A 144,179-nucleotide genomic window follows, 5' to 3' on the forward strand; every position below is an offset into this window, starting at 1 on the left:
AAGGGAATTTGGGATCTCCTTCATCCCTTTTGAAACCATGGTTTATGAACTCTGAATCTTTCTCTGGGAAGATTCCCTGAGGATGAATATGATTGTGTCACAGGACTAAGTTTTGTTTCTAAGCTTTTTTTAAAATTAGACTGCAACATGACATTTGACGTTGAAACGATGCAAGAATTCCAAAGGTGATGACCATCAAAAAATCTTACTGGCTTCATTTACATTTCCCATGCTCAAGGGACCAAACTAACTGAGATAGCCACCTAAGTCTTGAAATGTGTAACTGAAGGCACACACATTTGAAACCTTAGCTCTTGGTGTTTCCAGGTCATCAGCAAAGTTTCACCACATCACACAGAATTACAGAAACTCCAATACATAGAGAATGAGAAAAAGTGCTTTCTCTAGATGCTTCTAATGCATTTACCACTTCAAAAATCCACTCTCAGCACTGAAACATGGAGTAAGGGTTTGCCTGATTTTCTTTAATGTTTAAACTTTTTATAACTTTCATAAAAAAAAACCCATAAAGAAATGTAACAAATAAATAATGTTGAATGTCGTTACTAATTGAAAATGTAAAATGCTTTTATTATACAACAAGGCAGTGATAAAACTGAAAGAATACAGTCAGATATAAAAGATTAAAAGAAAGAGTGTCTGGTTTTGGCCAAGGACTGGGTAATTTTTTGTAGCAGCCATGACAGGGCAGAGCCTGGAGCTGTGTGGGTGTGGCCAAGACTCTATTATTATTCTATCTTAAGTCATTGCCAGGAGCTGCAGGGAAAGGGACTCTTTGGCTTCCAGGAAGAAAGGGCGTTCCTTTACGGTCATGGGAAAGCGTGGCAGGCAAAGGGTCTGTCCACCATTTTTTTCCATCACCCCAGGCTTGGTGAGCATTTTGCATGTAACTCACCCTCTCTTCGTATATTTTTGTTACTAGTATGTTGCTGTTATTGTTCATTTTCTTATCTCATTGCTGTTTCCAGTAAATTTTTCGTGTTTCAACTCAGGATTTCTGCCTTTTTTCTCCCTCTGAAGTTGGGAGGGGAGTGGCTCATGGGGTTTGGGTTTTTTTTAGTGGTAGAACTAAATTGGGGAATACCATTCCTAAATGACAAAGAGAAAACATGATAAATATAAATCTGGATTTGGTGAAATGTCATGGTAATCTCTAAATAGTGTGACAAATATTATATTAACACATTGGATCACTCTTTTTGTTTTTATGTGAAATTATTAGCCCTGACATCCTGCCAGAACTAATCATACGTATAGGATGCTGGAAATCTGGTGTATGTTGTGAGAAGGGATTTTATCAACGATGTCTCCAGCTGTAAAAGAAAAACAGAGAAACAGCCAAGGCAGCTGAAAAACTGTTGCTTGTCTTGTATTAACTGATTCTTCTTGAAGATTTGTCCATGCAGTTTCCACCTTCAGAGCATGTCTACTGGAACGGTTTTTTTTGCAATTACTTCAATTTGGTCAGTCTAGTCCTGCTACTGTCCTGGGTGTCCCTGCACTGCACTCCATTGTTGTAGCACAGTCCTATGTAGAGAGAGTACCATGTGCTTGATAGCTTGCTTCAGCATCAGAGTAAGCTGGCTTTCCTTATTTTGGGGTGGGTGTTCCCAAGGGAAGTGAGCACTGGGTCCCCTGGGTGCTGTGAATTGCCTTCTGTTCACAAGCTTCCCCAGACAGAAAAAACATCCTTCAGCCCTGACCCTTCAACCAAAAGTACCTATTGGTACCATGCCTTTACATCTTCATGTCCTCATGAAGGACTGAAAGACTTACAGTATTTCAGCTTGGGCTTTTTGCCTGAGGCCATTACATGGTGTCTTGAGGTGACTTTATGATGTGTATCCCATATCACTGCCCTATGCCCAGAAATTAATTTTGTGCCTTTCTATGTCTTTTAAACTGAGCCCAAGAGGGGGGAGAGGAAAAAACGAGCAAACCCTTCAAAGCAGTTTTGCAGTTTTGTTTTCATGTTTCAAGGAGACAGAGATACAGACTCCTCTTGCTTCTAGCAGCAGCGGTGGGAGCAGGAGGAAGCACCCGGCTTGCTTTCTTTCCAGCCAGCTTTCAGGTAGTTTTTCAGCTCCTTTTCCTCTGGAGAGTTGAACTTTGTTTTCCTGGGACTCTGATTTTTCCCTTCTTCTCTGCTGGACTGTTTCAACATCAGAATACATTGGGAGTACTTTCCACCAAGGTGGAGGCCCTGGAGGTGGGCCCACCACCCCGTCACAGCTCCAAGGAGGGGGAGAGAGAGACTAAGGAAGGACTCCAAAATTTTCCCAGGTTTCTCTCAGCAGAGCGAGAGGTTTCATTTTTTAGCATTAATATCCCTTTCCTGTGTGCTTTTCAAATAAATGGTTTTTATCTTTTTCACTTTCCTTTGAGGAAAATTTATTTTCTCCCGAACCTGGTGGGGGGAGGGGTGGCTGTAACCTGCCTTCTCTCAGAGGATATATTTCCAAATTTGCCCAAACCAGCACACACGGTAAACAAAACTTTCCCTTAATCCCTGCATTTTCAGTGGCCTACCAAGTCAAGATCTTTCTTTCCTGTTATTTTCATGGCTATTTACTTGTGAGCAAGGCTTTAAGTTTTAAATACCTTAAGTTACTTTTTGCACAGTGACACAATTTGATTTTGAGCAATGGTGGGCAGTGCTTTCATACCCACATAGTCAAAGCTAGGCTACAGCCTGGTTGTCAGGGCACTCTCCAGCAAACTGCAGAGTGAAATCTCATCATCTTCCAGCCTCTCACCCAGCATGCAAGTAGTATTTTGTACTGCTGGAGATGGTGTGTTTTCAGATGAATTTAGGGTTTCTAACAGGTACAGTGTGAATCACCCAGCTCCACTGTGCCTGAGAAGTAAGCCCTTGGCTGCTCTAATCTGCACACCCTGCCCTGGACATGAGTAGGCTCCAAAGTAGGAGCCATGGGAGACTGCTGCATGGAGTGACAGTGCTGACTGGTTAGGGGTTTTCCAGAGTCAGAGGGACTGCATCACTCTGTGTCACCCTGGGGCAAGGGAGGAAGTCTGGTGTTTGCTCTACTCCAAAGATGAAGTGAAGCTCTTAAGAGAGCAGAATTGACTTGACTTCTCCTTGTCTATTCATATAATATGAAACTAGACATTGTCTGTCAGTACTTGTATTGTAGATCTCTCATGCACAGCCAGATACCTTTGCATTCTACACAGATGCTCAGAGTTTATGTGGATAAAAGCTCCCTAAGGGGGGACCATGGCCCAGATCCGATAAAATATTCAGGTTTCTCACTTCCCACTTAAATCAATGATCAGCTATTAACTGCCAAGCATTTCAGGAGTACTCCTAGTGCCATGGAAAGATCAAAGAGGAGCAAGACCTTAACCTGGTAGTGAGATATTTGTACGAGGAATGAGGTATTTCCAGAGACCAAGACACATACAAGGTAGAAAAATAGACGCATAGAAAGCAAAGAGCCATAAACTAGATTTTGGACTTAATGAAGGAATTCTGTGCATCGAGAGTACTGTCTGTGTGGACAAAGATTAGAAGAAGAATGAGAACAAGAGAAATCAAGAGAAACATTACTTCTGGTTTAGTTCAATTATATCATTCTTGCATTACCACAGAAAATTGATCTGAATGTGGATTATCCAAAGAGTTTAACTTACATTAAAGCACCAACACAGCAGCACCAATGACAATAACAGTACAAATCTGCATCTCAGATTGTTTTGAGAAACAACATAAAATACTGTAAAATTTGATGTAGCTGGGATTACCCAAGTATACTCGGAAGAAGCAGGAAAGAATGTGATCTGAGGAATAATATCAGAGATTTGAAGTTTATCAAAAATGAGAAGTTTCTAGAGAAAAAAGTAGAAGACTGAGAAGATGAGGGATATAAAAGCCAAGGGAGAATAGGATTTTAGGTATGTTGCAGTCACCTGAGAGAGCCAAAAGGGTGAAATATTTGACAATTATGAGATTACTAAAATCCTTTTTTTTTTTTTTTAGTGACCTGACAGAGGAGGTATTGGAAAGAGTCTAGAGCAGAAATGGAGGAAAGGACTTCTTATGTTGACTGCAAGAAGTATATTCAATAAAGCTGAAGGGGAAAAGGAGAGAGAGGGTAATGAGAAAGCAGGGGTTGGAGAAGCAGAGTCAAGATTATTTTTTCTTTTTTTTTTTGTCCTAAGAATTACTGTGAAAGAGGAGTCAGAAGAGACTAAGTTGCTGAGAAAGGTCATACAAGAGTTTATGTCATGAAGTGAAACATCTGCAGCAGGTAGATGGGCTGTAAGAGCAGAGGAAGCATCAATGTTTGGCTGAGAACTGTGTTTGGCTAAGAGGAAGTAAAGTGGATGGTCCTTTCCATGGGCAAGAGAAGTTATGAAAGAGCTACAAATCTAGTAAAAACATGAGGGAACAACACAGGAAGCTGCAAACCAAGAAAGCTCATTGATACTGAGGCTGATGTCTCAGATGAAAGATTGAGATGAAAAGAACCAAGATAATCCAGAGCTAAAATTAGAGGGCAAGGCTGGTGGAGAGGAATTGCAGGGATAAGAGATGGCAAGAAGGGTTGAGGTGAAAAGAAGTATCAGCTACAGTGTTGTGTAGACGATAAAGAATGGGAAAGGGAAGGAGGAAAGACGTAGAGGGGAAGTCAAACTTTTTCACCACAGCCAAAACCAGGAAGGGGAGAGGAGAAAAGCCTTCTGTAAGTGAAGATGACCACAAACAACAGACAGAGACTTAATCTTTGCCAGAAGGAGATTTTCATAGCTCTTAATGGAAAATTGGGAAAGTCTACTTCTTCAGCTCCAGAAAGGAAGAGAGACAGAATAAACTTAACAGTGTCTGTGAAGAATTTAGATACAAAGTGATAGAAATGTTACATTAGGAAAGAAGGTAGGTTATAATCCTAAAGATTTTCTTTCCAAAACTTCATTAACCATATTCATAACAAAGCTGTGAGAGATCGAAGCATAGAAGGAATGTTTCAGGAGACAGTACTTTAAAATATACCTGCCAGGATCCAGCTCTTAGAAAATCATTTTAATTTCCCCATATCTTGTCTGGATAGAGTTCAAAAGCCTTTTAAATCTTGTTTTGGCCTTCTGCCTTCATAACTATTTATTTCCTATGACTTTTATCCAACTCAAACTTTGGGGGTTATTTCACTGAGCTGTTTAAAATTTAGCTGAGACATTCCATTTTTCTTACACCAATATCTTAAATGACTGGAACTCCATAGTGGTATGAACCTTTCTGTGATAAGTGAAAGAAAATGGTGATGCTGGTTGCTTACTAAATGCCTGGCGTCAGACAAGACAGTCCAACCTACAGACAACCTTCAAACAGAGCTGACAGCAGGTGAGACCTTCTGTCCAGGCTTTTGAAACAGTTCCACATGTTTTTTCATCTAAAATCAAGACTTAAAAAAAGAATATAAAATTTGAAACTTCATGTAGCAGTAAAGTTCTGTGAAAATTTTTGTTGTAACTCAAATTTTCAAAAATTAACCTCTACTTATTCACACCTCCAAAACTGAATGAATGTCTCTGGAGCCTTTGAGGCACAACAGTGTATCTGGTGCAGATGACACCTCACAGGTTCAGAGTAGAGGTTTTCCTAAGTGCCATGGTAGGGAATTGTTGGTACATCGCAGCAGTTATGCAGAAAACCCAAGGCTGTTCGAACAGAGAAGGGCCTTCTAAACATAGCAAAATAGTTTTCTGTAGGGGTTTGTGGAAACAGTGTTTTTTCTAGGTGATCTATCCTTCTCTGAGGAAAGATCACCTAGATCTAGCTTCACCTCAGAGACGTTTCTACCCAAGAAAGAGTATCTCTTCCTGTGCGGGCTCAGCTCACTTCAGCTAGGGCTGGGAGGCAGAGGAGGGCCTTGCACGAGGGTCCTTGGGGCTCCAGAGGCCTTAGAAGCACCTGGTCCATTATACATAGAGCCAGAGTAGGAAATTAGAGGTGACCAAGAAAATAGCTGCGCCCTTTAGTTTTTTCTTTTTTTTTTCTTTACTCTATAGAAAAAGGCCTGAAAAGTAATTTCATTTTTCAACTATTTAAATTGACAAATCTTTTTTAAATTGTTCATTGAAACATATTGTAGATCAGAAGAGAACTAATGAAATGGTGAAGACAGAAGACCCAAGTGGAGGGAAGCTGAGGACAGAAAACACCTCAGGCAGGCAGTTTAAAATTCCAGTGGTGCTTTTCTTAACACCTATTTATCTTCAGTGGATTAAGAATTTAGGTAAATGGCACCAGGATCAAAGAATTACCATCTCAGTCCCTGCAGTTGTGGAGACACAGAGACCACATAAGTTCTCAGTGGGCATGTCCACCTGATTGATGACACTGAAACACCCGTATAACACCCGTATAAGTCCTGCTGGTTTTTATTTTGGCTGAAATGTGTGTAAAGGAACTTTTCTGATGGCACTGTGTAAGTTTATTGAAGCCAGTGGATTGGTTTATAATGAGCTGGAATGTTCGTACTAACGTTATTCGCACCAGCCTGCACCAGCCCAGGAAGCAAAGGAGGGCTAAGGGAGGAGTTCACAGTCAGCGGAGGCTCATTGGAGACTGTCTTGCCATCAGGAATCATAAGCTTACTCTCCATGAGCAAAGGCACAACTTGTGTCCAGGGCTGTGTGCCCCTTTGGTGGCAGTTTAACCACAGACTGGCCTAAACGACTCAAGAAATCACAGCCTTCTAAAATTTTCTTTCAGTTTTACTAGACGGACAAGATCTGAGACCTGAGGTCCCCTGCTAAAGGGAAGCAGAAAAAGATATGGCATTGGAGCCTTTTTACAGAAAAGAAGGAGGTGGAAAAATTGTCTCAGGGAAATAAACATCCCTCACCTTATCTGATAAGACTGGTTAGAAATATGCTTTGTGGACCGTCTTTGTGACAGGAACTTTCAGAAGTACCTCAGGAGCTGAGGAGCCTCATGAGGTCAAAAAGAGAGTTTTGTATTTTGAGGCTGACTGCACGTGGTTCTGCACGTGTTGATAGTTTTTAAAAAGGTAGGGTTTGTCTTTACCCTTGTAAGCTACGGCATAAAGGTTTGATTTGGTTTTATCCAGAAGACAGCTAATGTGGTGAAAATACCTCCCTGCTAAATCCTGTCTTGAAATAGGGAGCCTGTGTTTAGTACGAGATAGCCACGGACCTTTCTATTTTAAACATAAAAAGCTGTGGTTTTTATACCATACACAAGAATTATTCCACAATAAAAACACAGTGTGGACAAGGATTGTAAATTTTGCCAGATGTAAATTTACTGAAGTGAGCCTCATAGCTGGTACAGGGCTGATCTTACTGAATTTACCCTATGGCAAAACTACAGCACATTGCCTGTGCTGTGCTTTTACCTCTGGCTGAACAAGAATGTTGCCTGGCTGGGGGTGAGTAACAGAAAGGACCGATACAAAGGCAGTTTAGGTGCAGTCAGCAGTCTCTCCTCACATGTTTTACAGGAAATAAAACTGTCTTGGTCTCTGCTGCTATTATTGCAGCAGGATTGGGAATTTGCCCCAATTATTCATCAGCAAAATAATCTTGGTGCAACAGGGTTGCAGCTCAGGCAGAGGGTAGGAAAGCCTCCCCGAGGGGATTGCTGCTAAGACACACTTGTGTGTGCAGCACGTACATCTGCATTCTTAGACACATTAAAAACAAAAACCCTCAGCACACTGGGAACTTAGCATGGGCTAAGCTGTAATGCTCGATCTCTGCGCAATGCTGTTATCCTATAATTTTGCCTCAGGTCAGGCTTAGCCAAGCTTGCATACATTTATCTGTATGAATAGCAAGTATTTCATGGAAAGCAGGAAGCAAACCAGGTGGGCTTGCTGGCCAGGGGACTCGTGGTTTTATTTACAAGGAGTGAGTGCCTATCGAGTGCCTAGCTCCATATTCCCTTGTTACTTACAAGTCCATCTGGTTTTGGCAAAGGCGCTTTCCAGGGCTTGTTGCTGGAATCCCGCAACAACAGGGGACAACGGGGAGGTCTGGGATGGTGGGCCACACCGGTTTGAAGTACGTCAGCTTAGCTGCTGTTCACCCGCTACCATGGGTAAATGCACTTAGGAGCCTTCTCCCTCTTTCACTTCTCCACTATTTTTTCCCCCTTTTGGTCATAGACAGAGGAGCCTTTGAAAGCTTTTGATAAACTTATGTAATTGGGTATGTTTTCCAAAGCACGTCTCTGTTCTTTCTGAGGGCTTAGCTAAGAACATTATTCCAATTCTTCTCTAGGCCTTCAAAAGTGCCGATCCTTTCAAACGTGCAGTGTGAAGGATTACAAATTTGTTTTTCAAAGGACCCCAAATCCCTGCAGCTTTCATCAGTTCCCCTCCTTGTGCTCCCAGTTTTCTCCCCTCACCACAGTCTCATAGCCCCAGCTCTGAGCTGCAGGATGCTGACACTCCCTCTTCTCCTGTCCCTCCACCTCTCACTTTTTCTTCTCCTTTTCAGCTCCCCTCACTGCCCATACTCCCCAATATTTTTTTTATATGAAACAAAAGTGCGGAGAAGCATTGCCATGGCAGCAATGCCTCAGTGGGCCCTCCCCTCCGTGTGCATGCGAGCTCTAAACTTTTAAAATAATGGCCTGAAAAGAACAGGAAGGGGACAGCTTGAGGCAGAGAAAAAGAGTGAGGGAGAGTGCAAAAGCAATGAAAAGTGGGACAAAACCATTGGAAATGCATTCAGGCTGACATCACCACCCTTTCCCACAGTGGTCATTCACTTCGGAGGCTCCAGTGTCCATTCACTGTCTTAAAGCTAGCTTTCTAGAGCCCTGGGAGACCATCTTTCCCGGCCTGAATGCCTTTTTTGTTGTGAAACAGTGAACTGTTTCTGAAACCCTGCATAAAGGGCTGAGTAATTCACTGCAGTTGCCAGGAAGTCTGAGCCACTTGTGAGCTAACAATAGTTAACTTTATCTGCCGGCCCGAGCCCCCCTTCCAGCTGTAGGTCCTGAATTCTAATAAGGGCTTTACTCATGCCTCTGAGGTTATGGTAATATTTTATACATCTTTTTTCATTAAGACACAGTCATAGCTACTGTTGATGCACCGGAGGCAAGTGCTGTCAAATCACGTGGGGTGGGGGGCGAAGGAGGGAAAGAAAATAGCTTTTTATATCAGGCAGGCAGTTTGGCCATTTTATACTAGAAATGTAAACTTTGTTTGGGCAAAACCAGAGATCATAATTTTTAAAAATTCACGTTAGAAACCCCAGCATCAAGCAAGACCTTATGATTGTTTTCTAGCTGTGAAACAACCTCAGCTTTTCATAATTTGGGCTTGCTGGTTTTATTTTTTGCTCTCCCTCTTCTCTGTCCCTGCACTGCAGGCACAATGGTGGCAAGTGAGTGAATCATGAAGGAATAGATGAATTTGTTTGGGTTTTCCTTTTAATCCAGATTTGGATGTTGATGTGCAGAAAAATTCTTCACAGTGACAGCACAGCTGTGTATAAGCAGTGACACAAAACAGTGATTCATGCCGTGGTTCTGCAATGCTGATAACAACAGTGTGTCTTTGAAAGATGTGGATCATCAGTTTTTTTCTTTACCTTCTGAACTAGTTGCTTTCTTGAGAACTGAAAAAATCAAGTGTAAGGGGAGTTCTAAATTGTCCCTTTGGCCTCCAGTGTTTTGAAAAAGAAAAAAATGGCTTATTCCCCACTTTTAAGCAAATGATCACTCAGAGTGGAACTTATTTCAGAGCATCACTGTCACTGTTCCTGTTCAAGGTAAAAGACAGCACAGCTTGAACAACTCTTCCATGTCTTTGGTGTCTATGCCTTACTTGCTATGCCTTGAGAAACAGCATTAGAAACCCCAGAATGAAAACAAAAGCACATATTTCAAAGTTCCACTCAATACTTTATTAATGTTTATAAAAAGTGATTGAAAGGTGCATACAGGTTTTGTAAAACTAAACCACAGAAATGTACTTGATGTATTCCCCTATCACAGCAATACTTTTTCATCTGTACTCATGACACCAACTGATGCCAGTGGGAGCTGCATGTGTTGTGGATGAGGTCACTGCAGGGTCACTGCATAGTAAATAAGTTGCTTGGCTTTTTGGGTAAGTTCAAGTATTGAATCGCTTTCATATCTTCTCTCCAAGTGACCTTTACCAGGGGGAATACCATGCTCTGATGGAGTGACAGATTTGAACTGGCCCTTTTGCTGTCTAACAGCAATGACTTCTGAACTTTGCTGTGGGTTTGTCTTGCTGAGAATGAAAAGCTGCTTTCAGCAGGTGGAGGCTCATAAGCCATGTGTTGTGTGTGTGCAGACACACAGGTGTGCATACATCCCCCCCTCCCCAAAACCTCTATTTTTCCCTAATCCAAATGAACTGTGAGAGTAGTCAGATATCAGAATTATCAGAGCCCACAGGTGGCACACAGAGGGGAGAGTGGGGATGCAGGAGAGACATTTTACAAAAGACTTTTATTAATAGTGAACTAACTGTAAAGTGATTAAAGCTATCCCCATGGTCCTGACTGAAAGCTCTGATCTACTGGTAGTGTGGCTTTCTCTCAGCATGGACTGCTTCTGCTCTTGAGCTGAAACATGTGAGCTGAAGCTGACTGTGTTGTGTTTTGACAACGCATTTAAATAAAATTAATCTATTTGCTAATTCTTTGCAGGGAGGAAGTATAAATTAGAGGGACTAAGAGCATATCATGGAGAGAAAAGGAATCCAGCTTTCTAATTTACAGTGACCTTCAAGATTCACCATAAACCTTTATCATCCACAAATGAACATTTCATCTCATTCTGGAGATAAGTTTTGAAGCATGAAAAGTCTGTCCACTTTTTTACATGCCCAAATGCAGACCAAGCACTTTTGAAAGTCGTGACCCGTGGTCTGGACTTAAAATTTGTCCCTTAATATATTAATTTGTCAGATGTGTCTGTATGATGCAATCCCTCTCTAATCATCTCCTCCCTTTCAGAGCAATGTAAATACTCCAAGCAACTACATGCCTCAACCACATGCAACATGATTTCATTCTCTCACTTCACCGGTCTATCTACCCACCAAAAAGTGCAATATTGAAGAATCACCATCAAATTTGGGTGTGATAGGATGCCAGGAAAAAGCCAAAACAAATCCTGAAAAAAATACAGTAGCACTCCTGTATTTCGAATTGATAGGCATGATTTCTTCTGGAAAAAGATAGTGACTGAGAATTTTTCAAAATTTTTTTTGATAACCAGGTCAAATATTTTACACCCTGTGTTGTGAAACCTCAAAACCTCAGCTGTGGAGTTACCTGGGATGGAAGGTCTTCAGGCTTTTATGTTTTACTTGTGTTTTCAAGTTCCATGAATCAGTGTCTTTCATTTCAGTGCCCTATTTGGCCCCTTTTGGCTCCTAAAGCTTTGTCCCCTATTTTTAGTGATTTCTTTTTTTCCTATTTCTAAGCCTGGTCTCTCTTCCATTCTGTTCTGACAGACCTTTCTCTCACTCCCAGAGTTTTCAGTATTTAGCAGGATTCTTTATCATCTTCTGCCACCTGGACTGCCTCTCACTTGTTCTTGCTCACTCCCACTTCAAAGGCTTCTTTGTTTCCAAGCCTCTCTTGCTGGACCTGGCTTTCTGTTTTATTAGAAAGTTCTGACTCAGAAAGCCTCAGCATCCTGTGAAGGAACATCTTGGCTCCTGGTAAGGGTGTTCTACAGCCCTAGAACTGCTCAGAGTTACCTTGGAATCCAGAACTCTGGGGAGAGCAAATAGCTAACAGCCCGCTCAGAGCTCTGCTCTTCTGACAGCCTCTGTTCTGGAAGCAGAGAGGTTGCAGTTTTGCCTTTCCATGGGACTTCTGTGTGACAAGATCCAACATCTCTCCACCCATCTGTGGCTTGGGGACAGCATGAAACCCCAGGAGGTGAGCTGTAAGAACAGACTTACTTTTCTGGCACTGCTGTTCCATCAAACTTCAATGGCTCCCCAGGCTTTTCCACATCTGGCTTAAGAGAAATGGACTCTGAGCCAGAAATGGCAGGAGAACCTTAGCAGTAGTACTTGGCACTGAGAGCCACAACATTCCTCCTCACTCTCTTCCTCATACAAGGAAAAGCAAGTATCATGAAAGCTTTAAGAGCGTTTTATACATGAATAAAGGAATGTTTCACCCCATGACAGTTCTTAGCTAGAACCCCTCTTACATGGAGAGCTGAGGCAGGAGGAAAGGCTTTTCCTCTTTTTAGGTCTTTAGAGAGTAAATATTCTAAAATAAAACTGCATAAGAGACAGTAAAGCCAGTGAAAGTCTCTGTTATATCCAGCATTAGCATACCAAAGTCACTGGCATGAGCTCAGCATGTGGAGTTTCTCTGTTTATTAGCTGGATTGCTCTATTTTGATGGTGCACTGGTTTAGCACTGATGTAACACCTTCACAGTCAAACACTGTGAGCCTGGTTTGAAAGACTGTAAGCATTTCCTTCAGGTGGCCAGGCAAGCAAAGGGAAATGAAAGCTGCTGGTGGGTGACAGGAATAAAAATACAGGATAAGAGAGTGTGATATTTCTCAGAGCCACACTGAGAACACTGCAGGAATCTTAAAGAACACATCTAAGCTGAAAGGAGAGGAAGAATTTTTGGCTGGAGGTGGTGCAAACAATTACTGTGCAAGCACCAAGAGCAGGCCTGCCTCTTGTTTTTTGGTTTTTTTTAAATGGCTCAGGGAATAGATTTGGCAACTCTGTTTTCTCATTTTTAATGCTCTGTGTAACACAACCAGAAAACTTGATGGAAAATGCCACTTAAGAATCGAGCCATTGGTCCTTCATTCAGAAACCTGATGTTTGTCCAGCTGTTCTCTCAATTCATCTTTCCCAGTGAAGTTTAATTTCAACTGCATGTGTGTCTCTATCTTTTCTGAAGCAGGAAATATTAATCACTAAATCTGATTGGTCTCACTGTTGCTTACCCCAGGGCAGCTTTTTTAGCTTATGAAAACTAGTGTCAGTTGACACTGTCATCCACATGGCTTGATGACTAAGAGCTGAAGATAGGCTATTTCCATTTCAACTAGACAATAAAGCAGAGAAGCTGATAAACGCTGAGGTAGGGCAGATTTCAGCAGGGAGGTTTTATGAAATGAAGTTTCTCATTGACCTCATACCCACCCTATCACTGGAAATGGAGCTGCCTCTGCTTATTCTTTTAATGTTTTTATTAAGAGATGTCATCAAAAGACGGAAGACTATGCAGCCAACTGAGAAAATTAAGGGGGAAAAGGCTTATTGTTATATAAATGTCCTTTCTTCCCACTTTTGCAGAGCTGCTGTTGATCCTTTCAAAGCAGTTTCCCTTCGAGAAAAGAAGATGCTGTTAGCTGGAATCGTACAAAGAAGAAATTACACCAGTTAGTCTTTTATGTTAATATTTTAGTCCATTAATGCTATTATTACTTATCTAGCACAAACTGAATGCTAGAGGCTTTTCAGATAGCAATAGAGCACTGCTATATTCATATATATATATATTGCTATATTCAGATAGCATCCATGTCCTGATGTATAGTGTACAGGTGATATATGCAAGAGGATGCATGAGTTGGCATCTAATTAGGTGCTGGCATGTACCTGAGGAGATGGGCACTGGGCTCCTAGCTCTGCAGCACAGGGGTAAGCCAGACTAAACAAGCTTTTTAAAGTTGCCCCGCTCTCAGCTTTGAGGCATGAGGCCTGATCTCTTCTCTGTGCATTCCTTTTCCTGCTGGTAAAAGAGAAGCTACAATGCTTTGTCGCTGTGTCTTTAGATTTCAGAAGGTGTCACGAAATGTAACTTCCCATGTAGATAAGGACTACTTAGCATACTGGGACATGCTCTCATTAAAGGCCTTCATGCACTGCTACAGCATGATACCTCAATAAATGCATTTCTTTCTCTGCCAGAACACCTTTTGATTTTCTGTACTCAGTTCCACAAACAAGCACTGAAATTTCACCTGTATTTTTAATGAGTTTGCTCCATTCCTCCTTTTAATTTTTTTTTTTAAGGATGAATATTTTAAATGAAACAGAATAGGAAAGGGGCAAGCCAAGTATAGGGACAAAGCTTACAATGCTTAGGATGAAGTTTATTGTAATTTCCTCCATTTTCCCCCTCATGTGCTTCCTTGGAGAGAAATTTGAATGGAAAATCAGGCAGAGTTGATTCTCAATTTCTCTGGTTACCACCGTAGAGGAAAATTCATTACACCTAATTGCCTAAGACATTGCCTAAGCAGGTAATACCTTCTGCTCTCAACAGATAGGATTTTCTAAGCTGATGCACTCACCTGTCCTCTAACAAAATCTCTGAAAACTGGAGATGAATGGTTGACCTGGTCCAGCGGGTCTTCACCATTTGGCATGGGGGGACTGAGGTTAAGCACCTCCACAGGGTTACTGCCACACATTGACGCTTCAGAGAGACCCCCTTCAACAGAAGCAACAGGTTAAAAACAGGGCAGAAAGGAAGAAGAGGCTGTGTTTCTTCTGAGCCTTCCTACCTGCCCAAGCATTGCACATGCCAAAATAGAGGTGACACAAGAGCAGCAGGAGTGGACTCCTCTTTGCTTTTTGAGGAGGATCAGGGCTGGTCCTGATGAACTGGAAAAAGCCTTTCCAAGTGCCCTGGGGCATCCCGTGGCTTCACAGACAGCCAAATGCTAAATAGGGATGTGTTCAATTTTGAGTTTCACACAGCCCTTTCTGAAGCTGAATACCTGCATGACATTGTGCTATAAACTCTGACATAAAAGACTCTGAGACCCAAGGTCCTCTGTGCAATTCAGGGTTTGGTTTAGCTCAAACAAACAAACAAACAAACATGTTTGGTTTGGGACACCTGCCTATGACTGAACCATATTATAGTTTTGGCCCAGTATCTCTGACTGCAAACTCATCTTCCTTTATATGCAGGTTGATGGTTGTGTGTACACACAGGGAAATGCAGAGAAGCCTCTGGGGAAGGCGAGCAGTCAAGTGGGGAATTCTGCATGTTGGGAGCCCACACAGAGCCCAGCTGATGAATAAATAAAGGAGCGCTGGCTTCTGACTGTGCCAATTCCTTAACCTTTGGGATCATTAACGACTTCTCTCTTCCACTGGAAAAAAAAAAGCCAGCAGTTCCTGTATTTTTCTGAGACACAAGCAAAGCATTTAGCACCACAAATAAGCTCATAATTTGACAGGCAAAATGCCCAGAAAAGTGAAAGCAGATTTCTCCCTCCAAGTCCCTGAATATCTTAGTGATCCTTTACTTGGTTTTCAAATGCTGTTTCCTTTTTGTTTAATCACAGGTTTGGGTCAAGCCACTCTTCAAAATATCATGCCCTGTCCATGTGCATTTTCTTAACCTTAAGTATGTTCACAGTTTCCTGCTTTGCCAGCAAAAACAGACACCACACAGAAATGCCTACACACGTCCACAGCAGCTGCTGAGTAGGCCTCATTTTTAATTTACCTACCATCCATCCGTGTATTTTTTTTCCTTATGCACGAAGCCAGCATCCACAGAGTTGGCATAACAAGTATTCAAGAAGCTATATTTGCTGTGAAACTCAGCAAAGGGAGTTAGCTACAGTATGTGAACAATAATTTTAGATGGCAGGCCTAAAAAGAGATGAGGCTGATAAAGGCCACAGCCAGGCAGAATGTTCAAACCTTTTGGAAAGGAAGTAATTCTGTGTCTTTCCCAAGAGAATTCCAGCCAAGGAGCCCAGTAGATTCTCCAAAGGGCTGAGGAAGCAGGTGGCACCCTGGGGTGGGGTCTGCCTGCCTCAGGCTCTGTGTAGGAGATAAGTCTTTGAGTGCTCTCTTGGAACTGATCTGAGAGGATTGTTGTCCATCCCCAGCCCCTCTGAAGGACCAGGCTTCCCTGTCACACATAACCATCCAGTCCTGGATAAATATGATGCTTCAGCACTGTGGGTTTCCCAGTGCTTACATTATCTAGGGAGGTGGGTAGGAAACAACATAGCATGGGGCTTTGCTGCCTTGCTGTGTGACTGCTGCTGCATCAGAGAAAGGTGATAGCTGCATTTGCATCAAGCCACAGTAAGTGAAATTCTGACTGAGTATGGGGGAAAAAAGATCAGAGTGAGAGTGGTTCAGCACTGAAGCAAGTGCCCACCAACGCTGTGCACTTTCCATTCTTGGACAGCCAAAATTCAACTGGACAGGCCTCAGCAACCTGCTCTAAGTCTAAATTTAGCCATGCTGTGGGGTTTGGACTGGAGACCTCCAAGCCCCATACAACCTAAACTGTGCCATGATTCTATGAGAGAGAAGGACAAGGTGAGCCTTCCCTTTCCACCCTTCCTCTTCCATGTCCCTTTCCCCCCTCCTCTCCCCTCCTTTCTCCTCCCAATACATCTTTTGGATCAGTATTTGGCTGCTTTTCTGCTAGAAAGGAAAGTTTTGAAGGTAACCCCTCACACCACATACACACCTGATTTTGAGGAGAAACCCATATCCCAGTGGCAATTTTAGGGAAAGTTTTCAATATTAAATGACTTACTGAAGACCACGCAGTACATTGGCAGCAGAACATGACTCTGCCCTGGTAGTCTGAGCACTAATGTTTTGTAACCAGAGGATTCACACTTCCTTCTATTCCTCTGAGGAAAAGAGAAGGACATTTCTCTGGGCAGCCTGCGTGAGAGCCCGTCACCATGGTGAAATGCCAGTTGTGATTATCCTGTGGAAACCACCTGAAATCCACGTGTAAAGTAGCAAAAAATTAACCTTTAAACTAAGCCCTACCAATCACATTAAAGGGAGAAGAATGGCATATTTAATTTTGTTTAATACTCACCAGGGAAAGAACGGACTCCAGCCTTTTCCATTAATGTTTAATAAAAACTTTATTAATTTTCTTAAATAAAGGTTTTAATGTCTCACTTACACCTACTTCTTGGATTCCAGAGGAACTCATCTTTGTTATCAGCTTTTGCATTTGCTTTTAGGATCTCTTTATTTTTTTATTTAAAAGAAAAGCTGCTTATTCCTTCTCTTTTTCTTTCTAGTGAATTCTAGAGAAGTTTTCCGGGCTGCTGGAGGACGACATCGCTCCAGTTGGGATAGCTGGAGGAGTGAGAGCTGCACGCTGGTTGAGTTGCAAACAGACGCGGAGCTGTTTCCCCTGCCGTCCTCGGGAGCCCCCCATGCTTGCACACCCCACTCATTCAATGCAGAGAGGTAGCTAGCAGCCCCCTGCCATAATTAACTCATTAATTAATCGTGCCTTAATGAGATACATGGCTGAGGTGACTGCTGCAGGAGTGCCTTAGGGAGGAAATACAAAGCCAAGCCCTGCTGCCATGCAGGCACAGCCTCATGAACGGGCCCTGCGGCGAGGCCCGCGTGCATTCTGTGTCCCGGCTTGTGACCTGGGGTCACTCTGGGCATCCCACAGGAAGGAGGAAGGGAAGCCCCTCACGCACAGCCAGCCCTTCTCCCCGGCGGGAGGCTGCGTGCGCTGCCTGCGCCGCCGCCGCTGCTCCCCCGCCTGCGCCAGCCCCGGGCAGCGCCGGCAGCCGCGGGGAGAGCTGGTGGGCAGCGCCCGCTTAGTCCCGACACCGCCTTTGCTTCGCTCAAGGGCACAACGGGTTGGCCGCCCGGCCAGCTCTCGCCATTTATGTGCTCTGGTGCAGAGCACCTGGGCCGAAAGGGCAGAGAGGGAGCAGCGGCGGGGCTGGGGCTGCCTCCGAGCGCTGCCCGGCGGCGGCGATCCGCTCCGCTTTCCTGCTTCCCCAGAAAGACCTTGAAATGAAGAAAAGCAGCTCATGGTGGGACACCGGCGGTAGAGGGAGGGTGGAAGGGAGATTTTTCTTGATGGGTGTTAATTTTTTTTATTGCAGAAGAATTTGTAAGCGGTTTCTTGCCGCTCTGGATTTTCTATTTTTCCCTTCCTTTAAGCTGGGAATTTCCTGAATTGTGAAAAACACAGCTCCTTACTCAGGTTTTCAGGTCAGCAACAAATCTGTGATTGTCTAAGATGAAATTGCTGTGACTTTTCCCGGGATTAGTTTGTGATATGCCACATTCAGGGAATGCATCACATGCACCTTCGAAGCTGAAAGATGAAGTTGAGGGAATAGTTCCGGATTTGCCCGCATGTAACAGTGGCTTATTTGGCCAAAAGCCTGTCATAAGGGAAATCACGAAGGATTTCTGAAGTTGTTTGTATTATTTTGTCACACAGAAAGGGGAAACTGCAGGCCCACTTCTCTTTCACAGGATGTGATTAATTCCCTTTGATTTAATCATTGCTGGGTTGTGTGTCAGGCATGGATAGAGTGTGGCAGGGAGGACAGAGGACCCAATAGCAGGCAACCATTTATGATTATCTCTAATCATAAATTTTCCTCACTGGAAGTCACTAAAAGGCCTTGGCTACAGGATAATGTTCATACACCTATTTTTTCCTCTTGTAAACAACAAAACATTTTATGAACAGAGTAGGGAATATGGATTGTCATGTCAGGACTCCAGATTACTTCACTACTTACGGTAAAGCGCTGCAAGTCTGGATTTGAGAGGTAGCTGGTATCATGCTGCAGGGTCTTGACACAGCAAACAAATCTCTGCAAAAATGGAGACACCTTCCCTGTGACAGGAATGCCACTGCCTACACAGCTATTGGCAGTTTGTAAAGCCTGTGTAATCGGTCATAGGGATAAACGACAGAAATATTTCTGGATGCAGCACTTTCCTGCTGATTTCAGGATCTTCCTACAAAGTAGTATGAGCAGCCTCGCCAAATCAGCTCTTGCATGTTCCCTTCTTCTTGAGACCTCTCCTTTCTTCAAAAAGGAACAGTATCTGTCAAGGACAACTAATCCCTATTGCTTGCTCTCAGGGGGTCCTTTCATGTGGCAAGAAAAGACCACAGCTTAGCTGAGTGAAAGTGGGCTGATGTTCTAATTTTGTTCTTCTACTTTCCTTTTGTTTTACAATCTATTTAGGATTAGAAACTCACTTAGCAGATGTAATTCTCCTGAAATAGAGTTTCTGTCAAAAAAACCCCAAAAATGTCATGACAAGGAACAATCTTAAAAAGTTTGACACTTCTTGTTTCAGCAGTCTTTAATGGAATAGTGCTTAAAAAAAAAAAAAAAGAGACCATAAAATTGCTTTGTTTTGACATTTACCAAATGAAACTTTTGGACCTTTTGTGTCAAAATGGCATTTTTCATTTCAAAGTGAACTAAACTAAAAGGAAACAAAGTTTAACAAGAGAACTAAACACCTGGAGAATGAAGCATGTATTTCATTTTGGATTGAATAGTTTAGTCTGAATTACTCCATCAAGAAACCTAGAATAGCTTACTGTAATCAGAATGGCATTTTCCTGATTTGTCAACAGAACAAAAATAATAAAACCATCTCTTATACACCTCAGCTTTAAGCTAAGGACAAAATAAACATTTTTTAATTTGATTTGCAGCAGCAGCAGGACATGGCAACATAGCAAAAGAGCTGCCTAAGATGCTTCTAATTTCTGTGGTGAGTGGGAACAGGTCAGTTGCAAAAACACAGCAACAGCTTACCCAGCCCCACAGCTTTTGGTGATGTGAGAACTATAGCTGCGGATAATAAAGCAAACAGTAAAAAAAATTACTCTACAACTAAATTTCTGAGCCAATAGGCGGTACCTATAGCCACCAAATCTTTTCCACTGTTGTATTCTTGCAGTGAAACACAGCCCTAAGAACTTTAATTTTGTTGCTGAAGCCCTGCGTTACTGACCTGGTCGCCTCAGCTTCCTTGGAGCTCTTATCACATGCCCCTCAGTGCTGTGGCTGCTGCCCATGTGCAATGAGCCTGGGGGCTAAAAATACCCATTACGAATGCTGCTGCATAGCAGGAGCATTTTTTTCTCCGTATGAAATCCCTCCATGTGGATTGTGTTACCATCCCACCTCAGCTAGCACATGCCGTCTGGGATTAACTGGCCCATGAAACTCAGTCCTGGTGGGGACCAGGGCAAACTCAATTCTGCCCACACTCCAGAGCTCCCCTTGAGGGCATGTGGGAGGCCCAGATGTGCTCTTCTCAGCTGCCTCTTCTGGGAATTGTTCCTCACAGGAGTCAGCATCTATTTTACTTCCCCTCTTCAGGTATAGTCCAGACTTGGCAAGAGGTGGCCATCGGTGTCCCCCTCCCCAGTCCCCATAGTGACTTCCCCTTCAGGCTCCCTGGCATCTGTTGTAGTTCCCTTGCTTAGTGCTGTCCCACAAACTTTCATGTGAAGACTTTTCTCCTTTCTGCTGGAAGCCTTTCACATCTTTGAGGAGATGGGAAGGGGACTTGGTGAGGCCTCTGCCAGGAGTATCTAGATAGAGCAGGGGACAAGCATGTAGGAAACTTATCTCTCTTTAGGTTATCCCATCCAGATACTTTTCACTCCAGACACTTTGTCACACTTTGTCACTTCTTACCCTGTAAATCTAGTGCAGTCTTACCAGCATGAGTAGAGGTTCCTCTTTTATCTGTGCATGAGGTCAACATTTGTAATGTAATCTGTCCTTGCCATTGTGTGTGTGTGTATGTATAAAAGTAGCCATATATATGCCTATAAACTAATGAAGTTCAGCAACTCTATGAAATTAGGAACATACATGTTACTGTAGTAGCTTGAAAAAATAAGTGATGCAAGGCTTAGCCCTTTCAGGCTATCCTTTCTTGTTGCAGCAGTTTCTGCTGACAGGGTGGCTGGAGGGATTGGGTTTATGATGAAGTCTTGGCTGTCTGGTTGAGGTGTGACTCCATCCAGCAGTGCCTGCAGCTTTCTCCCATCAAGAACAGTTTGTTATTTGTGTTATTTCTTCCAGACAGAGACCCCTCACAAACTGTCAGACCCTTCGTTGTGAGCTGAGGTTCCCTTTACAAAAAAGTTTGTGAATGGGAGTATAGGAAAGATGGTATTTCTTTCTTTCTTGTAGTTCAGGGCCAAGGTAAACTGGCACCAAGGGCACAGCTGCACTTCCCCTGCCCTGTGCAATGAGGGCTTTGGGATCCTGGATATAATTGCAGCATGTTTCATGGACACTATCACTGGGTGTATAAAAGAGCAGTTTATTACAGCAAAAGCAAAATGCTTATATCATGGTGCCTGCAGTGAACTCACAAGGATGGCTGGATTATTAAGGGATGTAAAAAGAGCCTTTTAGAAGTGTCACTCCTACACACTAGGGTACAGCAGGAGGTGCACAGCGGCGGTCTGTGTGTCTCTCACAGCGGGGACTGTTGGCACAATGGCTTCTGTTTTTGCTGCCTGTTCAGTATTATTTGTTTTATGTTGAAACTGTCAATGCACTTAAAGAGATTATATATTTTTCCCATGGCATAAACAAAATTACTTGCATTTTGCAAGGAGAGTAATGGTAATGAGAAGTCAGGCTTCAAGGGGAAATGATAGTAAGTTTGACAGCAAGGAGGAATAAATCTTGTACATTCAACTTAGTCCGAGCTGACTGTCATTTCCTTAAATAAATTAATAAAGTCAAGTCCCCATGTTCTTACCTTATGAGGATGGGGAGAAGAGGGAATGAGCTGTGACCTTGTAGCAGGCAGTGTTTTTAGTAGGTGATCTCTTACCATTAGCTCGAATCAAGCTTCAAGCAAGACATGAGTTTGGTGGTTCTCCTCAGGCCGATGTCAAACCTTTGCCCTCCCCCTTCCATCTATTACCTTGCAGCAGCCCAGAGCTAGACATGATTACAGAGACAGAGGATGATGTAAGGACTCTTCTGAAGCCAGCTGGGCTTAACAGGTCACTTCGGAAACATCTCCAGCCCTTCTCCCCTACCCGCTGTCACCCCTCCCACCCCCTGCTGAGGTGTGTAGCCATGAGCTAGACTGAAATGGGGAGGGGGAATCATGCTATTAATAACTCTGAATCTCTGCTCCCTGGAGGATGCCGAGCATTTGTTTATCCTTTGTTCCCAGGGGACAACATACTCTATGTTACAGCCATTTGTTGGTTTGATTTTTTTTCCCCACCCAAATACAGAACAGTGGCAGCTGAACTGCTGTATGAGAATAGCATTAAAATGTGTAATGCACCATAAATAAACAGAAATAGACAGCCAGGAAGCTGTGGTAATCACTGCTTTGATGTAGCATGAATTATGATGTGTGTATATATGTGAGCGACTGTGTGGGGGCGGGGTTTCAGGGTTTCATGTTTCTGGCTGTGCTTGTTTTGACTCAGCTGCTGTTTCTCCGAGAGGAGAGCGAAGCCAGCCTGTCATTTACCTATCTCCACCTTCGCACTGACAGCTGTGCATGTCCCTTGACTCAGAGGAAAGGGATCTCAACCTCCACTGCCCGTTCCCTTGGAGTTCCTCCCTCCGCCTCCTCCCTGTCCCCTTTGCCCCGGTAGCAAGCCAGAAGGGGTAATCCTGGCTGTCTCCCAGAACCGGGTCACTCCTCCTGCAACCTAGAGAGGATCCTCTTACATCCTGGGCTTCAACATCACCTTCCAGGCGTAGCTGATTTATGTTTCTTGGGTTTACATTAGGCTGTTGGGGTTTTTTTCTTGCTGATTTCCTGCTGCTACTGGGATAGTGAAAAAGGCAATGGTTGTGTTAGCACAGACAGGTGAAGTTATTCACAACTCGGTGTCATGCTTCCCTCAAGATACCGAAATTAAAAAGATGGCTGTTGCAGCTTAGTGCTCTGAGATCAGTAAGATACACACAGTAGGTGGAAAGAGAGGAAAGCCAGCAGAAAAAAATGTAGCACGGGTGTCTCCTTGTTGATTATCTCCTATCAGCTTCCCAGGGACTGCTTTAGCTGGCACAGCAAGCTGCTTGTTTGGAATTATCTCCTGCCCATCCCTGCTACAGCAGCAGGACCGCTTATTAAAACAGCCTAGCTTTCTTTTCGTGCTCTTTGCATTAATTTTTTACCTGGAGCCAAAAGCCTCCCTCTGAAAAACTTGTTTGGTCTGAATAGCCACAAATGAGTCTAACAGTGCTTAAGTGCTGCTCGGGTTCAATGAATTCTCTGACCTTATGATAATTTAGGTGTCACAGGGCACCAATAAATGCCAAAAACTGTCTGCCAGTCTGTAACTAGCTGCATAACCACCGCCGAGCGCTGCGGTGCTCAGCCAGCCTGCGAGGCCAATTAATGAGCCTTGAGCAGCAGAGTCCCTCCGGCCCTGCGTCCATCCGCGCCCTCTCGCGGCTCCCGGCCGGAGAGCGGCCGCTGCCCGCCCCGCACATCATCCCGCCCTCCTGGCTCAGCTCCGGGCGCTGGGCTGAAAGCATCAACTAAAAGGTTCATTCTCATACAAGAAGCTCCGTTTCCTAGCTGGGGTGAGGCAAGGAAAGCGCAGGGCTTGGCTCTGCTGTGAAGGAGTTGTCTTGAGCAGGCAAAAGGTTTACGAACCCAGAAAACTGGGAGCACTTAAATACCTAAAAATTTTTCAGCCGAGTCAGTCAAGTCTGACCGGCTTAGAGAGTCCCAGTGAACTGCTGAGCACGTGCAAAATTTTCTTGCAACGGTGATAAACTGACGTAACCAAAGACCATGCAGAAACTATCCGAGCGAAGGAGTGGTTTTCAGCTAGACAGTTTCAATGGGAATTTGGTGTCTAAATATTGCCAAGCATCCAGAGGTGTATTTTTCTCATTGTTATCACTTAACACAGTTGCACTTTATTATAATTTTAGCAAAGAGGAAAGGTTGTACATTAAAGTCTTTCTACATATAGGGACTGCAATACATCAAAGCAAGAGGAAGCCCTGCAATTTTTCTCTGAGGAATAAAGGTGCACCTTGGTGGAGCTGAGTTAATGCTCTAACTAATCTCTCCCTGACTCAGCAAGGAACTGAGGGATGTGTTTAACTTTATTTGCAAACTTTAAGAAGTTTGTGAAACAGATGAAGCCTTGTTGCTGTGTGGCATAGCTTCACACTAATGGATGCATTAAAAAATGCTGTCACAGCGCACCTATATTGCCACACATGGTAATTAGTCAAATTGCAAGACAATTATCATTCCAATGCTGAGATTGCTGACTTGCACTTGCATCACAAATGCTGGAAACACCTTCCTCATTCAGAACTAGCAGGCCTAATTCTGTATTATGTTGTAGCTCCATTGCCCTCCAGCAACACAAAAGGTCTGAAGAGGCTAGAAATAGCCTCTGGAGAGCAATCTCTGACATAAGATGTTCATCCCAGCCCATCTGTTGGCATACCACAGCTCCTCAACGCTAGCTCACTCCAACTGTCTCACAAACCTCTGCCTGGGGCCCTTGTTGGGAAGGGGCCATGTGTTTGACGCGTACAAGCAGAGAGGAGGAGCACTGCCTAGCAGTATCTCAAAAGCAGCTTATGGTCCTAGGGGCTAAATTGAACTCAGTTCAGGAGACAATAATAATTCATGAAGCGCCCCTTCCCTCACTCCTATCCTCCAAATAGCATTTCCTCCTCCCCTTCTGTTCACTGGCTGTCCCCCAGGAGGTCCTTGCTAGCCCTTCCTCCTGAAGAGAGGTTGAGTTGGAGCAGGGGGATGGTGCAGGACTAGGCAAGGAGCCAGTGGTGGTGTATTTTGGAGATGATGATAAGCAGGAGAGGGAAGGGAAAAGTAGGCTGTGTCTCCTTCATCTCAATGACCATCTCTGTGCACAGAGTGGCAGGATGAACCCTGGGAAGCCCATGGTGAGCCAGCCCCTGTTTTTGGAGACAGCACAGTAAAGTGGAATGTCTCTGCCTTCATTCCAATGTGCCAGCTCACAGTGAATGGCCAGAGGGTTTTGGGCAAGAGGTGGGACTCCTTGCATTTTAGAGTCACCAACAACTCCCTGACTTTTGCTCAGGACATAAATGTTCTTCTGTCTGGTCTTTCAAGTTGCCTGTGGCTCTGTCCTCCAGTGGGACTGGAGCTGTTGGTTCTCTCCCACCGCGAGGCCGTGGTGGCCCTGGGCTTTCCAATGCTGTCGCTGAAGTGCAGAGCAGAAGGTTTCCCCGCTGTCCAACCCACCATGCATCCACCCACCAAGTACCCACTTCTTCTCTTCCTTCGTTTGGATGTTGCTCTCAGCATAAATCCTACTTCTGTTATACACAACATTTTCAAAAAAAACATTATATAAGCATGAGAAAAAGGCACTGCCCTTGACTTTAGATTACTTTTCAGTCGTTGTAAAGATAGGACTTGATAAAGTAACAATACAAAATGGCTTCTCCTGAGTCATATCTCTTTTTTCATTAGATTTAGAGGCTCAAACCACCCACAAAGAACACGAGAGTTTTTAATGCTCTTTCTTGATCAGAGGAAAAAATGAGCATAAGGGGATTCTGCTGTGCAAGAGTTATTTGACAATACCAGCCTGATATAATAAATTATTCTGCTAATTTCTGTAAGTATGTAAAGCATATGTAAACCACCCCAAATGTCAGTATATTCAGACTTCTTAGAGTTTTTAATTTCTTTTGCATTGCAGAAGAAAAATACATTTTTTTAAGATGAAAAATTATTGACACTTCTGTTCTCACCAGCTGAATTAATAGAAGGTTTGTCATTGTCTTAAATGAAGTGAGAATCACACCATTGCAGTCCTGTTTAGTGTCATAAAGTTGTCAAGCTGCCAGTTTCCTGTTGGCATGTTAATGGCTTTTTTATGATATTCAAAGCAAATAAATTATTTGTGTAGTGATTTATTCTGTTTTGCAATTAATTGCAGTCATTGAAATATGTTTTATCTTACACTGGGGTTTTGTTTTATATGATGAGGTCATTATATTTCCATTTTTTTGGTATTTGAGAGCTTTACGTTTGCCCAAAAGATGTAAGTATGGCAGTTAATGACTGGTTGCAAATTCAGTGTTCTGCTTTCAGGAAGTTTATGACATTCAGTCAGTGTCTTTGCTGAGCAGAGGTTTACATTTTAAGGCTTTATTTTTTTTTTTAATCTTTGACATACTATTGCTAGGATTTCAGATAAATCCAATATTTTTGCACTCCACATTTTTTTCTCTTATTTGCTGTTTTTTTCATCTTCAAGGAATAACAAGAATGAAATGTGTATATAAAACCATGATACATCACAAAACACATCACATTTAGCTTTAAGATACTGCTAGCATGAAAATATTAGTAGTTATAAATCCATCTCCAAGAGAAATGACTATATTTCTCTGCATTTAACCTGCTGTTCATTAAATGGAAAGATACTTCTTCTAAATTGTCTGAATGTTAAGGTCGTGTATCTCCTTGGAATGGCCCAGTCTTTGAAGGAACATTCTTCCAGTTGTTAAACTAGCTCTCAACATAAAGCCTTTTCTACCATTCATGTGCATGCAGATGAAATTGGTATTCACAGAGAGCTAAACCAAGGCTTATATTCTTTTTCCCCTGAAGATCTACTCTCCCACCTTTGAGATGTTTCTGCTTTTGAAGTATGGAAGCGCATGTGAATCACAGAAATTGAAAAGGCAGCCAAAATTGCAGATTTCTGGTATTTCTCTGCCCTTCATGTTTTACAGTGCTCATTGGGCTCCCGAACTTGACAGAAGCTTGGCCATTCATACTGTGAATACCTGAATCTAGGAAAGCTAGTAATCATGAAAAATAAGATGTGCTACCCTTGAATAACTGTTTATAGCGTATGGATGGGAATAGAGCATTGCATTGTGGGGAAGCTTTACTAGAGTTCCCAGGGGATGGAGTGACTCACCTTGGAATTATATCAATACCATTGGCACTGCAATCCTGTTCAAAGGCTCCACTGGGCAAAGAGCTGGGCCTAATCAAAGACAGCTCACCTGGTATAACTGAAAGCATTTCTGCTGATGCAGGTGGCACAGCTGCGAAAACACTCCTAGTTCTAGCTGTCAGTATCCTGTCTATAATCAATCTAATGTCTGAGTTTTAATTCCTTAAACAATGCGGGAGTTTTTGTGGTATTTTATAATAAATATTATTGAATGACAATTTACACCCAAAAGTAAGATTAGCATTTATTCAGGAATGCTCTTCTATTTAGTAGTTTTTAAATGAACACATAAATTAATAGATAAGCCTGTTAACAACTCTGAAATAAAATTAATTTGTTGATGTAAATTGTTACTCAGCAGGAAATTCATGTCTGCAAAATAGCTGCAGTTTTAGTTGCTGACAGTCACAGTGCCTTAAAAGTTATTTCCACAAGTTCCATGAAGCAGCTTATAGATGCTTTTATTTAATGTTGTTATTTTATATTATTCTGATGGCAACATTTGCTCTTCTTTCATAAAACAACTTCTCCCAGACACCAGACTCGTGGGAAAACTGGAAAGAAAAACAGAAAAAAGAGATCGTTCTAAAGCATCCATTCATCAGCCCTGTATCATAGGGTTAAAATTCAGAGACGATAATAAACTTTTTAAAAAAATTCTTGTCTCCAAGCTTTGGCAGGCAGAAATAGTAATTTCTATATAGTAGAGCAAGTTTAGCCATGTGGCAGCAACTGATGTTTGAATGCTGTAGCAAATGGATGATCTCTGAGTTACAGAAATTAGAGGTCAGTCATTCAAATACCAGTTATTTTATTTGACTCACATAATTAGTGGCCATTACTACCTATTATGACTGACTGGTAAAAGTTTATTTACTTTTGCATCACGTCCCCAGAGCAGCACAAAACAGTCTCAACACTGATGTGTCTAGCAGCAGAAGACACCCACACTGAAATCAGAGGTGTCATTGCAGCAAGGGCAGAGACACCTCTGGTGGGGTTAGCCTGGGTGCCACTAGGGGGATGCTCTGCATGTGGTCCTTAGTGCATAACAGCTGCCTCTGCATGTACTTGTCATCTGTAGGCAGATCTGTCCAATTTATCCTGAACTCCCAGTGCCACAGTGTGCTGCTGCCACTGCCTGAGCTGGTTTCCTCAGTTCTAGTACAAGTATGTCTGTGCCTGCTGACATCATGACTCTTGTCTCCATGAACATGCCCATGGAAACAAAAATGCACCAATCCTCGCTTTTTAAAGTGCTCGTGCAAGATTTGCAAAATTTGTGCAGTGGAGACCACTGATGAAAGAAGTTCTCTGCCAATGGAAAGAGAAAACCATAGAAGCATAAATGCAAGTGCAGGAACTGCAGCCTCACCTGTGCTCTGGGGAGTGCAGTGACTTCCCAGCTGTCCATACTAGCTTGCTCAGTGACTTACCCACTGACAACGTGATTGTGCAGATCCTTGTTTGTGAAGACAGTTCAATAGCCTCAAACGAGACTGTTTGCATAGAGGGTGGGATTTTCCTGATACAGACAGCTGAACTTCAGGAACCAAAGTCACATAAGATAGACAGTCATATGTCCAGTGGATGAAATGCTGTGAACTCAACTGCTGCACTTGGCTGGTGGGAACTTTCTATGAGGATGGATGGGCAAGGCATAGAAATAACTTGTCCTTTATTATTTTATTATTAAATAAATGATTATTTGTTATTCATTGTTTTTATTTTATTACCAGTGGAATATACGGTGAAATAAACGATTCATAAAGCTCATCTTCCCTTATCTCTGCAATACTTTCTTGGGCTCACTGGAGATATAATTTATGCTTGTTTCTCCATTTACTGCAATTGCCCTTTATCAGAATTCAGGTTATACTTTGCCGGCTGATTCTGATAGCTGGAAGTAATGCAAAGAGGATGTTTTCAAAGTAGACTATTACAGGGAAAAGAAAGACTTTCTATCACCATGATGCTGTTTGCAAAGGGGATCTAAATTTTCTTTCAAACAATACTGCAACTGCTTAATCCTCTCACCGCTATGAATATTTATAAACTCAAGAATCCGAGTTACCTTTCCTGTCACCCCAAAACCAAACATATTGATAAGGCAATATGACATAAAAAACCAGTTTTGACTTGAGAATTTCTCCCCTTGGTAGAGAAGCAGATATGAAAATAACTTAAATAATAAGCTGAACAAAGTCAATAAGCTTCAATGTCAGGGTCATATCTGCGCCTGGTGCTAGAGGGATAGTATTTGAGGGTGACAGATGAACATTCTTTTCCCTTCTGGTCTTAAAAATCTATGAAATCAGATCTCTCATCTCTGGAAAAGTGCAACCCTTTTCTCTGAGGCAGCCAGAGCTACAGAAAAGAATGTCTGACCAAGTCCTTTCAGGGCACCTTGAAGGGCCTCGAGGGAGCCGTGATTAACACCATGGTGGCTCAGTCAATGGGAGTACTGCTAACATGACACTTGAAGAGTTCAAAGTGGCCTTTGAAAGCTGCACAGTGAGAAGCAGTCCTGCGTATTTTGTGAAAATTTCCTTCCCCAGCTGCTGCTGGCACGAGTCCTATGGGTTGGGCACTGGTCTGGCTATGAATCTTCAAGATGAGCAGCTGCCTTTGCATGTGTTTGCATTTACTTGCATCTGATTCTGTTGCTCTAAAAAATATGAAGGTGCATCCAAAACTCAGCCTCCCAGCCCAGGATGAAGAGGAAAGTCAGCATGGTGCAGGTGGATGTGACCAGCTGCATGCTGGGGAGGAGAGGCTGTGTGGCTCCTGTCCCAGGCTCTGCACTGAGAGCAGGGATCTCCAGACAGGAACAGTGCTGGTCACCTCCTTCCTCCTGGCAGGGCACCAATTTGCAGACATTATCCCCAAGCAAAAGGAGATGAGCTGAGCCAGATGAAATTTGGACAGTTCAGGTGATAAAGCTCTTTGCTGCTGCAGAGCTCATTATGAACCTCACAGCCCTTTCTGGACCTAGGAGATAAACAAGGGAATTCATTAAATGCATTGGCTTATTAAGAGTGACTGACTTACCTTCAAGATTTAGTCTACTTCATTTGTTGCTCATCATAGGTAATTGTAGATGATTAAGGATATGAGGGCTATCAGTTTTCCAGATATTGGGTAAACACCACTGTCCTTGGGTCTTGTCCTAATTATTTAGATTTGTAAGTTCTGATTTACAGTGACATACAATATTTTTACTTTTTTTTCTTTCCCTTTTTTTTTCACAACTGGGTTTTCAAAGACACAGCAAAGAAATTTTATTTCCAAGAAAAATTCCAACACAGCAAATTTCAAATCTTAGTTCACTTCCAGTAACAGAAATGTCTCTGGAGTTTGAGGTACAAATACAAGAGTCAATAAATAGCTAGTTGTTGGAGCAACTAACCCAAAACCTCAAAAGGAGGAAAAAAAAATTCTCAGAGCAGTGAATGTGTACTGGGTCAGCCTTTAAGTATTTACATCATCTGAGTAGGACCACAAATATGAAAAAAGTTGATGATGATCATGTTAAAGCTATGAAAATGGAGAACAACATGAAAGTGAAGAGAAATAGTTAAAAGGACTGTGAAAAATAATTAAATGCTTAAAAGGCAGCATGTTTAAACAACACAATAGAGAAGGCTATTAGAAGTAAAACACTCATCAATTTGAATGTGGAAATCCTGTCCAAATGAGGAAAATAAAAGACCAGTTAAACTCATCCTGTTGAACATAGAACTCTAATGAGGCAAGCCAAAAAAAGATTCTGAAGAGCAACTTCCTACAGGCATAAAAGTGACTAATAAGAACTTTCTCAGAAACAGGAAGCCTTTTGGAAAGTCAATGGGCTGAGAAATGATTAAGGTGCAAATAGGATACTCCAGGAAGCAGTGCTATGGTGAGAAAGCTAAATGAATTATTTGCATCAATGTTCTCTTCAGAAGAGGTCATGAAGGTTTCCACACCTGAGCCATTCTTTACAGGTTCAATCCTGAAGAACACTCAGAAATTGAACTGTCAACAGAGGAGATTTTCAGAGCAATTCAATAAAATGAACAGTAGCAAATCTCAAGGACCAGGTAGCATTAAACCAAGCATTCTAAAGAAGTTAAAATATGAGACTGTTAAACTACTAATTTCTGAAATCACTCTTGAAAGCAGAGAAATAGAAAGTTGCAAATGTGATGCTATTAAAAAAAAGTCTAAGGAGCAGAACAGAAAAACTACTGACCAGTAAAATTGATTTATGTACCAGACAAATTGGTAGAGATCATAGAAAATAGAACTGGTAAACACATCATTTTGTAAAGCACAAACATGCCTCACAAATCCATTATCATTCTTTGAAGGAGTTAATGAGAATCAGACTAAGGGCATGCTACCTGATATACAGTGGACCTGGGTTTTCACAAAGTGATTCACGTCACCAAAGGGCCTTAAAGAAATTAAACAGTCATGGGATAATAAGAAGGTCCCCTCACATGATTTAATACATGACTAAAAGAAAAAAAAAAAAAAAAAAGAGATTAAGGATAAACTGCCATCCTTACAAAGTGGAAATATGGGGTCCAATTGAATCCCACACGGCCCCTGCTGGGACCCGTGCTGCTCTGAATTAGATTTGATACAGGAATGGGGATGGAGCCAGGCTATGCTCCAACTTTCTAGTTTTCAACAGTTTTATTTGATCAGGAATACAATTTAATTGGAGTACAGACTGAACAGGTTGGTTCATAGGCCTTTATGACCAGGAGACCATTGCCAGGCTTGTGTTGTTGAGATATTGTGGATTGGCAAGCAGGCTTGCAGAGAAAGGAAGAAACTCTTTCTTTCTTAGGTTAGAAACTGCAGTAATGGCAGGCATCAGGGAATATGTTGTGTATGCCTTGGACTTGACAGAGATGGCAGATATTCCACCTGTGTATGTCAAGCAAATTAAATGCTAATATTGACCCACCACCTACAAAGATACTTGTTGACTGAGGATGGGAGAAAATAAACGATTTGCCAATCTATAGACCAAGATGTCAGAATTATGATACTACAACAAGAAGCAACTTTTTATCATTGAAACATCAGATTTTCACAAATTTTTACACTTAAGCAGTTTTATTACTCTTTTGCATGAATTGAAGCTCTCTATATGTTAAATTTGGCTATCTGAGAAACCTAGGTAATTTTGTACTGCAGTTATAAGGAGATAATTGATTGTCAAAAGCTAAGTGGTCACAAGTAAAAATTATTTTCTCTGCTTTAATTAGTGAGCCTTTTCAGACACTCTGAATCCTTAACCCATGAGAACCTTAGGGCAAAACCAACCTTTGTATTGTTAGGTACACCTCTGTGTTCTTTCTTTGATATTAAATAACTGCAACATTTCTCCTTTAGAGATGTTATGGTCCCATTAAATGAGATGGTGTTTCAAAACTTATCTTTCAAATAAACTGCACCATAACTGTTGCTTACAGTGATCGTAACTCTGAACTACGAATCTATTCACAAGTGCATTGATGATACCTAGGGTTATATTTCTAAGTCTTTTGCTTGCATAACTGCTGTTTTGGGGCATGGTAGTTAGTGTGGTTGTGTAATTTTTACTTCCAAGTAACATAACAGCCTAACAGCAAGTCTCTGGTGTAAGAAATACCTATATCTCACTTTCAGTGGAGCCGTGAGTAAGGAACAGGTAAATAAACCTTTGTATGGTTTGGTATCGCTTGCATACATATACACTCCCATATCTTCATATATCCTGCACATCCAGGGCAGAGGGGCAGGCTGTAGGGTATGTGGCAGGTATATGGCAGGTACTACGTATGTGCATTGTGTAATCCACCGGGGAAAACTCCCGTATGGGAAAATAATGATTTACAGACAAAAATTAGTGAAACTCCCAAGAAACCACAGCACAATGCTGTAAAAATCTACTTTCCCACTCTTGCCATGATGGTGAAGTTAGTGTAATTGAGGAATGTAATTAGATTGTCTGCTTGTGCTGTTGGGCAGTGCCTCGTGTTTTGTGGAATAAGAGGCTCTGCCATCAAATTGCTCCAAGCTCTGGTTAGAGAAACTCAGTTCACATCAATTGACATGAACAGTGTAATGACAGGTTACACCATTGAAATGTGGAGTTAATGTGCAAGGCAATGCCAATCTGAACTGACAGTGGTTTATAGTGATGGTGAGCAGCTGTCAATGAGGACGCAAGCGCACGGAGACAGAAAACCCAGAACATCCAACAGATTCTTCTTTTACTTATCCTCCTTTTGTACTGATTCAGTGAAATTGCTTGCATTTGCAAGGATACCAGGAAAAAATTAGGTCAAGTAGCACAATATTGTCCCTGAAGTACTTCCATTGAAAGGGGTAAAATGATACCCACTTCTTTCTTTCAGGGCTAAATTCAGCCCATTATTGTTTCTGATCCATTTTGCATAAAATGAATTAATCAGTTGACAGGTTTAGAGTAGGAAGCAATTTAAAAAACCCCAAATTAAATCTGTTTTGTGATGTTCCCAAATATGCTTTAGGCTGAAAGAAACTTCTGTGAAGTCTCTTTCTATCTTTTCCTTGTTTGTATAGTCTTCCATAGACAAGTGTTGTCGATTACTGTTGATAATATGATGCTGGAGGAGCTGAATTTTGGGTTGAGCTGTTAAGTCCATTCCTATATGAATGGTGAAAGGGCAGCACCTTCCCCCCATACACAATTTCTGCATCAAGACTGGGATACTAAAACCTAATGACTTAATGTGATTCGTATGTTTCTGAGAGACTAGGGAACTACAAAATGCCAAGGCAAACAGCTGCCTGAACGGGTATCACATGGTTGATTTTTCATAATTCTTCTTCTCTTAGTGTATTTGTTAATTCCTGTCCCAGCAAGACTATAAATGAAGCTCAGCTGACCAGTGGAAATTGAGAACAAGCACTGAGTTTGTAGAAGATAGACTGGATCTAGGGAACAGAACATTTCTTCTGCTTGGACAATGCTCTTACCATCAGTGGGATGAGGTGAACAGATAATAAGTACAAATCTTTGCTAATGTAACCATAAAGTTTTACTGCTAAAATTGAAAAGGTCAAGCAGTGCAAAAATCAAGGTTTCTCTAGCAATCTTTAACTTGGCTTTGTTCCACAGCTGGAGTATTTTCTTTTCTTTTTTACGTCATTAAATGTGTCATGCAATATATTCCTCTTTGACGCTAAATGTGTATGATAAGTATACAGGGCATGAATTGTGGTAGAAATAACTGTTGCCATGGGAACTTTAACTTTTGCATATGCCAAGTTTGACTCTGTAATTGTGAAATCATATGACTGCAATGAATGGGAGGGTGGCACATCCCTCTGACCCATCCCTTTGAAGCAATCCTCTCTTCTCTCTTGTGTACCTCCCTACCAGCTCCATGCTCCCATATCTGATCCACAGCAGGTCCCTACACCAGCTTAGGGAAACACTGGAGTGCTCTTCTGCCTCTCTTTGCCAGAGAAGCCATTGAGTTTCTTCCTGAAACTGTCCACTTCCAGGTGAGCCTCTAGAGGCTTGCAAGCAGGATCAGGTCTGACCTATGCTGCCTTGTTCAATGAGTTCATTAACACGTGTTTAACAACACTTATCAGTTCTTTGGCAATTCCAGATGCATTTTGCCTTAGCCACTCACAGCTACAGAGTAATGGACCTATTTTATATTGCGAAGACCCAAGGTATTTATTGTATGTCAACTTCTACTGGACACAGCTAGAACCTGGAACTCTACTCCAGGAGTTTGAACAAAGTTATTTGCTCCCTGAGCATTTACACCCTCAGTTTCCTAGAGAAATACACTGCACAGAAACATTCTTCTTTTAGGCCCTTTCCCTAACCTAGTCCTAAAATGGGAATTGCTGTCTTGCTGAAATTCTGATACAGCAGTGTTTGTTTACTTCCAGATAGACCTCAAACTCTGAAATATCAAGAGCATGAAATAGATCTGCAGAGTGAAACATGTTTGTAGATAACAAAACTGTTCATTTAGTCAGTCTGAAGAGGCTCATCACCTTGTGGGGATTTTTTCCAGTATCTTGTATTTTTTTTCTTTCCTGTGGCCCAGAATCTCTGGCTGAAATACAGCTCCTGAGGGATCTCAGTTCATAGTGGGGAAAAACCCAAACTCTGTGTCCATTGCACAGTTCTGTGGGCCTCTTCTGATGGGAGAACCAAACAGAAGTGATATAGGAATACATTTTCCTGGGGAAATGCAAAGCCACTGTTGAGACATTTTGATACAGGCTGGTGAGGTAGCCTGGATGGCTCTACAGCCTCTGTGTGTTCGAAGCACTTGGTTCTCACCACTTTTCTGTCCAGTGATTTTTCATAGCTTTAAATTCAGGAGAAAGAGGAGTGGAGGAGGGGAGGTGTGGAGAGAGACAAGGAAAGAAGAAAAAAAAGAAGGAAAGAAGAAAAAAAAGAAGGAAAGAAGGTTTGTCTGTCTCTCCTCCACAATACACACAATTCTCAAGGGAAAGTGACAATCAACAGAAATTGAAAGGTAGCTTCCCAAGCAGCAGCACTGTGTGCCATCTCTTGATGAACAAAGAGTTTATTCTTTCCCTCTTGGGATTATCATCCATGCCAAATATTCTGGCACGTTCTTGAGCCTGCTATCCAAATAATATTCACGTACTAACAGGAACATTTGTCTGTGGGTAATGCTCTAAGTTATACTGCTGAGCTTTGCAGGGCATGAGAATTTTCGATGTTGGAAAGAGCATAAAAGGCCACCTCCTCTCTCTGCGGGCAAGCAGAGACGCTGCATTCTCTCCATGTAGGCTCTCCTTTGTCTTTAGTCCAGAGATTGTCTTAGGTCCAAGTCAACCAAACAAAAGCTGATTATCTCACCTTTAAATAGAGGGATTACGGAGAAGTTGAAACTGGGTAACCGATCTCCAACTTGAGCAGCTGAGAGCGATAACCCTTCAGATGAAACAAATTTGACGGAAGAAAGGGAAAAAATTTCCAAGTTGAAGATTAATGCAGAACCATTTGACTCACCATTAACAGTTATTTGTATCTGTATAAAAAGGGAGGACAAATAAATAACAATTTTAATTCCCTCTGGAGCAGCAAACCTCCTTTTCCTCTAAAAAATTCACCATAAGGGAAACTTTCTTGAGAAGCATTAAAAAGAAGAAAAATGACAATGTCAGCATTGACATCTTTATCTTTTCTCTTCGCACAGCCCCACAACAAATGTTTTGGGTTTTTTGTTAAAAACATTTATTTCCCCATACTTATTGTTGATGACTTGAAACTAAATGGGCTGCAATTAAATTCTTGAAAATACCCTCCCTGGAGCAATTCTCTGCTAGGAATACTGTAGAACAGGTCCCAAATTAGTACCAAGAAATTCTCAGCAGAATTCGCATATTACAACTGTGTAAAGGTAATTTTAAGCAACCCTTTAATTTTTCCAGTCCTTGTTTACTTGTGCTGGTATCCTGAAAATTATTTTTCATCTTCCATCGTAAAACACGAGGCGAAAACACTGCTCTTAGCCTGGGCTTCCTGAAGGAGATTTGGTGGCTCCTGGGTTTCCTTGGGGCACAGGAACATATAGCCTTTCCCTCTGTCTGACCATAGTGTCTCCATAGTCTGTGTTGGGGGAAATTTGGAGTTATTTCAGCCTTAGTGTGCTCACAAAGGGTTTTCCTATGCTGGTACAAACTCCCTGAGTTGCCATGTTGCTTTGGCCTAGCAGAGAGATAGAAGCTAGTTTTTGACTTCAAAATATACTAAAACCTAAAGCAGTTTTCTGGCATGACCACACTCACACTGTTTTGGACTCTGGAATGGGTACATCATTGAAGATCATAGGGATCAAGAGTCCTGGAAGTAAGATAAACCGGATTTTACAGCAGTTTTTTTCTGTTCTCTATCTAACTCACAAAATTTAATGCTTGGAACTGTAACTGCTGAAGACAGGTTTTTCACTAGACCAACGTATATGGAAATGGGCCTGATTCTGCTTTAAGCTGGTGCAGTTTCAAGGAGATGATCCTGATTTATACTCCAGTAAGTGAGAGGAAAATAATTTCTATTACATCCATAAGAGTGCTCATATTTTAAAAGGGCTAGAGTTTTATGCTGTCATTTTAGCCAAGACAAATAGATTTTCTTGTCACCCATCCTCAGAGTCCATGACAGCTCAGAGTTCTTTTAGATGGATTTTTGAGTTGGGGAAGGATTGGAACAAGCTATGAAAACACCAGAGAGTGTCTTTACCTTTTCCTCTGGTCTTCTTTATATCATCATAATCTAGATAAAACAGCAGTGCACAGCATGAGTAGCATTTTGATGTCATTCAGGCTACCAAAGAAGTGGAAGATACAGCTTACTTCAAAGTGCCAGACATGCACTGGCAAGATTAATTTACAGCAAAGTCAGAAATCTGAGTAGGTTTGAATTATGCTCCTCTGTAGTATGAAAAAAAAAAAGAAAAATATTGCACTATGGAAATTGATGTGGCATAGTGCACAGGGGAAAGAAAAAACATTTTCATTCTACTTTACAGATAGAATCAAAGTCTAGTGTTAAGCCAAGCTAGTGAGAATATCTAACACTGGCGTTAGAAGAGAAAATAATTTGTCTTCCCAAGTCAGGCCTAATTCTACTCTTAATTGTTATGGAGAAATACAGATTTACACCTGAGCCAGTAAAAGCAGGATGAACTCCTTTTCAGCATGCAAGAAGAGAAGAGACACAGATCACTCTGCAAAACAGAAGGAAAAAGTGCAAAGTAATTTTCACCACCAAAACACATTTCCTCCTCCAGTATGAAGCACTGGGGAGCAGCAATCAAAATTGATTGTTCCAGTTAAAATTCTACATCATGATGTTACAGAAAAAGCAGCATGATGAGCTCAGCTTTTCTACAACGTGTCACAAAAAATATATGCAGGAGCCTGTTAAGATTAAAGAGTTCTTTGGCACATCATACATTCTCTTGATTCATTGTGCATCATTAAAATTTCTTTTTTTTAATGATGCTTTGTTCATTTCATGGACAAGCCATTAAATTCAAATTATATCTTGAAGGAAGTTTACTTCATTTAGATCTTACCATGGAAACCTCTCATGTATTTGTATTTCTAATGTGGATGAATGGGTCAGATCTTAATAGCAGTTAGACAGGTGTGATAGTCATAGATGTATCAATAGCACTACACTTTTTTGCTTTACCAGTCCCTTTCTACCTTTTCTGTGAAGAAGCTCCAAATATTTATGTAGATATGTAAAGCAGGGTGATAAAAATGATAGAAAACCTTTTTTTCCTCCAGCTCCTGAGCCATAATTTTATGTTTTATTTCTGATTATGGTGACGTTAAATAGTCAGTAAAACAAGTATATCTGCATCACACAGTGCATAAACAGCATTTTGGATGACTGTCTAAGTTATTTAAAACTTTTCAGTGGCATGATATTTAGAATTGTAGAATTTCTTAGAAATCCCTTTCCTTTTTTGACTCTTCCGTGGCAGCGATTTTTATGAGTAGGAGGCTAGAGTTGTGTAATCAAATTCATTACACTGAAGTAGAAAGTCTTTATTTGCCATTAATTTGAAAATAAATTATGTCACTAGGTCTGTCCCTTCATTGAAAGATAAGCATTTTGTAACATTAAAGAAAGTGCAAAGGTGAGTACGCAGTTGGAGGCTTGTGCAATTCTTGAGTCTTCTAAATATGATCACAACTTCTCTGATCAGTTTCTGACTTGTGCTCCCCCCATGAATCCTCCTTCTCCCCCTTCCACCCTTACCTTAGGATTTGTCTTATGCAAGTAGGACAGCAAATCTGCCTAGCTCAGAAATGAAAGCAGGTTTTGTATATATATTTTTTGACAATAGAGTTTCTAGTTGGAGCTTGTTCAAACCCTTGCTGGGTTTTCAGAAACCAGTGACAGAAATGGCTTCTGATTCATGGCCGTGCTTTGTTACCTTTCAAAACATTTGTGCTTGTAAGCTCTACTGTTGCTGGCTATGTCAGTGTTTACTACATGCAGATGCCATTATGCGAGGTATTGATCTTCTTAATGTGGAAAGGAGAAGTCTAGCATCTTGCAGGATCATGCCCAAACCCTAGAAACAGTCTTACTTCTGCTTTCACACAAGCCTTTGATGCTGAGCAATCTTTGTGGTAACACTAGGATTTCATTTTATCTTGCCTGTAATTTTTATTTATTTTAATGTTTTGCTGTTTGCTGAAAGTCCAGTAAGATTTTGCATTACAAAGATAAACCTTTCTCTACCATTATATGGCATAATTATGTCAGGAAATAAAAACATTCCAAGGTTGCTTTCCAAGATGCATCAAAATGTTAAGCAGGACTGCACATGAATTAATGATTTCATTTGATACATAACTGGGATGTCAACTCAGCCTTAGAGAGTCAGGGCCTCTAGGAGAAAAACAGAATTACCTGTACTTATGCAAAAATGTTCTGGAGATCACCTGAAATAAACCCAGTAGCCATTTTGGAAGAAAAGTAAAAAGCATTCTCATCCTTAGCTAGTAGACCCCTCTAGGGAAATTATGAAAATGCATGAGTAACTCTCAGCCCAGAAGGTTGATAAACATAGCAGTTCTTCAGATAGACAATGATTTTTATTCTGGTGAAGAAAGTCATGCATATATTCTCCAAACTATCTTTAAAAAAAACCTATGTTATAGTCACAGATCCCAGTCTTCACCTTAGTCATGGAATAGTGTCTCTCCTTAGAATCAGTCTGGTGTATCCCAAGTAGCTTAGTAGCAGTAGGAGCTCAATTACTGTCCTTGGCTTTAACCATTTTAAAAAGAGGATTCTCCTCTGAACTACAGTCCTTCCCTATATATTCATTTTGTACAAGATGCATTTCCACCTGGGAGCTGCTAGTAAGCCTGTCTTTCATAGTACAGCAGATAATATAGTCTCTGGAATGTGCCTGTAGTCCTAGGCAACACTTTGGAAAGGGCGTCTTAAATGTCTGTAGTTAGGCAGATTATCATATTCACAATATTCCTAGACTACACCTACATGAATGATAAGAACTTCAGTCTGTTTCTTCAGACAGAGCTTCATCAGTGCTTTTCCTGTAACATCCTCATCTGCTCCAGAATCCAGCTCTTCCACATCCACTGACAGACCTGGATTTGCCCTTGACACAGGTTGGTGTATTGGTACCAACTTTGATATGCTTGCAAGGAGATTGATCGTGACATCCCCATCAGAACTAGATGCTGTGGAAGGTATTCTTCTGGCAGAGTTTCAATACGCCTCAAATCTTGTCAGTGTGGCCAGTAAAGAAGGAGTTTGGCTGTGTTGAGCACATTTTGGGATGGGATTCCTGTCTCCATTCAGCTTTCCAAATCACAAAGGCAAAACCATAACCAACCTGCAGATCTGTGTTTTGTTTAACACTGTGAATAAATAAGAGGTCTGAACACTTCCTGAACATATGTAGGGCAAATATTTCTCTTCTGGGGAAAGATAGACTTACCATTTATATACTGAAATTGCTTTTCTCGGTACTCAGGAAACACTTTCACTATTGATCATACATCGTAAATTGTGCCTCTGAGATGAGATGCAAAGAGCAAACTATGTGAACATAAACACATGTTTAGGCACAATTGAAAAGAGGGCCAGTGTTTGGGGAAAATGATCATTTTAAATTATGATGTGCTACTGGCACTGATCTGGGATATCACACCAGAGTCAGACCACCTGCTCCTCCTGAGATTCATTGGCCTGGTCCTCGTTTTCATAAATCACAATTTGTATTCCTTTTTAAGACCATCATCTAATACACACATTTCAGTAAAATCACCAGATCTTAGAGACTCAGGGAAGCTTAGAAAAAAATCATAATGGCTTGTTTCTTGCTCTTAGATTTCCCAAATGTGCTTAATTTCCTTTTTCAGCACCCAGAATGCACATCTTATTTTACTACTAACTGCTAGTCAGAAATGAGCTTTGTTTAATTCAGTGGGCTTTTTTACAAAATGTTAGAGATATACTAGACTGTTTTATAATCCTTATGCTGTGACATAAATATTTTTGCGAGTGTACTAAAAACCAGATTACTTCTCCCCCTCTCTGTGGCGTCAGAGAAAGTTTTCTGTATTTTTCTGAATGTAGTAATGCCTTCCTATTGTTTCTGAGGCCAGTGGTTACAGACACAGTCACTCATACACACACACACATGCACATATACAGACTTGCAGATGCTTCATACAGATAGACTATCATACAGATAGCCAGCTTTCCAAAAACTCAGTCTGCTTTTAGAGGCCTGGATTAAAGGACTTTTCATGGAGATTAAAAATCTGAAAAAAACACAAGCAGTAATTAATCAAAATAAAAGTGAATAGAAAACCTCCAAGTTGGCGTAAATTCTGAGAAATATTCCTTATCCAAGTCAAAACTAGAAATTAAAATCTGCTCTACTTTTGAATATCTCACATTCAGAAAAATAATACTGATGTAGATGTCTTGGTTTGAAAGTACACGTTTTGATTTATATTTGCTAAAATCTTTTTCGAGAAAATTAACTGAGAAGTCAACACGGTCCCAGAAATAATTCCAAACTGAAGAACACAATGTTTCCTTTAGTGAGGTTGAGACCTGGGGTTGAGAACATAGTGCTGCTTTCTTGGTTAGGTTTCTGTTCGGAGTTAGGATTTCTGTCTGAAGGGGTACCAGGGTGGGGATGCTGGTTCCTCACTCCAGACTGGCCCTTGCCTCCGTGGCCAGTGATGGCTTAATGAAAGTGCACTCACACTGTAAAGAACAGATGATAGAAGTCCAAGCTGTCCCCATCTTAAAATGCCCTGTGCATGCATTTTGCCCTCATGCCTCATGTTCTTATTTATGCTGCAGTTCAGACCAAAAGCGAGGACTTAGGATACCAACTGGCCCACAGTATAAGATCCACTCCCAACACACAGGTCTGAACCTCTCGTAGGTTTTTTTCCAGGAAGAAATCCAAGTCCTTCTCTTCTTCTGAACATACTCTAGCACTGGATTACACCTGTGGTGAGGTGGTAAGACCACAAATTATCCCAAACCTTGTAGAGCTGTCAGGGTCACACTGACAGAGAGGTGCCTCTGTTGCCTCAACCTAGGCTATACCAAGCCTTTGACAAGAAACCTTTATAAGGATGTGCCAGCCACACTAGATGGGCGTGTATTACTGGGATTAGTATGTCATTGTGTAGTGTTCTACAGTGGTTTGAGGTGTATAAATGGTTTTTATGCATCAGAAAAATTATTCCCTGTTGAGACAACTATGGAATGGTACACCTTTTTCCAGAGTTTGATTCAAAGACCACCAAAGTCAATAAGAGTCTCAGTGTTACTTGAGAGGTTTAAATCTGGCTCATCTGGTGTTTTTTCCCCTCTGTCTGCTTGGATGTAAATTCAACAAAACTGTGTGTCTTTTGCATTGGGAAATCTATTCTCACAGCTAGAGGTCTTTTCTGTTAAAAAAGACTAAGCTTGGAAGAGAAGAAGAGTTTGGTCTAGAGAGCAAAGAAAATTCTGCACTTTTTGTGGAGTTTTCAGCAGTCCAGTGAATGTTTTCCTTTTGTTAGAGTGCCAAATATGTGGTCTATTGCACAAGGCAAAATATGGCCCTCTGCTCTCCTTTTCTAGAGGACACTACCTGTAAGGTATGGCACTTCCTTATTTTCTTGGAAGCCCTGGCTATATATGAAATCAAACTCCAGACCATATCTTTAGTGTACGATTAATGTGGGAGGTGGAAGGTCTCGATCTCACATGAAGGAGGATCAAGCTGAAGCGATCCCATGCTAATTGCTGTGATATTGTGCAAGACACCTTGAAATTTCTCTGTGATGCCATTTTGTTCCATCAACCAAAATAAAGTTCTCATGAACTCTCACAGCCATCTGTAGCATATTTTTTGATGACTGTGCATCATTGGTATGCATTCCCAGAAAGTGTTAAGTATAATAATTAATAGGCCTGATTCCGCACTGAAGTACCTAGGAGGATTTCCATCAGCTTTAATGAGAGTTGAAACATGCCTTAGCTGAGCTATTTGGGGAGGGGGAAGCTTTCTAAATTCCATCTTTCTCTAGCTCCGCAAAAGGTTCTTTGGGGTCACTGTCTGCTCTGGGTGAAATGCACATTTCCAGCCACAAACAAAAGGACTGCTCATCTTACCTGACAAAGCATGTTGGCAAGGTAAGGAGACAATAAAATAAACTCCATCCTCTCCAGTTCTCAGACTATTTGTTCTGCTAAATCCAGGAAAAAAGGACATAGTTTGTGACATAGCCAAAGGCTTAGTAACTTAAAACTCCTTTAGTCCCAAAGGCCTTGACAAAGAATAAATGCTGAATTCGGGGATGCCTACTCCTTCAGTGGTTTCCTGTTTTTGTAGCAAAGAAGCTCGAGCCCAAAGAGATCATTTAATAGCAACTGGGGGCACAGGATCCCTGAGGCTGTGGAAACCAGGGATAAAAGCAATAGTAGAGTGTGAGTTATCAGGCAGGATTATAGCCATAATTCCAAACAAAAGAGATGCTGATAGTTATAGGAAAGTCTAACAGAAAAGAGAAGACCTGTGTCTCATCCTCACACAGAAACTAAGATAGATTTTTTTGACAATGCCCAGGAGAGGAAGTTCAGTCTCAACACACACCTAAATTCTCCATCTGCCTCACCAACAGCAGTTGTGAGCCCCCTCAGCGAGCAGCAGGGATAGAAAATTTGACAGGACTTGTACCTGCCTCTGTTCATCCCACCAAGGCTCCCTCAGTCTCTTCCACACTCATTTGCAAATAGCCAGCTCACCTGAAAGCCTCAAGTGTGTCTAGACATTGGCTAATCCCTTCCCTTGTGCCAGCTGGGTGACATCAGCATACTGAATATTGCTACAAATCTCTGCACGAGCCAGGTCTCCTGGCACACATTATCAAGTGCCTTTCCCATGCTACTTTGCTGGAATCACTGCAGAAAGAGGAATGTTGCAATGGCTACCTGTTAGGGTCTCTCTGGAGCATGAAGGTGACAGCTACAGAGAGCAATTCTGTGCACTCATGAGGCACTCTGAACAAGTAATCAAACCTCATGGTCATGGCTATCCTCGTCAAGGAACTACTGTGGATTCTGTTTCTTTGTCTGTACTCAGCAGGAGTTAATCTAGATGTTCCAAACTTTTCGTATCATTGATAATTTCCTTTTGAGGTCTATAATCTTTGATCCCATCCAAGTAAACCTGTCAATTCAGGAAGTTACCACTTGCCACAGTGGTGAATTCAGTGATCTCCTGCAGTCTGGCTGATTGCTTACCACTGCACAAGGCTGTCAGAATCAAACAGGCTGCTGAACACTTACTTCCTGAAAGATATTCTAAGTTCAATGACATTCTCATTCTTTATTATATATAAAAGAAATAAAACAGCTTGCCAGAATAAAGCCATTTACTGGATGTTCAGAAATACCTTTAATTGTTGCATGGCACTTAAATACTTAGAAAATCTTGAGATCAATAGATTGATCTTACTGAATCATCTGTCTCCCACCTATTCAAATGTTCATGCTCAGCATTGTAATTATCTCAATGCTTGTAAACTGGCTGTTAGAAGTATCAGAAAATTACAGTCAGGTTTGGTTCAGGTTTGGAAGGGACTACGGGTGGTCGTCTATTCCAACCTCCCTGTTCAAGCAGGGTCCCCTAGAGCACACTACTCAGGATTGTGTCCAGACAGCCTTTGAATATCTCCAGACGAGGAGACTCCACGACTTCTCTGGGCAACGTGTTCCAGTGCTCAGTCATCCTCACAGTAAAGAAGCTCTTCCTCATGTCCAGAATACCAAAATGATGACTGCATTGCTTTTTCTATGTAAGGCTGTTCTAGACCTCTTTGCTGTGCAAAGTGCAGCGGGGAGAATGCTGCAGAGGGAGAATGCTTGGGAACAGGGTCATTGGCTTTCACAGGAATGGGGTGGGTCTCTGCCCTTCTGCTGAACTGATAAAGACTGCCTTGTTTTCCAGGAGATTATGTTCATGCACTACCTGCAGCACTTGTATGTTACACAGGAAAATGGAACTTGCCACTGTCTGCTCAGCACATTGATCTCTCTCTCAGTGTAATGTCCTGGCTGCAAACATTGACAATATCCAAACCTTTCAAAGATGAAAAATCCCCACAATACAGATCCTCACCAATTAGGCAGCAGTGCATAATGAGATAAAATCTCCTAGCTGATCACCTATCTGCTCAATTCATGCCTTGGGGTATGAGATTTAATTGCCTTTAACATTGTCTGTAGTTTAAAAATATATACTTTGTAAAAATTATTTCAGATTTGGTCTTACTCCACACAGAGAAGTGGTAGACGCTAAAACAGAAACAACATTCAAACACTGAGGGGAGTTAATTAAGTTTTAAATGTATACCATTTTAGTCAAATAAATAATAGCTGACTTTTACATCCATGTAACAATAAAACCAGATTTTATATAATCTTCTGCATTGTTACACCGATCAAAAGTCACACATACATGACTGAACACTGCAGTTTACAGTATTAACAAGTTTTTTCCCCCCTTCCTTTTTTTCATATCAGGTTCTCAGCCCCAGTTATCTAAAATCTCCCAAGTCATATATTTTAACAAACAAAATTAGGCAGATGTATCATCCACTGTGGGATTTGAACCCATTGTCACTGGGGAGAAAGCTGCAATTTAATAGATGAAGATGTCAAACCATGTTATAGAAGCTCTTGTGACTGCATATTTATCACAGTGTCATAGGGGTCCCTGGCAAACTGAAAAATTTCACTGTTTATTCACAGTGAAGACACTTAATTAATGACTAGGCCTAATCAGCCTGTTTTATTATTTACAGGGATTCCAACATGGCTTAGCTCAACTGATATGCAAACAAACCACCCTCAGCCTGCTCTAATTAATAATTCTGAACCAGACTCACAGAGTGGCACTGTCAAGTAGCTCTTTGGTGATTTACAACACCTCCTCTGTGAGATTCACATTGCTGCATGCAAATGAGCTGCCACCCCTGTGAATCCTTCATTTTAAAATACAATGTGCCGTCTTGTTGACTACAGGAATGCCCTTATCTTCACACATGACTTAATGGAGACAAATGTCTGACTTGGGCAGGTTTGTGGAAACCTTCATGGACACACACCTACACAGGATGTCATTTCAGAAATGTTTAGGAAGTGAGGAAGAAAAATCCTCTTTTCCCTCTGGCACGGTTGCTGCTGTTGAATTCTTCCACCAAGTTGTCAGCCTCAACTTCCCCAAAAAGGGAGGAATTACCCATTGTCTTGCACTTGCTACATTATTTTTTATTGCTGCTAAGTAGATGAAAGGCAAGGAAAATGTGTCAGAGAGGTGGGAAGTTGTTATGAAATAAGTTGACTCCTATGTCACACATAGGTACTGGGTGATCTCACTGGGTGATTACATGCCATGGTGGTCTGAAGATGAAAAGAACCAGATTTCCTTCTCCAGGAGGTTAGCAACAAAATCACCATAAAAATAAAAATATTAATTAATAGGGAGTAATTTACATCTACAAATGATTGAAGAACGTTTCACATTTTTAGGGGAATTTTGTATCCACAGTGGAAAAACTGAGGAAAAAAGAAGGTCAGAGAAGGTTAGGAAGATATGATACCAGCTGGGGTTGGCAGCAGTGGATTCATACCAGCAGACCTCATTTTCTCTGAAAAAGACTTCTAAATACGGAGGAAAACATTTTGAGTGAAGCAATATGAGCCAGATGAAAATAGCTCATGAGTGTGAGTCATCTCACTTGTGACTGCTGTCCTATTCCATTGTGAGCCACACTTGAGAAACACTGTGAAGCAGCCCATCAGGAAGAGAAAAGATCTCCCTCAAACCTATTAGTTGAAATGCAAAACCAGTGGTACGTAGCACCTGCCATGTTTGTTCAGCTCAGGGAATGTGTGTAGGCTTGGCTCTGAAAGATGGAAGCTCTGTACCAGGAGCACATATGCATGTGCTTATGGTTAGCCAAGGGTGTGCATGCTCCCAGGCAAAGCTGGCTTTAGTGCAAGGGCAGGTGCATTAGATTGCTAATACAAAATAAACTGCTTATTACACAGTGTGCAGCTTCACAGCCCTGGAAGGCAGGGAGCTCTGCAGCTCGCAGAGGGCAGATGTTTCTCTTGGCTCCACATTGCACCAGGCACCTCATCCTTCACAAAGATGGTACTGGAAAGAAGTAATTATTAAAGGCTCACTGTCAGTTTGAAATGTGCTGGTGCCACTGAGGTGTTTGCTATCCAGTAATCTCATTAATGAGATGGATAATGGGATGGATTAAATTTATTAAACATGGTCATGATATGAGCTTGGGAGAAGCTGCAACACAGTGGAGTACAGGATGAAAGCTCAAGTTTATCATGAAAAATTAGAGAAATAGTCTGAGAAAGAAAAAAAATCAATTAATTCACTAAAAGTAAGTGTGGAGCTCTGCATTTAGAGTATTGTATAGGAATAATGAACCACACTAGTACAAGGTAGGAAATTAATTTCTCTGCAGTCATTCCACAGAAAAGGATCTGGTCCTTATAGTAGACTGAAAATGAGGCAATATTAGCTGCCAGAAAAAACAAAAAAAAAAAAGTGGAAAGGAAAGGATCATGCCTTTCTAACCTCCAACCGCTAATAATTTCAGGCCTTTTGTCCAGAAGATAGAGCTTTATTTGGGAAAGACTCTCATATGTCATTGAAAACTTCCTTTGTTTGTGCTATTGATGGCACAGTAAGGGTGATATTCTACAACAAATGAGATGGACTGAAATACCCCACAAGAGCCAAGGAATAGCAGTGAAAGAAACTTGTAAGATAATGGTATTTAACAAAATTACAAATTACAACAACATGAGAAAAAAGACAAAAATAGAGGATGAGGAAGCTATCTATACATACAATGTTATTTTTATTCAGAGGGTCAGAAACAGTTATTATAATGAAATATGTGAAAAGCATTGGGGTTTCTGGGATTTTTAAAGAGCTTTTTCCATTAGTCAACTTATGGACAGAGTTTCCTTAGCTTTAGAAAGGAAACAGGGCATAGCTGGATAAAGCAGACAGGCAAATGGACAATTTATCAAAATGCTATGCACTCAGCTCGATAAAAATTATTAATTTGTAGTCTGGCTATTAAGAACTGTCAAGCCTCAAGTCAGGTTGGCAATTCTCAAGTTCGAAAATGCAATTTGTAGCCTGCAACATTAAATTAGAAAGTCCCTCTTTGTGTCAGTCTTCACTAATGTTTGTAGATCTAGCAAGGACTTCTGGCATCAGTGAGCCTGCTTTTCAGTTATTATTCTTCTTGGCTTGCAACAAGGTTGAGAAGGAAGCAGAAATGCAAAGATATCTCTTCTGTTTGAGGTTTTGTTATTCTGACACACTGCAGAGGGCTGTCTAAACCCTCAATCAAACTCAAGGTCCGCAACTCTCACATTATTGTGCCTGGACACAGCTCTGTTCCTCTGAGAAGACAAGACCTGAGAGGGTGACATGGGCATTTCTCTGCTGTCAGGGATGTCCCATATCCAGGGTGTAGGAATAGAGAGCCAAAACTTTCCTGCTGTTTGTTGTGAAGAGGTAAATAGCCATAGGTCCTCCAAATCCAGTGACAAAGACAGTTCCACAGATACTGCGTGCACTGGGTAAGGGGGAGGGTAAAGGAGGAAAGAGGAAGCCTTTCTCTGATGTGACTTTGTGATGGATCCTCCTACAAACTGGTGAGTTGTCTTTAATAAAGGTTTGGACTATCAATGGACTCATCAATTCCTCTTGCATAGAGGGCAAATGATTTATCTCTAGGTATACAGAGTAGGTAGGAAGTTGCAATATCAACATTGCTTGCATTTGTAATATCTGGAATTATGTTTTAAACATGTTTAGGCCCTTGCTGGGTGTTAGTGTCAAGATTTACATGCATAATTTTAAAACACAAATTATTTTATTTTTGTACACAAAAGACAACAAACAAGGTGATAAAAAACACTTTTCTACACTGCAAAATGTGGCATGGCAGCTCTGGTTTGTGCTGGCTTTTGCAGGGACTCTGGGAGCTTTTAATACTTCTCAGAAAGGGAAAACTCTTTGGTGTGTGCAGGGATGACTCCTACATTGGGAATAATGGGCCTATCCCCACCCAGTGCTTTATAAAATTCTCTAAAATCTTTTTTTTTTAACCATTTTTCCCTAACAGTACTGTTTATGTGTTTAACACACACACCCAGTGTCAGCTCAAATGCATTTTAGCTGGTGGAGATCTCTGCATAAGAATTTTGTTGTAGGTGTGTTTCCATGCATGTTTCCACATACACTTGTGCAAATAACACAATGAAAGTTTAAGGGAAGACTATTGCATAAAACAAGAATAAGAAATGTAAGGTGTTCAATACTAAGATAATATTAGAAGTTACAAATACTCAATTGTTATACACAGACAAACAGAAAAATTAACTTGAAAAGATTGCTATAACTTTTTCCACTGAGAGCACAGACAATAATTTCAGAGTGAGGATCCCCACCAAAGGAAACTGGTGCAACTACACTAGTTTTAATAAAGCTCTTCCAGTTAGAACCAGCAGACTTGATGTATGCTGGAGGAAGTGGTGAGGTAGAGAACAATTATTCTTAGTTCCTATGTAATTTCCTACATGAATGTCCAGGTTCTAGGTCCTCACACAGACAAGAAAGCTCTGTGTGAAAATACCCTGCTATAAACTTTTAATTCAATAAATGAAGTATCACCATCACTTTTTTCTACCAGGTTGTTATACATCTGGTTTGATACACAGATATACAAATGTATGTATGTAGTAAATAGGACAGTTGTCATTAAAATGAATTATCTGATTATAGTAAAAAGTTAACTTCCAGGGAAAAATCATATTTAATGTCATACTAGTTGAAATATGGAATGCAGTTTCCAAAAATAAACAGAAACTGAATCCACAGGAAATTCTGAGTTAAGGCTTTCTCTCTCAATCTTTAGAAATCAGTTACTGTTTTATACATAAAATTCAGTATTAGTATGAAAAGAAAAATTACATAGCAACCACAACTGAGACTGTATCAATTCTTTATTTTACTTTTCTCTGCAATGCATGATTATAGTTGCATGATTATGCTTAATCATTCCTAAAGAAATGCTGTCTTTAAAGTTAAATTCTTATGGACCCTTTCAAAATTGCCTATGTAAAAATACTAAAAATAATCACCCAAAGAAATGGCTGTATCCCAATGATCCCACACAGGATAGTAGTGCATAAAGTGGCTGGTGAAACCACAAGACTAATTTGAGAATTCCTTTCATAAAGATTAAAAAAGACAATGATAAATTACATTTTCCCTTCTAAATGTAGCCAATACTTTTATTTTTTGCATGATTGATGACAATTTAAATGTCATTTCTCAACTATCCATAATGAACTGTGTGACATCTGTTGGAGGGATTGCCCAGAGGACAGGAAGGACTGAGCAGCAAAGCCTGAGCAGGAGGCAGAATCTCTGAGGAAACCTTGTCCTCTGAGGGGACAGTTCCTGATGACCTGCCAAAGAGCAAAGGCTATAAAGTGGGGTTAGCAAAGTGCGAGGAGCTGCTGGACAGAGCTGGCAGAGGCATCACAGAGTAAGATCAAGAAAGCTTGAAAGTGGAGGGCCAGGAGGGAGGAGCAAGGAGGAGGAGGAAGAGGGAGGAAAGAACGGGCTCTAACAGCTCAATAGACTAATAGAGCCATGCTGAGCCGCAGGGCAGCATCTGCACAAATCAGTCTGTCATCAATGGGCCAGTAGCCAGATAAATCCTTGTCTCCTCCCTGGAATGGGAAATGGTTATCAGACCTGAGTGACTGCGATGGATGACTTGAAAAGTATTTCAGAAGAAGATGCTCTGTTGATCAGAAAACCCACTCTCCAGGACTACTATACCCACATATTGGGGCACTACTCTCTGCAAACTGGGAATTGTTTGAACAATTGGGAGAACCCCCAAGCGTGACTTGGAGGGTGATCTATTACATCAGAATGCAGCAACAAAACAATTTTGAAGACTAAATGCTCCAAAGCTAGGAGTCAAATAGAAGCCAGTGTAAAGAAAAAAACCCACAGAAAACTATACCTTCTTTCAGTTTTGGTTTTCAATCCATGTGAGAGAACCTATTCACTGTTTTGCCCATATTGAATTGGATCACCAATAGCAGGTGGTAGGAAATGTAGAAATTTTTGTCGTAAACTTTGTGTATAAAACTCTGATTTCAAGAACATTTTCTCCCATGCAGGCTCAGGAGTTATGACTGTTTCAGAAATTTATGTTTAAAGAATGATGGAACATTTGGATGTCTGTGTAGTCTATTGAAAAAGGCAAAAAGTAACCTATTTTAATAATTATTCCTGAAGACCAAAAATTGAAAATAATTTAAAGAAAGGATTCAATTAAATTAAAATTAGCATGGAGCGAAGTAGCATGTAGTTGCACAAAACCCCAGGCTTTGACCATGCCTCTTATGTCTCATTTCCTCAATAGAAGGGCAAGTGCTTTATTCCATGGTAACTCATTATGTTTTCTATCTCCCTCTTTTTCTGGACTGTGAGTGTCATTAGTTATGTTCTCCTATGCTGTCAGACACTGCAATACACTGAGGGTGGGTGGGTGTGCAGGCAGAAGGCTGTGAATTGCCCACCTGATATTTTGACTGTCCTGTGAGTAACTGAGAGTAAATTGCTAGAAGGAAGTCGGTCACGGAAATATAAAGACAGGCTGCAGGTTTTTCTAAGTCTCACCTGTGATGAAAACCCATCAGAAGAGAGAGGGCGAGAGAAACCTTCCTCCCTGGGAAAAGTGCCTTTTAGAAGTTGGCTAAGGAGTTGAGAGACCCATGATCTTCCCCCCTGAAAATGTTGCTAATGGACATGGGATGTGCTTGTAGCACTCTGAAGCTGTTGCTTCCAGATTACATTTAAATTACTATCCCCAGGACAAAGTGCAGACAAAATGTTTTCACTGCTTGGCCCTGTGTACTGTGGAGTCTTTCTTTTCCTTTCAGAAAGGCAATATTTCACATGATCTTGTTGAGATCTTGAAGTGGCAGAAGCATTTGAATCCCAGCTGGGAAAATACCTAAATGTGAAGACCATATAGGCACCAGTTCAGCTTGTAATTTTAAGAGTTTTCTCTGAATAGCCAAGAGAGAAATGCGATTTTGCACCTGCTTTAACGAAGACAAGGAAACGGTGCAAAATCATTCTTTTTCTTAGCAAAGGAAGAGGATTGAAAATGTGAGAATCTTTGAAAAATCACACAGCTGACAGTGACATTGCTGTTGTGCTGGCTCTCAGTCCAAGAAAGGTTCAATGCTGGCTTTATCAAGAAAAGCATGATGCGTTCCCTAGAAAGTGGAAGAGAAATAAGAGGCAAAGTCATCTATATATCTAGCTTTGGACATAACTGAAGAGCATCAGCAAATTTTGCTTACACAGATCTCATTGGGGTGCTCTAAGATTAGGATTATACCTTTTGGGGCACATCTTTAGTAGATGACAGCTATGTCTCTTTGATGCATAAAATAGGTTAACTCTATAGGGAGCACTTGGCTGTGCATATTGCTGATGTTGGCATGTTGAATACATCCTGAAGCACACACAGGGTGCACTGAAGTGCACAACACTCTAAAGCACATTTCACTCCCTTTAAAAGATTGGACCAACCACAAGTCGTACAGGGGGAAGAAAGATGTATCTCTGGGATAGGACCTGGGGAACATCTCATGGAGATTTTGACAGATGGGAGTTATCTCTACTACCAGAACCCATGCATAGTCCATGGATAGCCCAAAGAGGATTAAAGACTGAGAAAGGCTGGGACATGCCATCTGCGGGAGATGGCTATGATACCTGAAAACAGACCTGAAAAAGTGAGCACTTAAGCTGGAGAGCCAGAGGAGTTTTTAAATGTGATTCATTATCTACACCAGCATCAAAACAACATAGAGCTGAATTTGAGGGTCAAGGAGAAAACATGATTGAGTTAGTAAATTGATAAAGGTGGAGAAGGAAAATACTGTGGAAGATCTCATATCCCCATACAGAACACAACTGGTTTTATTAAGACTATGAATGTCAGTCATTATTTATTTATACATGTATTTTCCTAAAGGGTAAATTCAGACAAGTCAAGGTCTTCTTGTTACCATTAGTGTTACATTAATTGAAATATTTTGCTTCTGTTTGCCATCTGGATTATGTGAGAGAGCTGTATACTTGTGCCAGGATGTTTGATGGACCATTGAATTAGCTCAGCATTACAAGACAGCAGCATCCCACTGCTCTGAAATCTTTCTCCTTCCTTCAGTACTTCCTGCTACATTTGTCTGAATCTGCTCTTGCTCAAGGTATTGACACAGAAAAGCAAGTTTTGCCAAGGTTATTTCTCTGCACCTAATAAGTTCTAAAGCCTCTAAATGCCTCATTCTTTAGGTGAGTTTTCTTCTGGCTTAAAGAGAAAAAAAGGCATTTCAGAAACAAGATCCTTTCTTCTTGTTTTGTGTGGTATTAATTTCCTTCTCAGAGTAAATCTTTTCCCTAATAGCTGCATCCCACACAGGCACCACCACAACTGTTGAAGACAGCGTATCTTGAAGAACTCTGCTGTGTTTGGCATCTGCATGTCTGAGTAGAGAGGTCTGGGAATTTCTCAAGGAAAGGAGTTTCATTTGGAAGCGCTTATTCACAGGGAAAGTGCACCTGAGTACCAGAAGGACAGCTCTGCCTACCCCAGAATCATTTCTGCCACAGCTGACCCCTTTGGGAAGGAGTTTGTTCCCATTTCAACTTTCATCTTGTTCAATTCAACTGTAGCCCAGTTGATGGTATGGTGAGCTCAATTAAGATATGGCAGGTGTCCAATTTTGAGATTAAAAAAAAGTTTTCATTCAGGTCTAAATTACAGTCCAAAGGAATGGACCTCAAAACCTGCCACTGCTCTGGGTGCTCAGGAAAGGTTGTTACAAGTCCTGCAACCTTCATCCACAGTCAGCATCACACATTAGCCTCCATGGTCCATTTATTACCCATTTTTTCTCCACTTTCTTAAGGGAGCACAGGAAAACACTTCTCTTTCTTCCATTCGCCTCTTGCAATCTTGCAAGGTGAGACTCTACTCATTAATCAGATGAGCTACTGGTGCAAGTGTAGTCATATTCACCTTTAATAAAGCTCTACTGATTCTACCAGGGATCTGACTTCCAACTGCATTTAGATACTAGAGTTTTCTGCTGGAAACAGAAAACAGGAAACAGTGACTTTTGTCACTGGAAAGTACAACTCTAACAGTTTTCAGACTGTCCTTGACCTGGAGCTTGCTTTTTGGAACTGATGGACCCTCAGGTCACTCATATAATTCAAAACATTGGATTTTGGTGATGGACAAGCCATGACAAGAAAGGGAAGTAGGTGTAGTGGGGGGGGGGGTGTTGCACACATAAAGACATGTTTTCATGAGCAAGGTCTGAGACATGTACATGCCTTGACTGGCATCCCAACTAAAATGAAATCAATGATAAAGTTGCCTTTGTTTTCAGTAGGAGATGGTTTTCATCTCTGCTGTATATCATCCATTTCAGTCTTCACTACACATTTTATTGCTGGTTTTATGGTGAAAGAATATGTGGTCAAGCTGTATATCCATGTTTTTCAGCCTAGCCACACAGACTGTAGAAAAATAATTTTTATAATATGAAAAAATATTAGTAGTCAACAGATCTCAGGAAAGAGATGCTAAAATTGCATATTTAACATTACTGTTTAGTTAGCCAATCAGATTAGCATTTCTACCTCTAAAAAAAGCCACATGACTCAGTTTAATACTGATCAAAAGATCATATTCCACAAAAAATATCAATATGTGGACTGGAATCAATGAAAAGGATTAAGAGAGAGGATTGTGATTCTGTAAATCCTGTTCACGACAGTGAGATTGTTCTCTCAGCTGTGAACTTTGCTAGCTGGAGTATGAGAAGACACAGAACTTACTCAGTGCTCTAAAAGCAAAAGTCTCCAGAGAGCAAAGACAACTTCTGATGATTAGAGCAAGTTTTGAGTCTTGTTCCCATATGCTCTAGTAAATTTTTGAGAGAAACTGTTGACCCTGAGCTCTTAAGACATTTCTTATGGCATTTTCATTGAAACCAGTGAAGAGTTACTGACCAGATGCCCAGATCTAATGCTGCAGAAGAAAGAATTGGGCCAAAGAAACTTGGGAAGCATGAAATGACCCCGCTTTTAAGGAATCTCCTTTCTTTAAGTGAGGTGTTCATGGCCTGTCTAGGTTTTTTTGAATTCCTGGTGAGAAGTGGAAACCACAGCAAAGCAGGCTAGCAGGAGAGAAGTTGGCCCCTTCACAGTCGTCTGGGATTTTTCTCAAAAGGTCTAAATTAAGACAATTCAGTATCTACATAGGTCAGGAAATAATGGGTCTGCTTATGGAAGGCAATAAGCAGCATCATGCTAAAAGAAAGACAACACAAATTGTTATTCATCTGCTTTGAGTAGAACAGACTGGAGCAGAGAGCAAAGGGACCTATCATAGATTGTTTCTCTATGCTGTTCTTTTTCTCTTCCTTGTTTTAATGCTCTCCCAAATAATGTGCTCTTTGAATAAGCCTGTTTGATTCACTGCTTGTGAGCAGGGAATACATTGCTCAGTAAGGGTTCTGACAGTTTGATTTGGTTTCTCTCTGGTTTTGGATGGTGACTCAAGATGATGTTAAAAGTGGACACCTAGATGCGAAGCCTGGTGCTGGTTGCTGTGAGTTGGGGCTTGGCAAATGAGCTACCCAATTAAGCCGTATACATTAAATGAAGCTGTCACCAATATGCCAGCCAGCTATACTAAATGTCCAGTTAGAAATCCATCCAGTATCTTTAAGTCCAAGGAATATTTTACAAACACATTCTAATACACAGGAAAGCATTCACCTGCTGTAATGAAGCCACCTCTGGGGCGCGACATGGGAGCTGTAACCATGTGAAACTGCAGGAGGAGAAAATATATCAGCAGCACACAGCTAATTCCTCTCATTTTCTGCACAATACCATGCCAAAATTTCTACAGCTAAGCAAATAATATCAGACAATGTTGTATGGCATCTCCTTCACGTGGGTGGCAACAAGCAGCATAGCATAAGGGTTATTATAAATATTGTGAATCTGTTTGAAAAAAAACATCTCTTGGGTTAATGTTCTGAAGCATATCTAGTTAATATGACTATTAAAATTTTTTTGAATACCTTTACAGCATCTTGAGAAAGAGCCAAGAAATTATTTTTTCTCATTTTTTAGCATTTGTCATACACTGAGGTCTGCAGGCATTTTACTAGAAATATCCTTGTAAATACTGATAGGTCTGAGTGAAGACTCTGTGGAAGTAAAGTTTGCAAGCACAGCCCTGTGAAATCCTGTGTTGGTTTCACACAGGCTTTCTAGAGTGGTCTCACTGGTCTCAGGTCTGCATCTTCATCTGCAGGCTTCAAGCAGCCTCAGTGAAAATGAATTTAAATTCAGGCATTTTTCTCTCAACCTGATCTTGTCAACATATACCCCAAAAAGCTAATTTCTACATTTTATTTACTAGGACCTCTTACGTTTTATCCAAGAGACCTTTTAACCCCCTCTTCTCAGATCTTGTCACAAGTGACATTTTCCCACAAATGACTGTCAGTCCTGTCCTTGTGGCATCGTGGGTTGGGGAGGACTGCTAGGCTTTACCCACAGCCCCAGAGCAACTTCATTTGCTTCCTATTTCTCTGTAGGAAAAGCAGGGATGGATCCTGCTGCAGAAGTGCCTGAGCTACCTCTCTTTAAAATCTCCCTCTGAGGTGAATGTATTTTTAATTATTTCTCTGGTTCCTCACTATCCGTGAGCTGGATAAAGTCAGGGAAGTCAGTAAAGATAGTTTTGTGTTAAAAGTCTCTAGCTTACAGTGTCCCAAACACTGATTTTATGTAAAGTCAAAGAAAATGGACAGTCAGGGATAAACACAGTCAGTAGTATAAATCAAATGACAGCTCTGTGTTTCACGCCCTTTGTTCATATAAATGCTGGATTAGGGAAAGAAAAGAAAAATAGTATTGTGATAAAATTGGTTTAGAACATCTTTCTTGATTAACACTCACATGTAAGTAGCACTTAGGTAAAGCAGCCACTTGCCCTCTAAAAGCAATGTGCTCTCCTTTAATACACTTATCAGCAGTACTGAAGCACAGTGTGTTTACTGCAAGCCTTGAAAACAGCCCCAGCTCTGAACTGAATGGCTGCTTTTGTCTCCTCTAGGAGCAGAAGGATTTTCCTTATCCAGGGAAAGAAAGAAGTCTTTTCAGAGAACAAGACTTTGTACCAGGTTCTCTGCCAGGAGTCATGGGGTTTCTGAACGACCTGGAGAGGCCACATCGAATAGGTAAGCCTAGCAGGCAGTGAGGGCTGAGAAGACAGAGCACCTCTCTGCAGCTCCAGGCACTGGCATCCACATTGCCATGCCAGACAAGCTCACCATGTGCAACAGGTTGTTCCCTCAGGGGATACAGCATCCTCCTTTGTTCCCTTCCCACTTCTTCCATTCACTTGCACCACCTGCTCCAAACATCTCTGACAGTCCCAGTTTAACACCCCTGCCGTAGTAAAGTCCCACTCTGCAGGCAAAAGGAGCAAATCTGAGCTCTCTCCTGAGCCCAACAACCCTGCTTATTAATCAGCCAGACAGTTCATGTCTGAGAGACATAAGGGCATTCCTCTCGGGGGGAGAACATGCTGCTTCCAGGGAGATCTCTTCCACCATCTGCCCACATCAAATCTAGGAAACAGGATATTGGAAAGCAAATTTAGCACAGATGTATAACATGTGAAGGTCTGTTGACTTCAGGGTATATTTGTATTGCATTTAGCCTCAGGAATCTAAACCAGAGACAGTCTTTCCTCCCCTCCCCATTGCCCCTCTGATGTAGATGTCAGTAGACATATACTGTGATACCTAATTCAGAATTCAGTATGATCATCAGTGGAGTTGCATTATGTTTTTCCTTTGTTATTTGGTTGTTTGCTTCTGCAAGGAGACAGTTTACATGGTAATCACAAGATAGGCAACCATTATATAAACTGTGTTATTTTACCAAACTGAACTTCCCAGCCACCTGTGTGACTTGGGAGGGTCACTAAGCTCTTCATGCTCAAAAAATGTATATCCTTAATGTATAACTTCTGTCAATTGTGTTTGGAAAACTATTTCTAAATGACTTCTTACTCCATGTTGCAAAGGGCCATAAAATATCAGCCATAGCAATGTCATGGTATCATGGTTGGGTTGTCTCTGGGTTTAATGTACAAAGTGTAGCAGGTCTTATTTAAATAATGCTGATTTGGAAGAAGAATGAGTAGGAATGCAGTACCTTCCCTCTCTTTGGCACTCCCTATTCAAGGAGTAAGAAGCCTCCAGCAGACAGTCCCTTCTTAGGCAGTGCTTAAGGAAAGGCTCTAGGGCTGTGCTCGTTTAGTCCACCACATCTGAGTCTGTGCACATTTACCTAGTGCAAATTGTTCCTCTTTTATCTGCCCTTCTCTCAGACAGAGAGATTTTTTAAAAACAAATAAAGGAGAAAATAAGACATTCTTACAAATAAACCTGTTCTGAAGAAGGCAAAATGCAAACGGCATGTGAAAATGTTAACTGTGTTGTCAGATACACTTCTGGAAGGAGCTCAATATGACAGTGCTAAGTATGGCACAAGCACTTGAATAAAATGTACCATGAAGACTAAATTTAAGCAAATGTGAATGGAAGGGTTTTTTTTTGAAACATCCTGAACATGTTGGGTTTTCATTGGTTAGCACCCACTGAATTAAAATATGTGGAAACTAACTGGGAAATACTGTCTTTCTATTATAGATTAAGCCCCCTTATCCCTGTAATTAAGGAAAGTGCTTTTTCCACTTCAGCAATCCTTCAGCAAAAACAAAGATAGAACTCAATATTCTTGATAGATCTTGGATAAAATGAAGACAGGAAAGAAAACCTTTCAGACTGGTTTTATGGGCTGGAAAGAAACAGGACTGAATATCTTGTCTTATTCAACTCTTAATGGCACATTGTGACCTCTGGCAGAGTCTGCTGAAGTCAATGGAGTTGCACCAGGGATTGGTACCAGAGCTCATGCTCTGAAACTGCCAGTAAATAAAAGGGCAGATCCATATTTTTTCACTGTTGTATGTTAAATAACTTCTTGTACACGAAAATAGAAGAAGGAAGGAATCTTCCTCTTACACATTTTCCTGCAGGTTCCTACAAGCACAGAAATGTTGTGGTTTGGCAGATGTTCAGTATGGTCTCCCCGAAGAGGAGTAGTGAGGGGCTTCAGACCTCCGCTAGGCAGAACAACTGTCCTTGGCTATTTCTTGCTCAGAAGCAGAGGGGAGCCAGGAACCAGAGTGCTTATTTTACCATCTGAAGATGGGCATGTGGTCACACAGTGAGTAAACCCTTTCCAGTGCCTGGGACAACTTGGCTCATACTGAATATGCAGCAGATGTACATGCAGTCTTTTTTTGTGCCCCTATCTCTAAAAAGTTGGGGTTTCTTCAATATGATTTTTGGCTGACTGGCAAGGAAAGTGGCATGTGAGCTTTAAGGATCAGGAATCCACAAAAGGAGTTTAACTTCCAAAGTTTATATAAAAGCAATGCTCTGGGTTTTTGGGGTGAAGTGTGCCATTACATTTCCAAAACATTGGGAGTGGCACATTGCCCCAAATATCTGTACGAGGCAGTAGAGCAAGAATGAACTTTCAGCACCTGAGATTTATGTGTCAAAAGTACCTCAGCCCTTGTACATGTTTTATGAGTGTTAAAATAGAAAGTACAGTCCCTATGTGTCAGGTGGTGAACAAGCAATACTTCTATAAGATTTAGCTCTTTTCAGGCAATCCTTGAAATTCCTTAAACCCCTGAAATTCTGAGTGATTGCTCCAGAGGGGTGTAAAATCTATATCTGGACTTCAGGCTGAGTTTCAGTTGTTGGCTGTAATTGCAGGGGAATTTTTGGTGCCAGAGAAATCCTAGGAGGCCATAGGGAGACAAAAGGAAAAAGCAGTTGTATTTTGAAGCACAGTTGTTTAATAAACACGCTTTTCCAATAAATACGTCTGGGAATGTCTTCTGCTATGCTGTGCTAGTGGGGGTAAGCCTGCATTTACACATGGAGGCTTGGCAGAATGGGTGCTTGACTCACCAAATATACAGTATAAAGTCTGTGAAATGCTGAACGTGCCAAAGTGAGAGGCAGATTCTGTCAGCTTTGCTCTCGATGAGTAAGACTGTGCTCTGCACCTGACTATTTGAGAAGAAAACTACTACACAACAGAAGAAGGTTGTCAGTGTTGACCAAAATAAGTATGGGTCTTTTTTTTAAACTGCTATCGTGCGCAGTTTCCTTAGAACGAAGAGGTTTTTCAATGGTCTTTGAAGATTCTTTCATTTCTGTTTGTTTCCCACGTCATTTGTTTCCCACGTCCATCTCATTTTAAGCAAGAACCTGCTTGCTGCTAATCTTTTGCAACCATATTCTTAAACACCCTGTGTGCAACACTTGTCTCAAGCATGCTGTTCTGGCTATAGCAGTGCGCATGACCACGCAGAGATTCATTTTTAGAGCAGGATGGTACTCCAGGAGCTGTTCTTTCAGCTGCATGCGTGGGCTTAGCAGAGAATATGCAGGCTAAAAGAGGAGGGAGGGCTCAATTAACTGCCTCCAGGGTTCTAAAATACGCCATTGCACCCATTTACAGAAAGTTTCTCTACAGTTAAAAAAGAAATATTTTCCACAGTTTTATTCAAGCTCTTGAGTAGAATTTTATGGAGAATTAGATCTGTGGTTCAGCATTTTAAATATCAATTTAAGTTCTAATTTTAACAATACAATGTTGGGTTTATTTCTACTAAGATGTATAGCACCTTTCCTTAGGAATCCTTATTCCTGGTAAATGTAAAGGACTGCTAAGAGAAAGCAGGGAGAATCCTTATTAAAAAATGCATACTGCTGCTTCACCTGAGGAGCAGAGGTGGAGGGGGCAAGGGTCCACCCAGTCTGAGTGATTTCGTCAGAATGTGACTCATCCTTAAGACGGCATTTTGAACAGTGTTTATTTTTCCTTGGTGGGATACATAGAAATAAACCAAGTTCAGCCCTCCTTTCCCTGGGTCCCAGGCAGGAAGAGGAGACATCCGCTTTTCCTTCTTCATCTCTCCTCATACCTTGGGAAACAGAGTCCAGTTAGGGTTAGTGCTGCAGCAAATGGTGTTGACTTTTGCCAGATCTGGACATCAGGTTCCTTCATCTGTACTTTTTCAGACACTAACAGTTTCTCCAGTGTCTTTGTGCATGTGATGACATGCCCTTTTTTTAGTGTGAGGTGATCAGCAAAGGAGACACCCCAATTAATGGTCAACCATTCACTCCTGCGCTCAGGGGCGCATATGTTTGGGCCCTTTTCTGACTGCAGCTCTTGCTGTGGAAAAAAAAAGAGGCTTTTCTTGCACGTAGAAGTGTTAGTTATACTTGGATTGAAGGGCCTAGGAGATTCTTTATATTCAAAGAGCAAACACCGCCACTATCATTATGAATTACTATTCCTGATGAGTCTAATTCTTTTTACTGCCATTACAGCAGATGCGCACATATCTATCCTCAGTAGCCAAATCAATCTTTCCAAACTCCTAATAAATATTCCAGGAAGAATACTAGATTTTATAACAGCATTTCCTGGCCTTGGCAGGAGAAGATAGAGTTGCCCCGTCAAGTCAGCTTTTCACACGGCTTACCTGCAAAGCCTAAGGGACACCAGATAGGCATCCCTTGCTGCACATTGCTCTTATACAGGCAGATATTCATAGTGACAGCATTTTTCCCTGTTAACAGCCTTCAGTACAATATTTTTCTCTCTGTGGCTATGTCTCTTCTTTCAGCTTCATCCATCTTCAAGTGCGTGAGCTCTGTTGTGGTTAATTATAAACTTCAGGGACTTTTAACATGGGGAATTCCTCAGAACACAAATCAAGTGAACAAACAGGCATCCCCTGACAGACCCTGGAAAATAGAAAGCCTAATGAAATAAAATATATGGGTTGCTCAAAAGAGTAGATCTTTAAAAGAAGTCAGATTCCAAACTACATAGACTATCTGCATATAGATTTCTTCTTACTTAATTTCTTTCTTTCTGTCATCTAGCAGATTAGCAACCTCCAGCTGCTAATCATCACCAATGTGTCTCCTTGAACAGCTGTTATTTTCCTGTCTCCTCCTGGAGATCCTATTCCCTATGGTCATGTTTGATTACATAACAAATTACAGAAAACTAGGAAAAAATTATTTCCCATAAGCTTCTGGCTTTGTGACATTAGCTTCTACCCTTCCTGTAACTCTTCTGGATGCCTCTTGGATCTTATGTTTCCTCTGCTCTGACTCCTCTTTTCCACTGCCACGAGAAACAAGAGCTGTTATAGGGAAAAACAGTTGATAGACCCTTATTAATTAGGAATGAACCTATGGACAGAGGGTGGGTACATGAAAACAGGCAGTAGCAGCCCCAAAAGGTTGTCAGTCTGTGTTGGTGAGTCTTAAATAAAGTAGAAGTAAACCATAGAGCCATTTGGCTAGGGGAAGGCAGTTGCCAAGTGGCTGAGTCAAGCCTGCTCTTAAGTGAGTTTATGGTTTCCTATGCACTAGACAGAGCTGCCCCTGAAATGCTCGGGGACAGAATAGATGGATGAAATGTTGCCTTTTGGATCAATTTTTTGGTATATGTCTTCCATGTTCTTCTGTTTTTAAGTGTTTTTCAAGGCTGCCTGCAGCCTTGAATTGGCTGTTTGGCATGGAGTTTGAACAAGACTGAATTCGAGTTAAAAATATAATGAGATTCTTAAACAGTTGAGTTATTCTTAAGATTTGCTCATGTTTAGCTATCATTCCATTTATAGAACACTTGTAGGGATTAGCACACAGCACACAAAAAGAAGCATATATCTTATGAAATAGTATGCTTTAGGTCCCATAGTTGCTGCTGGGAGATTTCTTCCCTCAATATCTTTTTGTTTTGCTGTGTTTTCTTTCAGTCCAAAGCAGGGTTTTGCTGGTGCCAGTACTGTGTTCAGAAAGTAATCTTACCCAATGTCCTCTGACAGCAGGAAAGCACAGCTCACAAAGCAGGTGTGGTTTACAAGGGCATGACACTATGTGCAGCAAAAAGCACCTGATTCATCTCTTTATATATCTTTAATAAGAAGAAATATAATAGGAAAGCAGAGAATGAATTCAAAGATCGACTAAGCCAGGTTAGATGGGTTCTTAGTCTAGTGGAAGGTGTCCCTGCGTGTGGCAGGGGAATTGGAACTAGATGATCTTTAAGGCCCTTTCCAACCCAAACCATTCTATGATTCTATTACTTCTGCCTCTGTTAATATGGACCAAGGCCTATGCATCTGGAAAGTCCATCTAGTTTTGGATGTGGGGCAGCTGGATGAGTACAAGCACATAATGTATATCCAGTGGCTCTCATAAGGACAACTCTAAGTTCCATTTGCTGTATAATGCAATTTTAGGAATACCCTTAAGTTACCAGTGACCCAAAATGAATCACAACTCCAATTTAAATATATAGGCTTCTTATGAGATATAAAGACTTTCTTGTCTAAGAATTCGATCCACAAAAGGCAGTGTACTGAGTGGGGAGCAGGACCTGAAACAAGAGAAGTGGGAAATGACACAGAGGAGGTAGCAGTGGTGCCTTTCAATTCATAAAATGAAGAAAAAAGCTGGTCTGAAACAGCGTAAACCAGCCGCAGGTTACTCATAAATTTCAAAACATTCTCACCATCCAAAACCTCTTTAAATGGGGGCCATTTTGAGCCTGTCCTGTCTCAGTCTGTTGCTGATGATAATCCTCTTCCTTGTATTCATTTTTCCAAGAGTGATGGTCCTCTTACGTGAATCAGAGAGTTTGAACCCTAAGAGGGTGTATTGCCAAGTCTTGAGGGGCAAGATCCCTCTTTCCTTGCAAACGCACAGCTCCTTATACGCCTCAGTAAAGCTACAGAGGTCAGTAGAAAAAAGGCCAGGCTCCTGTGTTTCCCTGGGTCCAGAGTAAGGCCCACGGCCTACAAATGAAATTTTCCATACCAGCATAACAATGAGGATAGGTTATATATACATCAAGTGTCCTGTCTAAACAGATAATTAAATTTAAAAAATATATAACAATAACAATACATGTATATTTTTAAACCGGTAGATTGTGTGTGGTTTCAAAATCTTTTTGTTCAGTTGTTCATGGCAAAATAATTTTTACAGAACAGATAAAGGCAAGCAGGAAGCTGTAAGTAATGGATGTCTAGAAAAGCTGTCTTAAAAACAAACGTACCTGTGAGGAACAATTGGCAGACTGTTGGGACTTTTATGGATAATTACATTACACAGGCTCTCATAATGTCAGATGCAATATAATAAACAGGCAGCTCACTTTGGTGTTCCCTGTAGTCAGCTAGAGCTATCTGGAAGGCAACTCTTCATTTTTCTGGTTTCTGTGAAAATTATGCTATTTTGTCAGGAGCTCTTTACTTTGCAGAACACCACACCACCCAGCAGCTGCTCGTCGCAGCTGTAAATTGATTATACCAAACTCTCAGCGTGGAAACACTGGTGCTTGCATTCTCTTGCTCAGCTCTAACTTTTGAGCTCCTCCAAAGCCTCGAGCTTGCTACAGTGATGCTTGCTTGAGGTGGACCCTGCCCTTGAAGGTCTTAAATACTCCAGTATCTCACTCTGTGGCTGCCCTATGTGGTTGGTGGCGCACTGCAACTTGCAGAGGGAACTCGGGATCTCTCAAGACTGGATATCTACTTTGTTATTTTCCTATGGAACTAATGGAATTCTGCTGTGATTTTTTTTGGGGGGGAGAGGTGGTTTGTTTTTTGGGTGTTGCTTGTTTAGGGTTTTTTTGTTTGTTTTGTTTTGGGGGTTGTTGTTGTTGTGTGGATTTTTTAGTTGTTTTGTTTGGGGTTTGTTTGTTGTCATGGTTTTTCACGTGGTTGGGTTTTGTTGTTTTTTGGGTTTTTTGGGGTTTTTGGTTGGCTTTGTTTTTTTTTTTAGCAGTATAGGAACATTAGTCAGCAAAAAAAAAAAAAAGGAGGAATGCATATGGAGCTTATATGCATTTTGCCCTGCCCTGAGCACAGATAGTTCCCCAGGTCTTTCAGGAAAGCATCAAGGGAAAAGAAGTGGCAGCTCTTGAGCTGCTCTGAGGTAAGGATTGTGTTGGAGAGGCAGATGTCAGGCCCATGCTTCTCATTGTATACTCCCCCTGCATGCCCCGGTGGTGGACACCTATGATAAAAAGGTGTTGCTGGTCAGCTCTGCATTCAGCTGGGCTCTCCTTCTCACCTGGGTGCTAATGGCAGGCTCCTGAAGGGATGCTTTTTCCTGCAGGAAGGAAAATCCTGCATCCAGCTTCAGCAGGAGGTCAGCCAGTATGTGCTGGTGCTTGAACTACTGCTCAGACAGGCACACGTAAAAGATAGAATTTGGGAGCAGAGGTTTTGGTAGATTTTCTCTACTTCCTGTTCACACAAGACAGGGATGGCAAACTGACAAGCACCACTTCCATGGTCATTTTGTCTCAGCTTCTCCAACACGGTCATGTCATCCTGAGGTGGAGAATCAGCTCTTTACTATCAAGTGTCTCCACCTCTTTGAAATAATGCTGCTGAGTCTAATGGATAAGAAATAAGATGGACACTTAAGCATGGAGTGTTTCACTACATTTATGGACACAGCTTGAAGCAAGTGGATTTTTCTAGAAGTGAGGTGAGGAGAGTACTGGTGAGGTTTTATTGACTGGGGCTTTGTTTCCCCTTGTGTATTTTTTATTCCTCCCCCATCCCCCATCCCAAATCTACAAGCCAAGTGCCAGTTCATAGGATAGACCTGCAAACAGAGAAATGTCCCAGTTTGCTCAATATTTACCAGGAACAGAATCTTGCTTTAGGCATTTCTGGTTGTCATCTGAGGCAGAGAGAAAAATAAATGCAGCCATCTTTCAGAGTCTGCTTGAGGAGTCAGTTATTTTATGTTGTAATGACATGTGCATTTAATAAAGATATAGAGTATTCTGAGGAGACTAAAACTGCGCTCTTATCTTAGAGACATATAGACATTAAGAATGAAGATTTCATTTAATTGTGGCTTGCTGCTGTGCACAATTTACCAAAATGGCAGTAAACTGCTATTGAACTGTAACATCTAAAGATGTCTAAGTGCTTGGATAATTTGTGGTTTTTTCCTCCTTTGAAAGATGATAATAAAAAAGCTAAAAAATAGGAACAAAATATTTCATCAAGGCCTGCAAAGCAAAGAGGGGAGTAGTCACATACTCAAGGGCTCTAATACAAGCATCAACCCCAGGATAGGCACACCTTGACCTCCTTACCTTTACCATTGCAAATAAATAAAATGATGGGCTTGTAACCCAGAGAGATGCAGTCCAGCAGTACTGGTAATTTTGTAAGTTTGTGAGCCCCTTCAGAAAGTTCCCATAGGTAAGTTGTGGGCTTAGCTTTCATTAATTGGATTTCACTGTTCTCTGGCCTCTTAAAAGTACTGTGTGATCGCTCCCTCTCCGTGGTCCCTGTTCCACAGCCACAGGTAAAAACCAATGGCTGCAGTTGCACAGGATTTGTGTCCACTATTGAATCCCTTTATTGTCACTTAATGGAGTTCTGACGGTCTTGGTTCTGCTTGGGTGGTCCGGGGAGCTCCCTTTGATCCATGCCCATTAGTGGAATCCCTTGGGAATCAGACCAACACCCACTGACTTTCCCATGATGATTATCTGGCTGTAACACCTGAGCCCTATGGGACTGACAGAAGCATTAGCATGTCTTAAGTGTCCCCAGTGGGGCCTTTGGTTCCAAGTGACCAAGACAAGATGCAAGTTGATGGAGCTGTCAGGGCTCTGTTTGAGTATAAAATGCAGAAGAGGCACTTCACACCCCGGCATAGCAGAGAGCCTCAGCTGATGACGAGAAGGCGTGGCATCCAAGTAACTGGACAGCATTGGCCTCCCCAGTAATAGAAGTGGTACCAGTGGTACCACCAAGATAAGATCGGGGAAGATCCAAGCAGGCACCCAGGAGAGGAGTTTGGGAGGAACACAGACAGCAGAAAAGAAGTGGGAGAAACCAAAAGGAAGATTCTCTGAAGGAAGAAGTGCTGAGGTTTGTTCAAACTTTTCTTATCTACAAGTGGTTTTGTTTGGTGTAGGTTTTTTTTTTTGTTGTTGTTGTGTTTTGTTTCGGTTGGTTGATTTTTGTGGGGTTTTTTTGGTTTTTTGATGGCTTTGATGCAGTCTGTGGCAACAATTGTGTCCACTGGACATGGCAAGCATTAGTCCTAGCTGCAGAGATCTTATTATGCTAAGCAATGGACTCTGGTTCCTTGGATGGGTAAATGAAGAATACCCAGCAGTCAGCTCTCTGCAGGGATGGAGCACGGGGAGCAGAGATTTTATAGATTGCAGTGTTACAGCATCAGTGTTGACCTACCTGCTTACAGTGACAAAGAAAATTGGCACCTGGGTAATGTTTATCAAAGGTATTGTGTTGAAGCACAATCTCAGGACTGCGGATTATTCTTATTAATAGAAAGTGTAATCTACCTCTAGGAGATAACAAATAAGTAAAGTTCATAGCTATTATTACCACCAGATACATTCAGTGTGAGTATTTCACACTGAAAGTTATCTTGCATTCAAGTAAATTACATTGACTAGAAAATACTAATGCTCTCCCCAAGATAACAAATGTAAATGTAAAATATTCTAATCTAGTGGTGCTAATGTGTCTAGGGAGGGTTTATTACACTATGAAATTCAGATGAATCACAGAAGTGGAATGCTGGATGAAATTACCAGGTAGTGATGTCTTCAGCTGTGTGCCCAGGCAGGTGGATGGCAAACTGCAGAAATTAAGAACTCACTCTGCCATGAGGATCCCTCTTTCAGCTGTCATCCAGAGATCGGACTGCTCACTTTCCTCTGGATTTGCCAGTGGGATCAAGGAGACACAATAAATTCTTTCTTTTCTTTCTCCTTACCTTCAGAATTTCATTTTGTGTATTTGTTTTACTATTTGTATTGAGTTGCTCATCTCTGACACATCTGCTAGCAAGGAATGAATAAATGAAGCCAAATGAGCTGAATGAGTGGTCTGAAGAATAGTGTGAAATTTACTTGAAAAATCATTCAGCAGTTGTTTGAGACAACAAAGAAAACTGAGAAAAATCAGTTGCATATTATAGAGGTGTTGTCAGCATCTTTCAGATCAGTCTGCTGTGCCTCTCCCATTTTGCCCACATGAAAGTGGGAGAGCTTGTGATTTTTGCCAGGCAGCTGTGCAGCCATCCATTACCCAGGAAGGCTGCTCCACGGTTCAGTGGAAATATTCAAAAATTATTTTTATTAGTTTAACATGCTACTTTCTAAAATGAGTTTTTCACTTAGTTTACCCGAGGGCCTGAGAGTTCAGAGCTCAGACCCCCTGGCCACATTGTAAAGTAAAATATTGCCCTGCCAAACTGCTGAAACTGTTACTTTGTGTGCAACTTCGTGTGTGCGATTTCTAGTGGAGGTGGAAAGTGCTAGGCTGGCATCCTTGGGCAATGAAATCCTTCACCAGTTTGTGTTGGTTTGTTGGTTTCATACCAGATTCACCAATGAACCACATTTCTGGCCAAAGGGGCTACCCCAGAGGTGGCAGAGTAATTCTGTCAGCTGCAGCTTACTCAGTCCTTTGCCACCTGGAACTCATAGAGTTGTTAATGTAATTTCTCTTCATACCTTTTTATATCATAGTCAGCATCTGCCCAGGACTGCACTGACCCCATTGGGTGTTTCACACAGACCCTAAGCAGCTCTCAGATGGTGACAGTGTACAGTCACTGCTGAGCTTGACCAGATTTGAGACAATAACCTTGAGAGCTAAGGCTCAGTATGGATTTGCAGCCCTGGTGCACAGGAGACAAAAATATCAAGAACGATAGAAGAAAACTACTTTTAGCTAAGAATGAAAGGCAAGTGCCATGAGATATGTCTGAAAACATTGATTCCACTTCTAAGTGCTCACTTAGTTAGCAAAAATGATTGTTCCCCTCTCTTATTTGATTTTCAAAAAGTCATGGTTTTCTGAGCTGGGCCTTGTATCAGAAGATACAATATTTGAAATTTTAAATCAGTAAAATGGCAAAGAGCAAGGACTGGATCTTTGCCTGTTGAAGTCAATGGAGTTTTGCCATTGACATTCAGTTGAGGCAATTTCCTTCCTCAGGCACATTGTGGATCAAGAACAAGGCATTAATCCTCTGATTTAATTTTTTTTAGTCATCTGCAGTTCAGAAAATATATTTATCAATCTGGGACTTTAACCAAAAGGAAGAAGTTTACAAGCAACTAAAGCACATTCTCTCATGATTTACAAAATGAATAAACTAGCAAAACCAGTATTTATCCATGAATAATTTCAGCTAGAAAAAAGGATGAAACAGGAAAACAGAACTGACATTACTTAAAGGACTTGTCCACAAATTTTTTAAAACACTAGAAGAAAACTGCTTTAACAGCAATAATATTTTCGGAGTTATTTATATGGGTTTCTTTCTGAAAAAGCTGACTACAACAGCAGACATATATAAAAGAAATAAAAAGAACTTTTTATTTCTTTACCTTTTAAGCTTTATATTACTTTTTGCTTTGAATCATCAGTCTATCCTTCAAACATTTTTGATGTCATTAATAGAGGAGACGAATGAAAATATGATTCTTGAATATTATGTTCATTCTTAAGAGCATATTTTTTACAAATATCTTGTATTGCATGACTTTTTTTTCAGTCTTAGGCTCTTCACAGATACCATTTACTTTGAAGAAGCCTCTAATCCTTTCTTCTCTCATTTCCTGTCTTATTGTTTTGACTACAGAGAAAGAGGTTTCTTCTTTCACGTTTTCCTTGACTGACCCATGAAAATGATGTATGATAGAAGCTTTAAAAAGAAATACGTCTGTTAGTGCCTTTGAAAATTAGTCTCTTTGTTCTTATGTCTGATGTTTTTGTTTCAGAGCCATGATCTGTTATGTGTGTTTATTTTAAAGATTCAGTTACCTTCCCTTATTCCACTGCAATTCTCAAAGTCTGGAGTAGAAGCACCAAACTTGAGGAGTGGGCCCATGACAGCCTCAGGAAGTTCAACAAATCCAAGGGCAAGGTGTTGCAGCTGGGTCAGGGTAATTCCAGACATAAGTATGGACCAGGAGAAGAACTCACTGCGAGCAGCCATGTGGAGAAGGATCTGGGTGTTGTGGTGGATGAAAAGTTGGACATGAACCAGCAGTGTGCGCTTGCTGCCCAGATAGTCAACTGCATCCTGGGCTGCATGAAAAGCGGCATGGCCAGCAGGTCAAGGGAGGTGATTCTCTTACCCTACTCTGCCCTTGTGATACCCCACTAGGAGTACTGCATCCAGCTCTGGGGTCCTCTGGGACACAAGAAAAATGAGCATCTGTTAGAGTGGGTCCAGAGCAGTGTGACAAAGATGATCCGAGGGCTGAAGTGCCTCTCCTGTGAAGACAAACTGACAGAGCTGAGGTTGTTCAGCCTGGAGAAGAGAAGATAGCAGGGAGATCTCATTTTGGCTTTCCAGTACTTAAAGGGAGCTTATAAAAGAGAGGGAAAGGGACATTTTATATGGGCATATAGTGATAGGACAAGGGGGAAACCGTTTTAAACTAAAAGAAGAGAGATTAAGAGAGGAAAGGAGATCCACCATTAGCTGTAAATTTCTAAATAAGAACAAATAGACTGAGTAGACAAATTCACATCAGACTGCAGTATGTATTAATTCAAGTCTTCTTGGGGCAGTTATCAAAACAGTCTTTGGTCCAACACAAAGACTGTCTTGCTTACAGGAACTGTATGAATATATGTGATGTATCTGGATTTGTGCTTTTGAGCCATCTTCAAATCACCATCAGCTGATGTTTCAAAAAGGATGTTACTGCATCATACTTTCTTACAGTCAATTTAATTTTAGTAGAACACATACATTTCAATGAATCTGCTTTTATTGCATTTCATACCTGATTGTCTTGAGAAGCACCTATTCTATTGGTCTTAAGAAATCTTTTGATATCAGCAGGATTCAAGATCAATAGAGAACCAACACCTGAAATTCACAGGTACGGATACCGAACAATTTTGATGTCTCTTGATAGGCACTGATACCTTTCAAACTTGATAGGTTATACCTGTAGGTCATAGAATCATAGGACATAGAATCATAGAATGTTAAGGGTTGGAAGGGAGCTTAAAGATCGATTAATCCCATCCCCCCTTCCCGTGGGCAGGGAGACCTCCCACTAGACCAGGTTGCTCAAGGTCTCATCCAAACAGGCTTTAAACACTGCCAGGCTTGGGGCATCCACAACCTCCCTGAGTATCTTGTTCCAGTGTCTAACCACTCCCACAAGAATTTTTTTCTAATTTTCCCCTCTTTCAGTTTGTACCCATTACTCCTTGTCCTATCACTGACAAAGAGTCAGTCCATCTCTGGCTTCCCTGTAGGCCCCTTACTGGAAGGTTGCTATGATGTCTCCACACACCCTTCTCTTCTCTAGGCTGGACAGCTCAAAATTTGTCAGCCTGTCTTTGTAACGGAGATGCTCCACTGCTTTTATAAATTTTGTGGCCCTCCTCTGGACTTACTCAACAGTTCCATGTCCTTCTTACATTGGTGGCACCAGAACTGTATGCAGTACTCCAGGTGGGGTCTCACAGAAGCTGAGTAGAGGGGCAGAATCACCTCCTTTGACCTCCTGGCCATACTGCTTTTGATGCAGCCCAGGATGTGGCTGGCTTTCTGGGCTGTGAGCACACTGCTGGCTGATTTTGAATTTCTCATCAACCATCACCAAGTGTTTCTCCTCAGGGCTGCTCTCAATCACTTCTCTGCCCAACCTGTAGGTGTGCCTGTGATTGCCTTGACCCAGGTGTAGACCTTGCACATCTCTGTTGAACTTCATGATGTTTGCATTGGCCCATCTCTCAGCATGTCAAGGTTTCTGGATGGCATCTCTTCCCTCCAGCTGTCAACTGCTCCACACAGCTTGGTGTCAGCAGCAAATTTCCTGAGGATGCACTTGATCCTTCTGTCTATGTCACCCACAAAGAAGTAAGCATTGAGTTCTGTAGTTAACATTTTGATATTCATAGGCATCAATGCCTTTCAAGCTCAATAAGAATCCAAACACTTTGTTCTCAAGAAACTTTTTGATACTGGTAGCAGTCAAGACCTGTAGCTAGTGAGGTCTTTTGATATATACAGGCATTGAGACCAATCAATTTTGACACATAAGGTGTTTTATATAAATAGGTTATTACCATATCAATGTCAATAGGCATTGATACATTCTCATCTCAATAGAAATTTATTTCCTTCGGTCTCAAGAATTTTTTTTTGGTATTGGTACAAATCAGGACCTAAAGATAGCAAGACTTTTCAATATTGGTAGACTTCAGTATCGATCGATTCTACAGAATTTTAGTAATTGCCTTGTAATGTACTAGAAGCTCAAAGTAATATTGTGCTCCCCAGCTAAATAGTGCTGCAAATTGGTATTTCCCCAAAACTGAAGGGCCTAATAAGAAGTTATGTGAAATAATAAAAGCTACTCTTAGACTAAGAAAATTACAAAATATATTCCAGTTAACAGTAATTTTTTTCATGAAAAAGTATTATCTAAGTGCACATGAATTTCCTGATAAGTATCAGTATAATTGTAAAAGATCATATAACATGTAAGAGTAATTGTAATGTAATTAACCACTGATCACTCCACTTCTTTTCATCCATTCTGTATGTGTATAGGTAGACAGAACAATTAAAAAGTTATAAAAGAGTTCATGTTGATTTGAACAGCTCTGATTCAAAGCAGAGCAAAATCCCAGATGGGCAGCAAAATTAAAACTGCACTGTGGCAAAATAAGAAAAGGAAGTATTAACTTCCATTTTTTTGCCCTACTTTTTCTGAAAGCCTGTAAATTAGCTGCTACTTAGGGTTCTAATACAGAGCAAAGCATTTGTTATCCACTTGGTAGTGTTACTCATTTCTGCTACGGAAAATATCAATGTTAGTGCACTTCCACTAAAAAGCACTCAAGAATTTAAAAAAAAAAGAAAAAGACAACAACCAAACCAGAAACAATTTAGCTTTGATCTAAAATCCAGCACTTGTATATAAAAGAAATGCAACTTGAAGGTTACTAATGCATTTTCTATGTCACTTCTATTTGTATAGAAATAAAGTCACTTCATAGCAAGTGCACTTATTACTTTCTCCCGTAGCTATGTGCTTTTCAGGAGGACCTAAATTTCTTGGTATTGTTAAGGTTTGCAATTGCTGGGCTTTACTGACAATGTTTCAGTGAAATAACACAGAAATAGCACAACCTAGCACTCACTAGTTTTTTTGTAGGCACTGATATTTTTCTTTTATACATCATTAGAACTTGTTACTGAGATGCTGAAGAAAAAAATCTCGTAAGTCTTAGGCACCTAGATATACAAGACAGTGAGAGAATTGGGTTCTGAAAAGTTGGGATCTTCCACAACTGCAGGACTTTGTAGGGGCTCAGCTCTCACAGGCTTCAGCCAGCTCCCAACCCACCTCTTGGTATGCATGTATATTATTCACTGAAACAATTGTTTTGTTTCCAGATAAACGCTGAGTTTTGGAAGTATTTTCTTTCTCTCTTTTTTTTAAGAACTGCAAAATTGCATATAAATGAAGAGAAAGGGCTGAAACCATCTCTTGGGTCTCTCAGAGTCCTAAATCTTTACCTGGGTTTTTACTAGGATGCACTTCACCATTTTTGTTTATTTCACTGTATATATTTATCCTTTTAATTAAATTGTGTGCTTGATAAAGCTTCTCAGCTTGAAGGTTTTGGCTCCCAATATGTTACAGGAAATATAACTTCCTCCTTATTTTCCCCTCTGCTTCCATGCTGACAGGGAGAGACCGTGTGCAGTAACCCCAATTTACGGACTTTGAAGGCACACTTTACTCCCAGGTCTCAGCTGCAGAAGCTCACCAGGGACATGCCAGCAGGCAGCAGTGCCAGGCTGTACAGAGATTTTCAGGGTGCTTCCATGAATGTGACAACAAGATATCAGCCTTAAGTCACCATGAGCTCAGCAATTCAGACCAAGATGAGATCTGTAGTCATCTGTCATCCTCTCACAAAACCTCTTCCTCAGGATTCCTTTTCTGTTGAGGTACCATAGAGGGAATGTGCATGCCAGTAGCTAGCTATGTTTCTCAGGAAATAACTTATTCTCTGCGTTTATAACAAGAATCATCAGGGCTGGTCTCTGCAAGCTCAGCTAACAGATCTGCCTCCATGCTTAAACAAAGTGAGGTTTGTTTTTTCCCCCTCATTCACCTGAGCCCACTGAGAATTGCACATCATCCTTATTCACAGCCTGTACAAACAGTATCAAGCACGTGTGTGTCACTTTGAATCCTGAGTGGCCTGCTCCTCTGAGGATGTTACCTGTTACCTGTTATTCCTCTGAGCCATCCTATATCACTCATTTTGTCACTTGCTAATTTTGACTCACAGAGTGCTCCAGGAGCATGGGTAAGTCAGGTTGTATGCATGGTCTTTATTTTATTTGAACTACTAAAACCTGACGTGTTTTCTCTCTCTGAATATGTGACATGGCAAAGCATAAGCAAATCATAAGTAATAAATTGAGTATGGTATCTGAATGCCCTTTGCAAGGTTTTCCCACCATGTCAAGGATGCCTCTCCATTTTCCTGCTGCATTTACAGTGGTTGTAGTTCCATTTCTTAGGAGACGTGGCAAAGTCTGTACAGCAGAAGGGTATACAGACTCCTTGGAGATGACTGAAGGATAAACTGTTGGCTTCAATGGCCTGTTACTGAATGTGCATGTCTAGCAAGCCCCTTCTATTTTACAAAGGGTCATAAATAATGCACATTCCTCAGGTGCACATTCTCTGCCTTGTGTGCCATTTCTGAGTGAGGTACACACATATGTAATACATATGTTATGAAATGTCTCTAGCTGACAGAAATGGGTATTTGTAGTGTGGTCAGCATCAGAAATCCAATCCAAGTCCTTCTGTTTATTACATGTATGCAGACACCCCTCAGTCTTGACTTGTTTTTTTTCCAGTGGTACAGGTGCCTCCAAATGAACCTAAATCACAAGTCTTAACAATGCACATGGGCACGAACTTTCTAACAGACAAGTTGCCTTCTGGAGCTCTCGCAGGTCACACACATCCCATTTCCTTCCACTTGTAAGAGGACATGATGGCTCTGAACTCAGCAGGCCACAGCTCTCAAGGAAGAGAAACAATTCCTCGAGTTCATCCTCTAGGATCTCCCAGCAAGAAAGCCCATAGGTAGTGACTGATTCCCTCACCTTCAGCCTGTTTACAAGGGACTGAAAATACATACCTACTCACCAGAACTAACACCGAAGAATCCACATGGTCATATGACCTTCATTTGTTGTTCCAACAAGAGTTAGAGTCTTAATGTGGCAGATATCGCTGTGAATTATGGTTACTGAGCTGGCACACCAGAGAATCAGCTGCTGTCCTTTGTGGAGCTTGGGAACCAGCTGCTGTTAGGTGCCGTAAAAACACCTCAGGAAACAAAGTCCCTGCAACAACTACCTCATTCAGTGGGGACAAATCATGTTATGCCTACAAGCTGAAAGGTACAGCAGCAGTTTTCAGCTTTTAGCACTCCAAAATTTTTATTGCTAGTTAAATAAAAGCAAACTGAAGTTTTCATCTCAATGAAGTCTATAATTTTGTGGGACCCAGTGGCTACATTATTCACATTGTTGCAGGAAGGGAATCAAATCTCTGGACAGCACTTATTATCCATTCTCCTAGGCATTCATTCCATATTCTGATAAAGATCAGCCTTGGGCTTTCTGGTTATTGATCTCAGCCAAAAGGCAGATCTCTCAGCTCCAGAAAATGTTTCTGCTAATATATTTTCCTTCTAACATTAATACTCTTTCTAATTTCAACCTCAAGAAGCTGCAATAAATTGCAATCTGTGACTTTAGCTTGTAAAAGCAGAGTGGACTGTATGAATATGTGTTGGACAGCTTGTCACAGACTGCTGCAAAACCCAATTATTTCTGGGGTTATTATACTTCGTTCACTACATCTATTCTAATTGGGAGGAGGGGGAGGGAAATAGGGTTGAATGTCCACCCCAGTGCTAGAAAAACACTCAATCTCAAATAATTAGCTGAGATGCCAGCAAACTTGCCTATAGTATCTGATGAAATACGCTGGGTACTTTGAGCTTGTTATCTAAATTGATAGGCAGGAAATACTGATGTATTCATCTGGAAGTCCAAAACTCCAAAAGTTACTTTTAAATACAGTTACGTGTCTTAATTGCCTTGACTGGGCCAAGTTCTGGCATCTTCATAGGGTGGGACTGTTACAAACTTGTGATTCTTCTGGTGGGCTATTTCCTCCCAGACATCACAACTGTGAGTGTTGGCTCAACCTCCCCACAGAGACCTGCCAGGAGAAATGGGTTTGTACCGTGCAAAGGGAAGGTGCAGCCTAGCACCCGAGGTGGGGCAGAGATGAGGCTGGCTCGAGGATACCAAACCAAGATATCATTGTTGGCTCTCTCCAGGCACAGTGCAGCCATGTGGTCTCTATCTTGGGGTCCTGTCTAGATACATGGTGTTTAACTCCATCTCAAGCCTTAAGCAAATCATTTGAGAGTACATAAAGGCAGGATAGAAAAGGAAAAAGCACTGGGCCTGCTGTTCAATGAGTCTGATACAAAAAAAAGGACAAGTTCTTTTTGTGTTTTAACTTACAACATTCTGAATTAATTCTTAAATATGTGGAGGAAGGTGTTGCAGTTCATATAGGCAGATTTAAGGAGCAAATCATGCTTTGGCATGCACAGTTTATTATGTGCACTGGTATTGTAAAATCTCAGTTAATTACTGTGAATTATTTGCTTATTGTGGCTCCTTGGAATTTATGGGACAAAGATCAAGTTTAAACAAATCTTTTTGATCTTTTAATGGATTTTGTAAAGGCAAGGGTAAGAAAATCCCATCTGTATTTCTACATATTTGAACATTATTAGAATTGAAGTTTTCTTAAGCTGTTGATGTAGAAATGAAAAGGAAATTTCATTTGCATAAGCTACAGTGCAAGTGTCAATCCTAGCATTAAACGTTGTTACACAGCTCTGTGAATGATAATAATCCTTTGTTTCATTATAGAACTGACATCAGTTTTTCTAGATGATACTAACAGAAATGTTTCGGAAGCAGTTAGTGTTAAACAAATGGTCTAGCTCTTGGGTGACATTAGCTAATCAGATATAAACGAGGGCTTGAAAAATAGAATAAAAACAACTTAATTTGCAGACTGAATAGAAGTCAAATGGCTTTTGCTTGCCCTTTATAGTCTGGAGGAGTTTTCTCAGAAACAAGCTAGCTAGATGAAGAAAGAAGACAGTGACATTTGTCTGGATCTGATCACTGTCACTTGAATTTTTATGCACCATATTCAATTTTTATTTTTATTATGCAGTTCAAGTTTACTGCCTCAAAGCAACTTAAAGGCTGGAGCTAGTTTCTGACAATGGGCTACCAAGTCAGCTCATGGCCATGCAGGCAGCCTTGAATTAGCCACCTCAAAATTGAAGGGCCAAGACCAGGCCTGGACAATTTCTGGTCTGGAATAGAAGTGGCAGTGGGCAGAAACTGAAACACAGGAGGCTCTGTCTAAACATCAGGAAACACTTTGTTTTATTGCAAATGTGACCAAACACTGGAATATGTTATCCAGGGAGGTTGTGGTGTCTCCTTCCTTGGAGACACCCAAAAGCCATCTGGACACAGACCTCAGTAACTTGCTCTAGGTGGCCCTGCTTGAGAAAGAAGTTCGGACCAGATGACTTCCACCGGTCATTTCCAACCTCAGCAAGTTGTGAATCTGTGAAGAGGGGTAAGGAGCCAGGGAAAGAGCCTGCCTCATTTTATATTACCTTGGAGATAGAGATATATAATGATGTAGCTTGGCAGAGCGACTCTGTCAAGACTTGCTCTGCTGTTGCCGTAATCCATAGTCCAAATGCTTCCTCAGCGTGAGAAAGCAACCCAGATATCAACAGGTCTGAAGCAGAAGCCTTTGGCAGAAGCAAAATTTACTGGCACAAGCAACATCCCGGCAGTCTGCTACCCTAAACAGTTGCCTGCTCTGCTCATGGCTCAAGATAGTCCAGTCTACATCTTGTTTAGGTTATATTCTTACACATCCAAATGCTGTTTCTTCTTGACTGTATGCCTTTTCACAGCCCACTAAAGCACTCCTCCAACTGCACATTTTTTAGAAGCTTCAGTGTGTCCTGCCTTAAAGATCTCTGCAATCCATTACTGGATATTTTTTTAGCAGAAACACAACTAGAAACATATTACTATGAGTGGCACTTTTTAAAAACTAGAATAAATACAGTGAATGCTTATCCTGACAAGGTTCTAAGGGCTACTAAAGCTTTTCTATAACCTGTAATTGATATCATACTTTCCTCAAGCTCATTATACTAGATCTGTGAAAAATGACTTAGTGGTAGACTTGGTAGTGAGAGTAATGTTTGGACTTGATGATCTCAAAGATCCTTTCCAACCTAAAAAATTCTATGAGTCTATGATTTTGCAGCCAATAACAAGTTCCCTTCATGCTGAATCCATGCATACTGCAACAACCCTAATCACAGAAAAAGGTGCTGCAACCAACAGAATTTGTTGCTGACATTTTATGGCAAGCTGAGTCCAGATTTGTTGTGCAATGCAAGAAATTGATAAAAAATTGATCATTGGGCAGATGTGACCTCAAATTGAGCTTAAATTTGAGATTTCCACATATTTATTTACAATTCTAAGGAGAAAAAGAGTATAATCTATGGAAAACTGCCAAATTTCCCAGTAGACTGTTAGTAATTAAATGGTAACACCAACCCAATTTTTCAGTCCTAGACCCTGTGCAAGCTTAGGTAAGATTCCTGATAGCTAGTTTTGTCTGATGATGATAAGTATGATAAGAACTATCCTTAAACTGGTCACATCAAAAAACTTCACGGACTGTATATGGCACCTGTTCTATGCACTTCATCAGCTTGGGACCTTCAACACATCTACTTCAGACACATTTTCACGTTGCTCTCAGCATGGCTTTCATGCAGCAAAAGGATGTGAGTGCATACCAGAGGTAGGAAAAGGGCTAGAAAAATATTGCTGTTCTTGCACTGTGCTCTGGTTCCCAGTTTCACTCATGCCTCTCAAGTTTGCTTCCAGAGATAGCTGTAGTTGCACAGTGATCTCCCAAGAAAGCCCTCACATAGTTAAACTATGAATCCTGCCCTTAGATATTGTAGACACTGGGTATTTACCTGGGTTCAAAGAGAGACAGGCAAATTAATGCCGTCTCTAAATTAATACAAACCATGGACACATTAGGAAGTCCATGTGATATGTAACTACTGGGGATAGATGAAAAAGTAACCGAGGAAGAAAATTTAGATATGAATGTCTTACTCTTCTGCTCTTCCCTAAGCATCTGCTGTTGGCTATGTCAAAGGCAGAGTGGTGGCTTAGCTGGCTCTTTGGTCTGACCCAGCATGTCTGTGCTCATGATAAAGAGCTTCATCTATTCAAAATATCCCTTACTTAGGCACTTTGAATTGCTCCCTCATGAATACGTAGAGGACCTCAGTGCCTGTATTAGATGACTCAAGTTTGAAAGTATGCCTCTACTGCAGGAGCCTTGGGAAATGAGGAGCCATCATAGCAGAGGAACAGATCTGCTCATTTTGATGAAAGTATACAGGAAATTATTTATCCTGGCTTTTAACTGGTAGCATGAGATATTCCTTCCCTCTGTAAATAGTCTCATCATCCTCTCTTTGGACCTGCTGTTAAGGAGTATGAGATGGGGCATGAGTCCTGGGTCTGTTTGTGTGGCTTGAAGCTGCAGGAACATTATTTATCAGAGCATCACCCTGACCAGGTAATGTGTCTTGCCTCTAGCCGGTAGGTCAGCGCCCACACCCAGCTCAGGAACAGGTTCCCCCAGTGATGTGAACTGATAAATGTCATCTCCGTTCTTTGAGGCTAGACAGCAGTGGGCCAAAGTTTTCCAGCATTGGAAATTCAGATTTAGATATCTGAATTTCAATGTTTGTGACTCAGTCCTTTACAGGAACTATCTGTAAGCAAATTAATTTAATATTTATAAAAAGTTTGCATCTGAAGACAACGAATAGGAAAAATTTAACCAAGATGACTTAGATAACATTATTCTGGGAATAAAATTCCACTTAACTGTGATTTGTGTGTTTAAATAGAAAGACCTTTAAATCATGGTTAATCTGATATAAATTATATTGCCTTTCCAAGCACTGCAAAATGTCGAGGCAGGCTCCAAACATCCCTGATGTAGTTTCAACCATGGATTGCTCTTTTTTTTCCTTTAAGTAAATGGGTTTTTTTAAAATTTGCTTTCCCTTTGATTGTTTTTACCTACAGAGATCATGTTTTCGTGTCCTTTTCTGAATAAAGAAAGTGAAAGAAAAAAAGGCCAAATTCTCATATTGGCAGCTGGGATTTCTTGGGGGGATGAAGAATAAAAAAGAAAAAGAAAGGTAGAGATTTCCATGGAGAATATGGCAAGATTTGTCATGAGCATTGAAAAGGGTAAAACATTAATGGAAATCTGATAGTATAGTTCTCTGAAATGGAAAACTCCATTTTGTGTAATTTCTCTGAGGGGGTGAGGGGTTTGCTTTTCCACTACAAAAGATATTCACAGGTAGTCCTCAGAGCAGAAGGAAGGAAGGAAGGAAGGAAGGACAGAAAAATTTTTCTGTTTCTATTTTAGATGTGAAGACCAAAGGATAAACCAGTTCCTGGTCTTGACAGGTCACAAATAACATAGGTGGAGAGAATGAAAGGGGAAAACAGCTCTTCAGATCTCCTGGAAACAGCTATGATGAGGCTGCAGCATGAGACATGGAGACCTTTTCCTCACTTTCTCTTTCCCTGGACACATTGAGCTAACCAATTGCCTGGAGAGCAAGATAACATGTATCACCTCAATAAGCTCTGAGCTTCATACCCATACTGACTTAGTTTGTTTAGTTACATAGAGTAATGCGTATTGTTAAGACATCTGCAGAGTAGTTAAACACATGACAGCACAGCCTTAGCTCTAAACAGCCTTAGCTCTCATGCTACCTTTGTATAAGCTGGAAAATAAGAATAATATGTTATTTTAATATATTTAAAGGGAAGAGGAAGATGAAGGTGTCTGTTTCTGGAGGCTCTTGGAGACAGCCCTGCCACAGCCTTGACTCTGCAGGGGAGAGGATGGCCTGATTTCAGCACAGAGCGAGTGGTTTCTCTGCTGAGATTGCTGCTGTGTCCAGTCCAGCAATTAAGGTCACTGAGGTCAGCAAGCAGACATGAGGTGGTAATGACTTTCACTTGCCACTGACCTGCCTGGATCCTAGCCAGAGACCTAGAAATTGAAATTTTTGCAGGCTGCTAGCAGTCCCTTTAGCTGCCTTTTACTTAACATATTTCAAGCTGTGGAACAACAGAAGATGAAAAAATCAAAGGCAAGCAGATGTTGCAGGGATGATAAAGAAAGAGGCAAGAGCAATGGGAAATTGGGTTGGCAGGTAAATGATGTGGAGAGATATAGACCTAGAAAGGAGTAATTTCAGATGTTTGTCTGTCCCTGTTTTTGGCTGTGCACCCGTCCCACATAGTTTTAATATCAAAGATCATGAGCAGTGTTTGGTTCTCAAATATATAGGGTGGGGTTTTTATAAATGAAGTTGATTTCCTAGTTCACAAGGCAAAAGACATTTTTTTTTTGGTTGGCAATTAGTAGTGCTGTGGTGAGTCAGTCCTCTTCTGCTGCTTCATTCGCTCCCTTTCTTCCATAAATGCTTCTAAGAATAGCTGCTATAGAAATAACTTTCATCTAGGGGAATAGCCCAAAATAGCAAACTCTATCCCTAAAAGTTATCAGACTGATTAGTCATTAGCAGACTATTAGACCGGAAAGAATAAAAGCCTGAAAGTAGGTAACAAATGTATTTCGTATCAATTTATTTTTCACTATGATTTATGCTTAAAAGGTGCAACAATATCAGTAAGTTCATGTTTCCATAGAAAGGAAGTAGAAGGAGGTTGATTTCCTTAAGATCCTTTAACACATTGTTAAAGTCATATGTTGGCAACATTGTGCTTACAAGCAAATCATTCTGTCACAAATAAAAGATTTATGTTTTATTATGTTCTAATCCTGCTGCTTTGGTTTGTTTGTTTGTTTGTTTGTGAGTTTTTTTGGTGGTTTGTTTTGTTTTTATGAAAAGCAGTACATGGGCCAGTACATGCATCTTCTGTGTGCTGACTTTTGCAGACAGCTAAAGTGCTTTGTTAACTCACGTCTCTCCAGTGGAACCAGCAGAACGGGCAGAGAAATTTTACCTGAAAATCTCAACACACAAGCCCCTTTTTACTCTAGTATCAGTGAGAGGAGAACAGAATGTGTGCTTTGTGCAGCAGAGAGAATAGTGCCCAGTGGACTGAACTTGTGAACCCGGCCCATCTAGATGTAGTTTTGCATGGTCCTGTGCAGCTCAGTGGGCTTTTCAGTCTCTTTAGACTCCATGCTTTAGATAACAGAGTTGATTTGCTATAATGATGTTTGGCAACTGGCTAATCTCCAGGGATTTAAATCCAATGACATTTTATGTGGCACTTTTGCTACTTATACTTAGCCCCTTAAGAAGGTTTGAAGGTAGATAATAGGCATACATTATTTATTTAGTCAACCAAGAACTTCAGAGTTCTCTCATTTTCCTCTGGACTTTCACAGCTAAGAAGCCCAGGTTACACTCTCATGTCCACTGGGGTCTCAGTTCACCGGCGTGTGAGTTCAACTCTCCCTTGTTCTGCAAATAGCTTCTCAAATCCAGACACAGTGTAGAAATAGCCCCATCCTCTTCTTAAAAAAAAGCAAGCTGTGTAGGTTATAAAAGTAACTGAGTCAAGGCAGCTGATGCCAGCAGAAAAGCCTCTTAGACCAGAAGAGATGAGCAAAAGGGGCAAATGAAAAAATGTGGGCAAACACACGATGAAGTCTAGGCAGCGGCCCATGCCATTTTCCCTGCCACCTATGCACTACAAAATGTGTGCCATGTTCCCAGGAACCTGGCAGGGGGGAAATCACAGCAAAGAGAAAGATGCATGTCTGAGCTATCTTTCTGTCTTAGTCTCTTCTCTGAACGTACTTGGAATTGTTGACCTGCTTAGGATGGCTGAGTGTGGTAGCAGCACAAGTTGTTACGAATTGCTCAGCTCACCATCCCACAGCTTGCTGTCCCCTCAGGCACGCTTCAGACACAAACTGGCGCCATCCCAGTGCTTTCATGCTGAAAGCTGAGTTTAATTTCTAACATAATGATTTATTCATTGTAGTATTGGACAGTGGTACAGACTGACAAGCCTGAAGTTCGCACCTTGTGGTGTTTTTGAAGGGAGGTTTACGGTTCTGTGCTCCCTCAGCTTGGCAGCCTTGTTCACTGGTTTATGTGCTCAGCCAGGCTAGCTGGTGATTGCATCAGTTTGGTGCTTTGCCTCTTGATTCCTAAATCACAGTGCCTGCTAACAGGACAAATTCTGATACAGTGTCTCCTCACAGACCAAATTGATGCTGTCCTCACAGTTTCATCTGTGTCAGTTCCTGCTACAGGAATGCATGCAAATTTGGTAATTAAGGACTAGTAGGGCTGTGGTTAGTAGGTGATGATTCCCTCCAGAAAATTGAAGGACTGGTCATGGCAAGGGCACACAAGAGGAGCAGATGTGCTGTGATGCTAAAAAAATCAGGATGGGACAAATAGCATTTGTTTGAGGTGGTGGTGGCGTCTATCCTAACCAGGATATATTGGGTTATATCTAGGGAGTGAAGGGAAGTACAGCCAAGGTCATTTGTTCCATCAGATTCTGTACACTGGCTGTATAAAGTAGACTTAATAAGGCTGTGAGGCGCTCTATCACTGCTACCATTTCAGCACAGTTCAACATCTGAAAACTGGAAATTAAGACCTGTCTCTGTATTATCCCTGGGGTCAGAACTGACATATTTATTCTCTTTTAATTAGTCACAGCCAACTCCAGGCTGGGTCAGGGGAGCCTGGAAGTGAGAATCTTAGAATGAGCATTTAAATCCTGCCTTACTGCAAGGGGATAAACAGAAGGGTAGCTTTGACTCTCTGACCTCCAACACTGTGTAGACTCTCCTAAGCATTAATTCCCACAGCATCTCCTATGAAGGATACACACACTATTAACTCTCAAAGAGAGAAGGGCAGTCTGGGGGTGACAACAGAACATGTATGTAATTTTATTTTTGGTTTCAGAAAAGGTAGGCCAGGCAGGGTGTGGATACAATGTCCCTTCCCATTCCCACTATGTTTGTGGGAGGTTCCCCTCACACAGTCAGGCACAGTTCCACTCTCAGGTTTGTACTGGTACAGAGGTCCTGAGGCTCCTCTCAGTCAGTGGTAGACATGTCACACAGCTCTCCCATCTCACCCTGCCTGCAGTGAGGAACCACAGCACCAGCAGGCCATCAAGGGGAGCAGCCTTTTCAGCTGGCACAGCAGGTGCTGAAAAGGCCATTTTACTTATATTATTGCATTCATTATAAGGTCATCCCCAATAATGATGCCATATGCAGAGGCTTCACACTGTGGTGGAGGGGAAAGGACAGGGGAGCACATAAAAGATACTGACATCTTCTGTGAATCTCTGTTAGGTGTGGCAAGGAGGGGACCAAGTGGAAGTTTCCCTCTGTGCTTTCCTCTGCACAGAGATAAATTAAAAAAAAAAAAAAAAGCACTACAGTGATTTGCAAAGGTAATTAGAACATGGCTTTGGTCTATGTCCTCAAAAACCAACTAGAATAGGAATTTTTCACCAGTTGGAGGAGGGAGATAATGAACTATTGCAGTTATCTGAAAACAATTGGCAAAGATTTTTTCAGGATTTTTATTGACAGTGTTTGTGTCCATTCGATGTTTGCTTCCTATAAATATTCTGGCAGAAAAATTTACTGTCAAGAATGTGCTTCAAAACAGTCAATATTTAAAGTTTCCTCTGATAGCAGATTTGGAATCCTTCAAATTTTTACCAAACACTTTCATAGATACATTCAGTAGAGGCACAGAAATACCATGTGAATAACACATTAAATCCAAACTGGTTTGATTTTTTTTTAAATTTTTGAAAACCTACAGAAATCTGCTCACTAACAACCTACAGTTTTTGGAAATTATCCTCAGAGTAAGTTAAAATGAAAAATAAGGAAGGAATATTCAATTAGATTTGTGGACAGGAAAGAAATGGACTACATGTCCAAGTTAGCTATTTAAATTTTTATTGCTGGAAATTTAGTTACTCAATTTACTGGTAACTATAAATCTATGAAGTATTCATGTCCCAATATGTTCTGTATTTTGAAATTATTCTTCCTAGTGTTTACCAGAGAGATTTTCACTTAAAAAGAAATGTTATAAATGAATGCAGGGTAAAAATATTAGCCCCCATCACCATTTTATTGACGCTATTTTTTCATAATTTTAAGTAGTGACTTCTAAGTTAAACTTTTTCTATAGTTGTATTACTGTTAAACTACCTTGTGTCATAGGTTAGCAAGCATAGTCCCGGAAGGGATGTCCTTGCAAAGGGCTGCTTACAGCTTCCTCTGTGACTTAACAGAACCTATCAGCTGGCCAGTCTGAATACGGACAATTCTTTGAGCCACTTAAAGTTGTGACCACCTCTGTGATGCACACTTAAAAATAGACAACCCCCCCCCCCCACAGCTCTGTCTCATTTCCGGCGCTGGCACAGGTGGCTGCGGGCCCCGTGTGAGGGCCAGCGGGCCCGGCCAGGCCCTGCTTGGGCCAGGCCGGGCCGGGCCACGGCCATCCTGGAGCTGATGGGCCTGTTCTGTTACAGCGGGGATTACTGTAACATGCATATATCAAACCAGGGGTCCCGTGGAAAAGAAATATATATATGGACAGATTCTTGCTAGATGTTTCAGAGATGTTTATTTCCCCAGCTGCATGGCCGGGGCTCTGCCAAGGAACTCTCACAGTCTGGGACAGAGGGTCCTTCCCCGCACAGGGAAACACAAAACAACCAATGGGAACGAGGCTGAGCAGGGGCAGGGATACCCCGTGTCTGTGCCCTCAGGGCCCCTCTCCCAGGGCTACACGGCGGGGGAGGAGACCCCGACACTGTTCCATCTGCGGAACCCCCCCCCACAGCCCTGCTGTGGGCAGCTGGAGTGGCCTGGCTCCCCCCCACCTCCAGTGCGGCCAAGATTCAGCCGAAAGCTGCACCGATGTCTGGCAAAGATCATGTGACCAACAGCGATAAGCTTCATTCCAGCTGCAAGGCCTAGGTGAGATTAACCCTTTTAGTGCTGTGAAGAGCTGAAAACCTGAGGGAGAAGAAAGAGGAGATGCTTAAAGCTGAAATTCTGTTGTAAAGCTGTGATATATCAGAGTACCCGTTGTAATTTCATGGAGGCATGGGGGGTGGAGCGTTCAACTTGTACTTGTAAGCAAAAGCACCTGCGCTGAGATAGGCAGATGCTGACACAGCTGTAATTTAATGAGAAGTTTGGACAGGGAGAGATGGAAGCGATGAGGACTTTTGCTGCAAAGGGGAAAGGAGAAAACCTCAGTTCCTAGAGATGCTCCCAGAGATAGTCCTGGAGATGAAGATGAGGAAGACCCTTTGCTCCCAGGAAAGGAGAAGGGCCTCTGTTCTTAGAGATGAAATGCTTCCAGAGATGGGTGAAGAGAACATTTTTCTTCTGAACGGCTCAACCTTAAAATTTTACCCCAGTAATTCAAGAGTGGACCCTCGAAAGCAGTTGTGGGAAAAGCTGCAAGTCATGGGAAGGGACTCACATGCGAGCAGAGAACCAACCCGGATGGCTGTCTCATTGTGATAATGTTTTCATAGCATGGGCAAGAGAGACTCCTCTTCCTAAATGGACTGAACAAGGTTATTATGGAAGTGGTAAACAGACTGAACATCTCAAGGGTTGTCTTTTTACATTGTCAGTGGGAGAAGGGAGAAAGGTGGGAGGAGAAGTGTTCTGAAGGTGTGGTATGATTTTTTTTTCTTCTTATGGGTTTGTTAATAAACTTCTTTATATTCTTTCAAGTTTGGTGCCTGCTTTGCATTTCTCCTAATTCTTATCTCACAGAAGGTAAACAGTAATGAGTATTTTGGACCAAACCACTACACCTTGTCACTGCTATTCCACATGGTGAACTGGACAGACCAAACTCTCTGTGGGTTTTATTTGACCTTATGTGGCTTCTAGTGGTGTAATTCTATCATTATCTCTTATCTCATAACTGAGTGCAGACCTCACAGCAGCAGGACTTCCTTCAGCACACTATTGATCATATTAGTCTCTTCTCCCTTCCTCCCAATTCCCTTCATCTTTCTAACCTTTTCAACAATTTACTTGTTCTTTCTTTCTACTGTATTAAAACAAGCCTATAGTCTGAGCCGTTTATTTCTGTTTCTTATTTTACAGATCTTCTTGTTGAGTCGGAAAGTCTTGACAACAAATGAAAAACTACTTCAGCTTAAGGCCGACCACTGAAGAGAGGTTTCTGTACATACGTGATAGCACATCATGCCATTTGTGCCACAGAGGCTCCTTGGGACCTTCTGCAATGTAGCTTCTGACAGATTATGCAAAACAAACAACATACAGAATTCTAAAACACATGTGCCTTGCACCTAAATAAATTAATTGAAGCTGCCAATTTCAATAAATACATAGATTTGAAAAAAAATATCAGTTATATCTTCCCACACCCACATTTCATAAATTCAGGCACCCTCACACTTCATCATATGTACTGTGTGCTACTTTTCTGGCAAATAGCCTGGAATTTAAAATAATATGTGAGTTGCTAATTTATTTTAGGCTCTACACATCCATTTAGGGGACTGGCTGTCGAACCACTACTCTTATCCATCCGGTCTCTAACTAAACTGATTAGCTGCATACAGTGCAGACAGCACTGAACACTATGAATTTAAAGAAGCAGCCTACTTCACAGCAAAAATTGTGGGAGTGAGCTAATACAGCTTTGGGATGGATAGCAGAACTTTATTGATGTGATTTCTAGTCTGAAAATTTTTCTAACTATTGAAGCTCTTTGTGCTTTTCTGCAGGTTACCGAAAGGACAAAAACTTGAAACAAAAGTTGGTGTTTAATCTCGTTTTCACTTCCTCTCTTAAAACAAGAAAACCAATCCTTTTTTCAGTTTCACATTGTACTTCACGCTTTGTTGTGAATTTGCCCCTCTCCATATTCCTGTCGTTGTCTCTGTGTGATTTGGTCTGAGGGTGGAGGGGTTAGAGAAACAACTTGAAAAGAAAACCTTAGGTAAGCTAGACAACGCTGTACTGCCCCAAATGAATTCTGTGCCCCTTCTGCACAGGAGGAGACATTGAAGATCAGAAAAGGAGAAGTTTCTCCTGCTTTTCACAGAAAAGGATCACAGAATAATTTAGATTAGAAAAGACCTTTAAGATCATTGAGTCCAACCACAAATGTAACACTGTCAAGTCTATCACTAAACCATGTCCCAAAGTACCACATCTACATGTCTTTTAAATACCTCCAGGAATGGTGACTCAACCACTTTCCCGGGCAGCCTTTTTCACAGCTTGACAACAATTTCAGTGAAGATTTTTTCCCTAATATCAAATCTAAATCTCCCCTGGTGCAACTTGAGGCTATTTCTGCTCATCCTTTCCTTTGTTACTTGGCAGAAGAGATTGGCCCCCCTCTGAGTACAGCCTCCTTTCAGGCAGTAGCAGGGCATGGCAAGACTTCCCTAAGCCTTCTTTTCTTCAGGCTAAACAAGCTCAGCCACTCCTCATAAAAACTGTGCTCCAGACGCTTCTCCAGCTATGTTGCCCTCCCCTAGACTCACTCCAGCACCTCAAAGTCTTTCTTGTAGTGAGGGGTCCAAAACTGAACACAGGATTCAAGGTGTGGCCTCATCAGTGCTGAGTACAGGGGGGTGATCACTGCCCTGGTCCTGCTGACCGCACTATCCCTGATACAGGCCAGGATGCCATTGGCGTTCTTGGCCACCTGAGCACATGCTGGGTCATAGTCAGTGGCTGTCAACCAGCACTTCCAGGTCCTTTTCTTCTAGGCAGCTTTCCAGCCACTCTTCCCCAAGCCTGCATTGCTGCATGGGGTTGTTGTGGCACAAGTGCCTGACCTTGTTGAACCTCATAAAATTGGCTTCTGCCCATTGATCCAGCCTGTCCAGACCCCTCTGCAGAGTCTTCCTGCCCTCCAGCAGATCAACACTCCCACCAAGCTTAGTGTCATCTGCAAACTGACTGAGGGTGCACCTGATCCCTTCACCCAAAACATTAATAAAAACATTAAACAGTACTGGCTCCAGTACAGAGTCCTGGGGAACACCACCAGTGACCAGCTGGATTTAACTCACCATAAATTCACCATAATTCTCTGGGCCAGGCCATCCGGACAGGTTTTTACCCAGAGAAGAGTATACCCATCTAAGCTATGAGCAGTCAGCTTTTCCGGGAGAATACTGTGGGAAACAGTGGCAAAAGCTTTACTGAAGTCCAGGTAAACAACAGCCACAAGTCTTTCTCTCATCCAGGTGGGTTACCTTCTCATAGAAGGAGATCAGATTAGCCAAACAAGATTTGTTTTTTCTCTTCCTCTCCAAAGTGGCTTGTTGCGTTGCGTCTTTTTGACCAAAAAATCAATTAATTGGGAGCCTGACCTCCTACCATATTGCAGGTAGGAATAAGAGCTCAAATACTTCCTAATTGTCCACAATTTATCTCTGGTTCTCTTGTTGGAAGGCTTTTATTTCCATAGATAAGGTTACAGTTGACTTGCTCCTGCCACTAGTCCACAGCTTCCACAATCTACTGTGCCATTGAAGTCAGTAGGAGCTTTGCTACCAAATGAGCTGCAAGCCGGAGGCAATCCATAATTAGTTACCTCCGATTGCTACATGGAACTTGCTCTGTAATGGCCACTGAATTATTATTTTCTGCTAATCTGTATCTGACTAAAGACTCAGACAGAGTATTCCTGAGCACTACCTGTTCCCAGGGAAGTTAATCAAATCACAATTGCTGCTCTTTTATGTCAGAAATAGGGGATGAGTTAACATAAACCCCACTAAATGTAAGCTAAATAACAGGTCCAAAAGAGACAAAACCATGGATGACTGTCTGCTGTGGCCAGCACAGGGTCAGTAGCACCTAGGCTATGCACACATTTAGCATGAGGAGCAGCAGCAGCAGCTCAGAACTCCTCCACCACCCCCCGCTGCCACAGCACTGTCTGATCACCTCCTGCCTGCATCGCGTCTGACTAACAACCAGCTGCCTCAGCCCTGCACTCAGAAACACTAGCCAAAAATTCATTTAAACCAAATGGGCCCTCATTACTCTCAGAGTCCTCTTGCTGCAGCATAGCATGATGCTGGGACTAGGTATTATTTTGTTTTAATCAGTGTTGCTGATATTTGACCGAGAAGGGAAGAGAGAGAGCAAGGATTCCACTGCAGCTTTTAATGTGGCTCTAGTGAGATGCTGTTATATATTGGGCTGTGTCTCAGTATAGGGGCTTATTTGACAGGCCCTGTCATCATCTACCTCCAAGATTATCATTCATGCTGCTGGAAAGACAACTTTATTGGACTAAATATTGGCATGTGTCTGTATGGCCCACACAGGTAAAGACTCTCCTTGGGCTGTGTGTCTGAGTCACTGCGTGGGTGTAACAACTGCACTAGTTATTATTAATCTCTCTGAAACCTCTTTACAGTGATTAAGGGAGCACTGTATGAAAGCAATCTGCTTTGTGGGCTCTCGCCAAGGAAGACCCACTAAGCAGATTTTGTTGGATCCTTCAGCCAAACTGCTCTTTTCTTGGCAACTGAAATGTGCATCAACATAGATGTAATGTCAATTTCCAGCATTTTTGTAATGTACTTTATTCAGATTATTTGGATGCTACACAAACCACTAATTCAAATCACAGTATTTAACATTGCCAGTCACTCTTCTGATGTGCCAGTGTATATAAATAAACCTGAGCAGGAGACAAGAGGTCACATTTAAAAGATGTATAGAAGGGAAAATAGTGTGTTCTTTTTGCTTCCAACTCCCTTGTGAATAAGTGACTTGAGTGAGGCATTTCAATATGAGATGAATGGCAGGTATATGTCAGCAGGTGATGGACTCCCTGCAAATCATGGCCAGAGCAGCTCAGCAAATTGCCAGGGATCTGCTCAGCTTTTCTCCAAACTGGGCATTTGGGGAGCAGAAGAGCCAAGCTCTCACTGAGAAAGCCATGAAGCTGAGATCATGTGACAATGGCCTGTAGCTACATTGAAGTTCTGGTAACCCTGGTTTTGGGTGAAAATAATGATCACATAGAAAGCTTTAGCCTATGTATGTCACTAAACAGGCCTGGTAGCTAGTTTGTCTGAGTCAGAGAAAGACTCTAGTAGGTTTCACCTGACATGTTTCCTTTGAGCTGTGGTATCTTTTAACTTCTGTTTACTCCTGTAAAGAGTCATATATATATATATATAAATCTGTCTTTTAGTAAAGCTCAGCCTTTTTCTCTCTTCCCATGTCCATTTCTAGCAATAGATCAAAGCCTGGGTCTACTATTCCACTATGTGCCTCATGACATCTTGTCCTCACATACCAGAAAGTGACTGTCTCTAAAGCAACTTTATGAGGATAAGTAAAGCAGAGTAAAATAGCAGCAAACTGAATTTTTTCTATCTTTGTCTGTCCCAGGAGGGTTAGGCTGGAGAAAAACAAGACACTCTGAAGGAAGCAAAAAACAAGAAAAAGAAACCAGACTATCTCTAGAAGGGAGAAAAAAAAGAATATAACCTTAGGCAGAATGTCAAATAGATATTTGGAGTTCGGAGTGCTCCACCAGCCTGACTATACTCAACTTTGACCACATACAGCAGTATTTTTTATATCACCAGCTTTTTGTCATCAAGTAATTAGTGTTGTTGTGATGTGCCATTTTCTTCCATATAACTGCATTCACTACACATCCTATGGTCATTTCAGCTTCTATTGCATTAAAGTACTTAACAGAAGTCAGTTGCTTTCTGACTTCATATATTCAGTGTACTGGGGTTGTGTTTTGGGTATTTTTTTTGTATTTCCAAAGAGCAAGTGATCCAAAATAACCAGGTAGCCTCTGAAACTCATTTCTTCCAACTAGAAGACAAACAAGCTTACCCTTAAGAAAACACAAAAGAACAGACACACAGGAAACTCTTTGCTAGCTTTATTTTGTGCCATATGTCATAGTATCATAGACTCATAGCATCACGAAATAGTTTGGGTTGGAAAGGACCCTAACAATGATCTCATTCCAAACCTCCTGCTGTGGGCAGGGACACCTTCCACTAGACCAGGTTACTCAGAGCCCCATCCAGCCTGGTCTGGAACACTTCCAGGAATGGGACATTAACAGCTTCTCTGGGAAACCTGTTCAGTGCCTCACCACCCTCACACAATTTCTTCTAATCTGAACCTACTCTCTGTCAGTTTGAAGCCATTCCCCCTTGTCCTGTCATACTCTTGTAAAGATTTGCTCTCCATCAGTTTTGTAGGTTCCCTTCAGGTACTGGAAGGCCACAAATAGGTCACCCTGAAGTCTTCTCCAGGCTGAACTGTCCAAATTATCTTCCCCTTTCCTCACAGGAGAGGTGTTCCATTCCTGTAATCATGTAAGTGGCCCTCTTCTGGACTCACTCCAACAATTCAATGTCTGTCCTGTTCTGAGGGCCCCAGAGCTGGATGCAGCATTGCAAATGGGGTCTCATGAGAGCCAAGCAGAGAGGCAAAATCCCCTCCCTGCTTTTGACACAGACCAGGATGTGATTGGTTTTCTGGGCTGTGAGCACACACTATCAGGCCATGTCCAGCATCTCATCCACCAGCACCCCCAAGTCCTTCTCGGCAGGGCTGCTCTCCATCTGTTCATCCCCAGCCTGTACTGATAGCACAGGTTGCCCTGATCCAGGTGCAGCATCTTGCACTTGGTTTTCTATAATGTCATGAGATTCCCATGCAACCACTTCTTGAGCTTGTCCAGGTCCCTCTGGTTGGAATCCCATCCTTCAGGTGTGTCAACCATACCACTCAACTTGGTGTCTGAGGGTGCACTTAGTGATGTCATATCCTTCTGTCTTTGTGTACATAACCATAAAATGACACTGACTAAATAAATTTACATACAGAGGTGTATCTGGCTGTATAAAACTGTGCATCCTTGAGTGATTCTCAAAAAGAGATACGTAGTCAGGTATCAGCCTGCCTCTACAGCAGGCTGAGGAACTATCTTTACCACATTTGATATGGTGCCAGTTATGCCATTTTAGTCTCATCTGTTTTATCAATCTGCATCGAGAGACTGCCTAGTGATGATCTTGCCCCTCTATACTGCACACAGAGTGATGTATGATCATTGGTGCAGTAGGGTGAATACCCTAACCCAGCTTCTCCTTTGTGGCTCTGGTCCTTGCAACAGCAAGCAAGACAATGCTGGGCAAGCCTCCTTTGCTGCCCCTAGAACCTCTGCAAGGGCTAGAAATGGTAAAGTCTGTTGTTAGGGCTTTGGACTGATGATATTTAAATGAAAGTCAATTTCTAAACTTCAAATATTGTTAAAGAAGTAGGATGATGAAGAGTTGGCTGAAAGAAAAAACCCAAATACAGGTATGTGCACTAATGAAGTCATAGTATCCAACACCAGTCCTTTATGAGTTTGCCTGTTAATAGTGGAGGAGCAGGGGAAGCATTAATGACCCCTTGACCTCCCCAGTAAATCCACACTTGAAAAGGAGGGGATTAAAATGTCTTAAAAGTCATGTGCTAGGAACTGAGAGAACTTAACATATTCCTTATGCTGATGTCAGATGACTTTCCCAACCCCTACATCAATTATACATACTCCACCAGGTTAAAACTGAAGCCCACGAGTGCTGGTATGTTAAGGTAAGATTTCTTGTAAAAAACTTTAGGTCTCTTGCCTTGGCATGGCTCCACCTTACTGCCTTTGTCCAGGGGACTGCTATGAAACACCTGAACTGCCTACACAGGTTATCATGGTCCTCTTCTCCATTTTGACCACTTTTCCATTTTGTGAGAGAGTACATTAAGGTGTGATCCTCCCAGTGGAGAAGACCCCTTCCAGCTTTACAGACCACTTGTGCAGGGCTTAGTCAGTTCCTCTTCCTGAAAATGGAGTGAGAATTCATCCAAATTACCAGCTCTGTTTAGCAGCATGATAACAAAATTAAGAAGAGGAAATACAAGCATAGCTGTAACCTACCTGGAGAGAGATGAGAAATATAAAACTCTACCAAGGAGTACAAAGGAAAAAAACAAGTTCCATGTGGTAAAAAGGAGAAGATATAATAATCAACATGCTAAAATTATGTGTGTTAATGATTATGAGGAAATATTTTATAAGATACAACAAAAATAAAATCAAAAATAGATGTTCAAATAATCTAAACCCATAATCTCTCAGAAAGGCCAAATTCTTTTCCATGTTAATCTCAAATGTCTATGTGACACCAGTAAAACCTTGTCTGATATTACAATAAAGACAAAGTGGAAAAAGAATTACCCCAAAACATAAGCAATCTGCCTCTGTTCAGTCTTCCAGTAATAAAGTTATAACTTCTGTGACTAACACAAATGACTGAAGATTTTTACAGCCACCCTGTCTGTGCAACACTCAGCTGCAATGAAATTGCCTTCTTATTCCAGAGAGACACAAAATTTAACTTGTAGCCATCTGAGAGCTGCTTGCACAGTGCCACATTTGTACTGAGGAAAAAAAAATAAACCAAACTAGGCTCATATTTTTTTGTTCACATCCTTTTAGTTCCTGTAAAATTATATCCACAGGAGCTTGGAAATGTAATTTATTACTTTATGTTACTTAATACATATATATATATATATATAATTATAATGTAGTTATTATATAAGTACAAATGAGTGATAAATTTCATTACTGAAGGAACCCCTCCATTGCCATCCACTGAGTCTTAAAACAGCTGCTACTTTCTCACCAAATTGGAGGCAGATTCAAATCTTGGTTGCCCTAAATGTATTTCCAAAGTAGTATCAACTTCTCCAAAGCCTTTTGAGGAATTCATGTCATGTGTTGCTCCCTTATGCTGTATACAATGATATATCAGCCCATGGGCTGTTATGGCTCACTGACTGGTACTTATGCTGTCCGTAGTCATCTTGGATGGCATCTCACTAAATATGTATATGAATACTCTCCCTCAAGGAAAAGCAACCACCTGTAGGCTCTGGAGCAGCGTCTGCAGAAAACCATGATTTCATCCTGGTGGGAGACCTGAGTACTCAGCCATTATGGGTGCTCACCAGCACATGTAGAGGAACCCACCTTTTGTTCAAAGCCTGGCTGCAGAGTCTGAACCAGGAAGGTCTATGGGCTGAGGCTGCATGAGGCTGCACTGTGAAAAAGGGCTGTGCAGTGTCAACAGCTAAGACTGAACAAATTTGGTTGTACTTTATGCTGCAAACTTTTGAGTTTGCTCTAAAAGCTGTTTCATTCAATTCATTTATTTTCTGTTTTTAGTGAGGTCAAAATATTTTCAATATAAAAGTAATCTTCCAAACAAAAAAGTTATTTATCTCTTTGATATTCTTTAAGGTATTTGTATTTCTGAACAAGACACTGTAATGCACAACATATCAGAAACAGTACACATATTTCAATAAGGCTTCAGGACAACAGGTGAATGAATTCTTCAAATCAACCTAGAGATAATTTTTAGGATGCTAAATATTTTTTCCAGTTTGAAAACTCAGGTTTTGCCATATGTGCAAGGGAAATAAGGGACTGAAAATGGCGTAATAGCCACATTTTTGACAAATAGCCTTTATCAACAACAGGAAAAAAAACCCCAAACCACACAAAACCCTAAAAACTAGCATTATTGTAAATTGTATATTTAACAAAATGGAAAAGTAACTGTGTCTGTCTTTGACAACTGTCCATCTTCAATATAATCAATTCTCAAAAAATCATTCAGGAGTAGTTTATCTGAAATTCCTTTGAAGACCTTCTCTACTCTCTTCCCACATAAGAAGACTTGGCCCACTCTGCTATGCAAGCACAGAGCAGAGCAGCCTGCATTTGTGAGGAAAGTGGTATTGCTTTAATTTCTTTGTGTGCTGACATTGTTGCCTAGTGATATTCTTCACTTTGCCCAAGGGGACATACATCTCACCTCCACAAAAAATCATACTACAACAGGACCTTACACATAATTTAAATAAAACAAGACATCCTCTTCAACTGAGCAAAATGAAGCCCCATTTGGACGTTTGGAAGGCACTCAAATATCCAAAGGTTTGAGAAGTGGCTCCTGCAGATTTTGAGAAGCTTGAAAGAGTGTCTTAGAGCAGCCACAGCCCCCTCTGAAAGAAGGATGTGGACAAGGCCAGAGCACTGGGTTGTGTGCAGCCCAAAAGGCACCAGCTCCACTGCTTCCCCTGCTGCCTGGAGAGGAGGGAACAAGAGCACCCCATATGTACAGCAAAACATGACAGAGCTGGTGTTTTAATGCTGTGAGCACAGAAAAAGCATGAAGAGGCTCTTTGTGCCCAGTACCCTGCTCTACACCCAGTCTGGTAGGTGGCCCTGCAGTGCCCAGATTCCTCTCCCTTTCACCTCTCCCTCTTGTAGTGCAGAGCAGCTATGAGAGAAAGTGGAGGATCCTGCAGGGGGTAAACCTCACTGCTGCTAGTCTGGATTGTGAAAGCTGCCAGGAGCTGTTCTTTCCAACCTGAGGGAGATACAGCACTGTCATGGAAAAGAATTATAGGAAGACCCTTCCAGCTACAAAATTGTTAAAAACCCTACAGGGTTTCCAACTGTTTGTTTTGTTATTTTGGAGTTTTTGGGTCTTTTTTTCTGAATTTCTAACTTTGTTCATGGACCATTGTTATAATCCTATATAATAGAATCTTCAAGTCTCTTGCTGTGCTTCATTTGCAACTGTGTGGTGTACGTAGCAATTAGCAGCTGATGTACTGTTATCTGGTCTCCAGTCTTCAGCATAGTTTATTGTACTTTTTATTCTCCATATGCCACAGAAAGTCAGTCAAATTCCTAATCTCCTTACACAAAAACCAAATTTGGATTGTGAAGCCTAACAAATACTGAAATGCCTGATGAAATTTCTGTGCACTTGCCCTGGTGTGTGAGTGTTTGTGCACGTGTACGTGTGTGAGAGGCCAAGAGAGGGAAAGCATTCTTTCAAACCCACCTGAGCAATCCAGGATTAGAGATTTTGGCAAATATACTAAAATATATTGAAGAAACAGATTTGATTTGTATCTGCAAACAGTTATCTTTTTCTGAAGGTGAGTTTTCATAATAAGTACGCATATTCTTCCACAGCAATGTAAGCAAACACCAGCAGAGCCCCAGCCTTGCCTTAATTATTGTGATACATTTTTGTGCCTTGTAAACAACTATTTATTGCCATGTTTAGATCAAGAAGGTGGGAACAGGGAACTGTGACTGATTAAAAATTTCGAAAATTAGAAAAAAGTAAGACTAGAATCTTAATAATGAAGAATATGGTCAACAGAATGACTTTCAAGAACAGGGTTTTAAAGAAAAATATAATATTCAGACACATGCTCTGTAATTTGGATGAGCTCCTGATCTTGCTAAAGCAAGTAGCAAAATTGATTTCTTAATGTGACATGTGAAAAAAAGAAACATTTCTATGCAGCTTCCTTGTATTTGGACAGGATTTTTTTTTAAAAAAAGGTTTCAGTAAACCCATTGCTTTTTGGAAAAATTAAAACCTCTCTCTTAACAACACAAACTGAAAATAAATATAGTTTTGCTGGAACCCTGGATTTTTTCAGTGTGTGTGTGATAGAGATAAACATAAATAAAGTAAAGCAATTTCAATAAAAAGGAATTAAAAAGACATTTTACATCAAGTTCTCTTTCCATTGTCTCCCTTGACAATAATTTCACGGTATCTCTACTTTCTGCCAATTTATGGCTGTGACTTCTCTTGAGGAACGTCAGCATCCATAAAGGCTGAGGTTTCAATGTTGCCTTTTCCTGCAACAAACCATCTACTTCATGACCTGCCCATGTTACTAATAATTCAGGATAAAGATGAGGCAATGGACGTGACTCCCTGGGTTCCTCATGAACGTGGAGTTGAGCAGAGGTGCCAGTGCCAGAGGAGCTCCTCCCTGACAGCCTTTGGAGGGCAGCTCATCACATTCGCAGCTTGATAAGCATTGCCATTCCACTCTCACCTCCCCACATAGATGCCACATTACTGCATTTAATTAATTACTGCATTTAAGTTTCACAACATCTCTGCAAATGGAAAATTTCTGTATCACCTCTATAGAGGGTAAACTTAAAGACAGGAGTGGCTGCAGTACAATTTATTTGGCTAAAGGTAGCTATCCATAATAGAGATGACCACTACAAACATGGCCACCCTGCGGTGGCCAGAAAGAAACAGTTCCCTCTGAGGCATGTTTATCTCATCCTAAGACAGGAATGAAGTAAGTCTGATGCACTGTGCTCTAGACATATTTCCTTCTCTTAATTTCTGGCTTCTGGAGGGAGACAGATGTGACAGTCTCAGATATACAGTAGAGTATATCATCTGTGATGAGGTGATCCTCACATAATTTCCACCCTACTTGCCAAACTCAAAGAAAGCTTCCACTCCAAGTGAGATTTGTATCCAGGTCATCCAAGTACCAAATACAAGCAAACCAAAAAGAAATCTTTGTCCAGTACCACAGAGCACAGGTGTGAACAGACCTTGGTGTATGCAGTGTGGCATGTTAGGAAAAAGAAGGACAATGATGGGAAGAGGGGAAAGAGAAGGATGCTATTTTAGCAAGTGGACTTCCCTCAGAGGCTCTTGGGCACCTTCACCACAGGGAAATGGACATCTCCTCTTTCAGCCTCACACACAGCAGAATTCAATGTGCGCAACCTGGAAGCCACAGTGAGTTCCAGTAAAATTTCCTACAAAGGAGGAGAGACTTTAAAGCCTCCTGGCTGTTATCACAGCAGCTTAGTTTCAAAAACAGAGAGCCAAAGAAAATCAGGGAGCCAACACTTAAAGGCCTTTGAGACTCTCTTCTGTCTCTGCAGCTCTTAAACAAAATGGTTGGAGAGACTGTGTGGCAGGGAGTTTGTCCTGGGCACAGCCCTGCCACCCCTCGTGGCACAACCAGGCAGTAGGGATGGTCCTGGGCCGGTCCATCCATGTCTAAAACCAGGCACAAGTTGGCACTGTTCTCAGCAGATGATCCATGTACCTGAAGTCATTTCTCACCTCTAAATAAGTTTCCTGGGATTCAGCTGAGCTGTTAGAAGATTGCCATGCTGCTTTTGTCGCCTTGGAGGAGTGGCTACCTGGAAACAGAGTCTAGACAAGATTAAGAGAATAAAAGCGGGTATTTATTGAGGGCCTTCAGTAGGTACACCTTGGGCAGTCAAAAAGCCTCCGAGGGGCTCCACCCAAGATGGACACTGGGTCACGGGATTTTCACACTTTAATAAGTTTGGTCCAGTTGAACATCAGGGTTAATTCTCCAATTACAGAAGGATAAAACCAATTTTTGATTGCAGACAAGAGGAAAATCCTGCACGGACTCATCTTTCCCCTTCCCAGCCAAGGAGACCTGAAAGAAAGTATGAATCATCCCACATGTTTGCACAGCCATGTAAAACCTACCTGGATTTGAGGCATGGTGCAGAGTTTGTGCTTTGTTCTGATATTTCCTGGGCAAAGAGGCAAAAGGCAGTTTGACCAGCTTTGCCCTCATCTCACAGCCAGAGTGATGGACCATATCTCTTGGGAGAAACCAGCCTTGCCCTGTCCAGGGTCCTAGTAAGGTTCATCGCTCCCTTTTGGGAGCAAGAGAAGGGTTGAGGAGACACCAAGGGCCACCCACCTCTGAGCCTTAGGTCCCTCCAGGCACTCTAATCCCTTCTGGTTTTGAAGGCTTTTCCTACCATCATATCTGCCTGCCCTGTATTTTCTTCTCTGCTCCTTTTCTTTCTCTCCTCCTGCCCCCTTCTAGCACCCCCTTTCCAATAAAATGCAGCACAGGGAGGCAGAGCAGTCTGGCACTGGCCTTTCAATATATTTAAATACCAGCAATTCACTGAGCTGGAAAATTGTAAATCTGCAATTTTATTGAAAAAGGTGGTCACCCCATTCTTTGGAGCCATGTTCAGAGACAGCAGAATAATTAATGGACCTTTATGCAACACAGAAGCAAAGAATGGCAAATTTATTAAGACTGGTAAGATGATATTTTTAATTTCTAAGAAACCAGATTTCCATATCTAGTTTTGCTTATTGTTACGTGAAAAGAAAGGCTGTTAAAACCATCCTGTGCAGGTAAAAACATTGTCATATAACCTTTCTTTTTCCCTTGAACTAACACGGGTGAGGACAGCAACTGGCACTGAGGGATTAGTAATGTCTTCTAACAGTGTGCATGAGATGCCTACTCTGCACCATGTCTAGACACCTTCCTTAGCATTTCATGTAACAACATTTCAAACCAAACCAGAGACAGACCAGTGCTGTCAGCACAGCTCATTTTAGTTATAAAGGGCATGCTTACTTGATGTGCTGCTAGGAAAGTTAAGCAAGGCACACAAACCGTAAAAAAAGCTTTCAAGTGGGCAATATAAAAGGGGAAGCAAAAGCCACCAAAGCAGAAAATAAAGGTGAAAGGTTTCAAAGGTAGGACAGGAGTCCCTCACATAGAAGGGGAGTATAAATGAAATGAAATAAAGCTTGTCATCATCCTTTTTATAAAATGTGGGTGGACCAATGTAGCTGTAGTGAATTATGACAGTGCTGTGAATTATGTGTGCAAAGAGTTACTAGACAGATGACATAACCCCAGTATAGAGGACAAAAAGGCCACAGAGCTGTACAACTGGCCGCAGAAATATGGAACAGGTGATGAGAGATGAAGCACCATCTTCTTTAGGAAAACCCTTTTGAATTAAGGACATGGTATGAACTTAGAGCGGAGCACCTCCTCCAGAATAACTAAAACTGCATATCGTTATTCTGAAAAGAATGCTTTCTCCAAATTAGCAAAGACACTTTAGCAGGAGCATGTCTTCCAGAAGAAGTCCTTAAACAACTAAGCCCTGTGAGGAAATAAGTACTGTGCAGAGAGGATGGGGAATATAGCAGCTCTAGAGCAAGCTCTTTGTTGCTGAGGGCCACTTCCATTTTCTAGAAAATTAAGACTTCCTAACACCCAAATGAAATGGCTGGCTGGGGTTTGACACTTCAGTGCTCTTGGAAAGAGTTCTGCCAAGTAAAGATAACTGAAATGCCAGGTAAAAAAAGACTTCTTCCACCCATTCTGTTCTCCTTATTCTGGCAGTTCTGCCATTCAGTCTCTGTAACACATCCATCATTCAGGACCTGAGTTATGTGCTTAGTCCCTCATTTACACAGCAAGCCCTGCAAACATTGAGCATAAGGGTGTGAGCTAGTGGTATCTGTCAAGAGAAACTATTAATCCAACCCCATGATATTTAAAAATATCTAGATATTTAAAAGTAGAAGAGCATTTCAATTTATTTCTCTACCTATAAGCTGCATAATTTAGGAATATAGCCTGTGGACTAAAACAAGATCATCTGCTGTGAGCTTGGAAAAACAAATTATTATTGCCTGTTATCATCTTTACATAAATATTTGGGAAATTTATATGTTAATGTTGTATCTTGTCAAGGATTCTCTCTTCTGTTAGCCCCACAGCCTCTTCAGGTTCTTATTTTCTGTGCTCTCAGTAGCTGCATATGGTTATAGCAAATCAGGCCTGATGAACCACAGGCACTTTCACACTTGTTTCCATATCTGGGTGAAGCACTTGGTGAGAGGAGCCACTCAGGCATATGGCCTGTAATAAGCTGAGCTCCAATGAGTTGGAACCTCCTGCTTCAATGGCTATTTGGCCATTTGTTTTCTTGCTGCAGCACTTTGATTATTTTCCTCCCTTTGACAGAATGATGAAAGCAACCAGAGGGTTTATGTACCACCTCCACCAAATGTTACCATATTCCAGTAGTCAGGTAGAAAAACAGGGAGATGATCAGGGGAAAGGTGCCCACTGACTCGTCCTGAGGATTGAAAGCACATATTCTGCAGAAAGAGAGACTAATGTAGACGCAGTCAAAAACTTCCCAAACCACCTATGGTGGCTTTTGGTGATCTTTCAGCTGAGGCTGTCCATGAAGCACCTGGCACTCTCAGTTTTCTCTCTTACACCAAACTGGGACAATTATTTTTACAGTACATGTCTTCATTAATTATTACAGAATTTAGTTTAGAAGCACATCAGCTCAAAGGCATTTGAATAGTTTAATCCATCTCAGTGAAAAGTATTACTTATAGCAAGCAGGTGACAAACCTAGTACAATGGCAGAATAAGAAATAAAGCTGATTTTTTTCAAACGTGTGAAAAAAACAGGCCTTTGCACAACACAAACATACAACAGAAACAAGCAAGAAAAAACTAAGCTTTATCCCTGGCCTAAACAATCCCAAGCAAAATAATTTCAGAGGAGAATTCAAGGGGACTTCCAGTAAATTAGTTCTTGTTTCTTCTTCTCACGCCTATATCTTAAGCACACAAGCTAATCAAATGTTTATTGCTACTGAAGATACAGGACAACAGCTGTGTTGCCTTTTGAGCCCCAGGACAGCACAGAGAGAATTCTACATTTGTCCTGATTGGAAGCAACTGAAAAGTTTTACATCAAACTGTTTTGCAACCGAGAGGCGAGCTTTCAGTTGCAGTGAATTATTCATGAAATGGTTCTGCTTCCCATAGAACATTTCAATTTTTCATTGAAAACCTGAGCAGGCAAACCAAGAAACTGCATGAAATACTTCAGTTCTGAAGAGCCATCACAGCACTCCAGAGATCCTGTTCTGTTTCTTTGTTGGGGACTTTGCCTCTGCACCAAACTCCATTTCCCAAATACACTGGCCAGGCAGCAGTGCTGATGCATACCTTCCCACCTATGCAAGAAAGGAATTCTGTTAATTATGGAACATGCAATGAAGTCAAGGACTCATCACTGTGTGTTTATTTGTTGGGACTTGAAATCTACCACCTAACTCAGTCATTGTTTCCATTGGATAGGGGGGAAAAATGCATGAAGAAAGGGCAATGTGGAAGAAAAATGGGCATGGATCCTTTCATCCTACTCAACTGCAGCAGTTAGTTTGTGCAGGAAATGAAGCAGAGCTACAAGGCCCTCCAAAAATAAACAGGAGAGTCACTGAAGTATGAGAAACCAATGAGCAGAAAAAGAGGCCACTTGGTCTTGCTCAGTGACAGCCATAGGATGTGTCAGACAGTTTTCATAGAGATGTCAGCTCAGCACCCAGTCTAAAAGCAAGGTGAGAGTGAAAGTGAATACGTAGTGTGAGAGTGAACTTACACCCAAGTAGGACCACAAAAAAGTACAAGGAAGAGTCAGAAGAAAACTCTTTGATATCCTCAAGCCAAGAATATGCATTGAAAAGAAAAGCAACTTAAAGTCAATTGCTGACTGTACTTGCTCTCTAGAACAGATTGCTTTTGATTTCTCCAACCAGAATCTCAGCTGTCTAATTTAGCTGATTTCTGTGAAATTCATGCCCATTTACCTGTTGAGCCTCTTGCCCTTAGAGAATTGGCATATTATCTAAGGTGAAAAATACATGCTTTGGCTATGCTTCTGTTCAAGCAGAAAATACCATGAGCTGAAATCTTCAAAACTGACAATGCTTCCCCTCAGCTATTAAGAAAACAGAGGTAAAAAGTCAGTTTCACTCCTGAGATCAAAAGAAATCCGGCATTTAGTTTTGAAAAGAGAAAGGAATCATCTGATGCAAGGTGAAGAGTAGGAATGTTAATGTAGGGAAGTTCTTAAATGTATCTGTAAAGAGGATCAGAGACAAACATGCAAAATGAGTTTGACATATTTCTCGGAGGGAGAACTTATGAATGATTGGATGTTTGAAACTTGGTGTGATGACTTTCAGAACCAAAAGATCAAGAGACTCTTGATCAAGGGAATCTAGAAGAGGCAGAAAGAGAAGCACAGGTGAAGGAATATAAGCCCATAGCAAAATATCTTTCTTTCTGTGTTTCAGGCCCTTTTTCTCTGTGGTGGGAAGGAAAGGTCAGAAATGTATGAGCACCTGTCTTTGAAAGATGGGCAGCATCTGCTTCAGCATCAGAAAAAGTCTGATTTGGGCTCTAAGGAATAAGCCCTGATCAATTCTCATCTGAGTGGTCCTCATTTACTCATCCTTCTGTACAAGAGAAGCTGATCAGATAAGGAAATGCCAAACAGGATACCCGATTATAGCAGAAAGCCTAGATCTATGGGATGAATTAGCCTCTTGATTCTGTGAGTTACATAGAAAACTGGAGAAAGATAAAGAAAATTATTAGATGTTGACAAGGAATTTACTGGATTGTTTTCACTACACCAAGTGATTAACAAGGCACAAAGTTCGGCAGTGCTTCTAGTGCTGCTCCAGAAAAGCCTGGTATATGGTCTCCCCCTAGCTTAGTGGGCAAGTTTGTCTGTGGATAATGTGGATGGCTTGGTAACTGATAGGAGCTCAGTGACCATACACAGAGTAGCACAGTTAGAGATCCATGACTACCCTGCCTTTAATCCTTCATTTTCCCTCAGTATTGGTAATGCAGGAACTAGTTGTAACAGCAAAGAAGTGCCTAGCATAGCTGGAAGGGCATGCACCATCCCCATGTCCTCCTGAGGTCTTGTACGAGGCTGATGCTGTGCATAGGTGCTGCCTGCCTGGCTGGCACCTGTTGGCTCTGTCCCTGTGCCAGGGTTCACTGGCTCAGCTGCTGCAGCTGCCCACAGCCGCTGCTGTGCCCATCTTTGATCAGCTGACCAAAAAATGCCAATTGCTATTGAGGCAGGCAAGAACATTTCTTTCTCCAAGACATGAATGCTAGCAACTGTTTTAAAATTCCATGTTGAATATTCCTTTGTGGTTGAGTGTGCATTCTGTTACTTGCAGTATCTGCTTAGAAGTATTAAAGCAAAATGTCTTTGTCACTTTTGTCTTTTTGTATTTGACAACTGCTGATGTCATTTTACTTTTGTTTGTAAATCTCAGCCTGTTTCCTGCTGAATCACAGAAGAAGGCAAGACATAATAAATATAGCTCCTATTCAACCCAGAAAGTTGTGGATCACTGGCATGACAATCAGAAAGGGAGTCTTTTTTAACCAGCAGTAGCAGAACAGAAGGATCCTGTTTCCTCTGCAGAATTCCCCGTCACTCACAAGCTTCAACTGATGTGGGTTGCATTCTCCAAAACAGAAATGTGAGTATCAAGAGTCAGTAGCAGAGACTGCCCTATATATGGAAATAGGAATAGAGGAAGCCCAGCATTCCCCATACAGGACCCCTAAAGCAGCTGTCTGAGGGCAGAAATTATAAAATGCAATACAGGAAGCTGAAGTAGAGAAGGATGACTTTCATACCCATGTTGTGATTTTGAGAGGTTTATCCCTCATCCTCAGTATTCCTCAGTCTTTCAACTGGCTTGACCAAGGCATGAAGTACTTGAACCCTTGTTGGCATTTTTAAGTTTTAGGAAAGTTCTGCAATTGCTAAGACCAACACACTTCAGATTCACTGGGAGACAGCAGCATCATAGGACATGACTGTGTATCCACATGATGTTCAGTCATTGCTACTTGATTCTCTGAGACTGAGAGGACATGTCCACACAGTGTGTGATGATAGAATTCTTTGAAAATTGGCAGGCTATAGAGTCCACTGAGCCATCCTTGCAATCAGAGAGTCAGGTGAACTAATAACTATAATAGGGACATTGAGGTAATGAATGAAAAAACCTGAGAGTAGGACCCTACCATTCTGTTATTGTGGGAAATACAGGGTTGTCCAGCTAGTAACTTGAGGGATGGAGTGAGATAACAAGATGTCTCTTCCTCTATGAATTAAAGGCTTTCTTGGACCTCTAGAATGAGAGCACAACATGACTTGGTGATATCAGCCTTTTTAGAGACACCATGTAGACCTTCCAATATCCTTCACCAGCACAGTACAAAATATTTTCTTCAACTCTAATAGCTTAAAAACATCTATCACAAAGTTCTGCCTGTTTTCATGAGAGAAGTGGTGTTGCTGAAGTTCTGTGGGGAATCACAAGAGGGATCATGGTGTGCTTCTGGAAAAGGCTGGTCTCAACAAGCCTAGCAGTGGATCAAAGCATAAGATGCGCTGATAATGATCCCTGGAATTAAACTCTCACTACCAAGAGAAGTGTCTTCATGTGTTTTGGCTTGAAAACATTCTCTGTTTCTCATGGTCAGGTTTTTTTCACTGTGAAGGATTCAGTGAAGCAGACAGCAAGGTAATGTACAGAGACTTCCTTCAGGGCACAAAGAGCAAGAAAGCATCATTTCCAAAACCGTAGTTGGCCAATCACCATGGCACAAGGCTGTAGCACTAAAGTAGACTCTTCTGCATGCACAGCGAGCAAGATGGTGCCTTTGAGAGGCTTACAACATCTACTATTCTCATCTCTCTCCTTTCCTCTCTTTGAAGTTGCCTCGCATACAATACAGTGTTATACAGTGCTGCTACTTCCAAAGGCTATTCCCCTGAGGAAGACCAGAAAGTCATTCTGGTTTTCCCCATTTTTTTTTTTTTGCATCCACAGTAATTATTCAGGCAGTAATTGAAGGGACTTTGAATATTTATTAAAACTACATCAAAGGTGTAGCACTGTTTTTTCTTTCTATATGACCCACAAGGAAACAAAAAACGCCCAGATAATTCCATTCAAGTTCAGGTTATTTAGTCCCATAACTTTCATCTGGGTATTTTTTTCTAAGTGGTGATAGACTGGGTTTTGTTGTTCTTCATGGCTAATTTAGTTCTCTGCATGTGTTTCAAGCATTTTTCTAAGGAGTTACCTTTTTTGTAATGACATTGACGATGAAGTTTCCTCACCAATAGCCCCTCTCTGAGGTCCTGCCCAGTCTGAGGGGAATGCTGCCAGACTCACAATTTCTTTGTCAGGCCAAAAGGTACACTATAGCTTATTATCTCAGAGAAGAATTCCAGAAGGATTGAAATCTGCAAGTTTGCCTACTCTATGTGGGCATCAAAGAGAGGCTGATCCCCTGTCAAGCAAGAAAGTTAAAGCGATGAGAATATCAGCCCATTAAACTACAGTGCTGGATTTGATTGCAGAGTAAGCATGGATAAACACATTTTATTCACTGCAACATGATAGCTTCAAATAGATATTCCAAATATATGTCTGAAATAATTTCTCTACTCACACTCTAAAAAGGTGTCATTGTCTCAGTGCCAGTGGAGCATACTACATTGTATACATACCTTTTTCATGGCTATGACATTAGTGGACGAATAAGCACGGTATTAACAGCTGATTTATTTATTTATTTATTTAAGAAAAATCCATGCATTGAATAGAAAATCATTAACATCAACTGGTCTCAGGGCTTTCTAACTGCTTATACTTCTTAAAAATATTCATACATTCTTTAAAAAGAAATAAATATATGGTTTTGTTGTACAGTGTGAGCTATGATTTTCCTTTGTTACAGGTTATAGCAGCAAATTGAAATAGAAGCCATTCTGAACTCAAAAGGGAACTAAAATTACAGAAATTGAAAATTTTTCTGGCATCTGGTGCATCAGGGACCTCAGTATACCTTGTCTGGGGCTCAATATTTTGGTTATAGTTATATAGTTAAAACCCTTTTAGCTTTCATGGCATAGAACGAGAGTTTAGCAGAAATGCCTCCCACTGTCTGTCTACATCTTTCACAGAGCCTGGTGTTGGAGTATTTTACAAATTTATTTCCCTCCAACCCCAACCACACATGAAAAACAGAGGATTTTGGCTGTTCCAGCATGTCTATTGTGTTAGTGTTCTTTCCTTATGAGCATCAGCTTGGGTCATAAATGTGGTTCACTTCATGTTACTGCAACTGTGGAAAAAGTAAGGAGGTTTTATCCTTGGTATTTGGTTTTGCTCCTTTGAGAGGACAGATCTTCCTGTTTTAAGCTTTCTTCCAAATAGCTGAGATTCATTAACCTCTGGAGCTGCCTTTTGTGCTGGTGCCTCACCAGCCTCAAGAACAAAAGGGATTAGATTTGACTAGACATCTAACTTTTTTGACAGCTGTGACTGGTGGAGCTGAATCTCACTCTAGGTAACATCTTCTGCTGGTTTTTATTAGTCAGGGCTGATTCCAACTCTCTTTAGCACACTGTTCTTGCTCACCCTGCTGTCTGCTCTGTACGCGTGCCACAACCAGTTAATTCTGTACGAGGCACATTCTTTCTGCAGTTCTATACTGTATTTTCATAGGTTTTGCTGCCTGCACCAACTGAAAACTATTAAAACCATAAAGTGCTTCAAAACAAGCAGGTGTCAAAAAGAAAACTCTCTTCTAAGTATGCCCCGTGCTGCTGGCAACTATTACTTGCAGTTACAAAGCAGATGATTTAAACTTTGTCAAGCTGTCTACCACATTTCTAAAGTACCTCCTTCCTGATGGAGCTGTAACTTTTGCTGTCCTGTACTTCCATTCAGGGTATTGTTTTCATGTTCCTTCTGTTAACATATCTTCTTGAGAAATTACTCAGGGCCAAGGCATCTGACAGAGGTCTGCTGCTGCTAGTGCCCATGTCTTAACTGATTGGCACTTAGTCACAGGGGTTGCTTGAGCTTCTGTGACACACCACAGCCACCAGCAGCCACCACCAGCTAAGGGCTTCCCCATCTCCAGCTTGGTAGTCACAGGTAGACCCAAGGACTGTAGCATGTAGTTTTGGAAGGTGGTATCAGCAAGTAGCAGGCAGTTTCCTGAACAGACACTGAGCTTTGTAGTTTCATTCTAGTCTAGTATGTGCTTATTAAACCCTTTTGTGCCGATGTCACAGTGGGTAAATAGAAGATAAGATGGGTGTTGAGACTGAACTATTTGAAATAGCATCCATGTCTCTGCACAGGGTTGAACTCCGCTGCCTGCATTGCGGCCCTTGGTCCCCTGCTTCTCTGGATTGGGGAATGTATTGCAAGACATTGCAAGCCTCCCCTCGAGGCTCCCACCCAATTGATGGTTTGGGGTTATTTTTGGGGTTTTTTTTACTTTGGCTTTGGCTGGTTGTTTTGGGTTTTTAAAAGAGGCAATAAAAGGATGGCAAGTACTCAGATCTTGTCATGATGTTCAGAGAGAGAGGAATCAGACTTCAACCCAAGAATGGGGTGTTCGGGTGAAAAGTTATCTGTCCTACGGTGTAGAAAACACCACTGTTGGGAGTAAATATACAGACTGATATCAAGAGTCTTGTGACTCTATAATACAAGGCTTTTGAGTCTCTGATACATGTTATGTAATGTAAATCCAAAAGGATTCTGTTGATGTCATTTCTGAGGGGTCATTTTTAGATGCTGTTTTTAAATACAGTTGTGTTTTGACAACTTAGAGATAAATCCTGTGCTTACAGAAATGATGGGTTTACCCAGAGTAGTGTAAATTATTTTGATGTACAGTAAACCTTAGTTGTTATTCTAATCAGGTTGCAGTACATTTGATATATAACTACAGTCCTCCATTTATACCACAGCATGCAAAATTGTCCTCATGTGTGTGCATATTTATACTTATAAATACACATGTACCCAAACAGTACATACAGGTATATTTATATGCACACCAAAACTTTATTTTATACACACAAGAAAATATAAAAATATATACACATAAGCAGATGTATATAGATCTGTGACCTCTAGTGACCTACAATAAAGAATTACAAATTGGGTAGAAAATAAAATACAATTTTTGTTTTGTTCTTTTGTCTAGGATGGGTTACACACCCTGGGACTGGAGATAAAGAAAAGCATATTTTGCAGCACAGAAAGGAAATGGTTTGATGTTTATGGATCACTACTGTCAAATTTGTACAAGTAAAATACAATACACTAGATATATATACACAGCAGCCCCCTTCATGTTTAAAACATTCTAGAGAGCTTAACAAGTGATAACCTAAGATAAAGCTGCTGTTGGGTCAAAGAATGAATTAAACAAGTTTTGCCTTTAGTCTTGACATGAAAGCATTTACAGAGCCAATGTTCTAAATCTCTGCTGGCAGAATATTCAGAGGTAGAAAATGATAGAGCACTTAAGATGCACAGGCCCTTTCAGCTATGGATTTATAATGATATTTCTGGAGAGCATTTGTAGAACACAAAACCTGACTTGGGCAGTAAGGAAGTAATACCTTAGTTGGATATGTAGGGCCTGGAAATTCGATGTGCAGCTGGAATTTTAAGAGCTAATGAAAGCCTGACAATAGCTCACCTCCTGGGGGATGGACAGGAACATTATCTGACTTGGTGAACCTTCCCTCCCCCTTGCTGCTTTCTTAAATTCACTTGACTAGAGGCTTTTCTTGCTTATATTTTGCAGGTACGCTTCATGATTATGCAACTGCCAGGCTGAATGCTCCTAAATGGGTATCACTGATGCAATGGTTCAGTCATAGTTTGTCCAAGAAAGTACTTCCCTTATATCCTCAGTGAATCAGCCCGAAGCAGGGGAGAGGGGATCTTCCCTCTGTGTCTAGCAGTGTATTGTGTTGCTGTCATTGTGTGGATGGACACCTGTCAGCCAAGATTTAGAAAACTGGAAAGATCTGGGTGGATGCCCCTTCCCATACAGAATAAAAAATCTGAATGATGGTTATGGCTTGCAGTTGTTCCTCGACTGATCCCAACAATCAACCCAGCTCTCTGGTGTGGGCCATACCCTGTTATAGTCTTGGTCTATTACATTGTATTAGAATGAACTATTTATCTCTTCTTGAACATCAAACGTGCTTTTAAATAAATTGCATTCACTTTTAAAAATTCTGGTTCATGTGTAAAAAGCCTCCAGGAAAACCAGAGTGGGTAACAACAAAGAGAAAACTCTGAGGATGCTTAGAAGTAGCCAAGACTCAGGTCCCAGACAGAAGCCTTTCATCATTACGAATTTTTCATTTGAAGTGTAGAGCTATAGACTAAACTGTCCATTACCCAAATTTGATTTTTTTGAACAATGTGTTTCAGGATCATTCCAATAAAGAGTGAAAGTGGATGAAATTGAAAGAAAGTGGATTTTAACTGCTTAACTTCAGACTTGCTATCCAAATCTCGATTGCCCACATTCCATCAGCATCTTGACTTTTGTTTTCCTGTCTGTAAGCTCTACAAATACCCAGGATTCTGTATTCCTGACTGCACACAAAACCTCTTTCTGAGCGTCTACAATCTAATGAGATTCTAAAAACAACATGAACAAACACTTGTCATAGAGTACACCATACCCATAGGGACAGGATCAGACACCAGACAAAACAGAGAAGCACTTGCATTTCCTATGAGACACTGCTGGTTAGGAAGGGACACGTACAGGGTCTGTGCCCTCGGCATCCTGCCAGACTCCAAGCACATTATTCCATGCAAGGGGTCCTAACCTTGGCAAGATATACTAGCCTAAGCACAAGGTCTCTCCCCTGGGCTTACTTATCTGCACACAAAAATGCAGTGTGAGTGACCAACAAAATCAGAAGAGGGCTCAAGCGGTAAGGACATTCATCTGCACTCTTGGAGATGTTGGGAGTTCAGGCCCTCTCACACAAAGGACAAAAATTTGGACCAAAAATTGAACCTTACAAATCCATTCCTTTGTGTAGATCCCATTTATATGCCCAAGATCCATGTAAGGTGTGGCAGCACCTTTACTCAGCGCATCATTTAATTTTACCTTTATAAATGGCTTTAAGGGAGTTTGCCTGAAGAGCAGATAAGGCGTGGCAGCTGATGGCAGTAACTCATTACCACTGTAGGTGAAGGGGCTGCACCACACATCTCCTGCCAAGGAGATCACTTCTCCGTGGTGTAGAGCCAACCACTCCATGATCATGCTGTCCAGCGTCACTGGATATAAAAACTGCTTAAAAGCCTGCTGCTAATATGTACTGGAGGTTCATTGCAGGAGTCGGGAAAGCTGATGTCTGTCTGAAAACAAACACAATATATGTTTGTAGTGGAAGTTGTAAACAAGGAGGCATGCTGGGTAGGTAGCCTCAAGCTAGCAGAATTTTTTAAAGATCTTGAGACTTTACATTACTTATAGGCTGGAGAAGATTCATTGTTTGTGAAACAACAGGCAGCCTTTGTGTTACGCCTATTGACATAGTGAAACCTTCTTGGAGTGAAATTTGCTGTAATATCCTGCAGAGATTTCCTCCTAAATTCTGAGTTTCTTAAATATTCTGCTCTCAAGCTTGCTCCTTCTCTCACATGAACATTCTCTTGCTACGCCTCGTATGGCGCATGCAACACTTCACAGTGAACCAAACCCCATGTGGTGGGAGAGAATTATCAAGGGTGAATGGTATCTTTAAAGAGAAAATTAGTAAAACATTCATTCTTATTAACTCAAATAAAAGCAAATTTCATTAAAGCACTAGCAAAGAGTGAAATAACTGTTATGTACATAAAGTTAGAGTGATCTCTGCAGAACCCAGCATAAGCTAAAGATGCTACTTTTATAGTATTATCAGAAAGCAGGGAACAAAGCAAGAAAGAGTACTGAAAGACTATTTCGTCCTCTAGGAAAACAAGACAAAACACTGTGTCCTAAGAGAACAGTGTGTACTGACTGTGATCCTTTATCCTTCGTGGCAATGTGAGAGCAGTCAGCAAAGGCTCAGTGGGCGGTATTCCATTGCATGTAACTCTTCTGAAGTCCCAGATAGCACACCAGAGATTAACACAGCCCATATCAGACTCAAAACTGGGTTTTCATTTTATTTATTGTAATTTATTGAACTGCAGTAGCCCCTAGAGGCTCTTAGTAGGACTGCTGTCCCATTGTGCTCCATGTACTAACAGGAAAGGACAATGATAGGACACTTGAGCACTCACTTGGACTTCACTGGGGTCTGGCACAAGCTCAGAAGTCTTCTGTACTTCCTTTCCAGAGACCAGCTTCATGTCCTCTTTTGTATGTGTCACTGAGTTAGGTACTCTGATAAAGACCCTCAAAGTTGGTGGAGTTACTACTACACACAGCTTGCTGTTTGCACCAACTCATCTTCACCTGTTGCAAACAAAAACTCCTTTGCCAGAGGGAAAAAATGACCCTGCCACGTTGTAGATGTGCTTCACAACAGAGATCTTCTATTAGCCAATCCCAAGAGCTAAGGAAAAACAGCAACAAAAAAAGATAAGAAGGCAAAGCTAGCAGTACAGCTGTCAGAAAAACACTGGGATAGTCAAACAGAAGCTTCAGTCATTCCCTCTGGGCTGGGAAGAGAGATATCTTGTCATGAGGAGCTGTTAAGAGAAAAGTAATTAAAAACTAGGGAAAAAAAAAATAAAAGGAGACCAGCAGGAGTCTGGATGGATGTTTTAAATTGATAGACTTACTTTTCTTTATGTGGGGAAAACGATCTTCTTTTTTTTTTTTTTTTTTTTTTGGAAGAGGGTGCTGGTGTTTCTTTTTTTACTTTGCCTGAGTCTTGAAGCTATAAAATTGCTCAAGAAAGGATCTTCACTACTAAATAGGCTTTATACAATATGGAAATACCACTACATACTTCAGGAACAGGGACAGGCAAAGGATGGAAGTAGATAAGACAGTAATGCTGGATCCCTGCCCATTAAACACATCTGAAAACAGCCTCTGGTGCAGCTGGCACTGGCTAATAGGCAGTTTAACTTTCTCAGCACACTGTTGAGTCCTAAATCCACTTTGAGCAGAGTAAATGGTCTGTATATGGCTCTTTCCCTCCATGGCATCCTGATGTGTTTTATATAAGTAATATTTTATTTTTATACTAGGTTTCTTCTAAGGATATTAAATAGTTTTGAAAAATTTCCAGAGCTCATTAAAAAGTCTTGCAAAATCAGTAAATATATTTTATGTTCAATGCAATCATTGAAGGCAGTATTGCTTCTATCATGGAGATTCATCCTAAGGTGGATTTGGTGGAGTACGTTTAAAATCCAGAGGAGGTCTGACATTCTGGAACAACACTACTCAATCAGCCAGGAAAGGATGTCCATGACAAAATCACATGTATCAAAACGACAGCAAAGAAGGCTCTTGTTTTCAGAAGATAATCTTCAAAAATAAAAATGGCAATGTAAAAACAAGTCTTTCTGGTGAATCTAGTTTGTCTGAAACAATCAAGGAATTTTGGCAAGAATCATAATTTTCTCCATAAACCAAAGACTGATCCTTTCAGCACCTGGCTGTGTCCTGATCCAAAGGGATTAGGGCTTCCTAGTCACCTTTCAACATCAGCTCTGCAGAGTTCTCCTCAGTGACTTCTTCTATTGCAAGTCTTTGCCTATCAGCATTTACTGAGGCTGGATGGAGCTCACGCCTCAGATATTCAGTTATGGCAATTTAGCACCAATTCCTCTGCTGGCTGTGACATGAGGTTCTCAGAAGGAGATGTAGAAAGCACCTCCTTGTTGGTGTTTTTCTCAGTAGCAAATCAAGGTTTCTGGTTTCTGCTCCTCAAAGATAAGTACTGGAAGAAGAGGACATGACAAACAGGAATGAGCAGGAAAAATCATCCAAGCACAACCACGGGAAGGCTGTAGTTAATGAGTACAAAGTGTGAAGGGTGAAGAGTAAAGTCTGACTTAGCAGTGTTTGTTAGTGTGTTGCTGCTGCAGACCTGGTATAGACACATAGGAGATTAAGGAGACAGAATACAGTCCAAACACAGCTACTTTTTCTGTAGCTATCTTTCCTTTTCAATTAAAGAAATCTAAATAAATGCACTTTTCAACATTTTAGCTCCCTAGTAGAGGCTCAGCAGTGGAGGGGAGGCAGGAACCCCTGTCAGTCTGCTGGGGGCCATACCACCCTGCTGGTTGTGGAAGAGAACACACACACTGCCTGGAAAGGATGGTCCTTGTGTACGTGTTGCACAAAGCCCACTGCATGCTCAAGGGCCACATTTCATACCTTGAACCATGGGCTCAGCCAAGCCTTTGTTCTTGCTGGGAATATGATTATTCAGTTTTTCTTTGGGTTTGATCTGAAGACTGCCTGCACTAAGGTAGGGGCTCAAGGCAGGAATGCTTAGAGGTTTCACTTACATAAAAAATGGGACAGAATATAAAATAACACAGAAGGTAAGCACTACAAACAATCATTTATCACATCAACATGTGAAATGGGTGGTATTAATAGCATGCCTAATATTTTCATTATCTCAGAAAAGATGCCCCGGAGTGATATAACTAATGACTTCATTGCATTGTTATGTAGATGAAGCTTTGAGCCAAAAAGTTGGGTGGCACTGTTCATATTCCATTTTTCAAACAAAGAAAAATCTACCCTTGCTTTTAGCCTCTCTATAGGACTAATTTTTTTTTATCCTTAAAATCCAGAATGATTGGGGCTACCCTTCTTCCCGGTATGACCAAGAGCAGTTGCAATGTACTTAGAGATGCAGGGACAACCTTAGGATCCAGCATCTCTGGATCCTTTCTCATGTGCCTACCACAGAAGGAAGTCTAGCTTGACTTAGTTTTTTGCACATAAACTGAGCAAATCCTAAATATTATAGTTCCACCCCTACCACTACCCTGGTGCCTCCACTGGGCTTCATAAATTTAGTTCTTTCAGAGAAATGCTGTCAGTAGGAGAAGAAACCATTTATTGTAGGGTGCACTTAGAACTAGCCCAGAGCTAGCCAAAATATCCCCAGCACCTGGTGAGCACTTAGGACCTGCATAGTTTCCAGCTCAGAGGGAATTCACAGAGCTCCAAGACTGTGCCAATTGATTTGGTGCACCACTGCAACTTGAAGTTGAGAGGAGCCGGCAGTATGTAATATAATAATGTATTTTCCTTGGCATTTTAAATTTTCCTTCAGCCCAGGCTCCATAGCTAGTTTGCACAATGCAATTAGCAGAATTTGTTGCTGCAATTGGAGTTTGCAGTAGTGCTTCAATCAGGATATGTGAGGCACAATCGAATCTAATTCATTTTTTTCCTGACTGTATGGACTCCTCAATGCTAGTGCAAGAAAAGGATTATAAAAATCCTTTTTTTTTGTCACCACAGTAAAAGCTCTGCCTATGAAGGCATGCCAGGTGTAAAAACCGCAGCCATTTTGCATGGTCAGTTCTAGAAAAGCATTTAACTTTGCAGAGTGAGAGAATGCAACATGGGAAATTGTGGATTTAATTCAGGCAAGTATCTTTTGTGATAAAGTAGTGGGTGTAATCCTTAGAGAGAGGTTCTACCATTTTAATCACAGCAGTAGGGTGGTATGACTCTGCATGTAGACGAGCAATAAAATAAATTTTGAGAGCCTGTTCTGAGCTACCACATTCCTATGTTCTCACTTTATGCTTCTTTTTGCAGCCCTCCATGAACTGGGATGAGTTATAACATAATGTTAACTTCGATGAAGGCAGAATTTGCGGGCGGGGCATGCAGAGAGATGTTTGTATAATTTGGGAGGGTGCTCTGTAGCTCAGATCCACTCCTTCACTTCTGGCTTGTAAATAGCAAAAACATTTGTTATTCAGTTTTCAAAGACAGCATAATGTGTTGGTCTATCACACTCTGTAAGCTGGCTGTCAATAGGAACTGAAACAGCCCACCCCTTCATAGCTGGAAAATACTAAATAGCAAACTTAAACTATCAAAACTTACATGCTTGCTTTTTTTGCTTTTCAGGAAACAAGAAAGAATAAAAACTTTGAAATTGCCTTTTCCAATAGATATTCTTTTATGCACTGATACTTAGAAACTTATTGAATATTGCCACTTTCTAGCTTCATTCACTATATCACCATTAGCTTTGTGCTCTGAATAGCGTGGTTAAATCATTGTGAAGACTGTAGTTAAATTATTAATGTTGCCTTGGTTGCTAATCCAGTGCTGACTGCTTGTTACTTTGGATTGTGTGGCTGGCTACAGCTCATTGCCTTTTGTCCCTGTCTACCCAGGGTACCATCTCTAACCAATTACCTAGTCTGATGCTTTCTTCCTATTCTTGCTAGCTTTTCCTTTGACATCACAGCAATAGTGCTAATAAAACCTGGATTGGACCTGGAATAGGGAAGCTACAGTTTTGTCCATGGAGCAAGCCTAGCTCAGTCTGGAGCACAGTAGTCTTCCCTGCTTTGCCATGTCAGACCTTGGGTGAGATGGTGAAGCGGAGTAATTAATGCTATTTCTGCTACTCTCACCTACACCCAGGGAGGTAAACTCATACCACATGGCTGAGGTCACGCTATTAATGATTCCTTGTACCCATGGAGGCCTTCTGGATTTGAACCACCAGCCCTCAACTGACTCTGCAGCCTGCACAAATTCCTAGAGCTATCTAACAACTTTGCCATGGATTGTTTCAACAGTATCCAAAGTAAGTCATTTAAACCAGTGGAAAGAGCCAGCTGGGAACTGATTTTTTTCTTGTGGACTATTCTGCATTTCAATATTTCTGGTTCCCAGTTAGTATAAAAACTATTCCTAAAATAACCATTTTCTACAATTTCCAGTTCTTAAAAAAAAAAAAGTCAGAAATGGATCATTTTAAAATATTTTCCTCTGAATAGCTTCATTTTGGTTTTTTATGACATTCACTGTTGTAATTGTACATCTTTAGTATACCTAATATTATACACAGATAATATATAGGAATTGTTTACAATGGTTTAAACAACACATCAAAATGAAATGCCCCAGCATTATATTTTGAATTTTTTCCGTAAAAAGTAAAAAATTGAACTTCTGAAAAATACTCTGATTTATGTGAAACAACATGTTTAGTGGAGAGTTGGTATTCATCTACTGCTACCAATATCTATAGGCAATATTTGGCATACCATAATATACTTGGATGTTGTTTTTTTTAGAAATATCAGTCAGTGCCTTTGTTAACATTCACAGGTTAACCTGACATACCCAGAGCATCAACGGCTACTTACTCCGTGGGTCTGAATCTTCTCTCTTTTCTATGGTATCCTCAGGCTTGATTTGGCTGTTCTCTGGCTGTGCTGGATCATAGAATGTTAAGGGGTTGGAATGGACCTTAGAGATTAACTAGTCCTAACCCCCCTTCCATAGGCAGGGGCACCTCCCACTAGACCAGGTTGCTCAAGGCGTCATCCAACCTGGCTGTGACCACTGCCAGTTTTGGGACATCCACAACCTCCCTGGGAAACCTATTCCAGCGTCTAACCACCCCCACAGTAAAGAATTTCTTCCTAATATCGAAGATAAATTTTCCCTCTTTCATACCTATTATTCCTTGTCCTATCACTACAGTTCCAGAGGAAGAGCCCAGCTTCCCTGTAGGCCCCCTTCAGATACTGGAAGGTTGCTATGAAGTCTCCACATAATCTTCTCTTCTCCAGGCTGAATAGTCCCAACCCTGAGATTAACTCAGTTGGTTAGAGCATGGCACTAATAGTGTCGAGGTTGTGGGTTTGATCCCTGTATGGGAAACGCACTTGGGAGTTGGACTCAATGGTCCATGTGGACCATTTTAACTCAGAATATTTTGTGATTCTTTCCCAGCCTGTCTTTGCAGAGGAGGTGCTCCAGTCCTCTTATCAACTTCATGGCCTTCCTCTGGACTTGCTCCATGTCCTTCTTATGTTGAAGGCACCACATTGGAGGCAACTGTATGCAGTACTCCAGGTGGGGTCTCACAGAAGCTGAGTAGAGGGGCAGAATCACCTCCTTTGACCTCCTGGCCATACTGCTTTTGATGCAGCCCAGGATGTGGCTGGCTTTCTGGGCTGTGAGCACACTGCTGGCTGATTTTGAATTTCTCATCAACCATCACCAAGTGTTTCTCCTCAGGGCTGCTCTCAATCACTTCTCCGCTCACCTGTAGATGAGTCTATGATTACACCAGGGACACCACGTAGGAATCTTGCACTTCTCTTTGTTGAACTTCATGAAGTTTTCATATGCCCATCTCTCAAGCATGTCAGGGTCCCTCTGGATGGCATTCCTTCCCTCTAGCATGGCGACTGCACCACAGCACGTGATGCCATCACCAAACTTGCTGGGAGTGCACTCAATCCCACTGTCCGTGTCACCAACAAAGACGTTGAACAGTTTTGGCCCCAGATCTGACCCCGAGATGCATCACTCATCACAGTTCTCCATGTGGGCAATGAGCTGTTGACCACTATTGCAGATGTCATGGCCCATGCCTGCTTTCCAACCCTTGGGAGGCAGAAGCACAGATGTGTCCATTGCAGTGGCCTAGAAGGGACCCTCTCACCCATGGGGCACTGGAGTCCAGGAGAGTATAGCAATGAGAGCTCACCACAGGGATCTCCTTTTTGCAAGGAAGGGCTCATGCTAAGAGGGCTGCCTGTGTTTCATGGCCCCACATAATGCCTGCTTGTTCCTTTCAAGTGTCAGAAACTCATGATCTAAGTGGAAGAGGCCTACACTGAAGTGATTTTCTATATATGTACTACATATGTATTTCTTCTTTTATCCATACCTATATAGATGTATTGATATAAAATCCTCATTGTATTTAGATGGTTTTGCCCATATTTGACGGAAAAGAGGTTACAGTGAAACACTGAACTGTCTTATTTGCTTTCCTATATTATGATGTTATTCCTTGGTGTAATTGGGAAACAAAAATTAGCAGCTTTTGTCAAACTGAAGACAGCTGAAATGCAGGAAGGAGGACAAGCCACATCTTCCAGACCAAAGAACATATGGCTGCCTACCACCACCATCTCTGCTGCCACAGAAAGCCACCCCTAAGTAGCCCATACCAGCCCAGCAGAGGCACAACTCTCCTCTCACCAACCTACTTGCAATCTGCCTCTGGGGAGGGTTGATCTCCTGTCCAATCTTGGCAGGAACCTCAGCAGGGGAAGCTTTTGTACCAAATGTGTCAGGCAAGCCAGGCTGCTCAATTTCAGAGTTTGACCTAAAAAGAAAATTAGCAAAAGGCAGCAGACAGATGTATTGCCTCCAGCTACTATCAAAGATCCCCTGTTTGACATCTGTGTCCATACAAAGGTCTTTGCTGTAGACATGGAAGCAGATGCCAGGCCTTCTTGGATCTTTTGCAAGACAGAAGACCTTTAAACTTGACTGCCTGCTATGTCTTAGATGCACTTCTTTATCATGTGTCTGTAACAATTTGCTGCTTATAAAGTATGATAGCACCAGTAAGTCAAGTAGCTCTTTGCTTTGGCTTTCTTGTGGAACATCATGTGAAGCCCATTGCTTTCAGCAATCTTGTCAGAACAGCTTTCTGTGCTGGGAGAGAGTGAGAAGAGCATTTACTTGTAGAGAGGCAGGAGCAGGGATTCATCCCAGAGGGAATATTTGTTTTGTCTACACCACAGAGAAAAGCTATTCTTGAAAAAAATGGCTTACAAAGTATAGTTGAATTAATGATGAACTGAGCTTTCCTGAGTGACAGGAAAAAGCAAATGATATTTGCTATATCTCAGTCAATGTTATTTGCTATCTGGTAGTAAAGAGTTCATTCCCATCTGTATGCACAGTCCAGGTCCAGGAGTCATCCTGATCTCCGCAGCAAAAGCCATGAAGTGTTTCTCATTGGTGCCAGTGAGAGCTCTGAACTGGGGCTCCTCACTAGCCCATTACACGCCAAGTCAACTCAGGAGAGGCCAAACAAAAGATCTGCTTTGGGACCAGATGAGGGAGGAACATTTATTTGACTCTCTGTTTCTTAAAAAAGAGCAGGCTGAACTTTATGACAGAAGGAAAGAAAAAAAAAAGGAAAGAACTCACTAGTACATAGCATTCAATTATATTTTGACTAAATTTTACAAGAAATCTGAAGCAAGACTGAAACACTGAGTGCCATAAATTAAAAAAAAATTATTAATGAAAACTCATTATTTAAAAAATCATGAGTTCTGGCTGCATATCAGTTTGTGTCTTCCTTCCTCAGGTTTGTATCTCTTGCCTGAGTTAAGTGAAAGATACAGCATCCTCAGAAATAATGAAAACTGCAGATTTTTTGGCTATCTTCAGAACAGACTTTGGAAGGCTGAGCAGAAAGAGTGAGACCCTGTCAGTGGCTCTGTGGAGAAGAGACAGCAATGTACATTCACCCATTTACACATCAAAGAGTTCATGCAAAAAATAAACATTCTAAAATGTTCCAGCACTTAGGGATTTTCCATCAGAGCTCTAACCAGCCACAAATTCAAATCCATAGGAAAACCAACACACTATATCAACAGCTTACAGAACTGCTTTTCCTGTTCTCATTTTACCTTTTCTTTCCATCCATAAATGTATTACAAAAATTAAATCCATTTAATGTCCCATTTTTCCCAATTTTCTTTCTTTCTTTCTCTACTCATAGTTTTTTAAAACTCAGCCCAGGTACAAATGAAAAAAGGATCATGAAGGTCTGCCACTGGTGCTTGCTAATTTTTCTGAAAACAAGGAATGCCTTGAGAAGAAGACTTAGTAAAAACTGAGATTTGACATACAAGGAATCTTTTTTAGAGTAGTAAAAAGATAAAATTTTTAAGAGAAAGAGGAAAATGAGAATGCTTTCTTTCCAAAACATTCATATGAATTCGCTGACATGGAAATAATTGATAATTTCCCTGTTTTGGTATTTCAGGCAACAAGACTGAAAGGTCCAAGAAACTTGGTCATTAACTGAAGGCCTCATTTCATATTCAAATGCAAAACATTCCCTACAGTATACTTCCTGCGATAGGTTGCTCTTTTTACACATATAGTTATCAGTGACACCTGAAATATGTGACTACATCTTTCAGTCCCGAAGGCAGTTTGTTACAAGTATGCATGTTGATAATGTCTAACATGTATTTATATCTTACTTCCCAGTGCCCAAAAGGCACCTAAGTCTTTCCCTATAAACAGCACTTAAATACAGTTAATGGATGCTAGCAGCTGTTTTGCCATGAAGTTCTCTTGGGCCAAGAAGGCAATGCAGACTTTAATTATGCAGGTCATTGTGGAAAGCATTCCCAGAGCCCAGCGAGATATGTGTCGCTTATGGAAATTTTGCGTTTGCACGTATCTGAGTAGGAGCCAGTTTTTTTCCCCCTGCTATGAGGATGGCTTATTCACATTTGGGCCAAGGCATGGACTGGGGTATTTAATTAACAGTATACCCAAATCCTGTTTTTCTGTTCTTCTGAATGTCATGTTTTCTTCCTTTTTTCCTTCTCCTTAGGGAATAAGAATATCTCTTGTCTTAAAAATAACCTCAATTTTACAAGACCAGATAATCTGGGTAGCTCGGTGAGTTTATTTTCTAGAAAACAACAAAATGCAGAGCACAAATGGAATTGCTTTAACAGCTAGCAGGACAGAATCTGTGTGAAATTTCCCCCACTGTCTCAGCTGTTCTCACTATATGCCAAATCACAGTTTCGGATGGCTGAAATAGATTAATCTCACCAAAGTCTCCAATCAAAAGATTTTGATTTGGTGTCTACAGAACAGCATACCTCACAAAAACAAAAGCTCCTTCCACAGTCTTATACAAAGTCCAGAGAATTTGGATTTACAGATTAAAAGCATACAAAGTTTCAGAAAACAGGGGTGTATATAATCAAAAGACTTAGTCCTATGCCAACTAACATGACTCCTGTCAAGAACTGTTTTTTGGGAAAGCAGACAGTGTGACCCCATGGTTGACACTCAGAAGTCCCCTCACTCTGATTTTGCACCAATAGGGAAAAAAAAAAAAGTATAAATTTGAATTCCTTACTGCCAGGTATAAGCAGTTCATCTGTCCAATCTGAGTTTTATTTCTAGAGCACATCTTCTGGTAGCCTGCTGAAGTGCTGAGTGGCATGTGATACTCTGTGTGTGTCTTTCCATTCACATGGTCTCCTCTGAACCCATCCTTTGGGATAACTTAAAACACTACAAACCACAGGGGCACTGGGACCTCCCCGTTCCCCTTGTAGTCTGAAACTCCAGACTGGTGATGGACAACATTAATCCTCACACCACCGAGTGATTACCTGGCACTCAGGAAGCCCACAGGACAAAGCATTCCCTGTCTTTACCAACCTGAGGAGGATAGCTCAGCATTAGAGAGCTCCCAGAGCCCGGGACTTTAAGAATCTCTCAAGATGAGTGAGGAGGAGTGGTGTTCCTTGGGTATGCCTAGATGGAACCTAAAGCACCAGGCAAGAGCTGTAACTGCAGGGGAGTAGTGTGGACTTCCCAGTAGTGTGTAACCTTTGGTTCAGGAAGCATCACAAGTGATTGTCTATGCAGACTCCTCTTTCACAAGCTCAGAAGTGTTTCCCTTAAGTGATGGACAAGTACCAGTTTCACCTCAGTAGCTACAAGCAGCCCACACCCAGCTCCAGTAAGCCTCTGAAGATCTGTTCAGCACCCTAGTGACTAAGAAGCAAGTGATTTTTCCAGATATTCTAGGTTTTGGGGTGGCTTGTTTTGCAGTGCCTCTTCACCCACTCCATTTCAAAAGGTTCATCTCAGAGCCTTCAAATAACAGGGACTTAATTACTGTCTATCCATATTGGATTTGATCCAGTGACCCAGAGATTGGATTTTAACCAGTGACAAAGACATTAAAGGAACCATTCCTGATCCCATGACCCATCTCCTGAGTCCAGCAGTCCCTGAAGAATGCAATTCATTAACTGAACTGCTTTTGCTGACTGTATTTTTCCAGTGCCTCATAACCTACATGAAATTACAATATTTCTCCCATTCTCACTATATGCATGTCAGATACTTACTCCAGTTATTTTCCTAGCTAGCCTCATAGGAGTTGTGTAAATGACATTATCAAAATTGCATCTCCCTGATTCATTATTTCCAATTTTATAAAATAGCTGAGTTAGTAAAGACACTATCAAAGGAGTTTTTAAATAAACATACTTAATCTTCTGGAGATTAAAAGAGATAGTATGGGTGACATATAAAGATTATTTTACCCCAAAGCCATCAGAAATACAATGTACAAGAAAAACACATCAAACAAATAGGCACAATAGAGAGCATTTCAATGAGAAGATAATCACACTTCAGGATTTGCTTCAACTCAGTGGCCTAAATATTGCCTTATATGTATAATGAAGTGAAAGAGGAAAAGTAAAAACCTTCAGATTTATGCTCACAGTCTGCTTAAAAAAATTAACTGCAACTAATATCTATACTAATTTATTTTCAAATTAATTCCTAGGAGGTAAATCTGTCCAACGGGAAAAAATAAAAATAATCTAGGAAGCTAGAAAGTAAAAAGTAAGGTGATCAATTTCTGGCATGATGCAAATTTTGATTGATAAGAGTAAAGTGATTAGGTGATGTGTCTCTGACCAGATATCAAGAAAATTACACTGACTCTCCGATTATCTTAATATTTTTCAGAGAAAATTATGATATGCAGAAGAAACACATGGCCTGCCAGTGTAGAAACTCATGGAAGGCAGTGTATATTCAGCTTTGTAGAAAAGGAGTTCATTTAATAAATCACAAATCCTTCTGCTATTCATCCTGGCTGCAAAGGGATGGCTGATGCAGAATAATGCCTAATTTTCATACACCACATTGGACTATTAGATATAGAGATGCTATTAGGTTCTGTCCAGATCCTCTGTTGGTATAACTGGCATGAATCAACTGAAGTTAATTGAGCTATGCAGATTTACCCAGGTAGCTGGGAGAAAATCACATATTCATTTACAGCATGCCTGAGAAGCCTGGAGAAGGGTATTTTAAGGCATACCATCTTCTTTGAAGTTAGGGACCTGATTAGCTCTTTCCAGCAGATGCAGCCTCTTTGTGACTAATGGCTTTTCCACTGACTACATATGTGGACTCATATTCCATAGGGCCAAAGCCTCCTGCCAGATTTTTGCTGAGACAAGATCTCATTTCTACTGTGTAACTATTCTGTTAATTAAGTTTTCACACATTTCAGTCATGTGCACTGTGACATTTCATCTGCCCCCAAATCATTCTACGAGTACAAAGAGACAAAGTAGGAAAAAAACCCAGAAATGGTACCTGTCTCTATAATTACAGTAAAAGTTGTGGGTCATAGCTCTTGTCAGCTGATTGTCCATATTGCTACTAGCACATAGTCTTAGTAAGATCCAATATTTTCCAAACAGCTGACTCCAATGGCCCAAAAGAGCCATGGATTACTCTGAGTGCTTGGGAAGAGAAGGGTTTTTTTCAATCCCTCTAAAAGAATGGGTTGAAATCCACTCCCTTCCTCACTCCCCAAGCACTTTGCTTTAATACATTTTTCTAAGACAGCTTCAAGCACCGCAATTTCAAATCCACCCCTCTAATAATGTTTGCTTAGCTGGTGTTACAATAAAAACCTCACCTCAGGTAAGGAGCCCCACCACAGATCTCTTGTCAGTCACCACCTATGAACAGTACATGCTGTGCTCACATCAGCATCAGGAGGGAAGTTAAGTAGTTACCTCCCTTCTGCTTGAAGCTACACACAATAGATTTTTACTCTGACTTCTTTCAGCCCAGGCTGTATGACAAATGCATTACACATCAAGCAGTGGGCAGGCTCACAGCTGCTGCTGGAAAAGCAGTGGTTACTGAGACCGTTGCAGGCTGGTCCAGTGCTCGGGACCGTTTAACAGCTGAGAACATCAAGATTCATCACTGCTGGGCTGCAAGTTTCCCTGGTAATCAAGCACAATATAGACACTGAGTGAGTGCTGGATCAGGGCCCCAAATAGTCAGAATTCCCAATATATATTTAGGCTTAAATACAGGGAGGACACGGGAATATGACTTGGTGTAATTCAAAATTAATATCAAAATTTAATTTTCCTGTTGTTCTGTGCCTGCATAGTACCAATAGTACTTCTCAGAAGTAGTAAAATACATCAGATGCTTGTTGGCGTGAAAAAAAAAAGAAAAAAAAAAGCCAAAAAGAATACCAGTTGTTTGATATTCAAATGCAAGAGTCACATATTTGGACTGACATGAATGAGCAAGGTTTCTCAGTCATTTCAATGGGAGCTTGGATGAAAGAAACAGATCTAAAGGTTTATTCTACTGCCCTTTTTTAAGACTGCCTGAAAGGTATTTTTCTGCCTTTTTTTTTTAGCTTATCAATATGTATTTTGGAGTTTCTTACTTTTACATTTAACACCTTTTCTAAAAGGGAGCACAATCACTTTCTAAGGTTGCTACTTAGAGATACAGTGGTACAAAAAGGCAGCCACAGACTGGGAGGAAACCTTTTGAAAGCCCATGGGTAGTGACAGGGATGGAAAGTGGATCTTTCCAGAGCAAGTCAGTCCCTGGTACCTTCCCATTATACCCAGCCAGTGTATATTGTAGCCTTTCACAGGTGCCAGGTAGTGCTCTGGACTAGGATAGATCAGTGCTGAGGACAAACCCAACATTGTATAGTGTTACAGTCACTCACCAAAATGAGAGCTCTGATTTCCCCTTCAGAAAACAATTGAGTTCATTTATCCCACATTTTAATCAGGCACCACTTCTCTTTTGACTAAAGCTTAACCTAAAGGAAAATCGGAATACAAGCTGAGGAAAAGAATGCTACCTGACTTTTTGACAAAGAAGAGTGGTTTGTTCTTGATTTCAAGCATGAGGCAGTTTGATCCTAATAATATTGTACTATAACCTCCTCTCAAATTAGGACATTAAGAATTCTTCCACTTTTGTTTCTGCAGGTCTTCGGCAGGTGGTTCTGGTTTGAAATATGATTAGCACTCTGTACAAAACCACGGAGCTAAGAATAAAAGAGGCAATTAGGGTTACATTCAGGTGAGCACACCGCTCTAAAATAGTAAGGCTTCCAATAATTATACAGTTCAAGGATAATATATACCAGTGTCTCCCTTGAGAATCTTCAGTTCATCTCCTGGTCTTTATTTCTAATTAATCCTTGAATCCTTTTGTAGGTTAATACAATTAAAAATAGGGATAAACTTGCTGTAGTGTATAGCCAATTAGATTTATAGAGCTTTTCTTTGCTATGACCATCAGATCTCTGAGGAAACCCTCTTAAACCTGTCTTAGTTCCAGCATTAATCAATGACATGCACACTCAAACACTTCCTTTTAACCATGCTGAGGGTACCAAAAAGACAAAATCAGTTTTGTTCAATATTTCTTCAAAAGACTACTACAGAACCCAACATTTGCCACCCCTGAACACTTGCTGTCTTCTCATTGCACTGTGACTATTCAAAATGAATGGTCAGCATGTCCTTAAAGACTTTGACCAATCTTACAAAAACTCAGCCTTAGATATAAACCCAAAAATCAATACATGAAAATAATGTTTTCCCTACAGGAATGTAAAGAGAGAAAGGTTCTGTAGGGTGAAACTGTATTTCGTGTGACATTGGTTTATGCTCTCTTTGCTTCTCACCCTAATTTTACCAGCCTGCTGCTGTTTCTAGCTTTTTCAGGTCTTCTCAGCTGGATGTGAATCAAAACACAAGTGCTGCTCTCACTGTCTCTGTTTCTCTCCTTGTATGTTCATTAGCTTTCTGAGCTTCATATTACACTCATCATAGTTAATTCCTTTTAATCACCCACAAATGTATATCGAAATAAAAAAAAAAAAAAATTAAACCACAAAATGAGACCAGCTATTCTTAGAAAAAGAATTGGTTATGCAATGCAAATACTGAAAACTGAGAAACAAGAAAGTGATTTTTAAAGGGTTTTTATTAAATCTATATCCCCACTGTCCTCTGTGTGTCCATGCCTTCTTTGCTTCCTTTCTCTATTTTCAAAAACATCTGTAGTGCTGTGAAGGACTTAGAGGTAAAAATTTTCATCTGTGTGGTTATACATTCAAAATGTGTGACTGCAGAGTGGAAGCCTGAAATGAAAGGGCTTATTAACAACATTTTTTATTCATACAGCAGTAAGAAAAGGCTTCATTTGTTCATCCCTTGATCGTCTTTTTCTTTTCAATTACCTCTTCTAAAAGAAAGTTTAATGTCATTTCTGGATTCCAGCAGGTCTCCAGCTAAAAAGAAAACAAGACAAAATACTTTCACCTTAAGGTAGGTTTTCCTCTGACTTTTTTCCCATTATATTACCTATTTGTTAATGAGGCAGCTGGTAAGCACTAATTTGGATTGAGAAAAGCTAATTTTTGTGTGGGCCAATAAATCTTACATCTCCTAGCCCTGGTGTCAATTCCTCACCCTGGGCTGCCTAATACCAGGATCTCGTCCCTGTCTAAGACATCAGAGGGACCTTGCACCTGGGCTCACTGAGCAGGGCAAGCTGTCCCTTCTGGAGCTCTCCTGCAGCCCTACTCTTAAGTGTGCCCCAGTGTAGAGTTTGCCCGAGCTGTGGGGTTGTACCACCGCTGCCCTCACCACACTGCCCCAGTGATGGTGGTGCAGCAGGGGGGCACACAGGAGCTCAGTGTGAGGCTGTGGGGCAGGCTTGATCCTACTCTAGATCCAACCATTCTCTGTTGTGCTGCTCCTCCTGCGGTTTATACTCCTTAAGTCCACAGCCATGTTCCCTGTTTTGTTCTCCAAGACCCCAATATGTTCCCACAATACTGATTGCAACCCTTTTTGTTCTGAGATGGGGCACAGCACCCCAGATTTTGTGAGGCTGTCACAATGAAATGAGGGCTTTTAAGCTGAAACAAGCCTTAATTGAAATAGGAATGCAAAGTCCTACCAGAATCTAGCAGAAGAGCAACAAAGAAAGGAATGCATCCCACCTGCACGTGTCTTCTTTCCAGTCACTCTGTGTGAGGGACTGCCCTATGAAAATAGTTCAGAAGACTTAAAAAGTCTTGCAGTGATGTAGGTCATGCACTTAAGGACCCATTGAAAATGCATCGTGCTCCAAAATCTAAAATAAATGGATACCAAATCTTTCCAAGATTCTTAGGCCTAGGCTGGTGTCAGAAAGCAGATGAGTAGGAAAAGACGAATGCCTCCGGATCGTTTTTATAGTTGGTAAATGATTCTTAACCCATCATTTCAATCTGAACATGCAGCCCAGGGCAGAACATTCTGGCTATTCAAAGAAAGGCTTTTCCTTTTACTGTAGCATTGGAGCAGATCACCAACATTAATTAATTTATCTTTGCAATATTTCTTGTCTTGCTTTAGTGTTTATATGAAACTGACACTAATACCAGTTTACACATGTATTACAGGAGATCATCTGTATTTCAGCTCGGGGACAGTGTTTCTGGTAGTTGGGTTTGCTGAACGCTAATTAACGCTAGAATAAAACACTTCTTTAAAAAAGTTCAGTAATATACTGTTTGACTGGTATAAGAGTAAATGGCGTTATTCTTTAAAATCATGATTATTGGTATAACAGTTGTCAAACAGAAGCTTCTTAAGTGTACTTCCAGGAAAGCAAACATAAGAGAGAGAAAAATAGGCAACTACAAACTGTAAAACCAGCAATCATTCAGGTCATGCTGTAAACTCTTCGAAGACAACTTACCTTTTCCTTGTTAAAGAGCTGTAAATGATCTCCTGGGATCCTGGATCCTCGCTGAAATTATTCAAGACATCTTTGAGAGACTCTGCACTAGAAAAATAAATGTTTTTTTCCTCTGCAAAATATATTGTTTCCTGGTTCCTACATGTCAGGTGAAAAAACATTTCATTTAGAGAAGAACCATATGCAGTTGGATGTTTTCAGTACATCTCAATATCTTGCTGCTCTTGATCCAAAACATAACTGTACACTTGTCTGGCTTGCCAATGTTGCACTTTCTCACCTCTCCCAGAAATCTCAGTGATCAGTCTTGAAAATGTCCTGAGGGACCGATAACGGAACAGGAAAAGAAGTATAAAACCAGCTGATTTTTGATGAGTTATTTTGTTTCCCCTCTGATTATGCTTTGTTGAGTTGTTAAAGGGTCTGTCATGGAAGAGCTTTTGACAACTACCTTGCCTTACAGAGACAGTCCAGTTTTTCTCAACTATGGACTTTTTGCAGTAGATTTTGTTCCCTGAAGTAGGGAAATTAGTGATTAAGCAGCTATTTTCATGGATCTGTAATTTTATCTCACCTTTTCTTCCTGTGATTTTCCTTAAGTCTGATACTTTAGCAAGTAACCCACCTCCTCCTTGCAACTCAGAAAGCTGTTATTTTTTAACAAAGCCAGCTGATTGCTGCCGGCCTCCTATTTAGCGGCTATTTCAAGTATTTATCCCAGCATATAACATCTTCTGTAAAGAAAGATATAGCTGCACATTGAGCAGGTCTGTGTCATTGCCTACTCTCTTTGCAGTTTTGTTTAATACTCCCTTCCTCTTGAGTCTGGTGTGCTTAGGAAGCCCAGATTCAACCTTTTGTTCTAGCAGAGATCTGACATGTCCGGCATAAGAAAGAATATCCTTCCTGTCATCAAGTCATGGGCTAGGCTGGGCCAGACCACCTTCTGCTTGTCCTTTTGCATACTGACAAGGAGGGCAAACACAAGGACGACAATACCACAGAAGGGAGTGGCACTATCCCTTTGCGTTAGTTGCTAATTTCCAAACTTTCCCATGTGTTAGCACAAGTGCTTATCCTGCCACATAAAGACATAGATCACTGAATGATTCTGGTCAAAAACTTATATGCTATAAAATGAATAAAACTGGTTTTAACCTTGATAGGTTTTCAACCAGGCTCTTGCTAGTGAGCACTTGTTAAACAGAATATTTGCTTGTGGTGGGTTGACCCTGGGAAGACAACAGGTGCCCACAAAAACCACTCTATCACTTCCCACCTCAGCTGGACAAGAGGAGGGAAAATACACCAAAAAAGGTTCGTGGGTCAAGATAAGGACAGAGAGAGATCACTCACCAGTTACTGTCATGGGCAAAACAGACTTGACTTGGGGAAAAAATTACTTTACCTATTACCAATCAAATAGGATAGGATAGGATAGGAGAAATAAATCTTAAAACACCTTCCCCGTACCTTTCCCTTTTTGCCAACCTTAACTGCTGATTTGGGCATGGGGGCTGCAGTCAGTTCATCACAAGTTGTCTTTGCCACTCCTTTCTCCTCAGGGAAAGGACTCCTCACACTTGTCCTGCTCCAGCATGGGATCCCTCTCACAGAAGACAATCTTCCACAAACCTCTCCAAAGTGAGTCCTTGCCACAGTTCCTTATGATCTGCTCCAGTATAGGACTCTTCCATGGAGTGAAGTCCCTCAGGAGCAGGCTGCTCCAGTCCTTCAGGAACAGTGATCTGCTCCAGAATAGGACTCTTCCATGGAGTGAAGTCCTTCAGGAACGGGCTGCTCCAGTGTGGGTCCCCCATGGGTTTATAAGACTTGCCAGCAAACCTGCTCCAGCATGGATGCCTCTCTCCATGGATCCACAGGTTCTGCCAGGAGCCTGCTCCAGTGCTGGCTTCTCACAGCCTCCTTTGGGCATCCATCGATCCAGCATGGGGTTCTCCAGAGACTGCAGGTGGATCTCTACTCCCCATGGAACTCTGTGGGCTGCAGAGGCACAGCTGCCTGATCATGAACAGGCTGCAGTGGAATCTCTGCTCCAGTACCTGCAAGATGCCCTCACCCTCCTTCTTTGCTGAGCTTGGTGCCTGCAGTGTTGGTTCTCACATAGTCTCACTCCTCTCTTCTTTGGCTGCAGTTGCTGTTTTGCAGGCTTTTTTTACCCCCTTCTTAAGTACTTTACCAATGAGGCACTACCACCGTCACTGACAGGCTCGGCCCCGGCCACTGGCAAGTCTGTCTTGAAGCCAGCTGGAACTGGCTCTGTCGGATGTAGGAAGCTTCAAGCATCTACTGTCTGAAGCCACCCCTGGCACCCCTAGTACTAAAAACTTGCCACACCAACCGAATATACATTGGTGCACACATAACTTCTATGCTTAAAGCTACCTTTTAATGTTGGTAAGAAGCTTGTTTGAATACTATTTATACAAGATCTGGTCCTGTCGTGAAGTGCCAGAAGGAATGAAAACTAAACTGACTAAACCAGTCAGAGCATGATAATATCACCAAAAAATTCCGGCACATACTTGTTTCCTGTCATTGGAGTCCAGTGTTCACTTCGCTATGTGGAAACAGAGATAAATGACACTGAAACATCAAATTAATTGCTTTGCAGTCAACAATCCATCTGCTAGATGTATTGGATTACTCATTAGCTGACCACCATTTCTAAAAGACTTTGCTTTCTAAATTACATTCAATTAATTGCAATTATCCTAATTTGAACCTCAGACCCCTCTCCTCAAGATATTATCTGCTAAATGAAAAGAAGTTTTGACACTAATCTCCATGCATTATTTTTTTTATGCAGTACTTCTGCATAATTCAAGCAAGAGTGCACCATTATACTAATCTCAGACACGTCACACTATTCTCAGACACACAAATCTGAATCCTCACTAAATGAGCAGGTAAGATTAGTGTGTCTCATTGCCACACACAAACCCTTCTGCAAGTGCATTTTACACTTGGGCAGTTAAAGTGGCAATCTTTTTGAAAGGAAGAGAAAACAGTTTAAATACCAATCAAAGCATTTGATATAATTAATGTAGTTTGAACATCTTAGAAGATCATCAAAAATGGAATTAGCTGCTGAGTGATAGCACAAACATGATTCCACATTTCTCGAGCTTATCTCATGCTCCACTGAAATTCCTTAATGTATCTATATTGAATGCTGTGATTTTAGGGAAACTAAAATTAAAATTTTGCATGCCTATTTTCAAGCAGATTATTGCAAAGAAATTGAATTACCAGTTCTTCCAAGAAATTAATTTTGGCCAGGTGTTCTTGAGCAAGTTAAATAACTATACCTGTGGCGTGTTCAACGCAAAACCAAGGGAGTTTTATATCAAAGATATTACAGAAAACTCAAGATTATTACCTTAAATCCCAGGGTAAAGAGATTAAGATTTAATTCCATGGAAAGGATTAAGAATCTGTAATAGACTTCGGTAGTTAGAAATTAGGCACAACAGTATTTACATGTCAAATGCCAGATTCTCACAATCTGTCTGGACTCTGTAGGGGGAACTAGAAAGTAGCAACAAACTGAAAACATGGGATCTTCTCTTGCTGTGGCACTATGCATCAGCAGCAAAGAGGGACATTCTGCTTGGAGCCTGTTCCTGAAGCACAGCCTGTCATTTTCTTTCTCAGAATTCATTGATGTCTCTGTGTTTCCTGTTAATGACAGACAAAAGGAAAAATATGTTTAGGTAACAGTGGTGGTGATAACAGTAGCATGTATTACTCACTTTGCATTTAATACAAAATACAGGAACATCCTATAGGGTAAGCACTGGTGTCCCCTTTCACTGTTGTCTGCCTTTTCTCACCACTAGCACTACATCCCTCTTTTTACATGCCTTTTTTTCCACCTCTCTTTGACTCTCAGTAAATTTTCTGTATTTCTCCTTTCTGCAGTAAAATAACTTTTCAGTGCACAGAAAGTACCTGTTACTCCCACGTGGTATTTAGGACACCTTCCTTGAAAGTGGCTAATGTAGTTTTGGATATCCTCTGATCCAGGAGTAAGTCAAAGGCAATTCCCAGTCCTACCCATGAGATGCTGCCTTCTCACCATTGAAATTAAGCTGTAGTTTTTGTTTCGGGCAAACCCAATACTCCTGGTGTACCCTAAATGAATTATGAGAATCTCTATTGGTCAGAATCACTGAGAATGCTGAGATGAAGTTTGGAGTCTCCCTCACAGATACTCCTATTTTCCTTCTACCTCTGAGACACGTTTACATCCCAAGGATCACACAAAGCTGCTGTCTTTTAAAAGCCACCAGTTCATTAATTGTTTCTAGTTAACACTGTGGAGGGCCCAAACTCATTTTTAAGGATGGAGAACACATTGCCAAAGGAAATAATGAGATAGCTTTTTTTCTTTTTTCCCCAAGTTCTTTATGAACAAATTGCAGTAAAAATGAAGCCGTATTGCACACTTTCACCTCAGAGAGGATGGAGAAATGGATAGATGAAATAGCTTGAGTACACTCACACAGGAAGGACAAGAAAAAAATGGAAAATTCAGCCAATGTTGAAGTCCCTGGTGGTGCCTTGGCCCCTACCCTTGTCTTATCTGTTGGACTGACGTTTTCTGAACCAAAGAAAAATTTTCCAATGCTGAGTCAAAGAGTGTAAAAGCCAGCCTAGGCATAGAGAGATCCTGCCTCCAGAATCCATTCCCAGTTTCAGGCATAGTTGTAGTGCTGAAAGATCCACTACAGCCTAGGATTCAAATTCTAGTCTCTCCCTACTTCAGGAGTAGGAAAGTTAGTTCAGACTAGACTTCACCAAGACGACCCAGTCAGGGTGGCTGGTGGTCTGAGGGGGAGTGATGTACTCAGTTCTGCCCATGCTCTGTCCCACCCTGTGTGCACCTGGGAAATGACACCCAGCAGTGGCCCTGTAATTCATCTCTCTTTGCGCTGGCATGTACCACATTAGGCATGAATGCACTGGAAGTGTTGCTCACCACATGACACCCTTTCCCTTCCTTTGCTTGTGCTTCACTTTTCCCATTTCTTTGGAGCATAGAAGAATCCCTCATATTGATGCTGACATGTACGAAATTATATAAACTTTGTAATCTGTAACGAGGAGATATATACATATATATATATATGTATACACATATATATGTTCTTATTACCAAAGTGTTTCTATTTATTCCACTTAATATTTCTTTTGCATTGTATAGGTTTCTAAATCTATTCTCAAATGCTTTTTACCTGTCTCAATGTCACCTTAAATTCAAATGTCAATGTATTTGTCCAGGCCTACTTGCAGAACCAGCCAGCTGAGAAATGGAGCATGAATTCATTAGCAAGTCATACCTACCAGAACTGACCTTACAACCTGCATGAATCAAAAGGAAAGACTTAGCTGGGCTCACTCCTTCTGTGAAAAAGCAGAGGCTAACCAGCACAGCCAGAGAGAGCAAGATTCGCAAAGCACAAAATGTTGTTATCAATCCTGTAACATCAAATCAAAAACAATGGAAAGAAAAAAAATATAGAAATAAGTCTCTGAGACTATTCCAGTGAATTTGGCAGTTGCTTACTAGCTTAAAAAAAATACAGGCACAGGTAGCCTTTATCAGTGTGGAACTGCAGAGTCACATAATGACAACCTATGCATTTTCACTCTAGGGAAGTAAACATTTACAGCATGAGAAAAATTGCTGTAGTGACCCAGGGGAGCTACCAATGTTTCTTGGATGAGGACAATTAACCAAACCAATATAATTAATTTTGGCACAGATTTTGAATGATCTAGAAACCAGAATACACAGTTTGCCTTAGTAGACTTAGGTACTGCAACAGAAGAAAATTTCAGGAAAACCCCACAGCAGCAATGACTGCAAATGAGAAGCCAAGACACCTGCAGGAATAGGTTTGCATGGATCTTAACAACACCACTGAATTTCTCTTAGGTGGGTTCAGCAGGGACTAGCCTAGACCAGCACAGGCCAGCACCGCGACCATCCCCTGTTGGCACCTCTGTCACCACCAGAATTGTGGAGAACCAGCTACAGCTGTAATCACCTGCATGCAGTGCCTTTCCTACCTGGAAGGGTCTCCTGATGTACACATCTGCATCAAAAGAGGCTTTGTCCTAGTTTAATTTTAGCTCCATACCACAGATAAGGAAGTAGAGGTCCATGGCTTATCCCTGCATATACAACAGGGCACTTGTGCAACTAGTCTCCAACAACCATCCCTACTGAATCTTGATTCCCACACAGCTGTGCTTACAATGATTTTAGAGATGAGCACTTTTGTGAGCCACTCACCCTCAGAAGTAGTGAAGGAGGAGAAGCACCCATGGCTGCCCACAGCAAAAAGACCCACAGCATTCAGACATGTGGAACTCCAAATCAGTGCCGTAGTGGCTGAGGCATGCACTCATCCTAGCTGGTTATAATGGTAGTGGCTTAGGCATATAACTGTGCCAGGGAGTTGTTGCCTGCTGCTGCCCTGTGCCAGTGGAGGACGAGGCTGTGATGGATTCATGCACCCTATGCTAGCCTGCCAGCACACAGCAGAGCTACAGCAGCAAAGCACCACTTGCACAGAGCCTGTGCCTTTGTCTGGAGCACTTTTTTCCTCCTTTTTAACTAGATGACAGGGACCAATTAAACTAATGAGCCTCACAAAGTATTTCCCCTGACTAACAACAGCCTGTATTAATGTTTGCAGAAGTGCAGCATTTGGGCCATAAGCTTTCTTGTTAGATGTTAACGCTTTGCAAGATGCTTAAACACCCTATGAAATTCTCCATCTCTTAGACTGGTACCTTTGTCAGGTGTAACAGCCCCTCTCCTCTTTCCCACAGCTGACTGTATCCCAGCACCCTGTAGATGTGGGCACCTAAGCAGCACAGCTGCCCCTGCCCAAGACCCAGTTTCTCATAGAAAAGCCATAGAGGACTGTATGAATCCCAGCCAGGCAATTTCTCTTCTGTGAATAGAGCCCAATTTTGCAATTGTGTCATCTAGTGTTTTTGTTTGTGGAGTGGGTTGTTTTTTTGATGTGGAAAGATTAAGTTAAAAATATAATCCCTTTCTGTTTAATCTCCCTCAACCTGCTAAATCAGTTTTGGAAAGAAAGATGCAGGTTTAATCTTTCAAGATACCTTGTTTTTATAACAGTTGTAATAAATTATAATGAAGAAAGTTTCTCTGTTGAAATTGACAAGCCTCTGCTTACAAGGGGAAAAAAAAGGTAACTATTGACTTTGGCTTGGATTCTTTCAGCTTGCTCTAATTACCAGTCTTATTATATTCCTGCAAAATGCCAGACTTTCAAATGTGTTGTAAATGCAAACAGTGAAGAGAAATTAAACATGGAGATAACACCAGAAAAGAAAAGAGTTTATTAAGTTTTTCAACTCCCATTTCATTGCTCCATCAAGCATGTGCCATTATTGCAAAGGATTCAGGCCCTGGAATTTAGATCCAGATCTGAATCTGCTTGCCTTCCAAGTCAGGGCCTTTCCGGAACTGTAGCTGCTCCCCAGACCCATTGCTGAAGCTCAAACTAAGGTACTATTGCACATTCTGGACTCAATTTTTTGTAACTCGTGGGTAATTATTTTTCAAATTTTTTTGTCCAGTTTTAAACCCTTGGAGCAATAAGTGATCATCACTGCAGTTGCAAGACTGTAACAGATTGGCTACCTCAGGTTCTCTATGTAGACCTGTGCTGTAACTTCTCTATGTATGACTTGGGTCTCTACATCATTATTACAATTTGTTTTGGTGAGCATTGCTGTCAGGGAAAACTGCCTGGGCATTTTGGTGGGAAGTTAGTACAACCATGATCGAAGGGTCCCCATTGGTCCTTGTTTGAGGACCACATGAGAACCAGGATGGACAAACAAGCAGAGCTCTGCATTTATGTGATATGAAAGCACAGAGCACTTTCACAATAGACAGAATTTTATGCAAGAAAACCAAGTTAAAGAGAAAAGAGGCAAGAGCTCAGCATACCCTCGGATATGGGCACGGCCGCAAACTTCCAAAAGGGCTAAGATCAGACTTAATCTGATCTACTCACCAGGTGGAATAAGGCAGGACTTTTGCTCTTTTGATGAGGCTTGTAGCTCATGCAGTTAATAGACTAGAACCAAGACACTTCTTCAGAGGAGGAACTTCCAACTCTAGAAGAAAACAGTTGACTGAAATCAGGTTTCGGACTCCAAGGATGCAAAAGCAATATGAACAAGGCGCTTTAGCAAATTTAAGAACTGTACTAATCACTCCAGCTTTTCATCTTACCTTAAGGTGCATAAATCTTTTAATCATCATCCTTTCCTTGTTTCACTGCTGCTCAGCTTTAGACAGAGACTTCTAAGCACTTTGAGAGATTGCTGCTGGTAAAACTTACACTGGAATATTCTCTAGTCCTCCTCCACCTTGCAAAGAAAGGGAGTTAGGACTTACATAGAAAGTGCTCAGCTCTTAACCAAATAGATAATTTGGAAGTCAATAAAAACATCTAAACCAGAGAACTGGAGTCCTGGGAAGCCAGATGTATTTCACATCTGAAATGACATGTCAACATCACAGCAAAACTTTGCATTTACATATCACTTCATCCCTAAACACAGAAGAACATATGAAATTATTTAACTTAATGGTATTATCATCAGGTAATCTGTTGTAGGGGTGAAGATATATACCAAGGTCCTGGACCTGCAAGGAGTTATCCAGATGACATTATCCTGACACCAATGGCAACCATGTCTGCCACTTGGCAAGACAATGCCCTGACTGATAATGCCAAAGACACAGAGAACAGTGATCAGAATACAAATTTTAATTCCAGAAAGCGGCTTCATTCAGGACATGTCCTTTAATCTGAGCATTTGCTTTTCTGTTCCAGGAACAGGACACAGGGCTCCTGATAACTAGTCACTTGCTCAAAACATTATTCTTGTAATTAAATATAATGTTAAAAACTTGAAGGCAATAGCTCCTTCAGCTCATTCTAGAGAGCGATTTTATCTTGCATTTTGCTATTGCTATTGAAGTCAGTGAGAGTTTTACCATTAATTTCAGTATGATAAGGATCAAGCTCTTAATGCACACACTAACTTTTAATTGACTAAGGTAAAAGAATTAGGCTATTGTTTGCTTTGCACTCACCTGAGTTTTTTGCAAAACAATACCTTTCATTTTACTTCAGTGACTGCCAGCTGTTCTGAAGAGTCTGCGCTTTTCCCTCTAAAAGCTAAATATAATGTCAATTACAAAAAATCTCCAAAGACATTTCCCACATTTGAGACTTCTTTTAACAGCCAGTCAGTAACAGTTTCAAGTTGCTCACAACACTCTGAAACCAGCTACAGGCAATGATTGCTTTTATTGAAGAAAATAAAATGACTACAATTATATTACAGTGCATTCTCTTATACTTGGAACTTGAATTGGAGCTGTGCTGAAAGGAACAGATAGTGCATAGATGCTGATTTAATATACACAAATATTTGAAATTAAAACCCACAAATTACACCCATCATCTTTACTTACACAAGGAACTACTGGTCACTTAATAACTTTTAATGATCATACCAAGGGAAGACAACGACACAGCAAACACTATATTATTGCTGTAGTCCCGTCCCAAATCCCAATTTAGGTAAACTACTCCACAAAGATTTCCTCCTGTGTTTCAATATGACGTGCTACTTTCCTCAATTCAGCTTCTGTGCTGTTGATAAGCATTATTGAATACTTTGAGATCCTATCCTCATATAATCATAGCAGGTGAGGTCCTCCTTACTGTAAAATAACACCACACTGCTGCTGTCTAGGTAGCTACACTCAGTAGCTCCAGGCTGAAAATTTGACTCACTGGATTTAGACATATAAGAGACTAAATTGGTGTAATGTACTAGCAATGAGAGCAAACAAATGACAGAAAACCCAAACCATGCTCTCGTAGTCGCTCTTGCTGAAACTCACTACAAAGAAGATGCATTCCTGGTGCTTTTAGGAAGGTAAGCATTAAGATCCTGATTACAATGCCACTGTTTGGGGTTTGATCGCTAGTCACACTAAAAATCACAGCTTTAGTAGGAACTTGGTGGAGAAAGCTTTTTCAAACAAAAATTATACTTATCATATATATTTGAGTTGTCATCCTCAGAGCTCACTAGCACATGAACTTCCTGAAAGATGGATCAATTTTGAAGCAAGCTTACACAAGACCCGGCAACTCTGCAGGGCATGGAACACTTTCTGCATGACCCAAGGGAATGATAAAGGCACCAATCACCCTGCAGGCATGTTCTATATTAGAGCATAATGAAACGGTATACAGGAGGCTTTACTTCAAGCAAATCACTATCCCACAATCCAGTCTAAACCTTTCCTCAACCTGTGTATCTCTGCACATACACACACACACAAACTTTTAAGCACTTGTCAGCACACTGAGGCACAGATCTACAGTGTTTATCTTTTTGTACTGCAGAACATTTTATAGCATACCAGGCCTGTCTTTTCTGATTATATTCCCTACCTGCTTAACTCAGCTCTTTCAAAGGCAAATTTCTTACAAAATTTGCATTTCCTAGCACATTTCTATATTAAAAACAAAACAAAAAAAATCCCCCACTAATGAACCCCAAAGCCCCAGAAAAAAAAAAACCCAAACACACAAAATAAAAGCAAACAAACCCCCATTTGTGTATAAACAGTTGATTGAAACTGAGGTAGGAGAGACCTGAGAGAAACAAAACAAATCCCCTCCATTTCAGAATAAAATGCAATGAAGTCCACATATTAAGAGAGGACTCTCCACTGTTTTCTGATACAGTTGCCTAATATCTTGCTTTCCTAGTGCTCCTCTATATTGTCAGTCTTACTGTCAATGGGGATAAAGAGGCAACAAGCAGAAAGAGCCATCTCATCTACTTTAGAAATTTGTGCCAGGGAGAAAGGATTGATTAATTTTCAAAGGTGCTTGGCTCTCTCTACTGGTCACTGAGGGAGATGAGATAATTTGCTTTGATGAGACAGTCAAGTTTTACCAAGTTTCTAAGGGAAGACCCACCCCTGAAAGATTTAATAAAAGGGTCACTGTTTAGATAAGCCTAAGTTTCTTCAAAAAGGTGATGGATAGACATATTACATGCAACTGCACACAGTCAGCACCACCTCTCATCTCTGCTTTGTCCCTTTGTGCTTCTGCTTGAGAAGGGAAGTCCAGTAAGATTTCTTTGTCGAGATAATGTTTCAGTATCTTGGCCATGAGGCTGGGTGCTTCAGAAGATCAGAATGTTAAAAAGAGCCTGTAGGCATTGTTTCATGAAGAAAGGATGCAGAAAGGAACAATTCCCTCCTCAGTACATGTTTGTACCTTAAAATAAGACTCGTAGGAAGACCTTGCCTGCATCATTGATAGACTGAGCTATCAAAGGTGAAAACTGCATTCCTGGTTCCCTTTCAACACTTTTTTGAGGGGGGCAAGATAGGAAGCCTTCAGAATCCATTGGCTGTGAAACTCCAATGAAGTAATTTTTTTTTATTATTGAATTTGCTTTATAACTTACTGGTTTGGGATATATACACCTAGCCACTGCTTAGTAACAAACAGTATGTGAGGTCAACAAGGAAGAAATGGCTTGTTTAATGCTGTTTTCTTTGATTTCCTGCAGAATCCCTCAAATCTCCCTCTTCAAAGGTATCATTTGCTATTGATCTCTGCTGCAGCAGAAAGCCTATCCTAACACACTTGCTCAAAAAAAGCTGAAAATTAGAGCAGGGTGGTAAACAGGAATCTCCTTTTGAAAATCAGGCTGAGATTTTGCCATTCAGACTTGGTCTTTACCCAGTAAAAGTAAGAGAGGAGAAATCCCACCAGCCAATGTTTACAACCTGCACCTGAAATGCACAAAAGCCAACCTGAAGTCTCTAGCTGGCCTGCCTACAGCAGTTTTCTGAACATGTCTGTTGTATACTTTTGCTTGGAAAGCTCCAACTCCCATTGAATCTGTTATGGATTCAAACACTCTCAATGCCTCCCATTACAGCTTTTCAACTTCATATAAAAAAAATAACTACTTCTTGGCCAGGCACAGCACTTGGATTTGGTCTTTCATCTCCCAAATCACAGGTAAGAGGTTGAATGACCTGGCTGTGTTTAGTGCAAACTCCAGAAGAGATTAAGAGAAAGGCTGACTACAGATTGCTGGATAAAGAAAGGCACTATTTGGTCTCAGGAAGATCCAGGTAAAAAAAAGTGCCTTTTGTTTTAGTATTTTAATGCCAGTTTATTACATTTCAGAACCTAAACATGGGAGTCCTGTTAATGTTGGAGTGAGTCCATATCTCCATCTAAGCATGTAGGACCCCACTGAAAAATGTCCTGTTATGTTTTTCAATTCTGGTTCAAAGCTTGAAGAGAGCATGATATTAAAATTTTGCGAGCCATCTTAGTGTAGTTTTGAGTATCCTCTTCTGGCATGCTCTATTCATATGCTGCATAGAGCAATATATTGCAAGCTTATTAGCAAATGGCAAAAATTCCATCAGTCCCAAGATTTACATATAAGTCACTCTTCTGTGTCCAGCCTTAAGCAAGGGGTTTGAGGGAACCAAGACATTATGAAAGGAGCTATGCAGTTTATCCAGATGTCCCTAGACAAAAAGAGAAGAGCAGCAATTATCATCTGTTGTTGCAGTTTGTTTTGGGAGGAACTTCTTGAGATGAGGTGGGCTGAAGACAGACAAGGACAGACAAAAATACCCATAGTAACTTCAAATCCTGACAAAGTGCCTTGGGGAACTTTTGTACCTTGATGAGCAGCATGAATTTTAGAAGGTTTTGTGTTCGTTGTTTGTCTTGTTCAAGATCTCTTTGGACTCTGGTGGCTGTGGTTTTATTAAAAACTACCCTATTTTTGTGAGGGCTCCTGAGCTGATGGCCTCGGGTTGAATGCATGCCTTTACAAGTGGCTTGAAATCACTCACTGTCACACTGACTCCTCTGTTTCATTTTCTGCTTACTGAGCACAGAGAGGAGATGGATGCTTTCACTGGGTCTGTCACCTGCAAAGCCTTGGAGGGAGGGCACAGACATAAACATGGTGATTTTTCTTTCTGTCCTACTGATCCCAGTGGAAGTCAACATTTTCCATTCCCCCTAGAACATCCTGTGGTTAAAGGAAAGTGATCATCTCACCTTTTTGCACATTAACAGCACATACATACTTTTTCAGTAAAGCTACAGTACAGGGAAGGCTCTTTCACTTGAAGTGAGGCACATTGTGCCATTTCCATGTCACTCCAGTGTTTGCCCCCACATTGTGCTTCCAGAAGAGTTCATATCTATCCCTCTGACAGTGGGAACAGAGCCTCACTCAATGCTACCTTTGCTGTTCCTCAATTTATCTCACATTTTTCTTTAGTTCCTATTATTTTCCTTTGAATCTGCATGATGCTGGTGATAAAAGCTGGCTCCCCTTTTCTTCCTCTGCATGACATCCTACCAGGGAATGACCCTAGGGGTGTACAGCTCACAGAGTACGCACCCATCGGGTGGCTCTATGAAACCAAGAAAAGCCAAGTAACTTCTTTCGTAGACTTTCATCTGAGGGTTGTTAAGTTCTAAAACAAACAGAGAATAGCAGCTTTGATTTTCTCTGGGTATGTGGAGTTAAAGATCTGAAACTCTACAAAGAAAATATAAGTGGGAGAGCCCTTCAAAGATGGAAAGAAATGGGAGAACAAAGATGATTTCTCTTAGAAATGTCAAGAGAATAACCTGTTGCTCTGGATAAGACCAAGTTGGAAAAGAGCTGTTCTTTACTCTGACATGCTCCTTACCAAAAAGTGCTGAATCCATGGTACCAGGGGTGGTGCTACCTTATGTTGTGCCCTCACTGCTGAGTGGTGAAGTAAAAACTCTTTTTGAGTTTTTTAAGTATAAAATGCAGTCAGAGGGGCAACTTTTCCCCAGGGTTAGGACTGCCTTTTCCCAAGTATTCCAATCCACAGAAATTCTAGATGTTTCCTTAATAAAAATTCCTCTCTCTGAATATTTTTTCTTAATTTCTTGTTTTACAAAAATTGCGTGGATGACAAGATCTTAAGTTCAGGATAAGTTGAATTCTGTCTGACCAAAAAAAACTCCAGACCCTTCACTTCTGACCTTAACAAAAAAGAAGGCAGCTTATTTTCTAACTTGTTCTTTTTCTTCT

The 144,179-nt window shown here is 41.1% G+C and overlaps 2 long non-coding RNA genes across 2 annotated transcripts; one reads left to right on the forward strand and one right to left on the reverse strand.

Moving 5' to 3' along the window:
- Positions 1 to 17,669: 17,669 nt before the first annotated feature.
- On the forward strand, positions 17,670 to 89,201 carry LOC120411798. Its single transcript, XR_005604339.1, has 3 exons — positions 17,670 to 17,845; positions 57,193 to 57,316; positions 87,738 to 89,201. It is a non-coding gene; the product is annotated as an uncharacterized LOC120411798 (long non-coding RNA).
- Positions 89,202 to 99,798: 10,597 nt separating this feature from the next.
- On the reverse strand, positions 99,799 to 113,208 carry LOC104684347. The gene is made up of 3 exons (XR_750940.3): positions 113,125 to 113,208; positions 112,224 to 112,477; positions 99,799 to 100,004 (listed from the first exon to the last, which is right to left on the reverse strand). It is a non-coding gene; the product is annotated as an uncharacterized LOC104684347 (long non-coding RNA).
- Positions 113,209 to 144,179: the final 30,971 nt, after the last annotated feature.

The sequence above is a fragment of the Corvus cornix genome, chromosome 3 (genome assembly GCF_000738735.6).
Source record: "Corvus cornix cornix isolate S_Up_H32 chromosome 3, ASM73873v5, whole genome shotgun sequence".
NCBI lineage: Eukaryota > Metazoa > Chordata > Aves > Passeriformes > Corvidae > Corvus > Corvus cornix.